Here is a 144,179-nt window from a genome sequence, read left to right on the forward strand (position 1 = left end):
ACCGACCCTTCTTACTGTCTATGTTCAGAACCATACCTATGACACTAGTTACAGATTCCGATGCTTCACTTCAGGTTTACTATATCCCTCTGACCTTCTTATTGACGATGAAACACAGAAAAAGCATCGGAGTTAAATACAAAAGGCACAATGCTGACTTAAGTACAAGAAAGCTGACTCTTCTTACTGTCTATGTTTTGAACCATTCCTGTGACACTAGTTACAGATTCCGATGCTTCACTTCAGGTTTACTGTATCCCTCTGACATTCTTATTACGATGAAACACAGAAATTGCATCGGAATTAAATACAAAAGGCACAATGCCGACTTAAGTACACGAAATCTGACTCTTCTTATTGCCTATGTTTTGAACCATTCCTGTGACAATAAATATAGATTCCGATGCTTCACTTCAGGTTTACTGTATGACTCTGACCGTCTTATTGACGATGAAACACAGATATTGCATCGGAATTATATACAAAAGGCACAATGCCAACTTAAGTACAAGAAAACAGATTCTTCTTACTGTCTATGTTTTGAACCACTCCTGTGACACTAGTTATAGATTCTGATGCTTCACTTCAGGTTTACTGTATCCCTCTGACCTTCGTATTGACGATGAAACACAGAAATTGCATCGGAATTAAATACAAAAGGCACATTGCCGACATAAGTACAAGAAAGCTGACTCTTCTTACTGTCTAAGTTTGAACCATTCATGTTACACTAGTTGTAGATTACGATGCTTCACTTCAGGTTTACTGTATCCCTCTGACCTTCTTATTGACGATAAAACACAGAAATTGCTTCGGAGTTAAATGCAAAAGGCACAATGCCGACTTAAGTACAAGAAAACTAACTCTTCTTACAGTCAATGCTTTGAACCATTCCTGTGACACCTGTTATAGATTCCCATGTTACACTTCATGTTTACTGTATCCCTCTGATCTTCTTATTGTCGATGAAAGACAGAAATTGCATCGGAATAAAATACAAAAGGCACATTGCTGACTCAAGTACAGGAAAACTGACTCTTCTTAATGTCTATGTTCTGAACCATTCCTGTGACACTAGTTATAGATTCCGATGCTTCACTTCAGGTTTACAGTATCCCTCCGACCTCCTTATTGACGATGAAACTCAGAAATTGCATCGGAATTAAATACAAAAGACACAATGCCGACTTAAGTACAAGAAAACCGACCCTTCTTACTGTCTATGTTCTGAACCATACCTATGACACTAGTTACAGATTCCGATGCTTCACTTCAGGTTTACTGTATCACTCTGACCTTCTTCTTAACGATGAAACACAGAAATTACATCGGAATTATATACAAAAGGCACAATGCCGACTTAAGTACAAGAAAACCGACCCTTCTTACTGTCTATGTTCTGAACCATACCTATGACACTAGTTACAGATTCCGATGCTTCACTTCAGGTTTACTGTATCCCTCTGACCTTCTTATTGACGATGAAACACAGAAAAAGCATCGGAGTTAAATACAAAAGGCACAATGCTGACTTAAGTACAAGAAAGCTGACTCTTCTTACTGTCTATGTTTTGAACCATTCCTGTAACACTAGTTATAGATTCCGATGCTTCACTTCAGGTTTACTGTATCCCTCTGACATTCTTATTACGATGAAACACAGAAATTGCATCGGAATTAAATACAAAAGGCACAATGCCGACTTAAGTACACGAAATCTGACTCTTCTTATTGCCTATGTTTTGAACCATTCCTGTGACACTAAATATAGATTCCGATGCTTCACTTCAGGTTTACTGTATGACTCTGACCGTCTTATTGACGATGAAACACAGATATTGCATCGGAATTATATACAAAAGGCACAATGCCAACTTAAGTACAAGAAAACAGATTCTTCTTACTGTCTATGTTTTGAACCACTCCTGTGACACTAGTTATAGATTCCGATGCTTCACTTCAGGTTTACTGTATCCCTCTGACCTTCTTATTGACGATGAAACACAGAAATTGCATCGGAATTAAATACAAAAGGCACATTGCCGACATAAGTACAAGAAAGCTGACTCTTCTTACTGTCTAAGTTTGAACCATTCATGTTACACTAGTTGTAGATTACGATGCTTCACTTCAGGTTTACTGTATCCCTCTGACCTTCTTATTGACGATCAAACATAGAAATTACATCGGAATTAAATACAAAAGGCACAATGCCGACTTAAGTACGATAAAACTGACTCTTCCTAATGTCTATGTTTTGATCCATTCCTGTGACACTAGTTATAGATTCCGATGCTTCACTTCAGGTTCACTGTATCCTTCTGACCTTCTTATTGACGATGAAACACAGAAATTGCATCGGAATTAAATAGAAAGGGCACAATGCCGACTTAAGTACAAGAAAACTGACTCTTCTTGCTGTGTATGTTTTGAACCATTCCTGTGACACTAGTTAAAGATTCCGATGCTTCACTTCAGGTTTACTGTATCCCTCTGACCTTCTTATTGATGATCGAACACAGAAATTGCATCGAAATGAAATACAAAAGGCACAATGTCGACTTAAGTACAAGGAAATTGACTCTTCTTACTGTCTATGTTTTGAACCATTCCTTTGACACTAGTTATAGATTCCGAAGCTTCACTTCAGGTTTACTGTATGACTCTGACCTTCTTATTGACGATGAAACACAGAAATTGCATCGGAATTAAATACAAACAGCACAATTCCGACTTAAGTACAAGAAAACTGACTCTTCTTACTGTCTATGTTTGAACCATTCCTGTGACACTAGTTATAGTTTCCGATGTTTCACTTCAGGTTTACTGTATCCCTCTGACCTTCTTATTGACGATGAAACACAGAAACTGCTTCGGAATTAAATACAAAAGGCACAATGCCGACCTAAGTACAAGAAAAATTACGCATCTTACTGTCTAAGTTTTGAACCATTCCTGTGACACTAGTTATAGATTCCGATGCTTCACTTCAGCTTTACAGTATCCCTCTGACCTTCTTATTGACGATGAAACACAGAAATTGCATCGGAATTAAATACAAAAGGCACAATGCCGACTTAAGTACAAGAAAACTGACTCTTCTTACTGTCTATGCTTTGAACCATTCCTGTGACACTAGTTATAGATTCCGATGCTTCACTTCAGGTTTACTGTATCCCTCTGACCTTCTTATTGACGATGAAACACAGAAATTGCATCGGAATTAAATACAAAAGGCACAATGCCGACTTAAGTACAAGAAAACTAACTCTTCTTACTGTCTATGTTTGAACCGTTCCTGTGACACTAGTTATAGATTCCGATGCTTCACATCAGGTTTACTGTACCCCTCTGACCTTCTTATTGACGATCAAACACAGAAATTGCATCGGAATTAGATACAAAAGGCACAATGCCTACTTAAGTACAAGAAAACTGACTCTTCGTACTGTCTATGTTTTGAACCAATCCTGCGACACTAGTCATAGATTCCGATGCTTCACTTCAAGTTTACTGTATCCCTCTGACCCTCTTATTGACGATGAAACACAGAAATTCCATCGGAATTAAATACAAAAGGCACAATGCCGACTTAAGTACACGAAAACTGACTCTTCTTACTGCCTATGTTTTGAACCATTCCTGTGACACTAGTTATAGATTCCGATGCTTCACTTCAGGTTTACTGTATCCCTCTGACCTTCTTATTGACGATGAAACACAGAAATTGCATCGGAATTAAATACAAAAGGCACAATGCCGACTTAAGTACAAGAAAACTGACTCCCCTTACTGTCTAAGATTTCAACCATTCCTGTGACACTAGTTATAGATTCTGATGCTTCATTTCAGGTTTACTGTACCCTCTGACCTTCTTATTGTTGATGAAATACAGAAATTGCATCGGAATTAAGTACAAAAGGCACAATGCAGACTTAGGTACAAGAAAACTGACTCTTCTTACTGTCTATGTTTTGAACCATTCCTGTGACACTAGTTATAAATTCCGATCCTTCACTTCAGGTTTTCTGTATCCCTCTGACCTTCTTATTGACGATGAAACACAGAAATTGCATCGGAATTAAATACAAAAGGCACAATGCCGACTTAAGTACGAGAAAACTGACTCTTCTTACTTTTTATGTTTTGCATAATACATGTGACACTAGTTATGGATTCCGATGCTTCACTTCAGGTTTACTGTATATCTCTGACCTTCTTATTGACGATGAAGCACAGAAATTGCATCGGAAGTAAATACAAAAGGCACAATGCCGACTTATGTACAAGAAAACTGACTCTTCTTACTGTATATGTTTCGAAGCACTCCTGTGACACTAGTTATAGATTCCGATGCTTCACTTCAGGTTTACTGTATCCCTCTGACCTTCTTATTGACGATGAAACACAGAAATTGCATCGGAATTAAATACAAAAGGCACAATGCCGCTTAAGTACACGACAACTGACTCTTCTTACTGTCTATGCTTTGAACCATTCATGTGACACTAGTTATAGATTCCGATGCTTCACTTCAGGTTTACTGTATCCCTCCGACCTCCTTATTGACGATGAAACTCAGAAATTGCATCGGAATTAAATACAAAAGGCTTAATGACGACTTAAGTACAAGAAAACTGACTCTTCTTACTGTCAATGTTTTGCACCATTCCTGTGACATTAGTTATAGAATCCGATGCTTCACTTCAGGTTTACTGTATCACTCTGACCTTCTTATTGGCGATGAAACACAGAAATTGTATCGGAATTATATACAAAAGGCACAATGCCGACTTAAGTACAAGAAAACCGACCCTTCTCACTGTCTATGTTCTGAACCATACCTATGACACTAGTTACAGATTCCGATGCTTCAATTCAGGTTTACTGTATCCCTCTGACCTTCATATTGACGATGAAACACACAAATTGCATCGGAATTAAATAGAAAAGGCACAATGCCGACTTAAGTACAAGAAAACTAACTCTACTTACTGTCTATGTTTTGAATCATACCTGTGACACTAGTTATAGATTCCGATGCTTCACTTCAGGTTTACTGTATCCCTCTGCCTTTCTTATTGACGATGAAACACTGAAATTGCATCGGAATTAAATACAAAAGCCACAATGCCGACTTAAGTACACGAAAGCTAACTCTTCTTACTGTCTATGTTTTGAACCATTCATGTGACACTAGTTATAGATTCCGATGCTTCACTTCATATTTACTGTATCCCTCTGACCTTCTTATTGACGATGAAACACAGAAATTGCATCGGAATTAAATACAAAAGGCACAATGCCGACTTAAGTGCAGGAAAACTGACCCTTCTTACTGTCTATGTTTTGAACCATTTCTGTGACACTAGTTATAGATTCCGATGCTTCACTTCAGGTTTACTCTATCCCTCTTACCTTCTTATCGACGATGATACACAGAAATTGCATCGGAATTAAATACAAAAGGCACAATGCCGACTTAAGTACAAGAAAACTGACTCTTCTTACTTTATATGTTTTGCATCATACATGTGACACAAGTTATGGATTCCGATGCTTCACTTCAGGTTTACTGTATCCCTCTGACCTTCTTATTGACGATGAAACACAGAAATTGCATCGGAAGTAAATACAAAAGGCACAATGCCGACTTATGTACAAGAAAACTGACTCTTCTTACTGTATATGTATTGAACCACTCCTGTGCCACTAGTTATAGATTCTGATGCTTCACTTCAGGTTTACTGTATCCCTCTGACCTTCTTATTGACGATGAAACACAGAAATTGCATCGGAATTAAATACAAAAGCCACAATGCCGACTTAAGTACAAGAAAACTGACTCTTCTTACTGTCTATGTTTTGATTTATTCATGTGACACTAGTTATAGATTCCGATGCTTCACTTCATGTTTACTGTATCCCTCTGACATTCTTATTGACGATGAAACACAGAAATTGCATCGGAATTAAACACAAAATGCACAATGCCGACTTAAGTACAAGGAAACTGACTCTTCTTACTGTCTATGTTTTTGATTCATTCCTGTGACACTAGTTGTAAATTCCGATGCTTCACTTCAGGTTTACTGTATCCCTCTGACCTTCTTATTGACGATAAAACACAGAAATTACTTCGGAGTTAAATACAAAAGGCACAAAGCCGACTTAAGTACAAGAAAACTGACTCTTCTTACAGTCAATGTTCTGAACCATTCCTGTGACACTAGTTATAGATTCCGATGCTTCACTTCAGGTTTACTGCATCCCTCCAACCTCCTTATTGACGATGAAACTCAGAAATTGCATCGGAATTAAATACAAAAGACACAATGACGACTTAAGTACAAGAAAACTGACTCTTCTTACTGTCATTGTTTTGCACCATTCCTGTGACATTAGTTATAGATTCCGATGCTTCACTTCAGGTTTACTGTATCACTCTGACCTTCTTATTGACGATGAAACACAGAAATTGCATCGCAATTATATACCAAAGGCACAATGCTGACTTAAGTACAAGACAACCGACCCTTCTTACTGTCTATGTTCTGAACCATACCTATGACACTAGTTACAGATTCCGATGCTTCACTTCAGGTTTACTGTATCCCTCTGACATTCTTATTGACGATGAAACACAGAAATTGCATCGGAATTAAATACAAAAGGCACAATGCCGACTTAAGTACACGAAAACTGACTCTTCTTACTGTCTATGTTTTTGAACCATTCCTGTGACACTAGTTATAGATTCCGATGCTTCACTTCAGGTTTACTGTATCCCTCTGACCTTCTTGTTGACGATGAAAGACAGAAATTGCATCGGAATGAAATACAAAAGGCACAATGCCGACTTAACTACAAGAAAACTGACTCTTCTTACTGTCTATGCTTTGAACCATTCCTGTGACACTAGTTACAGATTCCGATGCTTCAGTTCAGGTTTACTGTATCCCTCTGACCTTCTTATTGACGATAAAACACAGAAATTACTTCGGAGTTAAATACAAAAGGCACAATGCCGACTTAAGTACAAGAAAACTGACTCTTCTTACAGTCAATGCTTTGAACCATTCCTGTGACACTAGTTATAGATTCCCATGTTACACTTCATTTTTACTGTATCCCTCTGATCTTCTTATTGTCGATGAAAGACAGAAATTGCATCGGAATAAAATACAAAAGGCACATTGCTGACTCAAGTACAGGAAAACTGACTCTTCTTACTGTCTATGTTCTGAACCATTCCTGTGACACTAGTTATAGATTCCGATGCTTCACGTCAGGTTTACTGCATCCCTCCGACCTCCTTATTGACGATGAAACTCAGAAATTGCATCGGAATTAAATACAAAAGACACAATGACGACTTAAGTACAAGAAAACTGACTCTTCTTACTGTCATTGTTTTGCACCATTCCTGTGACATTAGTTATAGATTCCGATGCTTCACTTCAGGTTTACTGTATCACTCTGACCTTCTTATTGACGATGATACACAGAAATTGCATCGGAATTATATACAAAAGGCACAATGCTGACTTAAGTACAAGACAACCGACCCTTCTTACTGTCTATGTTCTGAACCATACCTATGACACTAGTTACAGATTCCGATGCTTCACTTCAGGTTTACTGTATCCCTTTGACCTTCTTATTGACGATGAAACACAGAAATTGCATCGGAATTAAATACAAAAGGCACAATGCCGACTTAAGTACACGAAAACTGACTCTTCTTACCGTCTATGTTTTGAACCATTCATGTGACACTAGTTATAGATTCCGATGCTTCACCTCACGTTTACTGTATCCCTCTGACCTTCTTATTGACGATGAAACACAGAAATTGCATCGGAATTAAATACAAAAGCCACAATGCCGACTTAAGTACAAGAAAAATGACTCTTCTTACTGTCTATGTTTTGAACCACTCATGTGACACTAGTTATAGGTTCCGATGCTTCACTTCAGGTTTACTGTATCACTCTGACCTTCTTAGTGACGATGAAACACAGAAATTGCATCGGAATTAAATACAAAAGGCACAATGCCGACTTAACTACAAGAAAACTGACTCTTCTTACTGTCTATGTTTTGAACCATTCCTGTGACACTAGTTACAGATTCCGATGCTTCAGTTCAGGTTTACTGTATCCCTCAGACCTTCTTATTGACGATAAAACACAGAAATTACTTCGGAGTTAAATACAAAAGGCACAATGCCGACTTAAGTACAAGAAGACTGACTTTTCTTACAGTCAATGTTTTGAACCATTCCTGTGACACTAGTTATAAATTCCGATGCTTCACTTCAGGTTTACTGTATCCCTCTGACCTTCTTGTTGACGATGAAACACAGAAATTGCATCGGAATTAAATACAAAAGGCATAATGCCGACTTAAGTACAAGAAAACTGACTCTTCTTACTGTCTATGTTTTGAACCATTCCTGTGACACTAGTTACAGATTCCGATGCTTCACTTCAGGTTTACTGTATCCCTCTGACCTTTTTATTGACGATGAAACACAGAAATTGCTTCGGAGTTAAATACAAACGCACAATGCCGACTTCAGTACAAGAAAACTGACTCTTCTCACAGTCAATGTTTTGAACCATTCCTGTGACACTAGTTATAGATTCCGATGTTTCACTTCAGGTTTACTGTATCCCCTGACCTTCTTATTGTCGATGAAACACAGAAATTGCATCGGAATAAAATACAAAAGGCACATTGCTGACACAAGTACAAGAAAACTAACTCTTCTTACTGTCTATGTTCTGAACCATTCCTGTGACACTAGTTACAGATTCCGATGCTTCACTTCAGGTTTACTGTATCCCTCCAACCTCCTTATTGACGATGAAATCCAGAAATTGCATCGGAATTAAATACAAAAGACACAATGACGACTTAAGAACAAGAAAACTGACTCTTCTTACTGTCAATGTTTTGAACCTTTCCTGTGAGACAGGTTTAGATTCCGATGCTTCACTTCAGGTTTACTATATCCCTTGGACCTTCTTATTGACGACGAAACACAGAAGTTGCATCGGAATTAAATACAAAAGGCACAATGCCGAATTAAGTACAAGAAAACTGACTCTTCTTACTGTCTATGTTTTCAACCATTCCTGTGACACGAGTTATAGATTCCGATGCTTCACTTCAGGTTTACTGTATCCCTCTGCCCATCTTATTGACGATGAAACACAGAAATTGCATCGGAATTAAATACAAAAGGCACAATGCCGACTTAAGTACAAGAAAACTGACTCTTCTTACTGTCTATGTTTTGAACCATTCCTGTGACACTAGTTATAGATTCCGATGCTTCACATCAGGTTTACTTTATCCCTCTGACCTTCTTATTGACGATAAAACACAGAAATTGCATCGGAATTGTATACAAAAGGCACAATGCCGACTCAAGTACAAGAAGACTGGCTCTTCTTACTGTCTGTGTTTTGAAACTTTCCTGTGAGCCCGGTTTTAGATTCCGATGCTTCACTTCAGGTTTACTGTATCCCTTGGTCATTCTTATTGACTACGAAACACAGATATTGCATCGGAATTAAATACAAAAGGCACAATTCCGACTTAACTACAAGAAAACAGACTCTTCTTACTGTCTATGTTTGAACCATTCCTGTGACACTAGTTACAGATTCCGATGCTCCATTTCAGGTTTACTGTATCCCTCTGACCTCCTTATTGACGATGAAACACAGAGATTGCATCGGAATTAAATACTAAAGGCACAATGCCGAATTAAGTACAAGAAAACTGACTCTTCTTACTGTCTATGTTTTGAACCATTCCTGTGACACTAGTTATAGATTCCGATGCTTCACTTCAGGTTTACTGTATCCCTCTGACCTTCTTATTGACGATCAAATACAGAAAGTGCATCGGAATGAAATACAAAAGGCACAATGTCGACTTAAGTACAAGAAAATTGACTCTTCTTACTGTCTATGTTTTGAACCATTCCTTTGACACTAGTTATAGATTCCGAAGCTTCACTTCAGGTTTACTGTATGACTCTGACCTTCTTATTGACGATGAAGCACAGAAATTGCATCGGAATTAAATACAAACAGCACAATTCCGACTTAAGTACTAGAAAACTGACTCTTCTTACTGTCTATGTTTGAACCATTCCTGTGACACTAGTTATAGTTTCCGATGTTTCACTTCAGGTTTACTGTATCCCTCTGACGTTCTTATTGACGATGAAACACAGAAACTGCTTCGGAATTAAATACAAAAGGCACAATGCCGACCTAAGTACAAGAAAAATTACGCTTCTTACTGTCTAAGATTTGAACCATTCCTGTGACACTAGTTATAGATTCCGATGCTTCACTTCAGCTTTACAGTATCCCTCTGACCTTCTTATTGACGATGAAACACAGAAATTGCATCGGAATTAAATACAAAACCCACAATGCCGACTTAAGTACAAGAAAACTGACTCTTCTTACTGTCTATGTTTTGAACCATTCCTGTGACACTAGTTATAGATTCGGATGCTTCACTTCAGGTTTACTGTATCCCTCTGACCTTCTTATTGACGATGAAACACAGAAATTGCATCGGAGTTAAATACAAAAGGCACAATGCCGACTTAAGTACAAGAAAACTGACTCTTCTTACTGTCTATGTTTGAACCGTTCCTGTGACACTAGTTATAGATTCCGATGCTTCACATCAGGTTTATTGTACCCCTCTGACCTTCTTATTGACGATCAAACACAGAAATTGCATCGGAATTAGATACAAAAGGCACAATGCCTACTTAAGTACAAGAAAACTGACTCTTCGTACTGTCTATTTTTTGAACCAATCCTGCGACACTAGTTATAGATTCCGATGCTTCACTTCAAGTTTACTGTATCCCTCTGACCCTCTTATTGACGATGAAACACAGAAATTCCATCGGAATTAAATACAAAAGGCACAACGCCGACTTAAGTACAAGAAAACAGACTCTTCTTACTGTCTATGATTTGAACCAATCCTGTGACACTAGTTATAGATTCCGATGCTTCACTTCAGGTTTACTGTATCCCTCTGACCTTCTTATTGACGATGAAACACAGAAATTGCATCGGAAGTAAATACAAAAGGCACAATGCCGACTTATGTACAAGAAAACTGACTCCCCTTACTGTCTAAGATTTCAACTATTCCTGTGACACTAGTTATAGATTCCGATGCTTCATTTCAAGTTTACTGTATCCCTTTGACCTTCTCATTGTTGATGAAATACAGAAATCGCATCGGAATTAAATACAAAAGGCACAATGCCGACTTAGGTACAAGAAAACTGACTCTTCTTACTGTCCATGTTTTGAACCATTCCTGTGACACTAGTTATAGATTCCGATTCTTCACTTCAGGTTTACTGTATCCCTCTGACCTTCTCATTGACGATGAAACACAGAAATTGCATCGGAATTAAATACAAAAGGCACAATGCCGACTTAAGTACAAGAAAACTGACTCTTCTTACTTTATATGTTTTGCATCATACATGTGACACTAGTTATGGATTACGATGCTTCACTTCAGGTTTACTGTATCCCTCTGACCTTCTTATTGACGATGAATCACAGAAATTGCTTCGGAGTTAAATACAAAGGCACAATGCCGACTTAAGTACAAGAAAACTGACTCTTCTTACTGTCTATGATTTGATCCATTCCTGTGACACTAGTTATAGATTCCGATGCTTTACTTCAGGTTTACTGTATGCCTCTGACCTTCTTATTGACGATGAAACACAGACATTGCATCGGAATTAAATACAATAGGCACAATGCCGACTTAAGTACAAGAAAACTGACTCCCCTTACTGTCTAAGATTTCAACCATTCCTGTGACACTAGTTATAGATTCTGATGCTTCATTTCAGGTTTACTGTACCCTCTGACCTTCTTACTGTTGATGAAATACAGAAATTGCATCGGAATTAAGTACAAAAGGCACAATGCAGACTTAGGTACAAGAAAACTGACTCTTCTTACTGTCTATGTTTTGAACCATTCATGTGTCACTAGTTATAGATTCCGATGCTTCACTTCAGGTTTACTGTATCCCTCCGACCTCCTTATTGACGATGAAACTCAGAAATTGCATCGGAATTAAATACAAAAGGCTTAATGACGACTTAAGTACAAGAAAACTGACTCTTCTTACTGTCAATGTTTTGCACCATTCCTGTGACATTAGTTATAGATTCCGATGCTTCACTTCAGGTTTACTGTATCACTCTGACCTTCTTATTGGCGATGAAACGCAGAAATTGCATCGAAATTATATACAAAAGGCACAATGCCGACTTAAGTACAAGAAAACCGACCCTTCTCACTGTCTATGTTCTGAACCATACCTATGACACTAGTTACGAGATTCTGATGCTTCACTTCAGGTTTACTGTATCCCTCTGACCTTCATATTGACGATGAAACACAGAAATTGCATCGGAATTAAATAGAAAAGGCACAATGCCGACTTAAGTACAAGAAAACTAACTCTTCTTACTGTCTATGTTTTGAACCACACCTGTGACACTAGTTATAGATTCCGATGCTTCACTTCATGTTTACTGTATCCCTCTGCCCTTCTTATTGACGATGAAACACTGAAATTGCATCGGAATTAAATACAAAAGCCACAATGCCGACTTAAGTACACGAAAGCTGACTCTTCTTACTGTCTATGTTTTGAACCATTCATGTGACACTAGTTATAGATTCCGATGCTTCACTTCATATTTACTGTATCCTTCTGACCTTCTTATTGACGATGAAACACAGAAATTGCATCGGAATTAAATACAAAAGGCACAATGCCGACTTAAGTACCAGAAAACTGACCCTTCTTACTGTCTATGTTTTGAACCATTTCTGTGACAGTAGTTATAGATTCCGATGCTTCACTTCAGGTTTACTCTATCCCCCTTACCTTCTTATCGACGATGATACACAGAAATTGCATCGGAATTAAATACAAAAGGCACAATGCCGACTTAAGTACAAGAAAACTGACTCTTCTTACTTTATATGCTTAGCATCATACATGTGACACAAGTTATGGATTCCGATGCTTCACTTCAGGTTTACTGTATCCCTCTGACCTTCTTATTGACGATGAAACACAGAAATTCCATCGGAAGTAAATACAAAAGGCACAATGCCGACTTAAGTACAAGAAAACTGACTCTTCTTACTGTCTATGTTTGAACCGTTCCTGTGACACTAGTTATAGATTCCGATGCTTCACATCAGGTTTATTGTACCCCTCTGACCTTCTTATTGACGATCAAACACAGAAATTGCATCGGAATTAGATACAAAAGGCACAATGCCTACTTAAGTACAAGAAAACTGACTCTTCGTACTGTCTATTTTTTGAACCAATCCTGCGACACTAGTTATAGATTCCGATGCTTCACTTCAAGTTTACTGTATCCCTCTGACCCTCTTATTGACGATGAAACACAGAAATTCCATCGGAATTAAATACAAAAGGCACAACGCCGACTTAAGTACAAGAAAACAGACTCTTCTTACTGTCTATGATTTGAACCAATCCTGTGACACTAGTTATAGATTCCGATGCTTCACTTCAGGTTTACTGTATCCCTCTGACCTTCTTATTGACGATGAAACACAGAAATTGCATCGGAAGTAAATACAAAAGGCACAATGCCGACTTATGTACAAGAAAACTGACTCCCCTTACTGTCTAAGATTTCAACTATTCCTGTGACACTAGTTATAGATTCCGATGCTTCATTTCAAGTTTACTGTATCCCTTTGACCTTCTCATTGTTGATGAAATACAGAAATCGCATCGGAATTAAAAAGAAAAGGCACAATGCCGACTTAGGTACAAGAAAACTGACTCTTCTTACTGTCTATGTTTTGAACCATTCCTGTGACACTAGTTATAGATTCCGATTCTTCACTTCAGGTTTACTGTATCCCTCTGACCTTCTCATTGACGATGAAACACAGAAATTGCATCGGAATTAAATACAAAAGGCACAATGCCGACTTAAGTACAAGAAAACTGACTCTTCTTACTTTATATGTTTTGCATCATACATGTGACACTAGTTATGGATTACGATGCTTCACTTCAGGTTTACTGTATCCCTCTGACCTTCTTATTGACGATGAATCACAGAAATTGCTTCGGAGTTAAATACAAAAGCACAATGCCGACTTAAGTACAAGAAAACTGACTCTTCTTACTGTCTATGATTTGATCCATTCCTGTGACTCTAGTTATAGATTCCGATGCTTTACTTCAGGTTTACTGTATCCCTCTGACCTTCTTATTGACGATGAAACACAGAAATTGCATCGGAATTAAATACAATAGGCACAATGCCGACTTAAGTACAAGAAAACTGACTCCCCTTACTGTCTAAGATTTCAACCATTCCTGTGACACTAGTTATAGATTCTGATGCTTCATTTCAGGTTTACTGTACCCTCTGACCTTCTTACTGTTGATGAAATACAGAAATTGCATCGGAATTAAGTACAAAAGGCACAATGCAGACTTAGGTACAAGAAAACTGACTCTTCTTACTGTCTATGTTTTGAACCATTCATGTGACACTAGTTATAGATTCCGATGCTTCACTTCAGGTTTACTGTATCCCTCCGACCTCCTTATTGACGATGAAACTCAGAAATTGCATCGGAATTAAATACAAAAGGCTTAATGCCGACTTAAGTACCAGAAAACTGACCCTTCTTCCTGTCTATGTTTTGAACCATTTCTGTGACAGTAGTTATAGATTCCGATGCTTCACTTCAGGTTTACTCTATCCCCCTTACCTTCTTATCGACGATGATACACAGAAATTGCATCGGAATTAAATACAAAAGGCACAATGCCGACTTAAGTACAAGAAAACTGACTCTTCTTACTGTATATGTATTGAACCACTCCTGTGCCACTAGTTATAGATTCCGATGCTTCACTTCAGGTTTACTGTATCCCTCTGACCTTCTTATTGACGATGAAACACAGAAATTGCATCGGAATTAAATACAAAAGCCACAATGCCGACTTAAGTACAAGAAAACTGACTCTTGTTACTGTCTATGTTTTGATTCATTCATGTGACACTAGTTATAGATTCCGATGCTTCACTTCATGTTTACTGTATCCCTCTGACCTTCTTATTGACGATGAAACACAGAAATTGCATCGGAATTAAATACAAAAGGCACAATGCCGACTTAAGTACAAGAAAACTGACTCTTCTTACTGTCTATGTTTGAACCATTTCTGTGACTCTAGTTATAGATTCCGATGCTTCACATTAGGTTTACTGTATCCCTCTGACCTTCTTGTTGACGATGAAACACTGAAATTGCATCGGAATTAAATACAAAAGGCACAATGCCGACTTAAGTACAAGAAAACTGACTCTTCTTACTCTCTATGTTTTGAACCATTCCTGTGACACTAGTTACAGATTCCGATGCTTCAGTTCAGGTTTACTGTATCATTCCGACCTTCTTATTGACGATAAAACACAGAAATTGCTTCGGAGTTAAATGCAAAAGGCACAATGCCGATTTAAGTACAAGAAAACTGACTCTTCTTACAGTCAATGCTTTGAACCATTCCTGTGACACTAGTTATAGATTCCCATGTTACACTTCATGTTTACTGTATCCCTCTGATCTTCTTATTGTCGATGAAAGACAGAAATTGCATCGGAATATAATACGAAAGGCACATTGCTGACTCATGTACAGGGAAACTGACTCTTCTTAATGTCTATGTTCTGAACCATTCCTATGACACTAGTTATAGATTCCGATGCTTCACTTCAGGTTTACTGTATCCCTCCGACCTCCTTATTGACGATGAAACTCAGAAATTGCTTCGGAATTAAATACAAAAGACACAATGACGACTTAAGTACTAGAAAACTGACTCTTCTTACTGTCAATGCTTTGCACCATTCCTGTGACATTAGTTATAGATTCCGATGCTTTACTTCAGGTTAACTGTATCACTCTGACCTTCTTATTGACGATGAAACACAGAAATTGCATCTGAATTATATACAAAAGGCACAATGCCGACTTAAGTACAAGAAAACCGACGCTTCTTACTGTCTATGTTTTGAACCATTCCTGTGACACTAGTTATAGATTCCGATGCCTCACTTCAGGTTTACTGTATCCCTCTGACATTCTTATTGACGATGAAACACAGAAATTGCATCGGAATTAAATACAAAAGGCACAATGCCGACTTAAGTACAAGGAAACTGACTCTTCTTACTGTCTATGTTTTTGAACCATTCCTGTGACACTAGTTATAGATTCCGATGCTTCACTTCAGGTTTACTGTATCCCTCTGACCTTCTTATTGATGATCGAACACAGAAATTGCATCGAAATGAAATACAAAAGGCACATTGCCGACATAAGTACAAGAAAGCTGACTCTTCTTACTGTCTAAGTTTGAACCATTCATGTTACACTAGTTGTAGATTACGATGCTTCACTTCAGGTTTACTGTATCCCTCTGACCTTCTTATTGACGATCAAACATAGAAATTACATCGGAATTAAATACAAAAGGCACAATGCCGACTTAAGTACTATAAAACTGACTCTTCCTAATGTCTATGTTTTGATCCATTCCTTTGACACTAGTTATAGATTCCGATGCTTCACTTCAGGTTCACTGTATCCTTCTGACCTTCTTATTGACGATGAAACACAGAAATTGCATCGGAATTAAATAGAAAGGGCACAATGCCGACTTAAGTACAAGAAAACTGACTCTTCTTGCTGTGTATGTTTTGAACCATTCCTGTGACACTAGTTAAAGATTCCGATGCTTCACTTCAGGTTTACTGTATCCCTCTGACCTTCTTATTGATGATCGAACACAGAAATTGCATCGAAATGAAATACAAAAGGCACAATGTCGACTTAAGTACAAGGAAATTGACTCTTCTTACTGTCTATGTTTTGAACCATTCCTTTGACACTAGTTATAGATTCCGAAGCTTCACTTCAGGTTTACTGTATGACTCTGACCTTCTTATTGACGATGAAACACAGAAATTGCATCGGAATTAAATACAAACAGCACAATTCCGACTTAAGTACAAGAAAACTGACTCTTCTTACTGTCTATGTTTGAACCATTCCTGTGACACTAGTTATAGTTTCCGATGTTTCACTTCAGGTTTACTGTATCCCTCTGACCTTCTTATTGACGATGAAACACAGAAACTGCTTCGGAATTAAATACAAAAGGCACAATGCCGACCTAAGTACAAGAAAAATTACGCATCTTACTGTCTAAGTTTTGAACCATTCCTGTGACACTAGTTATAGATTCCGATGCTTCACTTCAGCTTTACAGTATCCCTCTGACCTTCTTATTGACGATGAAACACAGAAATTGCATCGGAATTAAATACAAAAGGCACAATGCCGATTTAAGTACAAGAAAACTGACTCTTCTTACTGTCTATGCTTTGAACCATTCCTGTGACACTAGTTATAGATTCCGATGCTTCACTTCAGGTTTACTGTATCCCTCTGACCTTCTTATTGACGATGAAACACAGAAATTGCATCGGAATTAAATACAAAAGGCACAATGCCGACTTAAGTACAAGAAAACTAACTCTTCTTACTGTCTATGTTTGAACCGTTCCTGTGACACTAGTTATAGATTCCGATGCTTCACATCAGTTTTACTGTACCCCTCTGACCTTCTTATTGACGATCAAACACAGAAATTGCATCGGAATTAGATACAAAAGGCACAATGCCTACTTAAGTACAAGAAAACTGACTCTTCGTACTGTCTATGTTTTGAACCAATCCTGCGACACTAGTCATAGATTCCGATGCTTCACTTCATTTTACTGTATCCCTCTGACCCTCTTATTGACGATGAAACACAGAAATTCCATCGGAATTAAATACAAAAGGCACAATGCCGACTTAAGTACACGAAAACTGACTCTTCTTACTGCCTATGTTTTAAACCATTCCTGTGACACTAGTTATAGATTCCGATGCTTCACTTCAGGTTTACTGTATCCCTCTGACCTTCTTATTGACGATGAAACACAGAAATTGCATCGGAATTAAATACAAAAGGCACAATGCCGACTTAAGTACAAGAAAACTGACTCCCCTTACTGTCTAAGATTTCAACCATTCCTGTGACACTAGTTATAGATTCTGATGCTTCATTTCAGGTTTACTGTACCCTCTGACCTTCTTATTGTTGATGAAATACAGAAATTGCATCGGAATTAAGTACAAAAGGCACAATGCAGACTTAGGTACAAGAAAACTGACTCTTCTTACTGTCTATGTTTTGAACCATTCCTGTGACACTAGTTATAAATTCCGATTCTTCACTTCAGGTTTACTGTATCCCTCTGACCTTCTTATTGACGATGAAACACAGAAATTGCATCGGAATTAAATACAAAAGGCACAATGCCGACTTAAGTACGAGAAAACTGACTCTTCTTACTTTTTATGTTTTGCATCATACATGTGACACTAGTTATGGATTCCGATGCTTCACTTCAGGTTTACTGTATATCTCTGACCTTCTTATTGACGATGAAGCACAGAAATTGCATCGGAAGTAAATACAAAAGGCACAATGCCGACTTATGTACAAGAAAACTGACTCTTCTTACTGTATATGTTTTGAAGCACTCCTGTGACACTAGTTATAGATTCCGATGCTTCACTTCAGGTTTACTGTATCCCTCTGACCTTCTTATTGACGATGAAACACAGAAATTGCATCGGAATTAAATACAAAAGGCACAATGCCGCTTAAGTACACGACAACTGACTCTTCTTACTGTCTATGCTTTGAACCATTCATGTGACACTAGTTATAGATTCCGATTCTTCACTTCAGGTTTACTGTATCCCTCCGACCTCCTTATTGACGATGAAACTCTGAAATTGCATCGGAATTAAATACAAAAGGCTTAATGACGACTTAAGTACAAGAAAACTGACTCTTCTTACTGTCAATGTTTTGCACCATTCCTGTGACATTAGTTATAGAATCCGATGCTTCACTTCAGGTTTACTGTATCACTCTGACCTTCTTATTGGCGATGAAACACAGAAATTGTATCGGAATTATATACAAAAGGCACAATGCCGACTTAAGTACAAGAAAACCGACCCTTCTCACTGTCTATGTTCTGAACCATACCTATGACACTAGTTACAGATTCCGATGCTTCAATTCAGGTTTACTGTATCCCTCTGACCTTCATATTGACGATGAAACACACAAATTGCATCGGAATTAAATAGAAAAGGCACAATGCCGACTTAAGTACAAGAAAACTAACTCTACTTACTGTCTATGTTTTGAATCATACCTGTGACACTAGTTATAGATTCCGATGCTTCACTTCAGGTTTACTGTATCCCTCTGCCTTTCTTATTGACGATGAAACACAGAAATTGCATCGGAAGTAAATACAAAACGCACAATGCCGACTTATGTACAAGAAAACTGACTCTTCTTACTGTATATGTATTGAACCACTCCTGTGCCACTAGTTATAGATTCTGATGCTTCACTTCAGGTTTACTGTATCCCTCTGACCTTCTTATTGACGATGAAACACAGAAATTGCATCGGAATTAAATACAAAAGCCACAATGCCGACTTAAGTACAAGAAAACTGACTCTTCTTACTGTCTATGTTTTGATTTATTCATGTGACACTAGTTATAGATTCCGATGCTTCACTTCATGTTTACTGTATCCCTCTGACATTCTTATTGACGATGAAACACAGAAATTGCATCTGAATTATATACAAAAGGCACAATGCCGACTTAAGTACAAGAAAACCGACGCTTCTTACTGTCTATGTTCTGAACCATACCTATGACACTAGTTACAGATTCCGATGCTTCACTTCAGGTTTACTGTATCCCTCTGACCTTCTTATTGACGATGAAACACAGAAATTGCATCGGAATTAAACACAAAATGCACAATGCCGACTTAAGTACAAGGAAACTGACTCTTCTTACTGTCTATGTTTTTGAACCATTCCTGTGACACTAGTTGTAAATTCCGATGCTTCACTTCAGGTTTACTGTATCCCTCTGACCTTCTTATTGACGATAAAACACAGAAATTACTTCGGAGTTAAATACAAAAGGCACAAAGCCGACTTAAGTACAAGAAAACTGACTCTTCTTAGAGTCAATGTTCTGAACCATTCCTGTGACACTAGTTATAGATTCCGATGCTTCACTTCAGGTTTACTGCATCCCTCCAACCTCCTTATTGACGATGAAACTCAGAAATTGCATCGGAATTAAATACAAAAGACACAATGACGACTTAAGTACAAGAAAACTGACTCTTCTTACTGTCATTGTTTTGCACCATTCCTGTGACATTAGTTATAGATTCCGATGCTTCACTTCAGGTTTACTGTATCACTCTGACCTTCTTATTGACGATGAAACACAGAAATTGCATCGCAATTATATACCAAAGGCACAATGCTGACTTAAGTACAAGCCAACCGACCCTTCTTACTGTCTATGTTCTGAACCATACCTATGACACTAGTTACAGATTCCGATGCTTCACTTCAGGTTTACTGTATCCCTCTGACCTTCTTATTGACGATGAAACACAGAAATTGCATCGGAATTAAATACAAAAGGCACAATGCCGACTTAAGTACACGAAAACTGACTCTTCTTACTGTCTATGTTATGAACCATTCATGTGACACTAGTTATAGATTCCGATGCTTCACCTCAGGTTTACTGTATCCCTCTGACCTTCTTATTGACGATGAAACACAGAAATTGCATCGGAATTAAATACAAAAGCCACAATGCCGACTTAAGTAGAAGAAAACTGACTCTTCTTACTGTCTATGTTTTGAACCATTCATGTGACACTAGTTATAGGTTCCGATGCCTCACTTCAGGTTTACTGTATCCCTCTGACCTTCTTAGTGACGATGAAACACAGAAATTGCATCGGAATTATATACAAAAGGCACAATGCCGACTTAAGTACAAGGAAACTGACTCTTCTTACTGTCTATGTTTTTGAACCATTCCTGTGACACTAGTTATAGATTCCGATGCTTCACTTCAGGTTTACTGTATCCCTCTGACCTTCTTGTTGACGATGAAAGACAGAAATTGCATCGGAATGAAATACAAAAGGCACAATGCCGACTTAACTACAAGAAAACTGACTCTTCTTACTGTCTATGCTTTGAACCATTCCTGTGACACTAGTTACAGATTCCGATGCTTCAGTTCAGGTTTACTGTATCCCTTCGACCTTCTTATTGACGATAAAACACAGAAATTACTTCGGAGTTAAATACAAAAGGCACAATGCCGACTTAAGTACAAGAAAACTGACTCTTCTTACAGTCAATGCTTTGAACCATTCCTGTGACACTAGTTATAGATTCCCATGTTACACTTCATTTTTACTGTATCCCTCTGATCTTCTTATTGTCGATGAAAGACAGAAATTGCATCGGAATAAAATACAAAAGGCACATTGCTGACTCAAGTACAGGAAAACTGACTCTTCTTACTGTCTATGTTCTGAACCACTCCTGTGACACTAGTTATAGATTCCGATGCTTCACGTCAGGTTTACTGCATTCCTCCGACCTCCTTATTGACGATGAAACTCAGAAATTGCATCGGAATTAAATACAAAAGACACAATGACGACTTAAGTACAAGAAAACTGACTCTTCTTACTGTCATTGTTTTGCACCATTCCTGTGACATTAGTTATAGATTCCGATGCTTCACTTCAGGTTTACTGTATCACTCTGACCTTCTTATTGACGATGATACACAGAAATTGCATCGGAATTATATACAAAAGGCACAATGCTGACTTAAGTACAAGACAACCGACCCTTCTTACTGTCTATGTTCTGAACCATACCTATGACACTAGTTACAGATTCCGATGCTTCACTTCAGGTTTACTGTATCCCTTTGACCTTCTTATTGACGATGAAACACAGAAATTGCATCGGAAGTAAATACAAAAGGCACAATGCCGACTTAAGTACACGAAAACTGACTCTTCTTACCGTCTATGTTTTGAACCATTCATGTGACACTAGTTATAGATTCCGATGCTTCACCTCACGTTTACTGTATCCCTCTGACCTTCTTATTGACGATGAAACACAAAAATTGCATCGGAATTAAATACAAAAGCCACAATGCCGACTTAAGTACAAGAAAACTGACTCTTCTTACTGTCTATGTTTTGAACCACTCATGTGACACTAGTTATAGGTTCCGATGCTTCACTTCAGGTTTACTGTATCACTCTGACCTTCTTAGTGACGATGAAACACAGAAATTGCATCGGAATTAAATACAAAAGGCACAATGACGACTTAAGTACAAGGAAACTGACTCTTCTTACTGTCTATGTTTTTGAACCATTCCTATGACACTAGTTATAGATTCCGATGCTTCACTTCAGGTTTACTGTATCTCTCTGACCTTCTTGTTGACGATGAAACACAGAAATTGCATCGGAATTAAATACAAAAGGCACAATGCCGACTTAACTACAAGAAAACTGACTCTTCTTACTGTCTATGTTTTGAACCATTCCTGTGACACTAGTTACAGATTCCGATGCTTCAGTTCAGGTTTACTGTATCCCTCAGACCTTCTTATTGACGATAAAACACAGAAATTACTTCGGAGTTAAATACAAAAGGCACAATGCCGACTTAAGTACAAGAAAACTGACTTTTCTTACAGTCAATGTTTTGAACCATTCCTGTGACACTAGTTATAAATTCCGATGCTTCACTTCAGGTTTACTGTATCCCTCTGACCTTCTTGTTGACGATGAAACACAGAAATTGCATCGGAATTAAATACAAAAGGCATAATGCCGATTTAAGTACAAGAAAACTGACTCTTCTTACTGTCTATGTTTTGAACCATTCCTGTGACACTAGTTACAGATTCCGATGCTTCACTTCAGGTTTACTGTATCCCTCTGACCTTTTTATTGACGATGAAACACAGAAATTGCTTCGGAGTTAAATACAAACGCACAATGCCGACTTCAGTACAAGAAAACTGACTCTTCTCACAGTCAATGTTTTGAACCATTCCTGTGACACTAGTTATAGATTCCGATGTTTCACTTCAGGTTTACTGTATCCCCTGACCTTCTTATTGTCGATGAAACACAGAAATTGCATCGGAATAAAATACAAAAGGCACATTGCTGACACAAGTACAAGAAAACTAACTCTTCTTACTGTCTATGTTCTGAACCATTCCTGTGACACTAGTTACAGATTCCGATGCTTCACTTCAGGTTTACTGTATCCCTCCAACCTCCTTATTGACGATGAAATCCAGAAATTGCATCGGAATTAAATACAAAAGACACAATGACGACTTAAGAACAAGAAAACTGACTCTTCTTACTGTCAATGTTTTGAACCTTTCCTGTGAGACAGGTTTAGATTCCGATGCTTCACTTCAGGTTTACTATATCCCTTGGACCTTCTTATTGACGACGAAACACAGAAGTTGCATCGGAATTAAATACAAAAGGCACAATGCCGAATTAAGTACAAGAAAACTGACTCTTCTTACTGTCTATGTTTTCAACCATTCCTGTGACACGAGTTATAGATTCCGATGCTTCACTTCAGGTTTACTGTATCCCTCTGCCCATCTTATTGACGATGAAACACAGAAATTGCATCGGAATTAAATACAAAAGGCACAATGCCGACTTAAGTACAAGAAAACTGACTCTTCTTACTGTCTATGTTTTGAACCATTCCTGTGACACTAGTTATAGATTCCGATGCTTCACATCAGGTTTACTTTATCCCTCTGACCTTCTTATTGACGATAAAACACAGAAATTGCATCGGAATTGTATACAAAAGGCACAATGCCGACTTAAGTACAAGAAGACTGGCTCTTCTTACTGTCTGTGTTTTGAAACTTTCCTGTGAGCCCGGTTTTAGATTCCGATGCTTCACTTCAGGTTTACTGTATCCCTTGGTCATTCTTATTGACGACGAAACACAGATATTGCATCGGAATTAAATACAAAAGGCACAATTCCGACTTAACTACAAGAAAACAGACTCTTCTTACTGTCTATGTTTGAACCATTCCTGTGACACTAGTTACAGATTCCGATGCTCCATTTCAGGTTTACTGTATCCCTCTGACCTCCTTATTGACAATGAAACACAGAGATTGCATCGGAATTAAATACTAAAGGCACAATGCCGAATTAAGTACAAGAAAACTGACTCTTCTTACTGTCTATGTTTTGAACCATTCCTGTGACACTAGTTATAGATTCCGATGCTTCACTTCAGGTTTACTGTATCCCTCTGACCTTCTTATTGACGATCAAACACAGAAAGTGCATCGGAATGAAATACAAAAGGCACAATGTCGACTTAAGTACAAGAAAATTGACTCTTCTTACTGTCTATGTTTTGAACCATTCCTTTGACACTAGTTATAGATTCCGAAGCTTCACTTCAGGTTTACTGTATGACTCTGACCTTCTTATTGACGATGAAGCACAGAAATTGCATCGGAATTAAATACAAACAGCACAATTCCGACTTAAGTACTAGAAAACTGACTCTTCTTACTGTCTATGTTTGAACCATTCCTGTGACACTAGTTATAGTTTCCGATGTTTCACTTCAGGTTTACTGTATCCCTCTGACGTTCTTATTGACGATGAAACACAGAAACTGCTTCGGAATTAAATACAAAAGGCACAATGCCGACCTAAGTACAAGAAAAATTACGCTTCTTACTGTCTAAGATTTGAACCATTCCTGTGACACTAGTTATAGATTCCGATGCTTCACTTCAGCTTTACAGTATCCCTCTGACCTTCTTATTGACGATGAAACACAGAAATTGCATCGGAATTAAATACAAAACCCACAATGCCGACTTAAGTACAAGAAAACTGACTCTTCTTACTGTCTATGTTTTGAACCATTCCTGTGACACTAGTTATAGATTCGGATGCTTCACTTCAGGTTTACTGTATCCCTCTGACCTTCTTATTGACGATGAAACACAGAAATTGCATCGGAGTTAAATACAAAAGGCACAATGCCGACTTAAGTACAAGAAAACTGACTCTTCTTACTGTCTATGTTTGAACCGTTCCTGTGACACTAGTTATAGATTCCGATGCTTCACATCAGGTTTATTGTACCCCTCTGACCTTCTTATTGACGATCAAACACAGAAATTGCATCGGAATTAGATACAAAAGGCACAATGCCTACTTAAGTACAAGAAAACTGACTCTTCGTACTGTCTATTTTTTGAACCAATCCTGCGACACTAGTTATAGATTCCGATGCTTCACTTCAAGTTTACTGTATCCCTCTGACCCTCTTATTGACGATGAAACACAGAAATTCCATCGGAATTAAATACAAAAGGCACAACGCCGACTTAAGTACAAGAAAACAGACTCTTCTTACTGTCTATGATTTGAACCAATCCTGTGACACTAGTTATAGATTCCGATGCTTCACTTCAGGTTTACTGTATCCCTCTGACCTTCTTATTGACGATGAAACACAGAAATTGCATCGGAAGTAAATACAAAAGGCACAATGCCGACTTATGTACAAGAAAACTGACTCCCCTTACTGTCTAAGATTTCAACTATTCCTGTGACACTAGTTATAGATTCCGATGCTTCATTTCAAGTTTACTGTATCCCTTTGACCTTCTCATTGTTGATGAAATACAGAAATCGCATCGGAATTAAATACAAAAGGCACAATGCCGACTTAGGTACAAGAAAACTGACTCTTCTTACTGTCCATGTTTTGAACCATTCCTGTGACACTAGTTATAGATTCCGATTCTTCACTTCAGGTTTACTGTATCCCTCTGACCTTCTCATTGACGATGAAACACAGAAATTGCATCGGAATTAAATACAAAAGGCACAATGCCGACTTAAGTACAAGAAAACTGACTCTTCTTACTTTATATGTTTTGCATCATACATGTGACACTAGTTATGGATTACGATGCTTCACTTCAGGTTTACTGTATCCCTCTGACCTTCTTATTGACGATGAATCACAGAAATTGCTTCGGAGTTAAATACAAAGGCACAATGCCGACTTAAGTACAAGAAAACTGACTCTTCTTACTGTCTATGATTTGATCCATTCCTGTGACACTAGTTACAGATTCCGATGCTTTACTTCAGGTTTGCTGTATGCCTCTGACCTTCTTATTGACGATGAAACACAGACATTGCATCGGAATTAAATACAATAGGCACAATGCCGACTTAAGTACAAGAAAACTGACTCCCCTTACTGTCTAAGATTTCAACCATTCCTGTGACACTAGTTATAGATTCTGATGCTTCATTTCAGGTTTACTGTACCCTCTGACCTTCTTACTGTTGATGAAATACAGAAATTGCATCGGAATTAAGTACAAAAGGCACAATGCAGACTTAGGTACAAGAAAACTGACTCTTCTTACTGTCTATGTTTTGAACCATTCATGTGTCACTAGTTATAGATTCCGATGCTTCACTTCAGGTTTACTGTATCCCTCCGACCTCCTTATTGACGATGAAACTCAGAAATTGCATCGGAATTAAATACAAAAGGCTTAATGACGACTTAAGTACAAGAAAACTGACTCTTCTTACTGTCAATGTTTTGCACCATTCCTGTGACATTAGTTATAGATTCCGATGCTTCACTTCAGGTTTACTGTATCACTCTGACCTTCTTATTGGCGATGAAACGCAGAAATTGCATCGAAATTATATACAAAAGGCACAATGCAGACTTAAGTACAAGAAAACCGACCCTTCTCACTGTCTATGTTCTGAACCATACCTATGACACTAGTTACGAGATTCTGATGCTTCACTTCAGGTTTACTGTATCCCTCTGACCTTCATATTGACGATGAAACACAGAAATTGCATCGGAATTAAATAGAAAAGGCACAATGCCGACTTAAGTACAAGAAAACTAACTCTTCTTACTGTCTATGTTTTGAACCATACCTGTGACACTAGTTATAGATTCCGATGCTTCACTTCAGGTTTACTGTATCCCTCTGCCCTTCTTATTGACGATGAAACACTGAAATTGCATCGGAATTAAATACAAAAGCCACAATGCCGACTTAAGTACACGAAAGCTGACTCTTCTTACTGTCTATGTTTTGAACCATTCATGTGACACTAGTTATAGATTCCGATGCTTCACTTCATATTTACTGTATCCTTCTGACCTTCTTATTGACGATGAAACACAGAAATTGCATCGGAATTAAATACAAAAGGCACAATGCCGACTTAAGTACCAGAAAACTGACCCTTCTTACTGTCTATGTTTTGAACCATTTCTGTGACAGTAGTTATAGATTCCGATGCTTCACTTCAGGTTTACTCTATCCCCCTTACCTTCTTATCGACGATGATACACAGAAATTGCATCGGAATTAAATACAAAAGGCACAATGCCGACTTAAGTACAAGAAAACTGACTCTTCTTACTTTATATGCTTAGCATCATACATGTGACACAAGTTATGGATTCCGATGCTTCACTTCAGGTTTACTGTATCCCTCTGACCTTCTTATTGACGATGAAACACAGAAATTCCATCGGAAGTAAATACAAAAGGCACAATGCCGACTTAAGTACAAGAAAACTGACTCTTCTTACTGTCTATGTTTGAACCGTTCCTGTGACACTAGTTATAGATTCCGATGCTTCACTTCAGGTTTATTGTACCCCTCTGACCTTCTTATTGACGATCAAACACAGAAATTGCATCGGAATTAGATACAAAAGGCACAATGCCTACTTAAGTACAAGAAAACTGACTCTTCGTACTGTCTATTTTTTGAACCAATCCTGCGACACTAGTTATAGATTCCGATGCTTCACTTCAAGTTTACTGTATCCCTCTGACCCTCTTATTGACGATGAAACACAGAAATTCCATCGGAATTATATACAAAAGGCACAACGCCGACTTAAGTACAAGAAAACAGACTCTTCTTACTGTCTATGATTTGAACCAATCCTGTGACACTAGTTATAGATTCCGATGCTTCACTTCAGGTTTACTGTATCCCTCTGACCTTCTTATTGACGATGAAACACAGAAATTGCATCGGAAGTAAATACAAAAGGCACAATGCCGACTTATGTACAAGAAAACTGACTCCCCTTACTGTCTAAGATTTCAACTATTCCTGTGACACTAGTTATAGATTCCGATGCTTCATTTCAAGTTTACTGTATCCCTTTGACCTTCTCATTGTTGATGAAATACAGAAATCGCATCGGAATTAAAAAGAAAAGGCACAATGCCGACTTAGGTACAAGAAAACTGACTCTTCTTACTGTCTATGTTTTGAACCATTCCTGTGACACTAGTTATAGATTCCGATTCTTCACTTCAGGTTTACTGTATCCCTCTGACCTTCTCATTGACGATGAAACACACTAATTGCATCGGAATTAAATACAAAAGGCACAATGCCGACTTAAGTACAAGAAAACTGACTCTTCTTACTTTATATGTTTTGCATCATACATGTGACACTAGTTATGGATTACGATGCTTCACTTCAGGTTTACTGTATCCCTCTGACCTTCTTATTGACGATGAATCACAGAAATTGCTTCGGAGTTAAATACAAAAGCACAACGCCGACTTAAGTACAAGAAAACTGACTCTTCTTACTGTCTATGATTTGATCCATTCCTGTGACTCTAGTTATAGATTCCGATGCTTTACTTCAGGTTTACTGTATCCCTCTGACCTTCTTATTGACGATGAAACACAGAAATTGCATCGGAATTAAATACAATAGGCACAATGCCGACTTAAGTACAAGAAAACTGACTCCCCTTACTGTCTAAGATTTCAACCATTCCTGTGACACTAGTTATAGATTCTGATGCTTCATTTCAGGTTTACTGTACCCTCTGACCTTCTTACTGTTGATGAAATACAGAAATTGCATCGGAATTAAGTACAAAAGGCACAATGCAGACTTAGGTACAAGAAAACTGACTCTTCTTACTGTCTATGTTTTGAACCATTCATGTGACACTAGTTATAGATTCCGATGCTTCACTTCAGGTTTACTGTATCCCTCCGACCTCCTTATTGACGATGAAACTCAGAAATTGCATCGGAATTAAATACAAAAGGCTTAATGCCGACTTAAGTACCAGAAAACTGACCCTTCTTCCTGTCTATGTTTTGAACCATTTCTGTGACAGTAGTTATAGATTCCGATGCTTCACTTCAGGTTTACTCTATCCCCCTTACCTTCTTATCGACGATGATACACAGAAATTGCATCGGAATTAAATACAAAAGGCACAATGCCGACTTAAGTACAAGAAAACTGACTCTTCTTACTGTATATGTATTGAACCACTCCTGTGCCACTAGTTATAGATTCCGATGCTTCACTTCAGGTTTACTGTATCCCTCTGACCTTCTTATTGACGATGAAACACAGAAATTGCATCGGAATTAAATACAATAGCCACAATGCCGACTTAAGTACAAGAAAACTGACTCTTGTTACTGTCTATGTTTTGATTCATTCATGTGACACTAGTTATAGATTCCGATGCTTCACTTCATGTTTACTGTATCCCTCTGACCTTCTTATTGACGATGAAACACAGAAATTGCATCGGAATTAAATACAAAAGGCACAATGCCGACTTAAGTACAAGAAAACTGACTCTTCTTACTGTCTATGTTTTGAACCATTTCTGTGACTCTAGTTATAGATTCCGATGCTTCACTTTAGGTTTACTGTATCCCTCTGACCTTCTTGTTGACGATGAAACACTGAAATTGCATCGGAATTAAATACAAAAGGCACAATGCCGACTTAAGTACAAGAAAACTGACTCTTCTTACTCTCTATGTTTTGAACCATTCCTGTGACACTAGTTACAGATTCCGATGCTTCAGTTCAGGTTTACTGTATCCCTCCGACCTTCTTATTGACGATAAAACACAGAAATTGCTTCGGAGTTAAATGCAAAAGGCACAATGCCGACTTAAGTACAAGAAAACTGACTCTTCTTACAGTCAATGCTTTGAACCATTCCTGTGACACTAGTTATAGATTCCCATGTTACACTTCATGTTTACTGTATCCCTCTGATCTTCTTATTGTCGATGAAAGACAGAAATTGCATCGGAATATAATACGAAAGGCACATTGCTGACTCATGTACAGGAAAACTGACTCTTCTTAATGTCTATGTTCTGAACCATTCCTATGACACTAGTTATAGATTCCGATGCTTCACTTCAGGTTTACTGTATCCCTCCGACCTCCTTATTGACGATGAAACTCAGAAATTGCTTCGGAATTAAATACAAAAGACACAATGACGACTTAAGTACTAGAAAACTGACTCTTCTTACTGTCAATGCTTTGCACCATTCCTGTGACATTAGTTATAGATTCCGATGCTTTACTTCAGGTTAACTGTATCACTCTGACCTTCTTATTGACGATGAAACACAGAAATTGCATCTGAATTATATACAAAAGGCACAATGCCGACTTAAGTACAAGAAAACCGACGCTTCTTACTGTCTATGTTTTGAACCATTCCTGTGACACTAGTTATAGATTCCGATGCCTCACTTCAGGTTTACTGTATCCCTCTGACATTCTTATTGACGATGAAACACAGAAATTGCATCGGAATTAAATACAAAAGGCACAATGCCGACTTAAGTACAAGGAAACTGACTCTTCTTACTGTCTATGTTTTTGAACCATTCCTGTGACACTAGTTATAGATTCCGATGCTTCACTTCAGGTTTACTGTATCCCTTTGACCTTCTTATTGACGATGAAACACAGAAATTGCATCGGATTTAAATACAAAAGGCACAATGCCGACTTAAGTACAAGAAAACTGACTCCCCTTACTGTCTAAGATTTCAACCATTCCTGTGACACTAGTTATAGATTCTGATGCTTCATTTCAGGTTTACTGTACCCTCTGACCTTCTTATTGTTGATGAAATACAGAAATTGCATCGGAATTAAGTACAAAAGGCACAATGCAGACTTAGGTACAAGAAAACTGACTCTTCTTACTGTCTATGTTTTGAACCATTCCTGTGACACTAGTTATAAATTCCGATTCTTCACTTCAGGTTTACTGTATCCCTCTGACCTTCTTATTGACGATGAAACACAGAAATTGCATCGGAATTAAATACAAAAGGCACAATGCCGACTTAAGTACGAGAAAAATGACTCTTCTTGCTTTATATGTTTTGCATCATACATGTGACACTAGTTATGGATTCCGATGCTTCACTTCAGGTTTACTGTATCCCTCTGACCTTCTTATTGACGATGAAGCACAGAAATTGCATCGGAAGTAAATACAAAAGGCACAATGCCGACTTATGTTCAAGAAAACTGACTCTTCTTACTGTATATGTTTTGAAGCACTCCTGTGACACTAGTTATAGATTCCGATGCTTCACTTCAGGTTTACTGTATCCCTCTGACCTTCTTATTGACGATGAAACACAGAAATTGCATCGGAATTAAATACAAAAGGCACAATGCCGCTTAAGTACACGAAAACTGACTCTTCTTACTGTCTATGTTTTGAACCATTCATGTGACACTAGTTATAGATTCCGATGCTTCACTTCAGGTTTACTGTATCCCTCCGACCTCCTTATTGACGATGAAACTCAGAAATTGCATCGGAATTAAAAACAAAAGGCTTAATGACGACTTAAGTACAAGAAAACTGACTCTTCTTACTGTCAATGTTTTGCACCATTCCTGTGACATTAGTTATAGATTCCGATGCTTCACTTCAGGTTTACTGTATCACTCTGACCTTCTTATTGGCGATGAAACACAGAAATTGCATCGGAATTATATACAAAAGGCACAATGCCGACTTAAGTACAAGAAAACCGACCCTTCTCACTGTCTATGTTCTGAACCATACCTATGACACTAGTTACAGATTCCGATGCTTCACTTCAGGTTTACTGTATCCCTCTGACCTTCATATTGACGATGCAACACAGAAATTGCATCGGAATTAAATAGAAAAGGCACAATGCCGACTTAAGTACAAGAAAACTAACTCTTCTTACTGTCTATGTTTTGAACCATACCTGTGACACTAGTTATAGATTCCGATGCTTCACTTCAGGTTTACTGTATCCCTCTGCCCTTCTTATTGACGATGAAACACTGAAATTGCATCGGAATTAAATACAAAAGCCACAATGCCGACTTAAGTACACGAAAGCTGACTCTTCTTACTGTCTATGTTTTGAACCATTCATGTGACACTAGTTATAGATTCCGGTGCTTCACTTCATATTTACTGTATCCCTCTGACCTTCTTATTGACGATGAAACACAGAAATTGCATCGGAATTAAATACAAAAGGCACAATGCCGACTTAAGTACAAGAAAACTGACCCTTCTTACTGTCTATGTTTTGAACCATTTCTGTGACACTAGTTATAGATTCCGATGCTTCACTTCAGGTTTACTCTATCCCTCTTATAGTCTGTCTGTAAACTGAAGAGCGAGCAAGCGAGTCCCCACTCTGCCTACCCTGCTACGTCACAGGGCGCTTCTACAGGCTGTTTCACAACGTAGTACCGGCCCTGCGGCGGTGCGCGCTTCATATCTGTGGCGACGCCGCGTACAGATACGTCCCGGCTGTGTTTATTTTTAGACAAATGCATTAAGAGTATAAGGAAAACAAAAGACGATAGCTTCTTCGAAACAAAACATTATAGAGTAAATAATATTAACATAAGAACGGAAGTCAGTATTCTACTACAAACATAGAACCGAATGCCTCTTCATGTGAATGTATGTTCCTCTATTCGTAAGACGAACCAGATATAGTGCAATCAACCTGTAGAATTTAAGGCTTGTTCTTACTAAAATGTAGAAGTTTTCTTTAAAGGGTCTGCATTGGAACTTAACAATTCTTGCAACACGAAGAGTGTTTAAAAAGTAAGCAGAAATTTATAATTCCGTGTTTTGTATTAGTTCGGTTTGCACTGCTTTTTTTGCCACTCTCTTCGTAAACATGTCTGAAAAGTATCTGTGCAATGTTTTGCATATTGGGTATTTACCCAGTTCTCAGCTGTCAAATGGTTCAAATGGCTCTGAGCACTATGGGACTCAACATCTTAGGTCATAAGTCCCCTAGAACTTAGAACCACTTAAACCTAACTAACCTAAGGACGTCACACACACCCATGCCCGAGGCAGGATTCGAACCTGCGACCGTAGCAGTCCCGCGGTTCCGAACTGCAGCGCCAGAACCGCTAGACCACCGCGGCCGGCTCTCAGTTGTCAAAAAAGTTATATGTGTTTTGGTAGCATCAACTATTATTTGTTTTGTATAAAAATAGATTAGAGAATCTGTACTAAATTTTGTTATAAGAATGGAATAAAGTGTATCAAATTTTTAGGAATGTTAAATATTGCTTTTGGTGAGTCTCTTATGAGTAAACCCAGAACACACAAGTGGTATAAACATTTCAAAGCAGGCCTTAAAGGACAGCAGTTTTACAAGAATGGGTGAGATTAAAAATGCAGTCAAAAGGCCTATGAACTATCCCGAGGAAATAATTCCTAAAGTGTTTTGGGAATTGGAAAAAGCACTGGCATAAGTGTATAGCATGTACTGGGGAATATTTTGAATAGGATAACATTGTTGTAGATTAACAAGTAAAGTTCTTACCAAAAAATAAAAATTAATATGTGAACGCACCTTGTATGTCAAGCTTTTTACATAGAAGTCCAGAATCGGTATACGTGTCTCGAAAGAAATTTCAGTAGTGTTTAGATTAGCTATTGCACACATGTTTTAAGCAATATTCCTTAGAATCATGTGAATAGTAACCGAGATAGAGTTTTAGTGACAGAGTATATTCAAATGCTGCTGTTCTCTAGGCATTAAATGTATTACGTGATTGAATCACGTTCTGCTAGCGAAACGTTAATTGATTTTACCATGAAGCTCTCAAGTTATTCCTGGTTTTGTACAACAAGTGATAATGGTATTTATTGCTTTGGACAACATTTGACTGTATTTATCTTGGAAAATCTTTTACTACCATGTACTACATTTCTACCAAAAGAAATTTCATAGTGTATGAGCAGAGTCAGGCTTGAAAGAACACACAACATATTTTTCAAAAAAATATTCATTGCCTGTTTACATACATCGTATTTTAGAGGTCATCATCAACATTGTCACTATCATTACTGTCGTCGTCGTCGTCGTCCTCGTCGTCATCACTTTCTAAATTAATAACTATAGCGTCTATTATGTCTTCCATAACCTCATCCTTAACCCAATATTCTCTTTCAAGTTTCTCCACATGGAGGCAGTATGCACTCCAGTCATCTTGACTTATCGTTTCAAAACCTGTAACAATTGGGACAAGTTTTTGTATACGCTCTCTTTCGGTTACGGCAAAATTTAGTTCGGAATAAAACATGGAAGCTCAGAAAATGTCTACATACCTTCTTTCACCAACTGCAGCAACTTCGTCATGCAAATATCTCCAAGAATATTTCTTCCTCTGACGAAATTCTTGAGCTTTGCCCACGCCATTTCAATTGGATTTAAGTCACAGTTGTATGGTGGAAGTCGCAGCACAGTGTGTCCATGGGCTTCAAGTATTTTATTAATTTCAAATACTTTGTCTTCCGGCTTATGTTGTTTAATTAAATCAAATAATTTTGTTTTTCTCATTGTCAACTCAGCTTCCACCTTATTTTTTAATAACCATTCAATCATTTCGCTTTTATTCGAGGACCTAGTTGGAGCTTTGTTGTGTTCCTTGTTGTGATATGAAGCGTTGTCCATAACAATAACACAGTTCGGTGGCAGATTCGGAATCACTTTATTCGATATCCAATTAGAAAAATTTTCGTAGTTCATTCGCCCATGGTAGTCTCCTGTTGCACAACCCGCTTTATAAACCAACTGTGCGTTGGGTAAGAACCCATCTTTTGATCCAATATTCACCACTATAATCCTATTGCTTCCGCTAACATTGTCCATAATGCCCTCAACGCCAGGGCCCTGCCAACATTTTCTGTAAGTAATGTTATTGTCCACCCAAGTTTCATCAATATAAAAGAATTTTCTGCCTAGCTCCCTTAATTTCCTCACTTGGATCAGATACTTACATCGCCAGTCAATTATATCCGTTCTTTCTACGAGAATCTTTCGTTTACTTACAGATCTTTTCCAGGTAAATCCCATTTCACGCAATGTCTTGTGTAAAACATCTTTCTGCCAAGGAAAATGTATTTTTTGTTTCACGGCATTAAGCAATTTCCGTAATGTCGGCACTATTTTTTGATTTATGTAAAAGTCCTCCATCGTTTGTCGAATGACTGATTTTGTGAAACTGTCTATGACGATGGGTTTCCTCCCAAAATTATCAGTTTTCCTTCGCGGCGATTCCAGTAAACCATGCGGCTTGTTTTCACGTTCCTTCCTTATGCGTCCTATAGTGGCGAGGCTGACGTTTGCATAAACTGCAGCCCTTTGATTTGGGCTGTTAATGTTAACCAACAGTTCTTTTTGTGTTGCCTCCTTAACACACGCTGTAATAACGTTAGAGACGATCGAACGCTCGTTACTCCGCAAATACCTCCTCTTCTTCGTATTCCGCACATTTTCTTGCAATGCAGGGCGATTATCCATCACTTCGGGATACTGAAGTATATCAGTGAGTACACAAAGTCAACTGACTGACGCTGGCAACAAAGATTCCACAAACAGAAACGACGTATATCAGTATATCACTGCACGCTGAACTACACCGCTAGACGGGTAACAGGGCAACTGATTTTGGGTGGCCCTGTAGGCCAGTGGCAGCGTTCTTCCGGGAAAGGCCACTTCCCCCACCAAAGGCGCTGCTCGCTCTTCAGTTTACAGACAGACTATACCTTCTTATCGACGATGATACACAGAAATTGCATCGGAATTAAATACAAAAGGCACAATGCCGACTTAAGTACAAGAAAACTGACTCTTCTTACTTTACATGTTTTGCATCATACATGTGACACAAGTTATGGATTCCGATGCTTCACTTCAGGTTTACTGTATCCCTCTGACCTTCTTATTGACGATGAAACACAGAAATTGCATCGGAACTAAATACAAAAGGCACAATGCCGACTTATGTACAAGAAAACTGACTCTTCTTACTGTATATGTATTGAACCACTCCTGTGCCACTAGTTATAGATTCCGATGCTTCACTTCAGGTTTACTGTATCCCGCTGACCTTCTTATTGACGATGAAACACAGAAATTGCTTCGGAGTTAAATACAAACGCACAATGCCGACTTCAGTACAAGAAAACTGACTCTTCTCACAGTCAATGTTTTGAACCATTCCTGTGACACTAGTTATAGATTCCGATGTTTCACTTCAGGTTTACTGTATCCCCTGACCTTCTTATTGTCGATGAAACACAGAAATTGCATCGGAATTAAATACAAAAGCCACAATGCCGACTTACGTACAAGAAAACTGACTCTTCTTACTGTCTATGTTTTGAACCATTCATCTGACGCTAGTTATAGTTTCCGATGCTTCACTTCAGGTTTACTGTATCCCTCTGACCTTCTTAGTGACTATGAAACACAGAAATTGCATCGGAATTAAATACAAAAGGCACAATGCCGACTTAAGTACAAGGAAACTGACTCTTCTTACTGTCTATGTCTTTGAACCATTCCTGTGACACTAGTTATAGATTCTGACGCTTCACTTCAGGTTTACTGTATCCCTCTGACCTTCTTATTGACGATAAAACACAGAAATTGCTTCGGAGTTAAATGCAAAAGGCACAATGCCGACTTAAGTACAAGAAAACTGACTCTTCTTACAGTCAATGCTTTGAACCATTCCTGTGACACTAGTTATAGATTCCCATGTTACACTTCATGTTTACTGTATCCCTCTGATCTTCTTATTGTCGATGAAAGACAGAAATTGCATCGGAATATAATACGAAAGGCACATTGCTGACTCATGTACAGGAAAACTGACTCTTCTTAATGTCTATGTTCTGAACCATTCCTGTGACACTAGTTATAGATTCCGATGCTTCACTTCAGGTTTACTGTATCCCTCCGACCTCCTTATTGACGATGAAACTCAGAAATTGCATCGGAATTAAATACTAAAGACACAATGACGACTTAAGTACTAGAAAACTGACTCTTCTTACTGTCAATGCTTTGCACCATTCCTGTGACATTAGTTATAGATTCCGATGCTTTACTTCAGGTTAACTGTATCACTCTGACCTTCTTATTGACGATGAAACACAGAAATTGCATCTGAATTATATACAAAAGGCACAATGCCGACTTAAGTACAAGAAAACCGACGCTTCTTACTGTCTATGTTCTGAACCATACCTATGACACTAGTTACAGATTCCGATGCTTCACTTCAGGTTTACTGTATCCCTCTGACCTTCTTATTGACGATGAAACACAGAAATTGCATCGGAATTAAATACAAAAGGCACAATGCCGACTTAACTACAAGAAAACTGACTCTTCTTACTGTCTATGTTTTGAACCATTCCTGTGACACTAGTTACAGATTCCGATGCTTCAGTTCAGGTTTACTGTATCCCTCTGACCTTCTTATTGACGATAAAACACAGAAATTACTTCGGATTTAAATACAAAAGACACAATGCCGACTTAAGTACAAGAAAACTGACTCTTCTTACAGTCAATGTTTTGAACCATTCCTGTGACACTAGTTATAGATTCCCATGTTACACTTCATGTTTACTGTATCCCTCTGATCTTCTTATTGTCGATGAAAGACAGAAATTGCATCGGAATAAAATACAAAAGGCACATTGCTGACTCAAGTACAGAAAAACTGACTCTTCTTACTGTCTATGTTCTGAACCATACCTATGACACTAGTTACAGATTCCGATGCTTCACTTCAGGTTTACTGTATCCCTCTGACCTTCTTATTGACGATGAAACACAGAAATTGCATCGGAATTAAATACAAAAGGCACAATGCCGACTTAACTACAAGAAAACTGACTCTTCTTACTGTCTATGTTCTGAACCATACCTATGACACTAGTTACAGATTCCGATGCTTCACTTCAGGTTTACTGTATCCCTCTGACCTTCTTATTGACGATGAAACACAGAATATGCATCGGAATTAAATACAAAAGGCACAATGCCGACTTAAGTACACGAAAACTGACTCTTCTTACTGTCGATGTTTTGAACCATTCATGTGACACCAGTTATAGATTCCGATGCTTCACCTCAGGTTTACTGTATCCCTCTGACGTTCTTATTGACGATGAAACACAGAAATTGCATCGGAATTAAATACAAAAGCCACAATGCCGACTTAAGTACAAGAAGACTGACTCTTCATACTGTCTATGTTTTGAACCATTCATGTGACACTAGTTATAGGTTCCGATGCCTCACTTCAGGTTTACTGTATCCCTCTGACCTTCTTAGTGACGATGAAACACAGAAATTGCATCGGAATTAAATACAAAAGGCACAATGCCGACTTAAGTACAAGGAAACTGACTCTTCTTACTGTCTATGTTTTTGAACCATTCCTGTGACACTAGTTATAGATTCCGATGCTTCACTTCAGGTTTACTGTATCCCTCTGACCTTCTTGTTGACGATGAAAGACAGAAATTGCATCGGAATTAAATACAAAAGGCACAATGCCGACTTAACTACAAGAAAACTGACTCTTCTTACTGTCTATGTTTTGAACCATTCCTGTGACACTAGTTACAGATTCCGATGCTTCAGTTCAGGTTTACTGTATCCCTCTGACCTTCTTATTGACGATAAAACACAGAAATTACTTCGGAGTTAAATACAAAAGGCACAATGCCGACTTAAGTACAAGAAAACTGACTCTTCTTACAGTCAATGTTTTGAACCATTCCTGTGACACTAGTTATAGATTCCCATGTTACACTTCATGTTTACTGTATCCCTCTGATCTTCTTATTGTCGATGAAAGACAGAAATTGCATCGGAATAAAATACAAAAGGCACATTGCTGACTCAAGTACAGGAAAACTGACTCTTCTTGCTGTCTATGTTCTGAACCATTCCTGTGACACTAGTTATAGATTCCGATGCTCCACGTCAGGTTTACTGCTTCCCTCCGACCTCCTTATTGACGATGAAACTCAGAAATTGCATCGGAATTAAATACAAAAGACACAATGACGACTTAAGTACAAGAAAACTGACTCTTCTTAATGTCATTGTTTTGGTCCATTCCTGTAACATTAGTTATAGATTCCGATGCTTCACTTCAGGTTTACTGTATCACTCTGACCTTCTTATTGACGATGAAACACAGAAATTGCATCGGAATTATATACAAAAGGCACAATGCTGACTTAAGTACAAGACAACCGACCCTTCTTACTGTCTATGTTCTGAACCATACCTATGACACTAGTTACAGATTCCGATACTTCACTTCAGGTTTACTGTATCCCTCTGACCTTCTTATTGACGATGAAACACAGAAATTGCATCGGAATTAAATAAAAAAAGGCACAATGCCGACTTAAGTACACGAAAACTGACTCTTCTTCCTGTCTATGTTTTGAACCATTCATGTGACACTAGTTATAGATTCCGATGCTTCACCTCACGTTTACTGTATCGCTCTGACCTTCTTATTGATGATGAAACACAGAAATTGCATCGGAATTAAATACAAAAGCCACAATGCCGACTTAAGTACAAGAAAACTGACTCTTCTTACTGTCTATGTTTTCGAACCATTCCTGTGACACTAGTTATAGATTCCGATGCTTCACTTCAGGTTTACTGTATCTCTCTGACCTTCTTGTTGACGATGAAACACAGAAATTGCATCGGAATTAAATACAAAAGGCACAATGCCGACTTAACTACAAGAAAACTGACTCTTCTTACTGTCTATGTTTTGAACCATTCCTGTGACACTAGTTACAGATTCCGATGCTTCAGTTCAGGTTTACTGTATCCCTCTGACCTTTTTATTGACGATAAAACACAGAAATTACTTCGGAGTTAAATACAAAAGGCACAATGCCGGCTTAAGTACAAGAAAACTGACTTTTCTTACAGTCAATGTTTTGAACCATTCCTGTGACACTAGTTATAAATTCCGATGCTTCCCTTCAGGTTTACTGTATCCCTCTGACCTTCTTGTTGACGATGAAACACAGAAATTGCATCGGAATTAAATACAAAAGGCATAATGCCGACTTAAGTACAAGAAAACTGACTCTTCTTACTGTCTATGTTTTGAACCATTCCTGTGACACTAGTTACAGATTCCGATGCTTCACTTCAGGTTTACTGTATCCCTCTGACCTTCTTATTGACGATGAAACACAGAAATTGCTTCGGAGTTAAATACAAACGCACAATGCCGACTTCAGTACAAGAAAACTGACTCTTCTCACAGTCAATGTTTTGAACCATTCCTGTGACACTAGTTATAGATTCCGATGTTTCACTTCAGGTTTACTGTATCCCCTGACCTTCTTATTGTCGATGAAACACAGAAATTGCATCGGAATAAAATACAAAAGGCACATTGCTGACTCAAGTACAAGAAAACTAACTCTTCTTACTGTCTATGTTCTGAACCATTCCTGTGACACTAGTTACAGATTCCGATGCTTCACTTCAGGTTTACTGTATCCCTCCAACCTCCTTATTGACGATGAAATCCAGAAATTGCATCGGAATTAAATACAAAAGTCACAATGACGACTTAAGCACAAGAAAAACTGACTCTTCTTACTGTCAATGTTTTGCACCATTCCTGTGACACTAGTTATAGATTACGATGCTTCACTTCAGGTATACTGTATCACTCAGACCTTCTTATTGACGATGAAGCACAGAAAATGCATCGGAATTATATACAAAAGGCACAATGCCGACATAAGAACAAGAAAACTGACCCTTCTTACTGTCTATGATTTGAACCATACCTGTGACACTAGTTACAGATTCCGATGCTTCACTTCAGGTTTACTGTATCCCTCTGACCTTCTTATTGACGATGAAACACAGAAATTGCATCGGAATTAAATACAAATGGCACAATGCCGACTTAAGTACAAGATAACTGACTCTTCTTACTGTCTATGGTCTGAACTATTCCTGTGCCACTAGTAATAGATTCCGATGCTTCACTTCAGGTTTACTGTATCCCTCTGACCTTCTTATTGACGATGAAACACAGATATTGCATCGGAATTAAATACAAGAGGCACAATGCCCACTTAAGTACAAGAAAACTGACTCTTCTTACTGTCTGTGTTTTGAACCATTCCTGTGACACTAGTTATTGATTCCGATGCTTCACTTCAAGTTTACTGTATGCCTCTGACCTTCTTATTGACGATGAAACACAGTAATTGCATCGGAATTAAATACAACAGGAACAATGGCGAATTAAGTACAAGAAAACTGACTCTTCTTACTGTCTATGTTTTCAACCATTCCTGTGACACGAGTTATAGATTCCGATGCTTCACTTCAGGTTTACTGTATCCCTCTGCCCATCTTATTGACGATGAAACACAGAAATTGCATCGGAATTGTATACAAAAGGCACAATGCCGACTCAAGTACAAGAAGACTGGCTCTTCTTACTGTCTGTGTTTTGAAATTTTCCTGTGAGCCCGGTTTTAGATTCCGATGCTTCACTTCAGGTTTACTGTATCCCTTGGTCATTCTTATTGACGACGAAACACAGATATTGCATCGGAATTAAATACAAAAGGCACAATTCAGACTTAACTACAAGAAAACAGACTCTTCTTACTGTCTATGTTTGAACCATTCCTGTGACACTAGTTACAGATTCCGATGCTCCATTTCAGGTTTACTGTATCCCTCTGACCGCCTTATTGACGATGAAACACAGAGATTGCATCGGAATTAAATACAAAAGGCACAATGCCGAATTAAGTACAAGAAAACTGACTCTTCTTACTGTCTATGTTTTGAACCATTCCTGTGATACTAGTTATAGATTCCGACGCTGCACATCAGGTTTACTTTATCCCTCTGACCTTCTTATTGACGATAAAACACAGAAATTGCATCGGAATTAAATACAAAAGGCACAATGCCGACTCAAGTACAAGAAGACTGGCTTTTCTTACTGTCTATGATTTGAACCTTTCCTGTGAGACCGGTTTTAGATTCCGATGCTTCACTTCAGGTTTACTGTATCCCTCGGACCTTCTTAATGACGATGAAACATTGAAATTGCATCGGGATTAGATACAAAAAGCACAATGCCGACTTAAGTACAGGAATACGGACTCTTCTTACTGTCTGTGTTTTGAACCATTCCTGTGACACTAGTTATAGATTCCGATGCTTCACTTCAGGTTTACTGTATCCCTCTGACCTTCTTATTGACGATGTAACACAGAAAGTGCATCGGAATTAAACTCAAAAGGCACAATGCCGGCTTAAGTACAAGAAAACAGACTCTTCTTACTGTCTTTGATTTGAACCATTCGTGTGACACTAGTTATAGATTCTGATGCTTCACTTCACGTTTACTGTATCCCTCTGACCTTCTTATTGACGATGAAACACAGAAATTGCAACGCAATTAAATACAAAAGGCACAATGACGACTCAAGTACAAGAAGACTGGCTCCTCTTACTGTCTATGTTTTGAACCTTTCCTGTGAGCCCGTTTTTAGATTCCGATGCTTCACTTCAGCTCTAATGTATCCCTTGGACATTCCTATTGACGACGAAACACAGAAATTGCATCGGAATTCAATACAAAAGGCGCAATGCCGACTTAAGTACAAGAAAACCGACTCTTCTAACTGTCTATGTTTGAACCATTCCTGTGGCACTAGTTATAGGTTCCGATGCTTCACTTCAGGTTTACTGTATCCCTCTGGCCTCCTTATTGACGATGAAACACAGAAATTGCATCGGAACTAAATACAAGAGTCACAATGCCGACTTGAGTACAAGAAAACTGACTCTTCTTACTGTCTATGTTTTGAACCATTCCTGTGACACTAGTTATAGATTCCGATGCTTCACTTCAGGTTTACTGTATCCCTCAGACCTTCTTATTGACGATGAAACACAGAAACTGCATCGGAATTAAATACAAAAGGCACAATGCCGACTTAAGTACAAGAAAACTGACTCTTCTTACTGTCTATGTTTTGAACCATTCATGTGACACTAGTTATAGATTCCGATGCTTCACTTCAGGTTTACTGTATATCTCTGACCTTCTTATTGACGATGAAACACAGAAATTGAATCGGAATTAAATACAAAAGGCACAATGCCGACTTAAGTACAAGAAAACTGACTCTTCTTACTGTCTATGTTTTGAACCATTTCTGTGACACTAGTTATACATTCCGATGCTTCACTTCAGGTTTACTGTATCCCTCTGACCTTCTTATCGACGATGAAACACAGAAATTGCATCGGAATTAAATACAAAAGGCACAATGCCGACTTAAGTACAAGAAAACTGACTCTTCTTACTGTCTATGCTTTGAACCATTCCTGTGACACTAGTTACAGATTCCGATGCTTCAGTTCGGGTTTACTGTATCCCTCTGACCTTCTTATTGACGATAAAACACAGAAAATGCTTCGTAGTTAAATATAAAAGGCACAATGCCGACTTAAGTACAAGAAAACTGACTCTTCTTACAGTCAATGCATTGAACCATTCCTGTGACACTAGTTATAGATTCCCATGTTACACTTCATGTTTACTGTATTCCTCTGATCTTCTTATTGTCGATGAAAGGTAGAAATTGCATCGGAATAAAATACAAAATGCACATTGCTGACTCAAGTACAGGAAAACTGACTCTTCTTAATGTCTATGTTCTGAACCATTCCTGTGACACTAGTTATAGATTCCGATGCTTCCCTTCAGGTTTACTGTATCCCTCCGACCTCCTTATTGACGATGAAACTCAGAAATTGCATCGGAATTAAATACAAAAGGCACAATGACGACTTAAGTACAAGAAAACTGACTCTTCTTACTGTCTATGTTTTGAACCATTCATGTGACAATAGTTATAGATTCCGATGCTTCACTTCAGGTTTACTGTATCCCTCTGACCTTCTTATTGACGATGAAACACAGAAATTGCATCGGAATTAAATTCAAAAGGCACAATGCCGACTTAAGTACAAGAAAACTGACTCTTCTTACTGTCTATGTTTTGAACCATTCCTGTGACACTAGTTATAGATTCCGATGCTTCACTTCAGGTTTACTGTATCCCTCTGACATTCTTATTGACGATGAAACACAGAAATTGCATCGGAATTAAATACAAAAGGCACAATGCCGACTTAAGTACATGAAAACTGACTCTTCTTACTGTCTACGTTTTGAACCACTCATGTGACACTACTTATGGATTCCGATGCTTCACCTCAGGTTAACTGTATCCCTCTGACCTTCTTATTGACGATGAAACACAGAAATTGCATCGGAATTAAATACAAAAGCCACAATGCCGACTTAAGTACAAGAAAACTGACTCTTCTTACTGTCTATGTTTTGAACCATTCATCTGACGCTAGTTATAGATTCCGATGCTTCACTTCAGGTTTACTGTATCCCTCTGACCTTCTTAGTGACTATGAAACACAGAAATTGCATCGGAATTAAATACAAAAGGCACAATGCCGACTTAAGTACAAGGAAACTGACTCTTCTTACTGTCTATGTTTTTGAACCATTCCTGTGACACTAGTTATAGATTCTGATGCTTCACTTCAGGTTTACTGTATCCCTCTGACCTTCTTATTGACGATGAAACACAGAAATTGCATCGGAAATTAATACAAAAGCCACAATGCCGACTTAAGTACAACAAAACTCACTCTTCTTACTGTCTATGTTTTGAACCATTCATGTGACACTAGTTATAGATTCCGATGCTTCACTTCAGGTTTACTGTATCCCTCTGACCTTCTTATTGACGATGAAACACAGATATTGCATCGGAATTAAATACAAAAGGCACAATGCCGACTTAAGTACAAGAAAACTGACTCTTCTTACTGTCTATGATTTGAACCATTCCTGTGACACTAGTTATAGATTCCGAATCTTCACTTCAGGTTTACTGTATCCCTCTGACATTCTTATTGACAATGAAACACAGAAATTGCATCGGAATTAAATAGAAAGGGCACAATGCCGACATAAGTACAAGAAAACTAACTCTTCTTACTGTTAATGTTTTGAACCATTCCTGTGACACTAGTTATAGATTCCGATGCTTCACCTCAGGTTTACTGTATCCTTCTGACCTTCTTATTGACGATGAAACACAGAAATTGCATCGGAATTAAATACAAAAGCCACAATGCCGACTTAAGTACAAGAAAACTGACTCTTCTTACTGTCTATGTTTTGAACCATTCATCTGACACTAGTTATAGATTCCGATGCTTCACATCAGGTTTACTGTATCACTCTGACCTTCTTATTGACGATGAAACACAGAAATTGCATCGGAATTATATACCAAAGGCACAATGCCGACTTAAGTACAAGAAAACCGACCCTTCTTACTGTCTATGTTCTGAACCATATCTATGACACTAGTTACAGATTCCGATGCTTCACTTCAGGTTTACTGTATCCCTCTGACCTTCTTATTGACGATGAAACACAGAAATTGCATCGGAATTAAATAGAAAAGGCACAATGTCGACTTAAGTACAAGAAAACTAACTCTTCTTACTGTCTATGTTTTGAACCATTCCTGTGACACTAGTTATAGATTCCGATGCTTCACCTCAGGTTTAGTGTATCCCTCTGACTTTCTTATTGCCGATGAAACACATTAATTGCAACGGAATTAAATACAAAAGGCACAATGCCAACTTAAGTAAAGAAAACTGACTCTTCTTACTTTATATGTTTTGAATCATTCATGTGGCACTAGTTATGGATTCCGATGCTTCACTTCAGGTTTACTGTATCCCTCTGACCTTCTTATTGACGATGAAACACAGAAATTGCATCGGAAGTAAATACCAAAGGCACAATGCCGACTTATATACAAGAAATCTGACTCTTCTTACTGTATATGTTTTGAACCATTCCTGTGACACTAGTTATAGATTCCGATGCATCACTTCAGGTTTACTGTATCCCTCTGAACTTCTTATTGACGATGAAACACAGAAATTGCATCGGAAGTAAATACAAAAGGCACAATGCCGACTTATGTACAAGAAAACTGACTCTTCTTACTGTCTATGTTTAAACCATTCATGTGACACTAGTTATAGATTCCGAAGCTTCACTTCAGGTTTACTGTATCTCTCTGACCTTCTTTTTGACGATGAATCACAGGAATTGCATCGGAATTAAATACAAAAGGCACAATGCCGACTTAAGTAAAGAAAACTGACGCTTCTTACTGTCTATGTTTGAACCATTCCTGTGACACTAGTTATTAATTCCGATGCTTCACTTCAGGTTTACTGTATCCCTCCGACCTTCTTGTTGACGATGAAACACAGAAATTGCATCGGAATTAAATACAAAAGGCACAATGCCGACTTAAGTACAAGAAAACTGACTCTTCTTACTGTCTATGTTTTGAACCATTCCTGTGACACTAGTTATAGATTCCGATGCTTCACTTCAGGTTTACTGTATCCCTCTGACATTCTTATTGACGATGAAACACAGAAATTGCATCGGAATTAAATACAAAAGGCACAATGCCGACTTAAGTACACGAAAACTGACTCTTCTTACTGTCTACGTTTTGAACCGTTCATGTGCCACTAGTTATAGATTCCGATGCTTCACCTCAGGTTTACTGTATCCCTCTGACCTTCTTATTGACGATGAAACACAGAAATTGCATCGGAATTAAATACAAAAGCCACAATGCCGACTTAACTACAAGAAAACTGACTCTTCTTACTGTCTATGTTTTGAACCATTCATCTGACGCTAGTTATAGATTCCGATGCTTCACTTCAGGTTTACTGTATCCCTCTGACCTTCTTAGTGACTATGAAACACAGAAATTGCATCGGAAATAAATACAAAAGGCACAATGCCGACTTAAGTACAAGGAAACTGACTCTTCTTACTGTCTATGTTTTTGAACCATTCCTGTGACACTAGTTATAGATTCCGATGCTTCACTTCAGGTTTACTGTATCCCTCTGACCTTCTTGTTGACGATGAAACACAGAAATTACATCGGAATTAAATACAAAAGGCACAATGCCGACGTAAGTACAAGAAAACTGACTCTTCTTACTGTCTATGTTTTGAACCATTCCTGTGACACTAGTTACAGATTCCGATACTTCAGTTCAGGTTTACTGTATCCCTCTGACCTTCTTATTGACGATAAAACACAGAAATTGCTTCGGAGTTAAATACAAGACACAATGCTGACTTAAGTACAAGAAAACTGACTCTTCTTACAGTCAATGTTTTGAACCATTCCTGTGTCACAAGTTATAGATTCCCATGTTACACTTCATGTTGACTGTATCCCTCTGATCTTCTTATTGTCGATGAAACACAGAAATTGCATCGGAATAAAATACAAAAGGCACATTGTTGACTCAAGTACAGGAAAACTGACTCTTCTTGCTGTCTATGTTCTGAACCATTCCTGTGACACTAGTTATAGATTCCGATGCTTCACTTCAGGTTTACTGCATCCCTCCGACCTCCTTATTGACGATGAAACTCAGAAATTGCATCGGAATTAAATACAAAAGACACAATGACGACTTAAGTACAAGAAAACTGACTCTTCTTACTGTCATTGTTTTGCACCATTCCTGTGACATTAGTTATAGACTCCGATGCTTCACTTCAGGTTTACTGTATCACTCTGACCTTCTTATTGACGATGAAACACAGAAATTGCAGCGGAAGTAAATACCAAAGGCACAATGCCGACTTATGTACAAGAAATCTGACTCATCTTACTGTATATGTTTTGAACCATTCCTGTGACACTAGTTATAGATTCCGATGCATCACTTCAGGTTTACTGTATCCCTCTGAATTTCTTATTGACGATGAAACACAGAAATTGCATCGGAAGTAAATACAAAAGGCACAATGCCGACTTATGTACAAGAAAACTGACTCTTCTTACTGTCTATGTTTAAACCATTCATGTGACACTAGTTATAGACTCCGAAGCTTCACTTCAGGTTTACTGTATCTCTCTGACCTTCTTTTTGACGATGAATCACAGGAATTGCATCGGAATTAAATACAAAAGGCACAATGCCGACTTAAGTAAAGAAAACTGACACTTCTTACTGTCTAAGTTTGAACCATTCCTGTGACACTAGTTATTAATTCCGATGCCTCACTTCAGGTTTACTGTATCCCTCCGACCTTCTTGTTGATGATGAAACACAGAAATTGCATCGGAATTAAATACAAAAGGCACAATGCCGACTTAAGTACAAGAAAACTGACTCTTCTTACTGTCTATGTTTTGAACCATTCCTGTGACACTAGTTACAGATTCCGATGCTTCACTTCAGGTTTACTGTATCCCTCTGACCTTCTTATTGACGATGAAACACAGAAATTGCTTCGGAGTTAAATACAAACGCACAATGCCGACTTCAGTACAAGAAAACTGACTCTTCTCACAGTCAATGTTTTGAACCATTCCTGTGACACTAGTTATAGATTCCGATGTTTCACTTCAGGTTTACTGTATCCCCTGACCTTCTTATTGTCGATGAAAGACAGAAATTGCATCGGAATAAAATACAAAAGGCACATTGCTGACTCAAGTACAAGAAAACTGACTCTACTTACTGTCTATGTTCTGAAATATTCCTGTGACACTAGTTACAGATTCCGTTGCTTCACTTCAGGTTTACTGTATCCCTCTGGCCTCCTTATTGACGATGAAACACAGAAATTGCATCGGAACTAAATACAAGAGTCACAATGCCGACTTAAGTAAAGAAAACTGACACTTCTTACTGTCTAAGTTTGAACCATTCCTGTGACACTAGTTATTAATTCCGATGCTTCACTTCAGGTTTACTGTATCACTCCGACCTTCTTGTTGATGATGAAACACAGAAATTGCATCGGAATTAAATACAAAAGGCACAATGCCGACTTAAGTACAAGAAAACTGACTCTTCTTACTGTCTATGTTTTGAACCATTCCTGTGACACTAGTTACAGATTCCGATGCTTCACTTCAGGTTTACTGTATCCCTCTGACCTTCTTATTGACGATGAAACACAGAAATTGCTTCGGAGTTAAATACAAAGGCACAATGCCGACTTCAGTACAAGAAAACTGACTCTTCTCACAGTCAATGTTTTGAACCATTCCTGTGACACTAGTTATAGATTCCGATGCATCACTTCAGGTTTACTGTATCCCTCTGAATTTCTTATTGACGATGAAATCCAGAAATTGCATTGGAATTAAATACAAAAGGCACAATGACGACTTAAGTACAAGAAAACTGACTCTTCTTACTGTCTATGTTTTGAACCATTCCTGTGTCACTTGTTATTGATTACGATGCTTCACTTCAGCTTTACTGTATCCCTCTGCCCTTCTTATTGACGATGAAACACAGAAATTGCATCGGAATTGTATACAAAAGGCACAATGCCGACTCAAGTACAAGAAGACTGGCTCTTCTTACTGTCTGTGTTTTGAAACTTTCCTGTGAGCCCGGTTTTAGATTCCGATGCTTCACTTCAGGTTTACTGTATCCCTTGGACATTCTTATTGCCGACGAAACACAGTCATTGCATCGGAATTAAATACAAAAAGCACAATGCCGACTTAACTACAAGAAAACTGACTCTTCTTACTGTCTATGTTTTGAACCATTCCTGTGCCACTAGTAATAGATTCCGATGCTTCACTTCAGGTTTACTGTATCCCGCTGCCCTTCTTATTGACGATGAAACACAGAAATTGCATCGGAATTAAATACAAAAGGCACAATGCCGACTTAAGTAAAGAAAACTGACACTTCTTACTGTCTATGTTTGAACCATTCCTGTGACACTAGTTATAAATTCCGATGCTTCACTTCAGATACACTGTATCACTCTGACCTTCTTATTGACGATGAAACACAGAAAATGCATCGGAATTATATACAAAAGGCACAATGCCGACTTAAGTACAAGAAAACTGACCCTTCTTACTGTCTATGTTTTGAACCATTCCTGTGACACTAGTTACAGATTCCGATGCTTCACTTCAGGTTTACTGTATCCCTCTGACCTTCTTATTGACGATGAAACACAGAAATTGCATCGGAATTAAATACAAATGGCACAATGCCGACTTAAGTACAAGAAAACTGACTCTTCTTACTGTCTATGGTTTGAACCATTCCTGTGCCACTAGTAATAGATTCCGACGCTTCACTTCAGGTTTACTGTATCCCGCTGACCTTCTTATTGACGATAAAACACAGAAATTGCATCGGAATTAAATACAAAAGGCACAATTTGGACTCAAGTACAAGAAGACTGGCTTTTCTTACTGTCTATGATTTGGACCTTCCCTGTGAGACCGGTTTTAGGTTCCAATGCTTCACTTCAGGTTTACTGTATCCCTCGGACCTTCTTAATGACGATGAAAGATTGAAATTGCATCGGGATTAGATACAAATAGCACAATGCCGACTTAAGTACAGGAAAACGAACTCTTCTTGCTGTCTATGTTTTGAACCATTCCTGTGACACAAGTTATAGATTCCGATGCTTCACTTCAGGTTTACTGTATCCCTCTGACCTTCTTATTGACGATGAAACACAGAAAGTGCATCGGAATTAAACTCAAAAGGCACAATGCCGACTTAAGTACAAGAAAACGGACTCTTCTTACTGTCTATGATTTGAACCATTCGTGTGACACTAGTTATAGAATCAGATGCTTCACTTCACGTTTGCTGTATCCCTCTGACCTTCTTATTGACGATGAAACACAGAAATTGCATCGGAATTAAATACAAAAGGCACAATGCCGACTCAAGTACAAGAAGACTGACCCTTCTTACTGTCTATGTTTTGAACCATTCCTGTGACACTAGTTACAGATTCCGATGCTTCACTTCAGGTTTACTGTATCCCTCTGACCTTCTTATTGACGATGAAACACAGAAATTGCATCGGAATTAAATACAAAAGGCACAATGCCGAATTAAGTACAAGAAAACTGACTCTTCTTACAGACTACGTTTCGAACCGTTCCTGTGACACTAGTCATAGATTCGGATGCTTCACTTCAGGTTTACTGTATCCCTCAGTCCTTCTGATTGACGATGAAACATAGAAATTGCATGGGGATTAAATACAAAGGGCACAATGCCGACTTAAGTACAAGAAAACGGACACTTCTTACTGTCTACGTTTGAACCATTTATGTGACACTAGTTTTAGATTCCGATGCTTCACTTCAGGTTTACTGTATCACTCTGACCTGCTTATTGACGAAGAAACACAGAAAACGCATCGGAATTGTATACAAAAGGCACAATGCCGACATCAGTACAAGAAAACTGACCCTTCTTACTGTCTATGTTTTGAACCATACCTGTGACACTAGTTACAGATTCCGATGCTTCACTTCAGGTTTACTGTATACCTCTGACCTTCTTATTGACGATGAAACCCAGAAATTGCATCGGAATTAAATACAAATGGCACAATGCCGACTTAAGTACAAGATAACTGACTCTTCTTACTGTCTATGTTTTGACCTTTCCTGTAGCCCGGTTTTGGATTCCGATGCTTCACTTCAGGTTTACTAAATCCCTTGGACATTCTTATTGACGACGAAACACAGAAATTGCATCGGAATTAAATACTAAAGGCACAATGCCGACTTAACTACAAGAAAACAGACTCTTCTTACTGTCTATGTTTGAACCATTCCTGTGACACTAGTTATAGATTCCAATGCTTCACTTCAGGTTTACTGTATCCCTCTGACCTCCTTATTGACGATGAAACACAGAGATTGCATCGGAATTCAATACAAAAGGCTTAATGCCGAATAAAGTACAAGAAAACTGACTCTTCTTACTGTCTACGATTTGAACCATTCCTGTGACACTAGTTATAGATTCCGATGCTCCACTTCAGGTTTACTGTATCCCTCTGACCTCCTTATTGACGATGAAACACAGAGATTGCATCGGAATTCAATACAAAAGGCACGATGCCGAATTAAGTACAAGAAAACTCACTCTTCTTACTGTCTATGTTTTGAACCTTTCCTGTGACCCCGGTTTTGGATTCCGATGCTTCACTTCAGGTTTACTGTATCCCTTGGACATTCTTATTGACGACGAAACACAGAAATTGCATCGGAATTAAATACAAAAGGCACAATGCCGACTTAACTACAAGAAAACTGACTCTTCTTACTGTCAATGTTTTGCACCATTCCTGTGACACTAGTTATAGATTCCGATGCTTCACTTCAGGTTTACTGTATCACTCTGACCTTCTTATTGACGATGAAACACAGAAAATGCATCGGAATTATATACAAAAGGCACAATGCCGACTCAAGTACAAGAAGACTGGCTCTTCTTACTGTCTATGCTTTGAACCTTTCCTGTGAGACCGGTATTAGATTCCGATGCTTCACTTCAGGTTTACTGTATCCCTCTGACCTTCTTATTGACGATGAAGCATAGAAATTGCATCGGGATTAAATGCAAAAGGCACAATGCCGACTTAAATACAAGAAAACGGACTCTTCTTACTGTTTATGTTTTGAACCATTCCTGTGACACTAGTTGTAGATTCCGATGCTTCACTTCAGTTTTACTGTATCCCTCTGACCTTCTTATTGACGATGAAATACAGAACTTACATCGTAATTAAATACAAAAGGCACATTGCCAACACAAGTACACGAACACTGGCTCTACTTACTGTCTATGTTTTGAACCGTTCCTGTGACACAAGCTATGGATTCCGATGCTTCACTTCAGGTTTACTGTATCCCTCTGACTTTCTTATAGACGATGAAACACAGAAATTGCATCGGAATTATATACAAAAGGCACAATGGCGACTTAAGTACAAGAAAACTGACTCTTCCTACTGTCTATGTTTTGAACCATTCCTGTGACACTAATTATAGATTCCGATGCTTCTCTTCAGGTTTACTGTATCCCTCTGACCGTCTTATTGACGATGAAACACAGAAATTGCTTCGGAATTAAATACAAAAGGCACAATGCCGACTCAAGTACAAGAAGACGGGCTCTTCTTACTGACTATGTTTTGAACCTTTCCTGTGAGCCCGGTTTTAGATTCCGATGCTTCACTTCAGGTTTACTGTATTCCTTGGCCATTCCAATTGACGACGAAACAAAGAAATTGCATCGGAATTAAATACAAAAGGCACAATGCCGACTTAAGTACAAGAAAACTGACTCTTCTTACTGTCTATGTTTGAACCATTCCTGTGACACTAGTTACAGATTCCGATGCTTCACTTCAGGTTTACTGTATCCCTCTGACCTCCTCATTGACGATGAAACACATAAATTGCAAAGGAATTAAATACAAAATGCACAATGCCGAATTAAGTCCAAGAAAACTGACACTTCTTACTGTCTATGTTTGAACCATTCATGTGACACTAGTTATAGATTCCGAAGCTTCACTTCAGGTTTACTGAATCCCCCCGACCTTCTTATTGACGATAAAACACAGAAATTGCATCGGAATTATATACAAAAGGCACAATGGCGACTCAAGTACAAGAACACTGGCTCCTCTTACTGTCTATGATTTGAACCTTTCCTGTGAGACCGGTATTAGATTCCGATTCTTCACTTCAGGTTTACCGTATCCCTCCGACCTTCTTATTGACGATAAAGCATAGAAATTCCATCGGGATTAAATACAAAAGGCACAATGCCGACTTAATTACAAGAAAACGGACTCTTCTTACTGTCTATGTTTTGAACCATTCCTGTGACACTAGTTATAGATTCCGATGCTTCACTTCAGTTTTACTGTATCCCTCTGACCTTCTTATTGACGATGAAACACAGAAAGTGCATCGGAATTAAACTAAAAAGGCACAATTCCGACTTAAGCACAAGAAAACGGACTCTTCTTACTGTCTATGCTTTCAACCATTCCTGTGACTCTAGTTACACATTCCGATGCTTCACTTCAGGTTTACTGTATCCCTCTGACCTTCTTATTGACGATGGAATACAGAACTTACATCGGAATTAAATACAAAAGGCACAATGCCGACTTAAGTACACGAAAACGGACTCTTCTTACTGTTTATGTTTTGAACCATTCCTGTGACACTAGTTATATATTCCGATGCTTCACTTCAGGTTTACTGTATCCCTCTGACCTTCTTATTGACGATGGAATACAGAACTTACATCGGAATTAAATACTAAAGGCACAATGCCGACTTAAGTACAAGAAAACGGACTCTTCTTACTGTTTATGTTTTAAACCATTCCTGTGACACTAGCTATGGATTCCGATGCTTCACTTCAGGTTTACTGTATCCCTCTGACTTTCTTATAGGGGATGAAACACAGAAATTGCATCGGAATTATATACAAAACGCACAATGCTGACTTAAGTACAAGAAGACTGTCTCTTCTTACTGTCTATGTTTTGAACCATTCCTGTGTGACACTAGTTATAGATTCCGATGCTTCACTTCAGTTTAACTGTATCCCTATGATCCTCTTATTGACGATGAAACGCAGAAATTGCATCGGAATGAAGTACAAATGGCACAATGCCAACTCAAGTACAAGAGGACTGGCTCTTCTTACTGTCTATGTTTTGAACAATTCCTGCGACACTAGTTATAGATTCCGATGCTTCACTTCAGGTTTACTGTATCCCTCTGACCTTCTTATAGACGATGAAACACAGAAATTGCATCGGAATTATATACAAAAGGCACATTGCCGACATAAGTACAAGAAAACTGACTATTCTTACTGTCTATGTTTTGAACCATTCCTGTGACACAAGTTACAGATTATGATGCTTCACTTCAGGTTTACTGTATCCCTCTGACCTTATTGACGATGAAATACAGAAATTGCATCGGAATTAAATACAAAAGACACAACGCCCACTTAAGTACAAGAAAAAAGACTCTTCTTACTGTCTGTGTTTTGAACCATTCCTGTGACACTAGTTATATATTCCGATGCTTCACTTCAAGCTTACTGTATCCCTCTGACCTTCTTATTGACGATGAAACACAGAAATTGCATCGGAATTAAATACAAAAAGCACAATGCCGTCTTAAGTACGGTAAAACTGACCCTTCTTACTGTCTATGTTTTGATTCATTCTTGTGACACTAGTTATAGATTCCGATGCTTCACTTCATGTTTACTGTATCCCTTTGACTTTCTTATAGACGATGAAACACAGAAATTGCATCGGAATTAACTGGAAAAGCACAATGCAGTCTTAAGTACAAGAAAACTTACTATTCTTACTGTCTTTGTTTTGAACCATTCGTGTGACACTAGTTATAGATTCCGATACTTCCCTTCAGGCTTACTGTATCCCTCTGACCCTTTTATTGACGATGAGACACAGAAATTGCATCGGAATTAAATACAAAAGGCACAATGCCGACTTAAGTACAGGAGGACTGACTCCTCTTACTGTCTATGTTTTGAACCATTCCTGTGACACTAGATATAGATTCCGACTCTTCACTTCAAGTTTACTGAAGCCCGTCGACATTCTTATTGACGATGAAACACAGAAATTGCATCGGAATTAAATACAAAAGGCACAATGCCGACTCAAGTACATGAAGACTGGCTCTTCTTACTGTCTATGTTTAGAACCTTTCCTGTGAGCCCGGTTTTAGATTCTGATGCTTCACTTCAGGTTTACTGTATCCGTTGGACCCTCTTATTGACGACGAAACGTTGAAATTGCTTCGGAATTAAATACAAAAGGCACAAGAAAACTGACTCTTCTTACTGTCTATGTTTGAACCATTCCTGTGACACTAGTTATAGATTCCGATGCTTCACTTCACGTTTACTGTATCCCTCTGACCTCCTTATTGACGATAAAACACAGAATTTGCATCGGAATTAAATACAAAAGGCACAATGCCGACTCAAGTACAAGAAGACTGGCTCTTCTTACTGTCTATGTTTTGAACCTTTACTGTGAGACCGGCATTAGATTCCGATGCTTCACTTCAGGTTTACTGTATCCCTCTGACCCTCTTATTGACTATGAAACATAGAAATTGCATCGGGATTAAATACAAAAGGCACAATGCCGACTTAAGTACAAGAAAACGGACTCTTCTTACTGTCTATGTTATGAATCATTCCTGTGACACTTGTTATAGATTCCGGTGCTTCACGTCAGGTTTACTGTATCCCTCTGACCTTCTTATTGACGATGAATCACAGAAAGTGCAACGGAATTAAACTAAGATGGCACAATGCCGACTTAAGTACAAGAAAACGGACTCTTCTTCCTGTCTATGTTTTGAACCATTCCTGTGACACTAGTTATAGATTCCGATGCTTACTTCAGGTTTACTGTATCCCTCTGACCTTGTTATTGACGATGAAACACAGAAATTGCATCGGAATTAAATACAAAAGGCATAATACCGACTCAAGTACAAGAAGACTGGCTCTTCTTGCTGTCTATGATTTGAACCATTCCTGTGAGACAGGTTTTACATTCCGTTGCTTCACTTCAGGTTTACTGCATCCCATGGACTTTCTTATTGACGACGAAACACAGGAATTGCATCGGAATTAAATATAAAAGGAACAATAGCGACTTAGGTACAAGAAAATTGACTCTTCCTACTGTCTATGTTTTGAACCATTCCTGTGACACTAGTTATAGATTCCGATGCTTCACTTCAGTTTTACTGTATCCCTCTGACCTTCTTGTTGACGATGTAACACAGAAATTGCATCGCAATTAAATACAAAAGGCACAATGCCGACTCAAGTACAAGAAGACTGGCTCTTCTTACTGTCTATGTTTAGAACCTTTCCTGTGAGCCCGGTTTTAGATTCCGATGCTTCACTTCAGGTTATCTGTATCCCTCTGACCTTCTTATTCACGATGAAACACTGAAATTGCATCGGAATTAAATACAAGAAGCACAATGCCGACTCAAGTACAAGAAGGCTGGCTCTTCTTACTGTCTATGTTTCGAACCATTCCCGTGAGACAGGTTTTAGATTCCGTTGCTTCAATTCAGGTTTACTGCATCCCGCGGACCTTCTTATTGACGACGAAACACAGAAATTGCATCGGAATTAAATACAAAATGCACAATAGCGACTCAAGTACAAGAAAACTGGCTCTTCTTACTGGCTATGTTTTAAACCATTCCTGTGACACTAGTTATAAATTACGATGCTTCATTTCAGGTTTACTGTATCCCCCTGACCTTCTTATTGACGATGAAACATAGAAATTGCATCGGAATCAAATGCAAACGGCACAATGCCGTCTTAAGTACAGGAAAGCTGACTCTTCTAACTGTCTATGTTTTGAACCATTCTTGTGACACTAGTTATAGGATCCGATGCTTCACTTCATGTTTACTGTATCCCTCTGACTTTCTTATGGACGATGAAACACAGAAATTGCATCGGAATTAACTAAAAAAGCACAATGCAGACTTAAGTACAAGAAAACTTACTATTCTTACTGTCTATGTTTGAACCATTCCTGTGACACTAGATACAGATTCCGATGCTGCACTTCAGGATTACTGTATCCCTCTGACCTCCTTATTGACGATGAAACACAGAGATTGCATCGGAATTAGATACAAAAGGCACAATGCCGAATTATGTGCAAGAAAACTGACTCTTCTTACTGTCTATGTTTTGAACCATTCCTGTGACACTAGTTATAGATTCCGATGCTTCACATCAGGTTTACTGTATCCCTCTGACCTTCTTATTGACGATAAAACACAGAAATTGCATCGGAATTAAATACAAAAGGCACAATGCCGACTCAAGTACAAGAAGACTGGCTTTTCTTACTGTCTATGATTTGAACCTTTCCTGTGAGACCGGTTTTAGATTCCGATGCTTCACTTCAGGTTTACTGTATCCCTCTGACCTTCTGATTGACGATGAAACATAGAAATTGCATGGGGATTAAATACAAAAGGCACAATAACGACTTAAGTACAAGAAATCGGACTCTTCTTACTGTCTATGTTTGAACAATTTATGTGACACTAGTTATAGATTCCGATGCTTCACTTCAGGTTTACTGTATCCTTCTGACCTTCTTATTGACGATGAAACACAGAGAGTGCATCGGAATTAAACTAAAAAGGCACAATGCCGAATTAAATGCAAGAATACTGACTCTTCTTACTGTCTATGTTTTGAACCAGTCCTGTGACACTAGTTATAGATTCCGATGCTTCACATCAGGTTTACTGTATCCCTCTGACCTTCTTATTGACGATAAATCACAGAAATTGCATCGGAATTAAATACAAAAGGCACAATGCTGAATTAAGTACAAGAAAACTGACTCTTCTTACAGACTATGTTTTGAACCGTTCCTGTGGCACTAGTCTTCGATTCCGATGCTTCACTTCAGGTTTACTGTATTCGTCTGACCTTGTTATTGACGATGAAACACAGAAATTGCATCGGAACTAAATACAAAAGGCACAATGCCGACTCAAGTACAAGAAGACTAGCTCTTCTTACTGTCTATGTTTTGAACCTTTCCTGTGAGACCGGTTTTAGATTCCGATGTTTCACTTCAGGTTTACTGTATCTGGTGGACCTTCGTATTGACGATGAAACGCAGAAATTGCATCGGAATTAAATACAAAAGGCACAATGCCGAGTTAAGTACAAGAAAACTGACTCTTCTTAATGTCTATGTTTGAACCATTCCTGTGACACTAGATACAGATTCCGATGCTCCACTTCAGGTTTACTGTATCCCTCTGACCTCCTTATTGTCCATGAAACACAGAGATTGCATCGGAATTAAATACAAAAGGCACAATGCCGAATTAAGTGCAAGAAAACTGACTCTTCTTACTGTCTATGTTTTGAACCATTCCTGTGGCACTAGTTATAGATTCCGATGCTTCACAACAGGTTTACTGTATCCCTCTGACCTTCTTATTGACGATAAAACACAGAAATTGCATCGGAATTAAATTCAAAAGGCACAATGCCGACTCAAGTACAAGAAGACTGGCTTTTCTTACTGTCCATGATTTGAACCTTTGCTGTGTGCCCGTTTTTAGATTCCGATGCTTCACTTCAGCTTTACTGTATCCCTTGGACATTCCTATTGACGACGAAACACAGAAATTGCATCAGAATTAAATACAAAAGGCACAATGCCGACTTAAGTACAAGAAAACCGACTCTTCTTACTGTCTATGTTTGAACCATTCCTGTGACACTAGTTATGATTCCGATGCTTCACTTCAGGTTTACTGTATCCCTCTGGCCTCCTTATTGACGATGAAACACAGACATTGCATCGGAACTAAATACAAGAGTCACAATGCCGACTTGAGTACAAGAAAACTGACTCTTCTTACTGTCTATGTTTTGAACCATTCCTCTGACACTAGTTATAGATTCCGATGCTTCACTTCAGGTTTACTGTATCCCTCAGACCTTCTTATTGACGATGAAACACAGAAACTGCATCGGAATTAAATACAAAGGGCACAATGCCGACTCAAGTACAGGATGGCTGGCTCTTCTTACTGTCTATGTTTTGAACCTTTCCTGTGAGACCGATTTTAGATTCCGATGCTTCACTTCAGGTTTATTGTATCCGGTGGACCTTCTTATTGACGACGAAACGCAGAAAATGCATCGGAATTAAATACAAAAGGCACAGTGCCGAGTTAAGTACAAGAAAACTGACTCTTCTTACTGTCTGTGTTTGAACCACTCCTGTGACACTAGTTATGGATTCCAATGCATCACTTCAGGTTTACTGTATCCCTCTGACCTCCTTATTGACGATGAAACACAGAAATTGCATCGGAATTAAATACAAAAGGCACAATGCCGAATTAAGTACAAGAAAACTGACTCTTCTTACAGACTATGTTTTGAACCGTTCCTGTGGCACTATTCATAGATTCCGATGCTTCACTTCAGGTTTACTGTATCCGTCTGACCTTGTTATAGACGATGAGACACAGAAATTGCATCGGAATTAAATACAAAAGGCACAATGCCGACTCAAGTACAAGAAGACTGGCTCTTCTTACTGTCTATGCTTTGAACCTTTCCTGTGAGACCGGTATTAGATTCCGATGCTTCACTTCAGGTTTACTGTATCCCTCTGACATTCTGATTGACGATGAAACATAGAAATTGCATGGGGATTAAATACAAAACGCACAATGCCGACTTAAGTACAAGAAAACGGTCTCTTCTTACTGTCTATGTTTGAACCATTTATGTGACACTAGATATAGATTCCGATGCTTCACTTCAGATTTACTGTATCCCTCTGACCTTCTTATTGACGATGAAACACAGAGAGTGCATCGGAATGAAACTAAAAAGGCACAATGCCGACTTAAGTACAAGAAAAAGGACTCTTCTTACTGTCTATGTTTTGAACTATTCCTGTGACACTAGTTATAGATTCCGATGCTTCACTTCAGGTTTACTGTATCCCTCTGCCCTTCTTATTGATGATGAAACACAGAAATTGCATCGGAATTAAATACAAAATTGACAATGCCGCCTCAAGTACAAGTAGACTGGCTCTTCTCACTGTCTATGTTTTGAACCTTTCCTGTGAGCCCGGTTTTGGATTCCGATTCTTCACTTCAGGTTTACTGTATCCCTTGGACATTCTTGTTGACGACGAAAAAAAGAAATTGCATCGGGATAAAATACAAAAGGCACAATGCCGACTTAACTACAAGAAAACAGACACTTCTTACTGTCAATGTGTGAACCATTCCTGTGACGCTAGTTATAGATTCCGATGCTTCACTTCAGGTTTACTGTATCCCTCTGACGTCCTTATTGACGATGAAACACAGAGATTGCATCGGAATTAAATACAAGATGCACAATGCCGAATAAAGTACAAGAATAGTGACTCTTCTTACTGTCTACGATTTGAACCATTCCTGTGACACTAATTATAGATTCCTATTCTTCACTTCATGTTTACTGTATCCCTCTGACCTTCGTATTGACGATAAAACACAGAAATTGCATCGGAATTAAATACATAAGGCTCAATGCCGACTCAAGTACAAGAAGACTGGCTCCTCTTACTGTCAATGCTTTGAACCTTTCCTGTGAGACTGGTATTAGATTCCGATGCTTCACTTCAGGTGTACTGTATCCCTCTGACCTTCTTATTGACGATGAAGCATAGAAATTGCATCGGGATTAAATACAAAAGGCACAATGCCGACTTAAGTACAAGAAAACGGACTCTTCTTTTTGTTTATGTTTTGAACCATTCCTGTGACACTAGTTATAGATTCCGATGCTTCACTTTAGTTTTACTGTATCCCTCTGACCCTCTTATTGACGATGAAACACAGACAGTGCATCGGAATTAAACTAAAAAGGCACAATGCCGACTTAAGTACAAGAAAACGGACTCTTCTTACTGTCTATGCTTTGAACCATTCCTGCGACTCTAGTTATAGATTCCGATGCTTCACTTCAGGTTTACTGTATCCCTCTGACCTCCTTATTGACGATGAAACACAGAAATTGCAATGGAATTAAATACAAAAGGCACAATGCCGAATAAAGTACAGGAAAACTGACTCTTCTTACTGTCTATGTTTTGGACCATTCATGTGACACTAGTTATAGATTCCGAAGCTTCATTTCAGGTTTACTGTATCCCTCTGACCTTCTTATTGATGATGATGAAGCATAGAAATTGCATCGGGATTAAATACAAAAGGCACAATGCCGACATAAGTACAAGAAAACTGACTCTTCCTACTGTCAATGATTTGAACCATTCCTGTGACACTAATTATAGATTCCGATGCTTCTCTTCAGGTTTACTGTATCCCTCTGACCTTCTTATTGACGATGAAACACAGAAATTGCATCGGAATTAAATACAAAAGGCACAATGACGACTCAAGTACAAGAAGACTGGCTCTTCTTATTGACTATGTTTTGCACCTTTCCTGTGAGCCCAGTTTTAGATTCTGATGCTTCGCTTCAGGTTTACTGTATTCCTTGGCCATTCCAATTGACGGCGAAACAAAGAAATTGCATCGGAATTAAATCAAATGCACAATGCCGACTTAAGTACAAGAAAACTGACTCTTCTTACTTTCTATGGTTTGAACCATTCCTGTGACACTAGTTATAGATTCCGATGCTTCACTTCAGGTTTAATGTATCCCTCTGACCTCCTTATTGACGAGGAAACACATAAATTGCAAAGGAATTAAATACAAAAGGCACGATGCCGAATTAAGTCCAAGAAAACTGACACTTCTTACTGTCTATGTTTTGAACCATTCAAGTGACACTTGTTGTTGATTCCGAAGCTTCAGTTCAGGTTTATTGTATCCCCCCGACCTTCTTATTGACGATAAAACACAGAAATTGCATCGGAATTAAATACAAAAGGCACAATGGCGACTCAAGTACAAGAACACTGGCTCTACTTACTGTCTATGATTTGAACCTTTCCTGTGAGACCGGTATTAGATTCCGATGCTTCACTTCAGGTTTACCGTATCACTCTGACCATCTTATTGACGATAAAGCATAGGAATTGCATCGGGATTAAATACAAAAGGCACAATGCCGACTTAATTACAAGAAAACGGACTCTTCTTACTGTCTATGTTTGAACCATTCCTGTGACACTAGTTATAGATTCCGATGCTTCACTTCAGTTTTACTGTATCCCTCTGACCTTCTTATTGACGATGAAACACATAAAGTGCGTCGGAATTAAACTAAAAAGGCACAATTCCGACTTAAGTACAAGAAACCGGACTCTTCTCACTGTCTATGCTTTCAACCATTCCTGTGACTCTAGTTATAGAGTCCGATGCTTCACTTCAGGTTTACTGTATCACTTGGACCTTCTTATTGACGCCGAAACACAGAAGTTGCAACGGAATTAAATAGAATAGGCACAATGCCTACATAAGTACAAGAAAACTGACTCTTCCTACTGTCTATGCTTTGAACTATTCCTGTGACACTAGTTATAGATTACGATGCTTCACTTCAGTTTTACTGTATCCCTATGACCCTCTTATTGACAATGAAACGCAGAAATTCCATCGGAATTAAGTACAAATGGCACAATGCCAACTCAAGTACAAGAGGACTGGCTCTTCTTACTGTCTATGTTTTGAACCATTCCTGTGACACTAATTATAGATTCCGATGCTTCTCTTCAGGTTTACTGTATCCCTCTGACCTTCTTATTGACGATGAAGCACAGAAATTGCATCGGAATTAAATACAAAAGGCACAATGCCGACTCAAGTACAAGAAGACTGGCTCTTCTTACTGACTATGTTTTGAACCTTTCCTGTGAGCCCAGTTTTAGATTCCGATGCTTCACTTCAGGTTTACTGTATTTCTTGCCCATTCCAATTGACGACGAAACTAAGAAATTGCATCGGAATTAAATACAAAAGGCACAATGCCGACTTAAGTACAAGAAAACTGACTCTTCTTACTGTCTACGTTTGAACCAATCCTGTGACACTAGTTATAGATTCCGATGCTTCACTTCAGGTTTTCTGTATCCCTCTGACCTACTTATTGACGATGAAACACATAAATTGCAAAGGAATTAAATACAAAAGGCACAATGCCGAATTAAGTCCAAGAAAACTGACACTTCTTACTGTCTATGTTTTGAACCATTCATGTGACACTAGTTATAGATTCCGAAGCTTCAGTTCAGGTTTACTGTATCCCCCCGACCTTCTTATTGACGATAAAACACAGAAATTGCATCGGAATTAAATACAAAAGGCACAATGGCGACTCAAGTACAAGAACACTGGCTCTTCTTACTGTCTATGATTTGAACCTTTCCTGTGAGACCGGTATTAGATTCCGATGCTTCACTTCAGGTTTACCGTATCCCTCTGACCTTCTTTTTGACGATAAAGCATAGAAATTCCATCGGGATTAAATACAAAAGGCACAATGCCGACTAAATTACAAGAAAACGGACTCTTCTTACTGTCTATGTTTTGAACCATTCCTGTGACACTAGTTATAGATTCCGATGCTTCACTTCAGTTTTACTGTATTCCTCTGACCTTCATATTGACGATGAAACACTGAAATTGCATCGGAATTAAATACAAGAGGCACAATGCCGACTCAAGTACAGAAGACTGGCTCTTCTTACTGTCTATGTTTTGAACCATTCCCGTGACACAGGTTTTAGATTCTGTTGCTTCACTTCAGGTTTACTGCATCCCGCGGACCTTCTTATTGACGACGAAACACAGATATTGCATCGGAATTAAATACAAAAGGCACAATAGCGACTCAAGTACAAGAAAACTGGCTGATCTTACTGTCTATGTTTTAAACCATTCCTGTGACACTAGTTATAAATTACGATGCTTCATTTCAGGTTTACTGTATCCCCCGGACCTTCTTATTGACGATGAAACATAGAAATTGCATCGGAATTAAATAGAAAAAAATCACAATGCCGTCTTAAGTACAGGAAAGCTGACTCTTCTTATTGTCTATGTTTTGAACAATTCTTGTGACACTAGTTATAGATTCCGATGCTTCACTTCATGTTTACTGTATCCCTCTGACTTTCTTATAGACGATGAAACACAGAAATTGCATCGGAATTAACTAAAAAAGCACAATGCAGACTTAAGTGCAAGAAACCTTGCTATTCTTACTGTCTTTGTTTTGAACCATTCCTGTGACACTAGTTATAGATTCCGATGCTTCCCTTCAAGCTTACTGTATACCTCTGACCTTTTTATTGACGATGAAACAAAGAAATTGCATCGGAATTAAATACAAAAGGCACAAGGCCGAATTAAGTAAAAGAAGGCTGGCTCTTCTTACTGTCTATAGTTGAACCTTTCCTGTGAGACCGGTTTTAGATTCCGATGCTTCACTTCAGGTTTACTGTATCTGGTGGACCTTCTTATTGACGACGAAACGCAGAAATTGTATCGGAATTAAATACAAAAGGCACAATGCCGAGTCAAGTACAAGAAAACTGACTCTTCTTACTGTCTATGTTTGAACCATTTCTGTGACACTAGTTATAGATTCCGATGCTTCACTTCAGGTTTACTGTATCCCTCTGACCTCCTTATTGACGATGAAACACAGAAATTGCATCGGAATTGAATACAAAAGGCACAATGCCGACTCAAGTAAAAGAAGGCTGGCTCTTCTTACTGTCTATGTTTTGAACCTTTTCTGTGAGACCGGTTTTAGATTCCGATGCTTCACTTCAGGTTTACCGTATCTGATGGACCTTCTTATTGACGACGAAACGCAGAAATTGTATCGGAATTAAATACAAAAGGCACAATGCCGAGTTAAGTACAAGAAAACTGACTCTTCTTACTGTCTAGATTCCGATGCTTCACTTCAGGTTTACTGTATCCCTCTGACCTCCTTATTGACGATAAAACACAGATATTGCATCGGAATTAAATACAAAAGGCACAAGGCCGAATTAAGAACAAGAAGACTGACTCCTCTTACTGTCTATGTTTTGAACCATTCCTGTGACACTAGTTATAGATTCCGATTCTTCACTTCAAGTTTACTGAAGCCCGCTGACATTCTTATTGACGATGAATCACAGAAATTGCATCGGAATTAAATACAAAAGGCACAATGCCGACTCAAGTAAAAGAAGGCTGGCTCTTCTTACTGTCTATGTTTTGAACCATTCCTGTGACACTAGTTATAGATTCCGATGCTACACTTCAGGTTTACTGTATCCCTCTGACCTTGTTATTGACGATGAAACACAGAAATTGCATCGGAATTAAATACAAATGTCATAATGCCGCTCAAGTACAAGAAGACTGGCTCTTCTTACTGTCTATGATTTGAACCATTCCTGTGAGACAGGTTTTACATTCCGTTGCTTCACTTTAGGTTTACTGCATCCCATGGACCTTCTTATTGACGACGAAACACAGAAATTGCATCGGAATTAAATATAAAAGGCACAATAGCGACTTAAGTACAAGAAAACTGACTCTTCCCACTGTCTATGTTTTGAACCATTCCTGTGACACTAGTTATAGATACCGATGCTTCACTTCAGGTTTACTGTATCCCTCTGACCTTATTGACGATGAAACACAGAAATTGCATCGCAATTAAATACAAAAGGCACAATGCCGACTCACGTACAAGAAGACTGGCTCTTCTTACTGTCTATGTTTAGAACCTTTCCTGTGAGCCCGGTTTTAGATTCCGATGCTTCAATTCAGGTTTACTGTATCCCTCTGACCTTCTTATTGACGATGAAACACTGAAATTGCATCGGAATTAAATACAAGAGGCACAATGCCGACTCAAGTACAAGAAGACTGGCTCTTCTTACTGTCTATGTTTTGAACCATTCCCGTGAGACAGGTTTTAGATTCCGTTGCTTCACTTCAAGCTTACTGTATCCCTCTGACCTTTTTATTGACGATGAAACACAGAAATTGCATCGCAATTAAATACAAAAGGCACAATGCCGACTTAAGTACAAGAAGACTGACTCTTCTTACTGTCTATGTTTGAACCATTCCTGTGACACTAGTTATAAATTACGATGCTTCATTTCAGGTTTACTGTATCCCCCTGACCTTCTTATTGACGATGAAACATAGAAATTGCATCGGAAATTAATACAAAAGGCACAATGCCGTCTTAAGTACAGGAAAGCTGTCTCTTCTTACTGTCTATGTTTTGAACCATTCTTGTGACACTAGTTATAGATTCCGATGCTTCACTTCATGTTTACTGTATCCCTCTGACTTTCTTATAGACGATGAAACACAGAAATTACATTGGAATTAACTAAAAAAGCACAATGCAGACTTAAGTACAAGAAAACTTACTATTCTTACTGTCTTTGTTTTGAACCATTCCTGTGACACTAGTTATAGATTCCGATGCTTCCCTTCAAGCTTACTGTATCCCTCTGACCTTTTTATTGACGATGAAACACAGAAATTGCATCGCAATTAAATACAAAAGGCACAATGCCGACTTAAGTACAAGAAGACTGACTCTTCTTACTGTCTATGTTTGAACCATTCCTGTGACACTAGTTATAGATTCCGATGCTTCACTTCAGGTTTACTGTATCCCTCTGACCTTGTTATTGACGATGAAACACAGAAATTGCATCGGAATTAAATACAAATGTCATAATGCCGCTCAAGTACAAGAAGACTGGCTCTTCTTACTGTCTATGATTTGAACCATTCCTGTGAGACAGGTTTTACATTCCGTTGCTTCACTTTAGGTTTACTGCATCCCATGGACCTTCTTATTGACGACGAAACACAGAAATTGCATCGGAATTAAATATAAAAGGCACAATAGCGACTTAAGTACAAGAAAACTGACTCTTCCCACTGTCTATGTTTTGAACCATTCCTGTGACACTAGTTATAGATACCGATGCTTCACTTCAGGTTTACTGTATCCCTCTGACCTTATTGACGATGAAACACAGAAATTGCATCGCAATTAAATACAAAAGGCACAATGCCGACTCACGTACAAGAAGACTGGCTCTTCTTACTGTCTATGTTTAGAACCTTTCCTGTGAGCCCGGTTTTAGATTCCGATGCTTCAATTCAGGTTTACTGTATCCCTCTGACCTTCTTATTGACGATGAAACACTGAAATTGCATCGGAATTAAATACAAGAGGCACAATGCCGACTCAAGTACAAGAAGACTGGCTCTTCTTACTGTCTATGTTTTGAACCATTCCCGTGAGACAGGTTTTAGATTCCGTTGCTTCACTTCAAGCTTACTGTATCCCTCTGACCTTTTTATTGACGATGAAACACAGAAATTGCATCGCAATTAAATACAAAAGGCACAATGCCGACTTAAGTACAAGAAGACTGACTCTTCTTACTGTCTATGTTTGAACCATTCCTGTGACACTAGTTATAAATTACGATGCTTCATTTCAGGTTTACTGTATCCCCCTGACCTTCTTATTGACGATGAAACATAGAAATTGCATCGGAATTAAATACAAAAGGCACAATGCCGTCTTAAGTACAGGAAAGCTGTCTCTTCTTACTGTCTATGTTTTGAACCATTCTTGTGACACTAGTTATAGATTCCGATGCTTCACTTCATGTTTACTGTATCCCTCTGACTTTCTTATAGACGATGAAACACAGAAATTACATCGGAATTAACTAAAAAAGCACAATGCAGACTTAAGTACAAGAAAACTTACTATTCTTACTGTCTTTGTTTTGAACCATTCCTGTGACACTAGTTATAGATTCCGATGCTTCCCTTCAAGCTTACTGTATCCCTCTGACCTTTTTATTGACGATGAAACACAGAAATTGCATCGCAATTAAATACAAAAGGCACAATGCCGACTTAAGTACAAGAAGACTGACTCTTCTTACTGTCTATGGTTGAACCATTCCTGTGACACTAGTTATAGATTCCGATGCTTCACTTCAGGTTTACTGTATCAATCTGACCTCCTTATTGACGATAAAACACAGAAATTGCATCGGAATTACATACAAAAGGCACAATGCCAATTCAAGTACAAGACGATTGGCTCTTCTTACTGTCTATGTTTTGAACCCTTCCTGTGAGGCCGGTATTATATTCCGACGTTTCACTTCAGGTTTACTGTATCCCTCTGACCTTCTTATTGACGATGAAACAAAGAAATTGCATCGGGATTAAATACAAAAGGCACAATGCCGACTTAAGTACAAGAAAACGGACTCTTCTTACTGTCTATGTTATTAACCATTCCTGTGACACTTGTTATAGATTCCGGTGCTTCACTTCAGGTTTACTGTATCCCTTTGACCTTCTTATTGACGATGAAACACAGAAAGTGCATCGGAATTAAACTAAAAAGGCACAATGCCGACTTATGTACAAGAAAACGGACTCTACTTACTGTCTATGTTTTGAACCATTCCTGTGGCACTAGTTATACACTCCGATGCTTCACTTCAGGTTTACTGTATCCCTCTGACCTAGTTATTAACGATGAAACACAGAAATTGCATCGGAATTAAATACAAAAGGCGCAATGCCGACTCAAGTACAAGAAGACTGGCTCTTCTTCCTGTCTATGTTTAGAACCTTTCCTGTGAGCCCGATTTTAGATTCCGATACTTCACTTCAGGTTTACTGTATCCCTTGGACATTCCTATTGACGACGAAACACAGAGATTGCTTCGGAATTAAATACAAAAGGCACAATGCCCACTTAAGTACAAGAAAACTGACTCTTCTTACTGTCTATGTTTGAACCTTTCCAGTGCCACTAGTTATAGATTCCGATGCTTCCCTTCAAGCTTACTGTATCCCTCTGACCTTTTTATTGACGATGAAACACAGAAATTGCATCGGAATTAAATACAAAAGGCACAAGCCCGAATTAAGTAAAAGAAGGCTGGCTCTTCTTACTGTCTATGTTTTGAACCTTTCCTGTGAGACCGGTTTTAGATTCCGATGCTTCACTTCAGGTTTACTGTATCTGGTGGACCTTCTTATTGACGACGAAACGCAGAAATTGTATCGGAATTAAATACAAAAGGCACAATGCCGAGTTAAGTACAAGAAAACTGACTCTTCTTACTGTCTATGTTTGAACCATTCCTGTGACACTAGTTATAGATTCCGATGCTTCACTTCAGGTTTACTGTATCCCTCTGACCTCCTTATTGACGATAAAACACAGATATTGCATCGGAATTAAATTCAAAAGGCACAAGGCCGAACTAAGAACAAGAAGACTGACTCCTCTTACTGTCTATGTTTTGAACCATTCCTGTGACACTAGTTATAGATTCCGATTCTTCACTTCAAGTTTACTGAAGCCCGCTGACATTCTTATTGACGATGAATCACAGAAATTGCATCGGAATTAAATACAAAAGGCACAATGCCGACTCAAGTAAAAGAAGGCTGGCTCTTCTTACTGTCTATGTTTTGAACCATTCCTGTGACACTAGTTATAGATTCCGATGCTTCACTTCAGGTTTACTGTATCCCTCTGACCTAGTTATTGACGATGAAACACAGAAATTGCATCGGAATTAAATACAAAAGTCATAATGCCGCTCAAGTACAAGAAGAATGGCTCTTCTTACTGTCTATGATTTGAACCACTCCTGTGAGACAGGTTTTACATTCCGTTGCTTCACTTTAGGTTTACTGCATCCCATGGACCTTCTTATTGACGACGAAACACAGAAATTGCATCGGAATTAAATATAAAAGGCACAATAGCGACTTAAGTACAAGAAAACTGACTCTTCCCACTGTCTATGTTTTGAACCATTCCTGTGACACTAGTTATAGATTCTGATGCTTCACTTCAGGTTTACTGTATCCCTCTGACCTTATTGACGATGAAACACAGAAATTGCATCGCAATTAAATACAAAAGGCACAATGCCGACTCACGTACAAGAAGACTGGCTCTTCTTACTGTCTATGTTTAGAACCTTTCCTGTGAGCCCGAATTTAGATTCCGATACTTCACTTCAGGTTTACTGTATCCCTTGGACATTCCTATTGACGACGAAACACAGAGATTGCTTCGGAATTAAATACAAATGGCACAATGCCGACTTAAGTACAAGAAGACTGACTCCTCTTACTGTCTATGTTTTGAACCATTCCTGTGACACTAGTTATAGATTCCGATTCTTCACTTCAAGTTTACTGAAGCCCGCTGACATTCTTATTGACGATGAAACACAGAAATTGCATCGGAATTAAATACAAAAGGCACAATGCCGACTCAAGTAAAAGAAGGCTCGCTCTTCTTACTGTCTATGTTTTGAACCCTTCCTGTGAGACCGGTTTTAGATTCCGATGCTTCACTTCAGGTTTACTGTATCTCGTGGACCTTCTTATTGACGACGAAACGCAGAAATTGCATCGGAATTAAACACAAAAGGCACAATGCCGAGTTAAGTACAAGAAAACAGACTCTTCTTACTGTCTATGTTTGAACCATTCCTGTGACACTAGTTATAGATTCCGATGCTTCACTTCAGGTTTACTGTATCAATCTGACCTCCTTATTGACGATAAAACACAGAAATTGCATCGGAATTACATACAAAAGGCACAGTGCCAACTCAAGTACAAGACGATTGGCTCTTCTTACTGTCTATGTTTTGAACCCTTCCTGTGAGGCCGGTATTATATTCCGACGCTTCACTTCAGGTTTACTGTATCCCTCTGACCTTCTTATTGACGATGAAACACAGAAAGTGCATCGGAATTAAACTAAAAAGGCACAATGCCGACTTAAGTACAAGAAAACGGACTCTTCTTACTGTCTATGTTATGAACCATTCCTGTGGCACTAGTTATACACTCCGATGCTTCACTTCAGGTTTACTGTATCCCTCTGACCTAGTTATTAACGATGAAACACAGAAAATGCATCGGAATTAAATACAAAAGGCACAATGCCGACTCAAGTACAAGAAGACTGGCTCTTCTTACTGTCTATGTTCAGAACCTTTCCTGTGAGCCCGATTTTAGATTCCGATACTTCACTTCAGGTTTACTGTATCCCTTGGACATTCCTATTGACGACGAAACACAGAGATTGCTTCGGAATTAAATACAAAAGGCACAATGCCCACTTAAGTACAAGAAAACTGACTCTTCTTACTGTCTATGTTTGAACCTTTCCAGTGCCACTAGTTATAGATTCCGATGCTTCACTTCAGATTTACTGTATCTCTCTGGCCTCCTTATTGACGATGAAACACAGAAATTGCATCGGAATTAAATACAAATGGCACAATGCCGACTTACGTACAAGAAAACTGACTCTTCTTGCTGTCTATGTTTTGAACCCTACCTGTGACACTAGTTATAGATTCCGATGCTTCACTTCTGGTTTACTGTACCCCTCTGACCTTCTTATTGACGATGAAACATAGAAATTACATCGGAATTAAATACAAAAGGCACAATGCCGTCTTAAGTACAGGAAAACTGAATCTTCTTACTGTCTATGTTTTGAACCATTCTTGTGACACTAGTTATAGATTCCGATGCTTCACTTGAGGTTTACTGTATCCCTCTGACTTTCTTATTGACGACGAAACACAGAAATTGCATCGGAATTAAATACAAAAGGCACAATGCCGACTTAAGTACAAGAAAACTTACTTTTCTTACTGTCTATGTTTTGAACCATTCCTGTGACACTAGTTATAGATTACGATGCTTCCCTTCAAGCGTACTGTATCCCTCTGACCTTGTTATTGACGACGAAACACAGAAATTGCATCGGAATTAAATACAAAAAGCACAATGCCGACTTAAGTACAAGAAAACTTACTTTTCTTACTGTCTATGTTTTGAACCATTCCTGTGACACTAGTTATAGATTCCGATTCTTCCCTTCAAGCTTACTGTACCCTTCTGACCTTGTTATTGACAATGAAACACAGAAATTGCATCGGAATTAAATACAAAAGGCACAACGCCGACTCTAATACAAGAAGACTGGCTCTTCTTACTGTCTATGATATGAACCTTTCCTGTGAGACCGGTTTTAGATTCCAATGCCTCACTTCAGGTTTAATGTATCCGGTAGACCTTCTTATTGACGACGAAACGCAGAAATTGTATCGGAATTGAATACAAAAGGCACAATGCCGACTTAAGTACAAGAAATATGACACTTCTTACTGTCTACGTTTTGAACCATTCCTGTGACCCTAGTTATACATTCCGATGCTTCACTTCAGGTTTACTGTATCCCTCTCACCTTTTTATTGACGATGAAACACAGAAAGTGCATCGGAATTAAACTAAAAAGGCACAACGCCGACTTCAGTACAAGAAAACGGACTCTTTTTACTGTCTTTGTTTTGAACCATTCCTGTGACACTAGTTATAGATTCCGATGCTTCACTTCAGGTTTACTGTATCCCTCTGACCTTGTTAATGACGATGAAACACAGAAATTGCATCGGAATTAAATACAAAAGGCACAATGTCGACTCAAGTACAAGAAGACTGGCTCTTCTTACTGTCTATGTTTTGAACCTTTCCTGTGAGCCCGGTTTTAGATTCCGTTGCTTCACTTCTGGTTTACTGTATCCCTTGGACATTTGTATTGACGACGAAACACAGAAATTGCATCGGAATTAAATAAAAAACCCACAATGCCGACTTAAGTACGAGAAAACTGACTCTTCTTACTCTCTATGTTTAAACCATTCCTGTGACACTAATTCTTGATACCGATGCTTCACTTCAGGTTTACTGTATCCCTCTCACCTTTTTATTGACGATGAAACACAGAAAGTGCATCGGAATTAAACTAAAAAGGCACAATGCCGACTTCAGTACAAGAAAACGGACTCTTCTTACTGTCTTTGTTTTGAACCATTCCTGTGACACTAGTTATAGATTCCGATGCTTTACTTCAGGTTTACTGTATCCCTTGGACCTTCTTATTGACGCCGAAACACAGAAATTGCATCGGAATTAAATATAATAGGCACAATGCCGACTTAAGTACAAGAAAACTGACTCTTCTTACTGTCTATGTTTTGAACCATTCCTGTGACAGTAGTTATAGTTTCCGATGCTTCACTTCAGGTTTACTGTATCCCTCTGACCTTCTTATTGACGATGAAACACAGAAATTGCATCTTAAGTACATACAAAAGGCACATTGCCGACTTAAGTACAAGACAACTGACTCTTCTTACTTTCTATGTTTTGAACCATTTCTGTGACACTAGTTATAGATTCCGATGCTTCACTTCAGGTTTACTGTATCCCTCTGACTTCCTTATTGACGATGAAACACAGAAATTGAATCGGAATTAAATACAAAAGGCACAATGCCGTCTTAAGTACAGGAAAACTGACTCTTCTTACTGTCTATGTTTTGAACCATTCTTGTGACACTAGTTATAGATTCCGATGCTTCACTTCAGGTTTACTGTATCCCTCTGACTTTCTTATTGACGATGAAACACAGTAATTGCATCGGAATTAAATACAAAAGGCACAATGTCGACTCAAGTACAAGAAGACTGGCTCTTTTTACTGTCTATGTGTTGAAAAAATTCCTGTGAGACAGGTTTTTGAATCCGTTGCCTCACTTCAGGTTTACTGCATCCCATGGACCTCTTATTGACGATGAAACGCAGAAATTGCATCGGAATTAGATAAAATAGGCACAATGCCGAGTTAGTTACAAGAGGAATGTCTCTTCTTACTGTCTATGCTTTGAACCTTTCCTGTGAGACCAGTTTTCGATTCCGATGCATCACTTCAGGTTTACTGTATCCCTTGGACCTTCTTATGGACGATGAAACACAGAAATTGCAACGGAATTAAATACAAAAGGCACAATGCCAACTGAAGTACAAGAAGACTGACTCTTCTTACTGTCTATGTTTTGAACCTTTCCTGTGAGACCAGTTTTAGATTCCGATGCTTCACTTCAAGTTTACTGTATCCCTAGGACCTTCTTATTGACGATGAAACACAGAAATTGCACCGGAATTAAATACAAATGGCACAATGCCGAATTAAGTACAAAAAGACTGACTCTTCTTACTGTCTATGCTTTGAACCTTTCCTGTCAGACCAGTTTTAAATTCCAATGCTTCACTTCAGGATTACTGTATCCCTTGGATCTTCTTATTGACGAAGAAGCGCAGAATTTGCATCCGAATTAAATCCAAAAGGCACAATGCCGATGTAAGTACAAGAAGACTGACTCTACTTACTGTCTATGCCTCTGACCTTTCCTGTAAGAAAAGTTTTAGATTCCGATGCTTCACTTCAGGATTAGTGTATCCCTTGGACCTTCTTATTGACGATGAAACACAGATATTATTTCGGAATTCAATACAAATGGCACAATGCCGACTTAAGTACAAGAAGACTGACTCTTCTTACTGTCTATGTTTGAACCTTTCCTGTGATAACAGTTTTAGATTCCGATGCTTCATTTCAGGTTTACTGTATCCCTCTCACCTTTTTATTGGCGATGAAACACAGAAAGTGCATCGGAATTAAACTAAAAAGGCACAATGCCGACTTCAGTACAAGAAAACGGACTCTTCTTACTGTCTTTGTTTTGAACCATTCCTGTGACACTAGTTATAGATTCCGATGCTTTACTTCAGGTTTACTGTATCCCTCGGACCTTCTTATTGACGCCGAAACACAGAAATTGCATCGGAATTAAATAGAATTGGCACAATGCCGACTTAAGTACAAAAAAACTGACTCTTCTTACTGTCTATGTTTTGAACCATTCCTGTGACACTAGTTATAGATTCCGATGCTTCACTTCAGGTTTACTGTATCCCTCTGACCTTCTTATTGACGTTGAAACACAGAAATTACATCGGAATTAAGTGCAAAATGCACAATGTCAACTCAAGTACAGGAAGACTAGCTCTTCTCACTGTCTATGATTTGAACCTTTCCTGTGACACTAGCTATAGATTCCGATGCTTCACTTCAGGTTTACTGTATCCCTCTGACTTTCTTATAGGCGATGAAACACAGAAATTGCAGCGGAATTATATACAAAAGGCACAATGCCGACTTAAGTACAAGAACACTGACTCTTCTTACTGTCTATGTTTTGAGGCATTCCTGTGACACTAGTTTTAGATTCCAATGCTTCACATCAGGTTTACTGTATCCCTCTGACCTTCTTATTGACGATGAAACACAGAAATTGCATCTTAAGTATATACAAAAGTCACAATGCCGACTTAAGTACAAGAAGACTGACTCTTCTTACTGTCTATGGTTTGAACCATTCCTGTGACACTAGTTGTAGATTCAGATGCTGCACTTCAGGTATACTGTATCCAGCTGACCTTCTTATTGATGATGAAGCACAGAAATTGAATCGGAGTTAAATACAAAAGGTACAATGCCGACACTAGTACAAGAAGACTGACTCTTCTTACTGTCTACGTTTTGAACCATTCCTGTGACACTAGTTATAGATTCCAATTCTTCACTTCAGGTTTACTGAATCCCGCTGACATTCTTATTGACGATGAAACACAGAAATGGCATCGGAATTAAATGCAAAAGGCACTACGCCGACTCAAGTACAAGAATACTGGCTCTCCTTACTGTCTATGTTTTGACCATTCCTGTGACACTAGTTATAGATTCCGATGCTTCACTTCAAGCTTACTGTATCCCTCTGACCTTCTTATTGACGATGAAACGCAGAACTTTCATCGGAATTAAATGCAAAAGGCACATTGCCGACTTAAGTACAAAACAACTGACTCTTCTTACTTTCTATGTTTTGAACCATTTCTGTGACACTAGTTATAGATTCCGAAGCTTCACTTCAGGTTTACTGTATCCCTCTGACCTCCTTATTGACGATGAAGCACAGAAATTGAATCGAAATTAAATACAAAAGGCACAATGCCATCTTAAGTACAGGAAAACTGACTCTTCATACTGTCTATGTTTTGAACCATTCTTGTGACACTAGTTATAGATTCCGATGCTTCCCTTCAAGCTTACTGTATCCCTCTGACCTTGTTATTGACGATGAAACACAGAAATTGCATCGGAATTAAATACAAAAGGCACAATGCCGACTTAAGTACAAGAAGACTGACTCTTCTTACTGTCTATGTTTTGAACCATTCCTGTGACACTAGTTATAGATTCCCATTCTTCACCTCAGGTTTACAGAATCCAGCTGACATTCTTATTGACGATGAAACACAGAAATTGCATCGGATTTAAATGCAAAAGGCACAACGCCGATTCAAATACAGAAAGACTGGCTCTTCTTACTGTCTATGTTTTGAACCATTCCTGTGACACATAAATACAAGAGGACTGACTCTTCCTACGTTCTATGATTTGAACCTCTCCTGTGAGACCAGTTTTTGAAATCGATGCTTCACTTCAAGTTTACTGTATCCCTTGGATCTTCTTATTGACGATGAAACACAGAAATTGCATCGGAATTAGATAAAATATGCACAATGCCAACTTATGTACAAGAGGAATGTCTCTTCTTACTGTCTATGGTTTGAACCTTTCCTGTGAGACCAGTTTTCGATTCCGATGCTTCAATTCAGGTTTTCTGTATCCCATGGACCTTCTTATTGACGATGAAACTCAGAAATTGCACAAGACTTGAATACAAAAGGAACAATGCGAACTCAACTACAGGAGGACTGACTGTTCTTACATTCTATGTTTTGAGCATTTCCTGTGAGACTAGTTTTAGATATCGATTCTTCACTTAAGGTTTATTGTATCCCTTGGACCTTCTTATTGACGATGAAACACAGAAATTGCATCGGAATTAGATGAAATAGGCACAATGCCGAGTTAGTTACAAGAGGACTGTCTCTTCTTACTGTCTATGCTTTGAACCTTTCCTGTGAGACCAGTTTTCGATTCCGATGCATCACTTCAGGTTTACTGTATCCCTTGGACCTTCATATTGACGAAGAAACACAGAAATTGCATCGGAATTAAATACAAAAGGCACAATTCCGATATAAGTACAAGAAGACTGACTCTTCTTACTGTCTATGCCTCTGACCTTTCCTGTGAGAAAAGTTTTAGATTCCGATGCTTCACTTCAGGTTTAGTGTATCCCTTGGGCCTTCTTATTGACGATGAAACACAGAAATTGCTTTGGAATTCAATACAAAAGGCACAATGCCGACTTAAGTACAAGAAGACTGACTCTTCTTACTGTCTATGTTTGAACCTTTCCTGTGACAACAGTTTTAGATTCCGATGCTTCACTTCAGGTTTACTGTATATCTTGGACCTTCTTATTGACGATGAAACAGAGAAATTGCATCCGAATTAAATACAAAAGGCACAATGCCGACTTAAGTACAAGAAGACTGACTCTTCTTAATGTCTATGTTTTGAACCTTTCCAGTGATTCCGATGCTTCACTTCAGCTTTACTGTATCCCTTGGACCTACTTATTGACGATGAAACACAGAAATTGCTTCGGAATTAAATACAAAAAGAACAATGAAGACTAAAGTACAAGAGGAATGACAGTTCTTACATTGTATGATTTGAGCATTTCCTGTGAGACCAGTTTTAGATATCGATGCTTAACTTCAGGTTTACCTTATCCCTTGGACCTTTTTATTGACGATGAAACACAGAAATTGCATCGGAATTAAATACAAAAGGCACAATGGCGACTGAAGTACAAGGAGACTGACTCTTCTTACTGTCTATGTTTTGAACGTTTCATGTGAGACCAGTTTTAGATTCCGATGCTTCACTTCAGGTTTACTGTATCCCTTGGACCTTCTTATTGCCGATGAAACACAGAAATTGCATCGGAATTAAATATAAAAGGCACAATGCTGACTTAAGTACAAGAAGACAGACTCTTCTTCCTGTTTATCATTAGAGCCTTCCCTGTGAGACCAGATTTAGATTCCGATGCTTCACTTCTGGTTTACAGTATCCGTTGGACCTTCTTATTTACGATGAAACACAGCAATTGCATCGGAATTAAATACAAAAAGCACAATACCGCATTAGGTACAAGAGGAATGTTTTTTTTTACTGTCTATGATTTGAACAGTTCCTTTGAGACCAGTTTTAGATTCCGATGCTTCACTTCAGGTTTACTGTATCCCTTGGACCTTCTTATTGACGATGAAACACAGAAATTGCACCGGAATTAAATACAAAAGGCACAATGCCGAATTAAGTACAAGAAGACTGACTCTTCTTACTGTCTATGCTTTGAACCTTTCCTGTCAGACCAGTTTTAAATTCCGATGCTTCACTTCAGGTTTACTGTATCCCTTGGATCTTCTTATTGACGAAGAAACACAGAATTTGCGTCCGAATTAAATCCAAAAGGCACAATGCCGATGTAAGTACAAGGAGACTGACTCTACTTACAGTCTATGTTTTGAACCTTTCCTGTGAGACCAGTTTTGGAATCCGATGCTTCACTTCAGGTTCACTGTATCCCTTGGACCTTCATATTGACGATGAATTACAGAAATTGCAGAGGAATTAAATACAAAAGGCGCAATTCCGACATAAGTACAAGAAGACTGACTCTTCTTACTGTCTATGCCTCTGACCTTTCCTGTGAGAAAAGTTTTAGATTCCAATGCTTCACTTCAGGTTTAGTGTATCCCTTGGGCCTTCTTATTGACGATGAAACACAGAAATTGCTTCGGAATTCAATACAAAAGGCACAATGCCGACTTAAGTACAAGAAGACTGACTCTTCTTACTGTCTATGTTTGAACCTTTCCTGTGACAACAGTTTTAGATTCCGATGCTTCACTTCAGGTTTACTGTATATCTTGGACCTTCTTATTGACGATGAAACAGAGAAATTGCATCGGAATTAAATACAAAAGGCACAATGCCGACTTAAGTACAAGAAGACTGACTCTTCTTAATGTCTATGTTTTGAACCTTTCCAGTGATTCCGATGCTTCACTTCAGCTTTACTGTATCCCTTGGACCTACTTATTGACGATGAAACACAGAAATTGCTTCGGAATTAAATACAAAAAGAACAATGAAGACTAAAGTACAAGAGGAACGACAGTTCTTACATTGTATGATTTGAGCATTTCCTGTGAGACCAGTTTTAGATATCGATGCTTAACTTCAGGTTTACTGTATCCCTTGGGCCTTTTTATTGACGATGAAACACAGAAATTGCAGCGGAATTAAATACAAAAGGCACAATGGCGACTGAAGTACAAGGAGACTGCCTCTTCTTACTGTCTATGTTTTGAACGTTTCATGTGAGACCAGTTTTAGATTCCGATGCTTCACTTCAGGTTTACTGTATCCCTTGGACCTTCTTATTGCCGATGAAACACAGAAATTGCATCGGAATTAAATATAAAAGGCACAATGCTGACTTAAGTACAAGAAGACGGACTCTTCTTCCTGTTTATCATTAGAGCCTTTCCTGTGAGACCAGTTTTAGATTCCGATGCTTCACTTCTGATTTACAGTATCCGTTGGACCTTCTTATTGACGATGAAACACAGCAATTGCATCGGAATTAAATACAAAAAGCACAATACCGCATTAGGTACAAGAGGAATGTTTTTTTTTACTGTCTATGATTTGAACAGTTCCTTTGAGAGCAGTTTTAGATTCCGATGCTTCACTTCAGGTTTACTGTATCCCTTGGACCTTCTTATGGACGATGAAACACAGAAATTGCGTCGGAATTAAATAAAATAGGCACAACGCCGACTTAAGTACAAGAGGAATGTCTCTTCTTACTGTCTATCTCTTGAACCCTACCTGTGAGACCAGTTTTAGATTCTGATGCTTCACTTCAAATTTACTGTATCCCTTGGACCTTCTTATTGACGATGAAACACAAAAATTGCATCGGGATTAAACACTAAAGGCACAATGCCGACTTAAGTACAAGAAGACTGACTCTTCTTACTGTCTATGTTTTGAACCTTTTCTGTGAGACCAGTTTTAGATTCCGCTGCTTCACTTCAGGTTTACTGTATCCCTTGGTCCTTCTTATTGACGATGAAACACTGAAATTGCTTCGGAATTAAATAGAAAATGCACAATGCCGACTTAAGTACAAGAAGACTGACTCTTCTTACTGTCTATGCTTTGAAGCTTTCCTGTGAGACCAGTTTTAGATTCCGATGCATCACTTCAGGTTTACTGTATCCCTTGCACCTTCTTATGGACGATGACAAACATAAATTGCGTCGGAACTAAATATAATAGGCACAACGCCGACTTAAGTACAAGAGGAATGTCTCTTCTTACTGTCTATCTCTTGAACCCTACCTGTGAGACCAGTTTTAGATTCTGATGCTTCACTCCAGGTTTACTGTATCCCTTGGACCTTCTTATCGACGATGAAACACAGAAATTGCATCGGAATTAAATACAAAAGGCACAATGACCACTTAAGTACAAGAAGGTTGACTCTTCTTACTGTCTACGTTTTGAACCTTTCCTGTGAGACCAGTTTTAGATTCCGATGTTTCACTTCAGGTTTACTGTATCCCTTGGACCTTCTTATTGACGATGAAACACAGATAATGCATCGGAATTAAATACAAATGGCACAATGCCGAGTTAAGTACAAGAGGACTGACTGTTCTTACATTCTATGAATTGAGTCTTTCCTGTGAGACCAGGTTTAGCTATCCATGCTTCACTTCAGGTTTAGTGTATCCCTTGGATCTTCTTATTGTCAATGAAACATAAAAATTGCATCGGAATTAAATACAAAAGGCACAATGCCGACTTAAGTACAACAGGGACTGACTGTTCTAACTTTCTATGATTTGAGCCTTTCCTGGGAGACCAGTTTTAGATATCGATGCTTCACTTCAGGTTTACTGTATCCCTTGGACTTTCATATTGACGTTGAAACACTGAAATAGCATTGGAATTAAATATAAAAGCACAATGCCGACCTAAGTACAAGAAGACTGTCTCTTCATACTGTCTATGTTTGAACCTTTCCTTTCAGACTAGTTTTAGATATCGATGCTTCACTTTAGGTTTACTGTATCCCTCTGACCTTCTTATTGACGATGAAGCCCAGTAATTGCATCGGAATTAAATACAAAAGGCACAATGCCGACTTAAGTACAAGAGGAATGCCGCTTCTTACTGTCTATGATTTGAACCTTTCCTGTGAGAGCAGTTTTAGATTCCGACGCTTCACTTCAGGTTTTCTGTATCCCTTGGACCTTCATATTGACTGTGAAACACAGAGATTGCATCGCAATTAAATACAAAAGGCACAATGCCGGCTCAAGTACAAGAAGACTGACTCTTCATACTGTCTATGTTTGAACCTTTCCTGTGAGACCTGTTTTAGATTCCCATGCTTCACTCCTGGTTTACTGTATCCCTGGGACCTTCTTATTGACGATGAAACCCAGAAATTGCATCGGAATTAAATAGAAAAGTCCCAATGCCGAGTTAAGTACAAGAAGACTGACTCTTCTTACTGTCTATGTGTTGAACATTTCCTGTGAGAGCAGTTTTAGATTCCGATGCCTCACTTCAGGTTTACTGTATTCCTTGGACCTTCGTATTGACGATGAAACACAGAAATTACATCGGAATTAAATACAAAAGGCGAAACGCCGACTTAACAACAAGAAGACTGACTCTTCTTACAGTCTATATTTTGAACCTTTCCTATGAGACCAGTTTTAGATTCCGATGCTTCACTTCAGGTTTATTGTATCCCTTGGACCTTCTGATTAACGATGAAACACAGAAATTGCATCGGAATTAAATACAAAAGGCACAATGCCGACTTAAGTACAAGAGGACTAACTGTTCGTACATACTATGATTTGAGCCTTTCCTATGACACCAGGTTAGGTATCGATGCTTCATTTCAGGTTTACTGCATCGCCTGGACCGTCTTATTGACGATGAAACACAGAAATAGCATCGGAATTAAATAGAAAGGCACAATGCCTACTTAAGTACAAGAGGACTGACTGTTCTTACATTCAATGAATTGAGCCTTTCCTGTGAGACCAGTTTTAGATATCGATACTTCACTTCAGGTTTACTGTATCCCTTAGACCTTCTTATTGACGATGAACGATAGAAATTGCATCGGAATTAAATACAAAAATCACAATGCCGACTTAAGTACAAGAAGACTGACTCTTCTTACAGTCCATGTTTTGAACCTTTCCTGTGAGACCAGTTTTAGACTTCGATGCTTCACTTCAGGTACACTGTGTCCCTTGGACATACATATTGACGAGGAAAAACAGAAATTGCATCTGAATTAAATACAAAAAGCACAATGTCGACTTAAGTACAAGAAGACTGACTCTTCTAACTGTCTATGATTTGAGCCTTTCCTGTGAGACCAGTTTTAGATTCTGATGCTTCACTTCAAGTTTACTGTATCCCTTTCACCTTCTTATTGAGATGAATGACAGAAATTGCATCGGAATTAAATACAAAAGGCACAATGCCGACTTAAGTACAAGAAAACTTTCTCTTCTTACTGTCTATGCTTTGAACCTTCCCTGTGAGACCAGTTTTAGATTTCGATGCTTCACTTCGGGTTTACTGTATCCCTTGGACCTCCTTATTGACGATGAAGCACAGAAATTGCATCGGAATTGAATACAAAAGGCACAATGCCGACCTAAATACAAGTAGACTGACTCTTCTTACTGTCTATGTTTGAATCCTTCCTGTGAGACCAGTTTTAGATTGCGATTCTTCACATCAGGTTTACTGTATCCCTTGGACCTTGTTATTGACGATTAAACACAGAAATTTCTTCGGAATTAAATACAAAAGGCACACTGCCGACTTAAGTGCAAGAAGACTGACTCTTCTTACTGTCTATGTTTGAAACATTCCTGTGAGACCAATTTTAGATTCCGATGCTTCACTCCATGTTTACTGTATCCCTTGGACCATCTTATTGACGATGAAACACAGATAATGCACCGGAATTAAATACAAATGGCACAATGCCGACTTAAGTACAAGAAGACTGACTGTTCTTACATTCTATGATTTGAGCCTTTACTGTGAGACCAGGTTTAGCTATCGATGCTTCACTTCAGGTTTAGTGTATCCCTTGGATCCACTAATTGACGATGAAACATAAAAATTGCATCGGAATTAAATACAAAAGGCACAATGCCGACTTAAGTACAACAGGGACTGACTGTTCTAACATTCTATGATTTGAGCCTTTCCTGGGAGACCAGTTTTAGATATCGATGCTTCACTTCAGGTTTACTGTATCCCTTGGACTTTCTTATTGATGATGAAACACAGAAATTGCATCGGAATTAAATATAAAATCACAATGCCAACTTAAGTACAACAAGACTGTCTCTTCTTACTGTCTATGTTTGAACCTTTCCTGTCAGACCAGTTTTAGATATCGATGCTTCACTTCGGGTTTACTGTATCCCTTGGACCTTCTTATTGACGATGAAACACAGAAATTGCATCGGAATTAAATACAAAAGCACAATGCCGACTTAAGTACAAGAGGAATGTCGCTTCTTACTCTCTATGTTTTGAACCTTTCCTGTGAGAGCAGTTTCAGATTCCGACGCTTCACTTCAGGTTTTCTGTATCCCTTGGACATTCATATTGACTGTGAAACACAGAAATTGCATCGCAATTAAATACAAAAGGCACAATGGCGGCTTAAGTACAAGAAGACTGACTCTTCTTAATGTTTATGTTTCGAACCTTTCCTGTAAGGCAAGTTTTAGATTCAGATGCTTCACTTCAGGCTTACTGTATCCCTTGAACCTTCTTATTGGCGATGAAACACAGAAATTGCATGGGAATTAAATACAAAAAGCACAATACCGACTTAAGTACAAGAAGACTGTCTCTTCTTACTGTCTATGTTTGAACCTTTCCTGTGAGACCAGTTTTAGATATCGATGCTTCACTTCAGGTTTACTGTATCCCTTAGACCTTCTTATTGACAATGAACGATAGAAATTGCATCGGAATTAAATACAAAAATCACAATGCCGACTTAAGCACAAGAAGACTGACTCTTCTTACAGTCCATGTTTTGAACCTTTCCTGTGAGACCAGTTTTTGACTTCGATGCTTCACTTCAGGTTTACTGTGTCCCTTGGACATTCATATTGACGATGAAAAACAGAAATTGCACCTGAATTAAATACAAAAGGCACAATGTCGACTTAAGTACAAGAAGACTGACTCTTCTAACTGTCTATGATTTGAGCCTTTCCTGTGAGACCAGTTTTAGATTCTGATGCTTCCCTTCAAGTTTACTGTATCCCTTGGACCTTCTTATTGAGATGAACGACAGAAATTGCATCGGAATTAAATACAAAAGGCACAATGCCGACTTAAGTACAAGAAGACTGACTCTTCATACAGTCTATGTTTTGAACATTTCCTGTGGGACCAGTTTTAGATTCCGATGCTTCACTCCAGGTTTACTGTATCCCTTGGGCCTACTTATTGACGATCAAAGACAGATATTGCATCGGAATTAAATACAAAAGGCCAATGCCTACTTAGGTGCAAGAGGACAGACTGTTCTTACATTCTATGATTTAAGGCTTTCCTGTGAGACCAGGTTCAGATATCGATGCTTCACTTCAGGTTTACTGTATCCCTTGGACCTTCGTATTGACGATGAAACACAGAAACTGCATCGGAATTAAATACAAAGGGCACAAAGCCGACTTAAGTACAAGAAAAGTGACTCTTCTTATTGTCTATGTCTTGAACCTTTCCTGTGAGACCAGTTTCAGATTCCGATGCTTCACTTCAAGTTTACTGTATCTCTTGGACCTTCTTATTGACGACGAAACACAAATATCGCATCGGAATTCAATACAAAAGGCACAATGCTGACTTAAGTACAAGAAGAGTGACTCTTCTTACTGTCTATGTTTTGAACCTTTCCTGTGAGACCAGTTTTAGATTCCTATTCCTCACTTCAGGTTTAGTGTATCCCTTGGACCTTCTTAATGACGATGAAACACAGAAATTGCATCGGAATTAAATAGAAAAGGCACAATCCCGAATTAAGTACAGGAGGACTGACTGTTCTTACACTCAATGAAATAAGCCTTTCCTGTGAGACCAGTTTTAGATATCAATGCTTCACTTCAGGTTTACTGTATCCCTTGGACCTTCTTATTGACGATGAAACACTGAAATTGCATGGGAACTAAATACAAAAGGCACAATGCCGACTTAAGTACAAGAAGTCTGGCTCTTCTTACTGTCTACGCTTTGAACCTTTCCTGTGAGAGCAGTTTTAGATTCCGATGCTTCACTTCAGGTTTACAGTATCCCTTGGACCTTCTTATTGACGATGAAAAACAGAAATTGCATCGGAATGAAATACAAAAATCAAAATGCCGACTTAAGTACAAGAAGACTGACTCTTCTAACTGTCTGTGATTTGAGCCTTTCCTGTGAGACCAGTTTTAGATTCTGATGCTTCACTTCAGGTTTACTGTATCCCTTGGTCCTTCTTATTGGGATGAGCGACAGAAATCGCATCGGAATTAAATACAAATGGCACAATGCCGACTTAAGTACAAGAAAACTGACTCTTCTTACTGTCTATGTTTGAATGCTTCCTGTGAGACCAGTTTTAGATTACGATGCATCACTTCAGGTTTACTGTATCCCTTGGACCTTGTTATTGACGATGCAACTCAGAAATTGCTTCGGAATTAAATACAAAAGGCACAATGCCGACTTAAGTACAAGAAGACTGACTCTTCTTACTGTCTATGTTTTGAACCTTTCCTGTGAGACCAGTTTTAGTTTCCGATGCTTCACTCTATGATTACTGTATCCCTTGGACCTTCTTATTCACGATGAAATACAGATAATGCATCGGAAGTAAATACAAATGTCTCAATGCCGACTTAAGTACACGAAGACAGACTGTTCTTACATTCTATGATTTGAGCCTTTCCTGGGAGACCAGTTTTAGATATCGATGCTTCACTTCAGGTTTACTGTATCCCTTGGACTTTCTTATTGACGATGAAACACAGAAATTGCATCGGAATTAAATATAAAAACACAATGCCGACTTGAGTACAAGAAGACTGTCTCTTCTTACTGTCTTGTTTGAATCTTTCCTGTCAGACGAGTTTTAGATATCGATGCTTCACGTCAGGTTTACTGTATCCCTTGGACCTGCTTATTGACGATGAAACACAGAAATTGCATCGGAATTAAATACAAAAGGCACAATGCCGACTTACGTACAAGAGGAATGTCGCTTCTTACTGTCTATGCTTTTAAACCTTTCCTGTGAGAGAAGTTTTAGATTCCGACGCTTAACTTTAGGTTTTCTGTATCCCTTGGACATTCATATTGACTGTGGAACACAGAAATTGCATCGCAATTAAATACAAAAGGCACAATGCCGGCTTAAGTACAAGAAGACTGACTCTTCTTAATGTTTATGTTTCGAACCTTTCCTTTGAGACCAGTTTTAGATTGCGATGTTTCACTTTAGGTTTACTGTATCTCTTGGACCTCCTTATTGACGATGAACCATAGAAATTTCATCGATATTAAATACAAAAGGCACAATGCCGACTTAAGTACACGAAGACCGACTCTTCTTACTATCTATGTTTGAACCACTCCTGTGAGTCCAGTTTTAGATTCCGATGCTTCACTCCTGGTTTACTGTAACCCTTTCAACTACTTATTGACGATGAAACACAGAAATTGCATGGGAATTAAATTCAAAAGGCACAATGCCGACTTATGTAAAAGAAGACTGACTCTTCTTACCGTCCATGTTTGAACTTTTCCTGTCAGAACAGTTTTAGATTCCGATGCTTTACTTCAGGTTTACTGTATCCCTGGGACCTTCTTATAGACGATGAAACACAGAAATTGCATCGGAATTAAAAAGAAAAGGCCCAATGCCGAGTTAAGTACAAGAAGACTGACTCTTCTTACTGTCTATGTTTTGAACCTTTCCTGTGAGAGCAGTTTTAGATTCCGATGCTTCACTTCAGGTTTACTGTATCCCTTGGGCCTACTTATTGACGATGGAACACAGATATTGCATCGGAATTAAATACAAAGGGCCAATGCCTACTTAGGTGCAAGAGGACTGACTGTTCTTACATTCTATGATTTGAGGCTTTCCTGTGAGACAAGGTTCAGATATCGATGCTTCACTTCAGGTTTACTGTATCCCTTGGGCCTTCTTATTGACGATGAAACACAGAAACTGCATCGGAATTAAATACAAAAGGCACAATGCCGACTTAAGTACAAGAAGAGTGACTCTTCTTATTGTCTATGCTTTGAACCTTTCCTGTGAGACCAATTTTAGATTCTGATGCTTCACTTCAGGTTTACTGTATCTCTTGGACCCTCTTCTTGACGATTAAACACAGAAATTGCATCGGAATTCAATACAAAAGGCACAATGCTGAAATAAGTACAAGAAGAGTGACTCTTCTTACTTTCTATGTTTTGAACCTTTCCTGTGAGACCAGTTTTAGATTCCGATCCTTCACTTCGGGTTTACTGTATCCCTTGGTCCTTCTTATAGCCGATGAAACACAGAAATTGCATCGGAATTAAATACAAAAGGCACAATGCCGACTTTTGTACAAGAGGACTGACTGATCGTACAGTCTATGATTTGAGCCTTTCCTGTGGCACCAGTTTTAGACATCGTTGCTTCATTTCAGGTTTACTGTATCCCTTGGACCTTCTTATTGACGATGAAACACAGAAATTGCATCGGAATTAGATACAAAAGGCACAATAGCGACTTAAGTACAAGAAGACTGACTCTTCTTACTTTCTATGTTTCGAACCTTTCCTGTGAGACCAGTTTGAGATTGCGACGCTTCATGTTAGGTTTACTGTATCCCTTGGACCTTCTTATTGACGATGAAACACAGAAATTCCATCGGAATTACATACAAAAGGCACAATGCCGACTTAAGTACAAGAAGACTGACTCTTCTTACTGTCTATGTTTAGAACCTTTCCTGTGAGAGCTGTTTTAGATTCCTATGCTTCACTTCAGGTTTACTGTATCCCTTGGACCTTCTTAATGACGATGAAACACAGAAATTGCATCGGAATTAAATAGAAATGGCACAATGCCGACTTAAATAAAGGAGTACTGACTGTTCTTACATTCAATGAATTGAGCCTTTCCTGTGAGACCAGTTTTAGATATCGATGCTTCACTTCAGGTTTACTGTATCCCTTGGACCTTCTTATTGACGATGAAACACAGAAATTGCATCGGAATTAAATATAAAAGCACAATGCCGACTTAAGTACAAGAAGACTGTCTATTCTTACTGTCTATGTTTGAACCTTTCCCGTCAGACCAGTTTTAGATATCGATGCTTCACGTCAGGTTTACTGTATCCCTTGCACCTTCTTATTGACGATGAGACACCGAAATTATATCGGAATTACATACAAAAGGCACAATGGCGACTTAAGTACATGAAGACTGACTGCCCTTACATTCTATGATTTGAGCCTGTCCTGTGAGACCAGGTTTAGCTATCGATGCTTCACTTCAGGTTTACTGTATCACTTGGACCATCTTATTGGCAATGAAACACAGATATTGCATCGTAATTACATTCAAAAGGCATAATGCCGACTTAAGTACAAGAAGACTGACTCTTCTTACTGTCTACGTTTTGAACCTTTCCTGTTTGAGCTGTTTTAGCTTCCTATGCTTCACTTCAGGTTTACTGTATCCCTTGGACCTTCTTAATGACGATGAATCACAGAAATTGTATCGGAATTAAATAGAAAAGGCACAATGCCGAGTTAAGTACAGGAGGACTGACTGTTCTTACATTCAATGAATTGAGCCTTTCCAGTGAGACCAGTTTTAGATATCGATGCTTCACTTAAGGTTTACTGTATCCCTTGGTCCTTCTTATTGACGATCAAACACAGAAATTGCATGGGAACTAAATACAAAAGGCACAATGCCGACTTCCGTACAAGAAGACTGGCTCTTCTTACTGTCTACGTTTTGAACCTTTCATGTGAGAGCACTTTTAGATTCCGATGCTTCACTTCAGGTTTACAGTATCCCTTGGACCTTCTTATTGACGATGAAACACAGAAATTGCATCGGAATTAAATACAAAAATCACAATGCCGACTTAAGTACAAGAAGACTGACTCTTCTTACAGTCCATGTTTTGAACCTTTCCTGTGAGACCAGTTTTAGACTCCGGTACTTCACTTCAGGTTTACTGTGTCCCTTGGACATTCATATTGACGATGAAAAACAAAAATTGCATCTGAATTAAATACAAAAATCACAATGTCGACTTAAGTACAAGAAGACTGACTCTTCTAACTGTCTGTGATTTGAGCCTTTCCTGTGTGACCAGTTTTAGATTCTGATGCTTCACTTCAGGTTTTGCTGTATCCCTTGGACCTTCTTATTGAGATGAGCGACAGAAATTGCATCGGAATTGAATACAAAAGGCACAATCCCGACCTAAATACAAGAAGACTTACTCTTCTTACTGTCTATGTTTGAATCCTTCCTGTGAGACCAGTTTTAGATTCCGATGCTTCACTTCAGGTTTACTGTATCCCTTGGACCTTGTTATTGACGACGAAACACAGAAATTGCTTCGGAATTAAATACAAAAGGCACAATGCCGACTTAAGTACAAGAAGACTGACTCTTCTTACTGTCTATGTTTTGAACCTTTCCTGTGAGGCCAGTTTTAGATTCCGATACTTCACTCCATGTTTACTGTATCCCTTGGACCTTCTTATTCACGATGAAACGCAGATAATGCATCGGAATTAAATACAAAAGGCGCAACGCCGACTTAAGTACAAGAAGACTGACTGTTCGTACATTCTATGATTTGAGCCTTTGCTGTGAAACCAGATTTAGATATCGATGCTTCATTTCAGGTTTAATCTATCCCCTGCTCCTTCTTACTGACGGTGAAACACAGAAATTGCATCGGACATAAATACAAAGGCACAATGCCTACTTAAGTACAAGAGGACTGACTGTTCTTACATTCAATGAATTGAGCCCTTCCTGTGAGACCAATTTTAGATATCGATGCTTCACTTCAGGTTAACTGCATCCCTTGGACCTTCTTATTGACGATGAAACACAGAAATTGCATGAGAATTAAATACAAAAGGCACAATGCTGACTTAAGTACAAGAAAACTGACTCTTCTTACTGTCTATGTTTTCTACCTTTCCTGTGGGACCAGTTTTAGATATCGATGCTTCACTTCAGGTTTACTGTATCCATTGGACCTTCGTATTGACGATGAAACACGGATATTGCATCGTAATTAAATACGAAACGCATAATGCCGACTTAAGTACAAGAAGACTGACTCTTCTTACTGTCTATGTTTTGAACCTTTACTATAAGACCAGTTTTAGATTCAGATGCTTCACTTCAGGTTTACTGTATCCCTTGGACCTTCTTATTGACGATGAAACACAGAAATTGCATGGGAATTAAATACAAAAGGCACAATACCGACTTAAGTACAAGAGGAATGTCGCGTCTTACTGTCTAAGTTTAAACCTTTTCTGTGAGAGCAGTTATAGATTCCGATGCTTCACTTCAGGTTTTCTGTATCCCTTGGACCTTCATATTGACAATGAAACACAGAAATTGCATCGCAATTAAATACAAAAAGTGCGAAACCGACTTAAGTTCAAGAAGACGGACTCTTCTTACTTTCTATGTTTCGAACCTTACCTGTAAGACCAGTTTTAGATTCCGATACTTCCCTTCCTGTTTACTGTATCCCTTGGACCTTGTTATTGACGATGAAACACAGAAATTTCATCGGAATTAAATACAAAGGCACAATGCCGACTTAAGTACAAAAGGACTGACTGTTCTTACATTCAATGAATTGAGCCTTTCCTGTGGGACCAATTTTAGATATCGATGCTGCACTTCAGGTTTACTGTATCCCTTGGACCTTCTTATTGACGATGAAACACAGAAATTGCATGGGAATTAAATACAAAAGGCGCAATGCTGACTTAAGTACTAGAAGACTGACTCTTCTTACTGTCTATGTTTTCAACCGTTCCTGTGGGACCAGTTTTAGATATCGATGCTTCACTTCAGTTTTACAGTATCCATTGGACCTTCTTATGGACGATGAAACACAGATATTGCATCGTAATTAAATACAAAAGGAATAATGCCAACTTAAGTACAAGAAGACTGACTATTCTTACAATCTATGTTTTGAACCTTTCCTGTGGGACCAGTTTTAGATTCCGTTGCTTCACTTCAGGTTTACTGTACCCCTTGGGCCTACTTATTGACGATGAATCACAGATATTGCATCGGAATTAAATACAAAAGGCCAATGCCTACTTAGGTGCAAGAGGACTGACTGTTCATACATTCTATGATTTGAGGCTTTCCTGTGAGACCAGGTTCAGATGTCGATGCTTCACTTCAGGTTTACTGTATCCCTTGGACCTTCTTATTGACGATGAATCACAGAAATTGCATCGGAATTAAATACAAAAGGCACAATGCCGACTTAAGTACAAGAAGAGTGACTCTTCTTATTGTCTATGTTTTGAACCTTTCCTGTGAGACCAGTTTTAGATTCCGATGCTTCACTTCAGGTTTACTGTATCTCTTGGACCTTCTTCTTGACGATGAAACGCAGAAATTGCATCGGAATTCAATACAAAAGGTACAATGCTGACATAAGTACAAGAAGAGCGACTCTTCTTACTGTCTATTTTTTGAACCTTTCCTGTGAGACCAGTTTTAGATTCCGATCCTTCACTTCAGGTTACTGTATCACTTGACTTTCTTATTGACGATGAAACACAGAAATTGCATCGGAATTAAATATAAAAGCACAATGCCGACTTAAGTACAAGAAGACTGTCTATTCTTACTGTCTATGTTTGAACCTTTCCCGTCAGACCAGTTTTAGATATCGATGCTTCACGTCAGGTTTACTGTATCCCTTGCACCTTCTTATTGACGATGAGACACCGAAATTATATCGGAATTACATACAAAAGGCACAATGGCGACTTAAGTACATGAAGACTGACTGCCCTTACATTCTATGATTTGAGCCTGTCCTGTGAGACCAGGTTTAGCTATCGATGCTTCACTTCAGGTTTAGTGTATCCCTTGGACCTTCTTATTGACGATGAAACACAAAGATTGCATCGGAATTAAATACAAAAGGCACAATGCCGACTTACGTACAAGAGGAATGTCGCTTCTTACTGTCTAAGTTTTGAACCTTTCCTGTGAGAGCAGTATTAGATTCCGACGCTTCACTTCAGGTTTTCTGTATCTCTTGGACATTCATATTGACTGTGAAACACTGAAATTGCATCGCAATGAAATACAAAAGGCACAATGCCGGCTTAAGTACAAGAAGATTGACTCTTCTTAATGTTTATGTTTCGAACCTTTCCTGTGAGACCAGTTTTAGATTGCGATGTTTCACTTTAGGTTTACTGTATCTCTTGGACCTTCTTATTGACGATGAACCACAGACATTTCATCGATATTAAATACAAAAGGCACAATGCCGACTTAAGTACACGAAGATCGACTCTTCTTACTATCTATGTTTGAACCATTCCTCTGAGTCCAGTTTTAAATTCCGATGCTTCACTACTGGTTTACTGTATCCCTTGCAACATCTTATTGTCGATGAAACACAGAAATTACATCGGAATTTAATACAAAAGGCGCAACGCCGACTTAAGTACAAGAAGACTGACTGTTCGTACATTCTAAGATTTGAGCCTTTGCTGTGAGACCAGTTTTAGATATCGATGCTTCATTTCAGGTTTACTGTATCCCCTGGTCCTTCTTATTGACAGTGAAACACAGAAATTGCATCGGACATAAATACAAGTGCACAATGCCTACTTAAGTACAAGAGGACTGACTGTTCTTACATTCAATGAATTGAGCATTTCCTGTGAGACCAGTTTTAGATATCGATGCTTCAGTTCAGGTTAACTGTATCCCTTGGACCTTCGTATTGACGATGAAATACAGAAATTGCATGGGAATGAAATACAAAAGGCACAATGCTGACTTAAGTACAAGAAAACTGACTCTTCTTACTGTCTATGTTTTCTACCTTTCCTGTGGGACCAGTTTTAGATATCGATGTTTCACTTCAGGTTTACTGTATCCATTGGACCTTCGTATTGACGATGAAACACAGATATTGCATCGTAATTAAATACGAAACGCATAACGCCGACTTAAGTACAAGAAGACTGACTCTTCTTACTGTCTATGTTTTGATCTTTACTGTAAGACCAGTTTTAGATTCAGATGCTTCACTTCATGTTCACTGTATCCCTTGGACCTTCTTATTGACGATGAAACACAGAAATTGCATGGGAATTAAATACAAAGGGCACAATACCGACTTAAGTACTAGAGCAATGTCCCGTCTTACTGTCTCAGTTTAAACCTTTTCTGTGAGAGCAGTTATAGATTCCGATGCCTCACCTCAGGTTTCCTGTATCCCTTGGACATTCATATTGACAATGAAACGCAGAAATTGCATCGCAATTAGATACAAAAGGCGCGATGCCGACTTCAGTTCAAGAAGACTGACTCTTCTTACTTTCCATGTTTCGAACCTTACCTGTGAGACCAGTTTTAGATTGCGATGCTTCACTTTAGGTTAAATGAACCCCTTGGACCTTCTTATTGACGATGAAACACAGAAATTCCATCGGATTACATACATAAGGCACAATGGAGACTTAAGTACGAGAAGACTGTCTCTTCTTACTGACTATGCTTTGAACCTTTCCTGTGAGACCAGTTTTAGATTCCGATGCTTCACTTCAGGTTTACTGTATCCCTTGGACCTTCTTATTGACGATGAAACACAGAAATTGCATGGGAATTAAATACAAAAGGCACAATGCTGACTTAAGTACTAGAAGACTGACTCTCCTTACTGTCTATGTTTTCAACCGTTCCTGTGGGACCAGTTTTAGTTATCGATGCTTCACTTCAGGTTTAATGTATCCCTTGTACCTTCTTATTGACGATGAAACACAGAAATTGCATGGGAATTAAATACAAATGGCAAAATGCCGACTTAAGTACAAGAAGACTGACTCTTCTTACTGTCTAGGTTTTCAGCCTTTCCTGAGACATCAGTTTTAGATTCCGATACTTCACTTCAGGTTTACTGTATCCCTTGGAACTTCTTATTGACGATGAAACACATAAATTGCATCGCAATTAAATACAAAAGGCACAATGCCGACTTAAGTACAAGAGGACTGACTGTTCTTACATTCAATTATTTGAGGTTTTCCTGTAGGACCAGTTTTAGATATCGATGCATCACTTCAGGTTTACTGTATCCCTTGGACCTTTTTATTGACGATGAAACACAGAAATTGCATCGGAATTAAATACAAAAGGCACAATGCCGACTTAAGTACAAGAAGACTGACTCTTCTTACTGTCTATGTTTTGAACCTTTCCTGTGAGAGCAGTTTTAGATTCCCATGCTTCACTTCAGGTAAACTGTATCCTTTGGACCTTTTTATTGACGATGAAACACAGAAATTGCATCGGAATTAAATACAAAAAGCACAATGCCGACTTAAGTACAAGAACAGTGACTCTTCATACTGTCTATGTTTTGAACCTTTCGTGTGAGACCAGTTTTAGATTCCGATGCTTCACTTCAGGTTTACTGTATCCCTTGCACCTTCTTATTGACGATGAAACACAGAAATTGCATCGGATTTAAATACAAAAGGCACAAAGCCGACTGAAGTACAAGAAGAGTGACTCTTCTTACTGTCTAGGTTTTGAACCTTTCCTATGAGATCAGTTTTAGATTCCGACACTTCACTTCAGGTTTACTGCATCCCTTGGACCTTCTTATTGGCGATGAAACACAGAAATTGCATCGGAATTAAATACATAGGCACAATGCCGACTTAAATACAAGAAGAGTGACTCTTCTTACTGACTATGTTTTGAACCTTTCGTGTGAGAGCAGTTTTAGATTCCGATGCTTCACTTCAGATTTACTGTATCCCTTGGACCTTCTTATTGACGATGAAACACAGAAATTGAATCGGAATTTAATAGAAAAGGCACGATGCCGACTTAAGTACAAGAAGAATGAGTCTTCTTAATGTCTATGTTTTGAACCTTTCCTGTGAGAGCAGTTTTAGATTCCTATGCTTCACTTCAGGTTTATTGTATCGGTTGGACCTTCTTAATGACGATGAAACTCAGAAATTGCATCGGAATTAAATAGAAAAGGCACAATGCCGACTTAAGTACAAGAGGACTGACTGTTCTTACATTCAATGAATAGAGCCTTTCCTGTGAGACCAGTTTTAGATATCGATGCTTCACTTCAGGTTTACTGTACCAATTGGACCTTCTCATTGACGATGAAACACAGAAATTGCATGGCAACTAAATACAAAAGGCACAATGCCGACTTAAGTACAAGAAGACTGACTCTTCCTACTGTCTATGTTTTGCACCTTTACTGTGAGACCAGTATTAGATTCCGACACTTCACTTCAGGTTTACTGTATCCCTTGGACCTTCTTATTGACGATAAAACACAGAAATTGCATCGGAATTAAATAGAAGAGGTACAATGCCGTCTTCAGTACAAGAAGACAGACTCTTCTTACAGTCTATGCTTTGAACCTTTCCTGTGGGACTAGTTTTAGATTCCAATGCTTCACTCCAGGTTTACTGTATCCCTTGGACCGTCCTATTGACGATGAAACACAGATATTGCATCGGAATTAAATACAAAAGGCACATTGCCGACTTAAGTACAATAAGACTGACTCTTCTTACTGTCTATGTTTTGAACCTTTCCTGCGAGAGCAGTTTTAGATTTCCGTGCTTCACTTCAGGTTTACTGTATCCCTTGGACCTTTCTATTGACGATGAAACACAGAAATTGCATCGGAATTAACTACAAAAGGCACAATGCCGACATAAGTACAAGTAGACTGACTCTTCTTACTGTCTATGTTTTGAACCTTTCCTGTGAGAGCAGTTTTAGATTCCCATGCTTCACTTCAGGTTTACTGTATCCCTTGGACCTTCTTATTGACAATGAAACACAGAAATTGCTTCGGAATTAAATACAAATGGCACAATGCCGACTTAAGTACAAGAAGACTGACTCTTCTTACTGTCTATGTTTTGAACCTTTCCTGTGAGAGCAGTTTTAGATTCCCATGCTTCACTTCAGGTAAACTGTATCCTTTGGACCTTTTTATTGACGATGAAACACAGAAATTGCATCGGAATTAAATACAAAAAGCACAATGCCGACTTAAGTACAAGAACAGTGACTCTTCATACTGTCTATGTTTTGAACCTTTCGTGTGAGACCAGTTTTAGATTCCGATGCTTCACTTCAGGTTTACTGTATCCCTTGCACCTTCTTATTGACGATGAAACACAGAAATTGCATCGGATTTAAATACAAAAGGCACAAAGCCGACTGAAGTACAAGAAGAGTGACTCTTCTTACTGTCTAGGTTTTGAACCTTTCCTATGAGATCAGTTTTAGATTCCGACACTTCACTTCAGGTTTACTGCATCCCTTGGACCTTCTTATTGGCGATGAAACACAGAAATTGCATCGGAATTAAATACATAGGCACAATGCCGACTTAAATACAAGAAGAGTGACTCTTCTTACTGACTATGTTTTGAACCTTTCGTGTGAGAGCAGTTTTAGATTCCGATGCTTCACTTCAGATTTACTGTATCCCTTGGACCTTCTTATTGACGATGAAACACAGAAATTGAATCGGAATTTAATAGAAAAGGCACGATGCCGACTTAAGTACAAGAAGAATGAGTCTTCTTAATGTCTATGTTTTGAACCTTTCCTGTGAGAGCAGTTTTAGATTCCTATGCTTCACTTCAGGTTTATTGTATCGGTTGGACCTTCTTAATGACGATGAAACTCAGAAATTGCATCGGAATTAAATAGAAAAGGCACAATGCCGACTTAAGTACAAGAGGACTGACTGTTCTTACATTCTATGAATAGAGCCTTTCCTGTGAGACCAGTTTTAGATATCGATGCTTCACTTCAGGTTTACTGTACCAATTGGACCTTCTCATTGACGATGAAACACAGAAATTGCATGGCAACTAAATACAAAAGGCACAATGCCGACTTAAGTACAAGAAGACTGACTCTTCCTACTGTCTATGTTTTGCACCTTTACTGTGAGACCAGTATTAGATTCCGACACTTCACTTCAGGTTTACTGTATCCCTTGGACCTTCTTATTGACGATAAAACACAGAAATTGCATCGGAATTAAATAGAAGAGGTACAATGCCGTCTTCAGTACAAGAAGACAGACTCTTCTTACAGTCTATGCTTTGAACCTTTCCTGTGGGACTAGTTTTAGATTCCAATGCTTCACTCCAGGTTTACTGTATCCCTTGGACCGTCCTATTGACGATGAAACACAGATATTGCATCGGAATTAAATACAAAAGGCACATTGCCGACTTAAGTACAATAAGACTGACTCTTCTTACTGTCTATGTTTTGAACCTTTCCTGCGAGAGCAGTTTTAGATTTCCGTGCTTCACTTCAGGTTTACTGTATCCCTTGGACCTTTCTATTGACGATGAAACACAGAAATTGCATCGGAATTAAATACAAAAGGCACAATGCCGACATAAGTACAAGTAGACTGACTCTTCTTACTGTCTATGTTTTGAACCTTTCCTGTGAGAGCAGTTTTAGATTCCGATGCTTCACATCAGGTTTACTGTATCCCTTGCACCCTCTTATTGACGATGAAACACAGAAATTGAATCGCAATGAAATACAAAAGGCACATTGCCGACTTAAGTACAAGCAGACTGACTCTTCTCACTGTCTATGCTTCGAACCTTTCCTGTGAGACCAGTTTTAGATTCTGATGCTTAACTTCAGGTTTACTGTATCCCTTGGACCTTCTTAATGACGATAAAACACAGAAATTGCATCGGAATTAAATACAAAAAGCACAATGCCGACTTAAATACAAGAAGAGTGACTCTTCTTACAGTCTATGTTTTGAACCTTTCGTGTGAGACCAGATTTAGATTCCGATGCTTCACTTCAGGTTTACTGTATCCCTTGGACCTTCTTATTGACGATGAAACACAGAAATTGCATGGCAACTAAATACAAAAGGCACAATGCCGACTTTAGTACAATAAGACTGACTCTACTTACTGTCTATGTTTTGAACCTTTCCGGTGAGAGCAGTTTTAGATTCCCGTGCTTCACTTCAGGTTTACTGTATCCCTTGGCCCTTTTATTGACGATGAAACACAGAAATTGCATCGGAATTAAATACAAAAAGCACAATGCCGACTTAAGTACAAGAAGACTGACTCTTCTTACTGTCTATGTTTTGAACCTTACCTGTGAGAGCAGTTTTAGATTCCCATGCTTCACTTCAGGTTTACTGTATCCCTTGGACCTTCTTATTGACGATGAAACACAGAAATTGCATCGGAATTAAATACAAATGGCAAAATGCCGACTTAAGTACAAGAAGACTGACTCTTCTTACTGTCTAGGTTTTCAACCTTTCCTGAGAGATCAGTTTTAGATTCCGATACTTCACTTCAGGTTTACTGTATCCCTTGGACCTTCTTATTGACGATGAAACACAGAAATTGCGTCGGAATTAAATACAAAAGGCACAATGCCGACTTAAATACAAGAAGAGTGACTCTTCTTACTGACTATGTTTTGAACCTTTCGTGAGAGAGCAGTTGTAGATTCCGATGCTTCACTTCAGATTTACTGTATCCCTTGGACCTTCTTATTGACGATGAAACACAGAAATTCCATCGGAATTTAATAGAAAAGGCACGATGCCGACTTAAGTACAAGAAGAATGAGTCTTCTTAATGTCTATGTTTTGAACTTTTCCTGTGAGAGCAGTTTTTAGATTCCTATGCTTCACTTCAGGTTTATTGTATCGGTTGGACCTTCTTAATGACGATGAAACTCAGAAATTGCATCGGAATTAAATAGAAAAGGCACAATGCCGACTTAAGTACAAGAGGACTGACTGTTCTTACATTCAATGAATTGAGCCTTTCCTGTGAGACCAGTTTTAGATATCGATGCTTCACTTCAGGTTTACTGTATCAATTGGACCTTCTTATTGACGATGAAACACAGAAATTGCATGGCAACTAAATACAAAAGGCACAATGCCGACTTAAGTACAAGAAGACTGACTCTTCTTACTGTCTATGTTTTGAACGTTTCCTGTGAGACCAGTTTTAGATTCCCGTGCTTCACTTCAGGTTTACTGTATCCCTTGGACCGTTTTATTGACGATGAAACACAGAAATTGCATCGGAATTAAATACAAAAGGCACAATGCCGACTTGAGTACAAGAAGACTGACTCTTCTTACTGTCTATGCTTTAACCCTTTCCTGTGAGAGCAGTTTTAGATTCCCATGCTTCACTTCAGGTTTACTGTATCCTTTGGACCCTCTTATTGACGATGAAACACAGAAATTGCATCGGAATTAAATACAAAAAGCACAATGCCGACTTAAGTACAAGAACAGTGACTCTTCATACTGTCTATGTTTTGAACCTTTCGTGTGAGACCAGTTTTAGATTCCGATGCTTCACTTCAAGTTTACTGTATCCCTTGGACCTTCTTATTGACGATGAAACACAGAAATTGCATCGGAAATAAATACAAAAGGCACAATGCCGACTTAAGTACAAGAGGACTGACTGTTCTTACATTCTATTATTTGAGAATTTCCTGTGAGACCAGTTTTAGATTCCGATGCTTCACTTCAGGTTTACTGTATCCCTTGCACCCTCTTATTGACGATGAAACACAGAAATTGCATCGCAATGAAATACAAAAGGCACATTGCCGACTTAAGTACAAGCAGACTGACTCTTCTCACTGTCTATGCTTCGAACCTTTCCTGTGAGACCAGTTTTAGATTCTGATGCTTCACTTCAGGTTTACTGTATCCCTTGGACCTTCTTAATGACGATAAAACACAGAAATTGCATCGGAATTAAATACAAAAAGCACAATGCCGACTTAAATACAAGAAGAGTGACTCTCCTTACAGTCTATGTTTTGAACCTTTCGTGTGAGACCAGATTTAGATTCCGATGCTTCACTTCAGATTTACTGTATCCCTTGGACCTTCCTATTGACGATAAAACACAGAAATTGCATCGGAATTTAATAGAAAAGGCACGATGCCGACTTAAGTACAAGAAGACTGACTCTTCTTACGGTCTATGTTTTGAACCTTTCCTGTGAGAGCAGTTTTAGATTCCTATTCTTCACTTCAGGTTTACTTTATCTGTAGGACCTTCTTAATGACGATGAAACACAGAAATTGCATCGGAATTAAATAGAAAAGGCACAATGCCGACTTAAGTACAAGAGGACTGACTGTTCTCACATTCAATGAATTGAGCCTTTCCTGTGAGACCAGTTTTAGATATCGATGCTTCACTTCAGGTTTACTGTATCCCTTGGACCTTCTTATTGACGATGAAACACAGAAATTGCATGGCAACTAAATACAAAAGGCACAATGCCGACTTAAGTACAAGAAGACTGACTCTTCTTACAGTCAGTGGTTTGAACCTTTACTGTGGGACTAGTTTTAGATTCCAATGCTTCACTCCAGGTTTACTGTATCCCTTGGACCGTCTTATTGACGATGAAACACAGATATTGCATCGGAATTAAATACAAAAGGCACAGTGCCGACTTTAGTACAATAAGACTGACTCTACTTACTGTCTATGTTTTGAACCTTTCCGGTGAGAGCAGTTTTAGATTCCCGTGCTTCACTTCAGGTTTACTGTATCCCTTGGCCCTTTTTATTGACGATGAAACACAGAAATTGCATCGGAATTAAATACAAAAAGCACAATGCCGACTTAAGTACAAGAAGACTGACTCTTCTTACTGTCTATGTTTTGAACCTTACCTGTGAGAGCAGTTTTAGATTCCCTTGCTTCACTTCAGGTTTACTGTATCCCTTGGACCTTCTTATTGACGATGAAACACAGAAATTGCATCGGAATTAAATACAAATGGCAAAATGCCGACTTAAGTACAAGAAGACTGACTCTTCTTACTGTCTAGGTTTTCAACCTTTCCTGAGAGATCAGTTTTAGATTCCGATACTTCACTTCAGGTTTACTGTATCCCTTGGACCTTCTTATTGACGATGAAACACAGAAATTGCATCGGAATTAAATACAAATGGCAAAATGCCGACTTAAGAACAAGAAGACTGACTCTTCTTACTGTCTATGCTTTGAACCTTTCCTGTGAGAGCAGTTTTAGATTCCCGTGCTTCACTTCAGGTTTACTGTATCCTTTGGACCTTCTTATTGACGATGAAACACAGAAATTGCATCGGAATTAAATACAAAAAGCACAATGCCGACTTAAGTACAAGAACAGTGACTCTTCATACTGTCTATGTTTTGAACCTTTTGTGTGAGACCAGTTTTAGATTCCGATGCTTCACTTCAGGTTTACTGTATATCTTGGACCTTCTTATTGACGATGAAACACAGAAATTGCATCGGAATTAAATACAAAAGGCACAATGCCGACTTAAGTACAAGAAGACTGACTCTTCTTACTGTCTAGGTTTTGAACCTTTCCTAAGAGATCAGTTTTAGATTCCGACACTTCACTTCAGGTTTACAGTATCCCTTGGACCTTCTTATTGACGATGAAACACAGTAATTTCATCGGAAATAAATACAAAAGGCACAATGCCGACTTAAGTACAAGAGGACTGACTGTTCTTACATTCTATTATTTGAGAATTTCCTGTGAGACCAGTTTTAGATTCCGATGCTTCACTTCAGGTTTACTGTATCCCTTGGACCTTCTTATTGACGATGAAACACAGAAATTGCATCGCAATGAAATACAAAAGGCACATTGCCGACTTAAGTACAAGCAGACTAACTCTTCTCACTGTCTATGTTTCGAACCTTTCCTGTGAGACCTGTTTTAGATTCTGATGCTTTACTTCAGGTTTACTGTATCCCTTGGACCTTCTTAATGACGATAAAACACAGAAATTGCATCGGAAGTAAATACAAAAAGCACAATGCCGACTTAAATACAAGAAGAGTGACTCTTCTTACTGTCTATGTTTTGAACCTTTCCTGTGAGAGCAGTTTTAGATTCCCATGCTTCACTTCAGGTTTACTGTATCCTTTGGACCTTCTTATTGACGATGAAACACAGAAATTGCATCGGAATTAAATACAAAAAGCACAATGCCGACTTAAGTACAAGAACAGTGACTCTTCATACTGTCTATGTTTTGAACCTTTCGTGTGAGACCAGTTTTAGATTCCGATGCTTCACTTCAGGTTTACTGTATCCCTTGGACCTTCTTATTGACGATGAAACACAGAAATTGCATCGGAAATAAATACAAAAGGCACAATGCCGACTTAAGTACAAGAGGACTGACTGTTCTTACATTCTATTATTTGAGAATTTCCTGTGAGACCAGTTTTAGATTCCGATGCTTCACTTCAGGTTTACTGTATCCCTTGCACCCTCTTATTGACGATGAAACACAGAAATTGCATCGCAATGAAATACAAAAGGCACATTGCCGACTTAAGTACAAGCAGACTGACTCTTCTCACTGTCTATGCTTCGAACCTTTCCTGTGAGACCAGTTTTAGATTCTGATGCTTCACTTCAGGTTTACTGTATCCCTTGGACCTTCTTAATGACGATAAAACACAGAAATTGCATTGGAATTAAATACAAAAAGCACAATGCCGACTTAAATTCAAGAAGAGTGACTCTTCTTACAGTCTATGTTTTGAACCTTTCGTGTGAGACCAGATTTAGATTCCGATGCTTCACTTCAGGTTTACTGTATCCCTTGGACCTTCCTATTGACGATAAAACAAAGAAATTGCATCGGAATTTAATAGAAAAGGCACGATGCCGACTTAAGTACAAGAAGACTGACTCTTCTTACGGTCTATGTTTTGAACCTTTCCTGTGAGAGCAGTTTTAGATTCCTATTCTTCACTTCAGGTTTACTTTATCTGTTGGACCTTCTTAATGACGATGAAACACAGAAATTGCATCGGAATTAAATAGAAAAGGCACAATGCCGACTTAAGTACAAGAGGACTGACTGTTCTCACATTCAATGAATTGAGCCTTTCCTGTGAGACCAGTTTTAGATATCGATGCTTCACTTCAGGTTTACTGTATCCCTTGGAGCTTCTTATTGACGATGAAACACAGAAATTGCATGGCAACTAAATACAAAAGGCACAATGCCGACTTAAGTACAAGAAGACTGAATCTTCTTACAGTCTGTGGTTTGAACCTTTACTGTGGGACTAGTTTTAGATTCCAATGCTTCACTCCAGGTTTACTGTATCCCTTGGACCTTTTTATTGACGATGAAACACAGAAATTGCATCGGAATTAAATACAAAAAGCACAATGCCGACTTAAGTACAAGAAGACTTACTCTTCTTACTGTCTATGTTTTGAACCTTACCTGTGAGAGCAGTTTTAGATTCCCATGCTTCACTTCAGGTTTACTGTATCCCTTGGACCTTCTTTTTGACGATGAAACACAGAAATTGCATCGGAATTAAATACAAATGGCAAAATGCCGACTTAAGTACAAGAAGACTGACTCTTCTTACTGTCTAGGTTTTCAACCTTTCCTGAGAGATCAGTTTTAGATTCCGATACTTCACTTCAGGTTTACTGTATCCCTTGGACCTCCTTATTGACGATGAAACACAGAAATTGCATCGGAATTAAATACAAAAGGCACAATGCCGACTTAAGTACAAGAGGACTGCCTGTTCTTACATTCTATTATTTGAGCCTTTCCTGTGAGACCAGTTTTAGATATCGATGCATCACTTCAGGTTTACTGTATCCCTTGGACCTTTTTATTGACGATGAAACACAGAAATTGCATCGGAATTAAATACAAAAGGCACAATGCCGACTTAAGTACAAGAAGACTGACTCTTCTTACTGTCTATGTTTTGAACCTTTCCTGTGAGAGCAGTTTTAGATTCCCGTGCTTCACTTCAGGTTTACTGTATCCCTTGGACCTTTTATTGACGATGAAACACAGACATTGCATCGGAATTAAATACAAAAGGCACAATGCCCACTTAAGTACAAGAAGACTGACTCTTCTTACTGTCTATGTTTTGAACCTCTCCTGTGAGAGCAGTTTTAGATTCCCATGCTTCACTTCAGGTTTACTGTATCCTTTGGACCTTCTTATTGACGATGAAACACAGAAATTGCATCGGAATTAAATACAAAAAGCACAATGCCGACTTAAGTACAAGAACAGTGACTCTTCATACTGTCTATGTTTTGAACCTTTCGTGTGAGACCAGTTTTAGATTCCGATGCTTCACTTCAGGTTTACTGTATCCCTTGCACCTTCTTATTGACGATGAAACACAGAAATTGCATCGGAATTAAATACAAAAGGCACAATGCCGACTTAAGTACAAGAAGACTCACTCTTCTTACTGTCTAGGTTTTGAACCTTTCCTAAGAGATCAGTTTTAGATTCCGACACTTCACTTAAGGTTTACTGTATCCCTTGGACCTTATTATTGACGATGAAACACAGAAATTGCATCGGAAATAAATACAAAAGGCACAATGCCGACTTAAGTACAAGAGGACTGACTGTTCTTACATTCTATTATTTGAGAATTTCCTGTGTGACCAGTTTTAGATTCCGATGCTTCGCTTCAGGTTTACTGTATCCCTTGGCCCTTCTTATTGACGATGAAACACAGAAATTGCATCGCAATGAAATACAAAAGGCACATTGCCGACTTACGTACAAGCAGACTGACTCTTCTCACTGTCTATGTTTCGAACCTTTCCTGTGAGACCAGTTTTAGATTCTGATGCTTCACTTCAGGTTTACTGTATCCCTTGGACCTTCTTAATGACGATAAAACACAGAAATTGCATCGGAATTAAATACAAAAAGCACAATGCCGACTTAAATACAAGAAGACTGACTCTTCTTACTGTCTATGTTTTGAACCTTTCGTGTGAGACCAGATTTAGATTCCGATGCTTCACTTCGGGTTTACTGTATCCCTTGGACCTTCTTATTGACGATAAAACACAGAAATTGCTTCGGAATTTAATAGAAAAGGCACAATGCCGACTTAAGTACAAGAAGACTGACTCTTCTTACGGTCTATGTTTTGAACCTTTCCTGTGAGAGCAGTTTTCGATTCCTATTCTTCACTTCAGGTTTACTTTATCCGTTTTACCTTCTTAATGACGATGAAACACAGAAATTGCATCGGAATTAAATAGAAAAGGCACAATGCCGACTTAAGTACAAGAGGACTGACTGTTCTTACATTCAATGAATTGAGCCTTTCCTGTGAGACCAGTTTTAGATATCGATGCTTCACTTCAGGTTTACTGTATCCCTTGGACCTTCTTATTGACGATGAAACACAGAAATTGCATGGCAACTAAATACAAAAGCACATTGCCGACTTAAGTACAAGAAGACTGACTCTTCTTACAGTTTGTGGTTTGAACCTTTACTGTGGGACTAGTTTTAGATTCCAATGCTTCACTCCAGGTTTACTGTATCCCTTGGACCGTCTTATTGACGATGAAACACAGATATTGCATCGGAATTAAATACAAAAGGCACAGTGCCGACTTTAGTACAATAAGACTGACTCTACTTACTGTCTATGTTTTGAACCTTTCCGGTGAGAGCAGTTTTAGATTCCCGTGCTTCACTTCAGGTTTACTGTATCCCTTGGCCCTTTTTATTGACGATGAAACACAGAAATTGCATCGGAATTAAATACAAAAAGCACAATGCCGACTTAAGTACAAGAAGACTGACTCTTCTTACTGTCTATGTTTTGAACCTTACCTGTGAGAGCAGTTTTAGATTCCCTTGCTTCACTTCAGGTTTACTGTATCCCTTGGACCTTCTTATTGACGATGAAACACAGAAATTGCATCGGAATTAAATACAAATGGCAAAATGCCGACTTAAGTACAAGAAGACTGACTCTTCTTACTGTCTAGGTTTTCAACCTTTCCTGAGAGATCAGTTTTAGATTCCGATACTTCACTTCAGGTTTACTGTATCCCTTGGACCTTCTTATTGACGATGAAACACAGAAATTGCATCGGAATTAAATACAAATGGCAAAATGCCGACTTAAGAACAAGAAGACTGACTCTTCTTACTGTCTATGTTTTGAACCTTTCCTGTGAGAGCAGTTTTAGATTCCCATGCTTCACTTCAGGTTTACTGTATCCTTTGGACCTTCTTATTGACGATGAAACACAGAAATTGCATCGGAATTAAATACAAAAAGCACAATGCCGACTTAAGTACAAGAACAGTGACTCTTCATACTGTCTATGTTTTGAACCTTTTGTGTGAGACCAGTTTTAGATTCCGATGCTTCACTTCAGGTTTACTGTATATCTTGGACCTTCTTATTGACGATGAAACACAGAAATTGCATCGGAATTAAATACAAAAGGCACAATGCCGACTTAAGTACAAGAAGACTGACTCTTCTTACTGTCTAGGTTTTGAACCTTTCCTAAGAGATCAGTTTTAGATTCCGACACTTCACTTCAGGTTTACAGTATCCCTTGGACCTTCTTATTGACGATGAAACACAGTAATTTCATCGGAAATAAATACAAAAGGCACAATGCCGACTTAAGTACAAGAGGACTGACTGTTCTTACATTCTATTATTTGAGAATTTCCTGTGAGACCAGTTTTAGATTCCGATGCTTCACTTCAGGTTTACTGTATCCCTTGGACCTTCTTATTGACGATGAAACACAGAAATTGCATCGCAATGAAATATAAAAGGCACATTGCCGACTTAAGTACAAGCAGACTAACTCTTCTCACTGTCTATGTTTCGAACCTTTCCTGTGAGACCTGTTTTAGATTCTGATGCTTTACTTCAGGTTTACTGTATCCCTTGGACCTTCTTAATGACGATAAAACACAGAAATTGCATCGGAAGTAAATACAAAAAGCACAATGCCGACTTAAATACAAGAAGAGTGACTCTTCTTACTGTCTATGTTTTGAACCTTTCCTGTGAGAGCAGTTTTAGATTCCCATGCTTCACTTCAGGTTTACTGTATCCTTTGGACCTTCTTATTGACGATGAAACACAGAAATTGCATCGGAATTAAATACAAAAAGCACAATGCCGACTTAAGTACAAGAACAGTGACTCTTCATACTGTCTATGTTTTGAACCTTTCGTGTGAGACCAGTTTTAGATTCCGATGCTTCACTTCAGGTTTACTGTATCCCTTGGACCTTCTTATTGACGATGAAACACAGAAATTGCATCGGAAATAAATACAAAAGGCACAATGCCGACTTAAGTACAAGAGGACTGACTGTTCTTACATTCTATTATTTGAGAATTTCCTGTGAGACCAGTTTTAGATTCCGATGCTTCACTTCAGGTTTACTGTATCCCTTGCACCCTCTTATTGACGATGAAACACAGAAATTGCATCGCAATGAAATACAAAAGGCACATTGCCGACTTAAGTACAAGCAGACTGACTCTTCTCACTGTCTATGCTTCGAACCTTTCCTGTGAGACCAGTTTTAGATTCTGATGCTTCACTTCAGGTTTACTGTATCCCTTGGACCTTCTTAATGACGATAAAACACAGAAATTGCATTGGAATTAAATACAAAAAGCACAATGCCGACTTAAATTCAAGAAGAGTGACTCTTCTTACAGTCTATGTTTTGAACCTTTCGTGTGAGACCAGATTTAGATTCCGATGCTTCACTTCAGGTTTACTGTATCCCTTGGACCTTCCTATTGACGATAAAACACAGAAATTGCATCGGAATTTAATAGAAAAGGCACGATGCCGACTTAAGTACAAGAAGACTGACTCTTCTTACGGTCTATGTTTTGAACCTTTCCTGTGAGAGCAGTTTTAGATTCCTATTCTTCACTTCAGGTTTACTTTATCTGTTGGACCTTCTTAATGACGATGAAACACAGAAATTGCATCGGAATTAAATAGAAAAGGCACAATGCCGACTTAAGTACAAGAGGACTGACTGTTCTCACATTCAATGAATTGAGCCTTTCCTGTGAGACCAGTTTTAGATATCGATGCTTCACTTCAGGTTTACTGTATCCCTTGGACCTTCTTATTGACGATGAAACACAGAAATTGCATGGCAACTAAATACAAAAGGCACAATGCCGACTTAAGTACAAGAAGACTGAATCTTCTTACAGTCTGTGGTTTGAACCTTTACTGTGGGACTAGCTTTAGATTCCAATGCTTCACTCCAGGTTTACTGTATCCCTTGGACCTTTTTATTGACGATGAAACACAGAAATTGCATCGGAATTAAATACAAAAAGCACAATGCCGACTTAAGTACAAGAAGACTGACTCTTCTTACTGTCTATGTTTTGAACCTTACCTGTGAGAGCAGTTTTAGATTCCCATGCTTCACTTCAGGTTATTTGTATCCCTTGGACCTTCTTTTTGACGATGAAACACAGAAATTGCATCGGAATTAAATACAAATGGCAAAATGCCGACTTAAGTACAAGAAGACTGACTCTTCTTACTGTCTAGGTTTTCAACCTTTCCTGAGAGATCAGTTTTAGATTCCGATACTTCACTTCAGGTTTACTGTATCCCTTGGACCCCCTTATTGACGATGAAACACAGAAATTGCATCGGAATTAAATACAAAAGGCACAATGCCGACTTAAGTACAAGAGGACTGCCTGTTCTTACATTCTATTATTTGAGCCTTTCCTGTGAGACCAGTTTTAGATATCGATGCATCACTTCAGGTTTACTGTATCCCTTGGACCTTTTTATTGACGATGAAACACAGAAATTGCATCGGAATTAAATACAAAAGGCACAATGCCGACTTAAGTACAAGAAGACTGACTCTTCTTACTGTCTATGTTTTGAACCTTTCCTGTGAGAGCAGTTTTAGATTCCCGTGCTTCACTTCAGGTTTACTGTATCCCTTGGACCTTTTATTGACGATGAAACACAGACATTGCATCGGAATTAAATACAAAAGGCACAATGCCCACTTAAGTACAAGAAGACTGACTCTTCTTACTGTCTATGTTTTGAACCTCTCCTGTGAGAGCAGTTTTAGATTCCCATGCTTCACTTCAGGTTTACTGTATCCTTTGGACCTTCTTATTGACGATGAAACACAGAAATTGCATCGGAATTAAATACAAAAAGCACAATGCCGACTTAAGTACAAGAACAGTGACTCTTCATACTGTCTATGTTTTGAACCTTTCGTGTGAGACCAGTTTTAGATTCCGATGCTTCACTTCAGGTTTACTGTATCCCTTGCACCTTCTTATTGACGATGAAACACAGAAATTGCATCGGAATTAAATACAAAAGGCACAATGCCGACTTAAGTACAAGAAGACTCACTCTTCTTACTGTCTAGGTTTTGAACCTTTCCTAAGAGATCAGTTTTAGATTCCGACACTTCACTTAAGGTTTACTGTATCCCTTGGACCTTATTATTGACGATGAAACACAGAAATTGCATCGGAAATAAATACAAAAAGCACAATGCCGACTTAAGTACAAGAGGACTGACTGTTCTTACATTCTATTATTTGAGAATTTCCTGTGTGACCAGTTTTAGATTCCGATGCTTCGCTTCAGGTTTACTGTATCCCTTGGCCCTTCTTATTGACGATGAAACACAGAAATTGCATCGCAATGAAATACAAAAGGCACATTGCCGACTTAAGTACAAGCAGACTGACTCTTCTCACTGTCTATGTTTCGAACCTTTCCTGTGAGACCAGTTTTAGATTCTGATGCTTCACTTCAGGTTTACTGTATCCCTTGGACCTTCTTAATGACGATAAAACACAGAAATTGCATCGGAATTAAATACAAAAAGCACAATGCCGACTTAAATACAAGAAGACTGACTCTTCTTACTGTCTATGTTTTGAACCTTTCGTGTGAGACCAGATTTAGATTCCGATGCTTCACTTCGGGTTTACTGTATCCCTTGGACCTTCTTATTGACGATAAAACACAGAAATTGCTTCGGAATTTAATAGAAAAGGCACAATGCCGACTTAAGTACAAGAAGACTGACTCTTCTTACGGTCTATGTTTTGAACCTTTCCTGTGAGAGCAGTTTTCGATTCCTATTCTTCACTTCAGGTTTACTTTATCCGTTTTACCTTCTTAATGACGATGAAACACAGAAATTGCATCGGAATTAAACAGAAAAGGCACAATGCCGACTTAAGTACAAGAGGACTGACTGTTCTTACATTCAATGAATTGAGCCTTTCCTGTGAGACCAGTTTTAGATATCGATGCTTCACTTCAGGTTTACTGTATCCCTTGGACCTTCTTATTGACGATGAAACACAGAAATTGCATGGCAACTAAATACAAAAGCACAATGCCGACTTAAGTACAAGAAGACTGACTCTTCTTACAGTTTGTGGTTTGAACCTTTACTGTGGGACTAGCTTTAGATTCCAATGCTTCACTCCAGGTTTACTGTATCCCTTGGACCGTCTTATTGACGATGAAACACAGATATTGCATCGGAATTAAATACAAAATTCACAATGCCGACTTTAGTACAATAAGACTGACTCTTCTTACTGTCTATGTTTTGGACCTTTCCTGTGAGAGCAGTTTTAGATTCTCGTGCTTCACTTCAGGTTTACTGTATCCCTTGGCCCTTTTTATTGACGATGAAACACAGAAATTGCATCGGAATTAAATTCAAAAAGCACAATGCCGACTTATGTACAAGAAGACTGACTCTTCTTACTGTCTATGTTTTGAACCTTACCTGTCAGAGCAGTTTTAGATTCCCATGCTTCACTTCAGGTTTACTGTATCCCTTGGACCTTCTTATTGACGATGAAACACAGAAATTGCATCGGAATTAAATACAAAAGGCAAAATGCCGACATAAGTACAAGAAGACTGACTCTTCTTACTGTCTATGCTTCAACCCTTTCCTGTGAGAGCAGTTTTAGATTCCCATGCTTCACTTCAGGTTTACTGTATCCTTTGGACCTTCTTATTGACGATGAAACACAGAAATTGCATCGGAATTAAATACAAAAAGCACAATGCCGACTTAAGTACAAGAACAGTGACTCTTCATACTGTCTATGTTTTGAACCTTTCGTGTGAGACCAGTTTTAGATTCCGATGCTTCACTTCAGGTTTACTGTATCCCTTGCACCCTCTTATTGACGATGAGACACAGAAATTGCGTCGGAATTAAAGACAAAAGGCACAATGCCGACTTAAGTACAAGAGGACTGACTGTTCTTACATTCTATTATTTGAGAATTTCCTGTGAGACCAGTTTTAGATTCCGATGCTTCACTTCAGGTTTACTGTATCCCTTGCACCTTCTTATTGACGATGAAACACAGAAATTGCATCGGAAATAAATACAAAAGGCACAATGCCGACTTAAGTACAAGAGGACTGACTGTTCTTACATTCTATTATTTGAGAATTTCCTGTGAGACCAGTTTTAGATTCCGATGCTTCTCTTCAGGTTTACTGTATCCCTTGCACCTTCTTATTGACGATGAAACACAGAAATTGCATCGCAATGAAATACAAAAGGCATATTGCCGACTTAAGTACAAGCAGACTGACTCTTCTCACTGTCTATGTTTCGAACCTTTCCTGTGAGACCTGTTTTAGATTCTGATGCTTCACTTCAGGTTTACTGTATCCCTTGGACCTTCTTAATGACGATAAAACACAGAAATTGCATCGGAAGTAAATACAAAAAGCACAATGCCGACTTAAATACAAGAAGAGTAACTCTTCTTACTGTCTATGTTTTGAACCTTTCGTGTGAGACCAGATTTAGATTCCGATGCTTCACTTCAGGTTTACTGTATCCCTTGGACCTTCTTATTGACGATAAAACACAGAAATTGCATCGGAATTTAATAGAAAAGGCACGATGCCGACTTAAGTACAAGAAGACTGACTCTTCTTACGGTCTATGTTTTGAACCTTTCCTGTGAGAGCAGTTTTAGATTCCTATGCTTCACTTCAGGTTTACTGTATCCGTTGGACCTTCTTAATGACGATGAAACACAGAAATTGCATCGGAATTAAATAGAGAAGGCACAATGCCGACTTAAGTACAAGAGGACTGACTGTTCTTACATTCAATGAATTGAGCCTTTCCTGTGAGACCAGTTTTAGATATCGATGCTTCACTTCAGGTTTACTGTATCCCTTGGACCTTCTTATTGACGATGAAACACAGAAATTCCATGGCAACTAAATACAAAAGGCACAATGCCGACTTAAGTACAAGAAGACTGACTCTTCTTACAGTCTGTGGTTTGAACCTTTACTGTGGGACTAGTTATAGTTTCCAATGCTTCACTCCAGGTTTACTGTATCCCTTGGACCTTTTTATTGACGATGAAACACAGAAATTGCATCGGAATTAAATACAAAAAGCACAATGCCGACTTAAGTACAAGAAGACTCACTCTTCTTACTGTCTATGTTTTGAACCTTACCTGTGAGAGCAGTTTTAGATTCCCATGCTTCACTTCAGGTTTACTGTATCCCTTGGACCTTCTTATTGACGATGAAACACAGAAATTGCATCGGAATTAAATACAAATGGCAAAATGCCGACTTAAGTACAAGAAGACTGACTCTTCTTACTGTCTAGGTTTTCAACCTTTCCTGAGAGATCAGTTTTAGATTCCGATACTTCACTTCAGGTTTACTGCATCCGTTGGACCTCCTTATTGACGATGAAACACAGAAATTGCATCGGAATTAACTACAAAAGGCACAATGCCGACATAAGTACAAGTAGACTGACTCTTCTTACTGTCTATGTTTTGAACCTTTCCTGTGAGAGCAGTTTTAGATTCCCATGCTTCACTTCAGGTTTACTGTATCCCTTGGACCTTCTTATTGACAATGAAACACAGAAATTGCTTCCGAATTAAATACAAATGGCAAAATGCCGTCTTAAGTTCAAAAAGACTGACTCTTCTTCCTGTCTAGGTTTTGAACCTTTCCTGAGAGATCAGTTTTAGATTCCGATACTTCACTTCAGGTTTACTGTATCCCTTGGACCTTCTTATTGACGATCAAACACAGAAATTGCATCGGAATTAAATACAAATGGCAAAATCCCGACTTAAGAACAAGAAGACTGACTCTTCTTACTGTCTAGGTTTTGAACCTCTCCTGAGAGATCGATTTTAGATTCCGATACTTCACTTCAGGTTTACTGTATTCCTTGGACCTTCTTATTGACGATGAAACACAGAAATTGCATCGGAATCAAATACAAAAGGCACAATGCCGACTTAAGTCAAAGAGGACTGACTGTTCTTACATTCTATTATTTGAGCCTTTCCTGTGAGACCAGTTTTAGATATCGATGCACCACTTCAGGTTTACTGTATCCCTTGGACCTTTTTATTGACGATGAAACACAGAAATTGCATCGGAATTAAATACAAAAGGCACAATGCTGACTTAAGTACAAGAAGACTGACTCTTCTTACTGTCTATGTTTTGAACGTTTCCTGTGAGACCAGTTTTAGATTCCCGTGCTTCACTTCAGGTTTTTGTGTATCCCTTGGACCGTTTTATTGACGATGAAACACAGAAATTGCATCGGAATTAAATACAAAAGGCACAATGCCGACTTGAGTACAAGAAGACTGACTCTTCTTACTGTCTATGCTTTAACCCTTTCCTGTGAGAGCAGTTTTAGATTCCCATTCTTCACTTCAGGTTTACTGTATCCTTTGGACCTTCTTATTGACGATGAAACACAGAAATTGCATCGGAATTAAATACAAAAAGCACAATGCCGACTTAAGTACAAGAACAGTGACTCTTCATACTGTCTATGTTTTGAACCTTTCGTGTGAGACCAGTTTTAGATTCCGATGCTTCACTTCAGGTTTACTGTATCCCTTGGACCTTCTTATTGACGATGAAACACAGAAATTGCATCGGAAATAAATACAAAAGGCACAATGCCGACTTAAGTACAAGAGGACTGACTGTTCTTACATTCTATTATTTGAGAATTTCCTGTGAGACCAGTTTTAGATTCCGATGCTTCACTTCAGGTTTACTGTATCCCTTGCACCCTCTTATTGACGATGAAACACAGAAATTGCATCGCAATGAAATACAAAAGGCACATTGCCGACTTAAGTACAAGCAGACTGACTCTTCTCACTGTCTATGTTTCGAACCTTTCCTGTGAGACCAGTTTTAGATTCTGATGCTTCACTTCAGGTTTACTGTATCCCTTGGACCTTCTTAATGACGATAAAACACAGAAATTGCATCGGAATTAAATACAAAAAGCACAATGCCGACTTAAATACAAGAAGAGTGACTCTTCTTACAGTCTATGTTTTGAACCTTTCGTGTGAGACCAGATTTAGATTCCGATGCTTCACTTCAGGTTTACTGTATCCCTTGGACCTTCTTATTGACGATAAAACACAGAAATTGCATCGGAATTTAATAGAAAAGGCACGATGCCGACTTAAGTACAAGAAGACTGACTCTTCTTACGGTCTATGTTTTGAACCTTTCCTGTGAGAGCAGTTTTAGATTCCTATTCTTCACTTCAGGTTTACTTTATCCGTTGGACCTTCTTAATGACGATGAAACACAGAAATTGCATCGGAATTAAATAGAAAAGGCACAATGCCGACTTAAGTACAAGAGGACTGACTGTTCTCACATTCAATGAATTGAGCCTTTCCTGTGAGACCAGTTTTAGATATCAATGCTTCACTTCAGGTTTACTGTATCCCTTGGACCTTCTTATTGACGATGAAACACAGAAATTGCATGGCAACTAAATACAAAAGGCACAATGCCGACTTAAGTACAAGAAGACTGACTCTTCTTACAGTCTGTGGTTTGAACCTTTACTGTGGGACTAGTTTTAGTTTGCAATGCTTCACTCCAGGTTTACTGTATCCCTTGGACCGTCTTATTGACGATGAAACACAGATATTGCATCGGAATTAAATACAAAAGGCACAGTGCCGACTTTAGTACAATAAGACTGACTCTACTTACTGTCTATGTTTTGAACCTTTCCGGTGAGAACAGTTTTAGATTCCCGTGCTTCACTTCAGGTTTACTGTATCCCTTGGCCCTTTTTATTGACGATGAAACACAGAAATTGCATCGGAATTAAATACAAAAAGCACAATGCCGACTTAAGTACAAGAAGACTGACTCTTCTTACTGTCTATGTTTGAACCTTACCTGTGAGAGCAGTTTTAGATTCCCATGCTTCACTTCAGGTTTACTGTATCCCTTGGACCTTCTTATTGACGATGAAACACAGAAATTGCATCGGAATTAAATACAAATGGCAAAATGCCGACTTAAGTACAAGAAGACTGACTGTTCTTACTGTCTAGGTTTTCAACCTTTCCTGAGAGATCACTTTTAGATTCCGATACTTCACTTCAGGGTTACTGTATCCCTTGGACCTTCTTATTGACGATGAAACACAGAAATTGCATCGGAATTAAATACAAATGGCAAAGTGCCGACTTAAGAACAAGAAGACTGACTCTTCTTACTGTCTATGTTTTGAACCTTTCCTGTGAGAGCAGTTCTAGATTCCCGTGCTTCACTTCAGGTTTACTGTATCCCTTGGACCGTTTTATTGACGATGAAACACAGAAATTGCATCGGAATTAAATACAAAAGGCACAATGCCGACTTAAGTACAAGAAGACTGGCTCTTCTTACTGTCTATGCTTCAACCCTTTCCTGTGAGAGCAGTTTTAGATTCCCATGCTTCACTTCAGGTTTACTGTATCCTTTGGACCTTCTTATTGACGATGAAACACAGAAATTGCATCGGAATTAAATACAAAAAGCACAATGCCGACTTAAGTACAAGAACAGTGACTCTTCATACTGTCTATGTTTTGAACCTTTCGTGTGAGACCAGTTTTAGATTCCGATGCTTCACTTCAGGTTTACTGTATCCCTTGCACCTTCTTATTGACGATGAAACACAGAAATTGCATCGGAATTAAATACAAAAGGCACAATGCCGACTTAAGTACAAGAAGACTGACTCTTCTTACTGTCTAGGTTTTGAACCTTTCCTAAGAGATCAGTTTTAGATTCCGACACTTCACTTCAGGTTTACAGTATCCCTTGGACCTTCTTATTGACGATGAAACACAGTAATTTCATCGGAAATAAATACAAAAGGCACAATGCCGACTTAAGTACAAGAGGACTGACTGTTCTTACATTCTATTATTTGAGAATTTCCTGTGAGACCAGTTTTAGATTCCGATGCTTCACTTCAGGTTTACTGTATCCCTTGCACCTTCTTATTGACGATGAAACACAGAAATTGCATCGCAATGAAATACAAAAGGCACATTGCCGACTTAAGTACAAGCAGACTGACTCTTCTCACTGTCTATGTTTCGAACCTTTCCTGTGAGACCTGTTTTAGATTCTGATGCTTCACTTCAGGTTTACTGTATCCCTTGGACCTTCTTAATGACGATAAAACACAGAAATTGCATCGGAAGTAAATACAAAAAGCACAATGCCGACTTAAATACAAGAAGACTGACTCTTCTTACTGTCTATGTTTTGAACCTTTCGTGTGAGACCAGATATAGATTCCGATGCTTCACTTCAGGTTTACTGTATCCCTTGGACCTTCTTATTGACGATAAAACACAGAAATTGCATCGGAATTTAATAGAAAAGGCACGATGCCGACTTAAGTACAAGAAGACTGACTCTTCTTACGGTCTATGTTTTGAACCTTTCCTGTGAGAGCAGTTTTAGATTCCTATGCTTCACTTCAGGTTTACTGTATCCGTTGGACCTTCTTAATGACGATGAAACACAGAAATTGCATCGGAATTAAATAGAGAAGGCACAATGCCGACTTAAGTACAAGAGGACTGACTGTTCTTACATTCAATGAATTGAGCCTTTCCTGTGAGACCAGTTTTAGATATCGATGCTTCACTTCAGGTTTACTGTATCACTTGGACCTTCTTATTGACGATGAAACACAGAAATTGCATGGCAACTAAATACAAAAGGCACAATGCCGACTTAAGTACAAGAAGACTGACTCCTCTTACAGTCTGTGGTTTGAACCTTTACTGTGGGACTAGTTTTAGATTCCAATGCTTCACTCCAGGTTTACTGTATCCCTTGGACCTTTTTATTGACGATGAAACACAGAAATTGCATCGGAATTAAATACAAAAAGCACAATGCCGACTTAAGTACAAGAAGACTGACTCTTCTTACTGTCTATGTTTTGAACCTTACCTGTGAGAGCAGTTTTAGATTCCGATGCTTCACTTCAGGTTTACCGTATCCCTTGGACCTTCTTATTGACGATGAAACACAGAAATTGCATCGGAATTAAATACAAAAGGCACAATGCCGACTTGAGTACAAGAAGACTGACTCTTCTTACTGTCTATGCTTTAACCCTTTCCTGTGAGAGCAGTTTTAGATTCCCATGCTTCACTTCAGGTTTACTGTATCCTTTGGACCTTCTTATTGACGATGAAACACAGAAATTGCATCGGAATTAAATACAAAAAGCACAATGCCGACTTAAGTACAAGAACAGTGACTCTTCATACTGTCTATGTTTTGAACCTTTCGTGTGAGTCCAGTTTTAGATTCCGATGCTTCACTTCAGGTTTACTGTATCCCTTGGACCTTTTTATTGACGATGAAACACAGAAATTGCATCGGAATTAAATACAAAAGGCACAATGCCGACTTAAGTACAAGAAGACTGACTCTTCTTACTGTCTATGTTTTGAACCTTTCCTGTGAGAGCAGTTTTAGATTCCCGTGCTTCACTTCAGGTTTACTGTATCCCTTGGGCCTTTTATTGACGATGAAACACAGACATTGCATCGGAATTAAATACAAAAGGCACAATGCCCACTTAAGTACAAGAAGACTGACTCTTCTTACTGTCTATGTTTTGAACCTCTCCTGTGAGAGCAGTTTTAGATTCCCATGCTTCACTTCAGGTTTACTGTATCCTTTGGACCTTCTTATTGACGATGAAACACAGAAATTGCATCGGAATTAAATACAAAAAGTACAATGCCGACTTAAGTACAAGAACAGTGACTCTTCATACTGTCTATGTTTTGAACCTTTAGTGTGAGACCAGTTTTAGATTCCGATGCTTCACTTCAGGTTTACTGTATCCCTTGCACCTTCTTATTGACGATGAAACACAGAAATTGCATCGGAATTAAATACAAAAGGCACAATGCCGACTTAAGTACAAGAAGACTCACTCTTCTTACTGTCTAGGTTTTGAACCTTTCCTAAGAGATCAGTTTTAGATTCCGACACTTCACTTAAGGTTTACTGTATCCCTTGGACCTTATTATTGACGATGAAACACAGAAATCGCATCGGAAATAAATACAAAAGGCACAATGCCGACTTAAGTACAAGAGGACTGACTGTTCTTACATTCTATTATTTGAGAATTTCCTGTGAGACCAGTTTTAGATTCCGATGCTTCACTTCAGGTTTACTGTATCCCTTGGCCCTTCTTATTGACGATGAAACACAGAAATTGCATCGCAATGAAATACAAAAGGCACATTGCCGACTTAAGTACAAGCAGACTGACTCTTCTCACTGTCTATGTTTCGAACCTTTCCTGTGAGACCAGTTTTAGATTCTGATGCTTCACTTCAGGTTTACTGTATCCCTTGGACCTTCTTAATGACGATAAAACACAGAAATTGCATCGGAATTAAATACAAAAAGCACAATGCCGACTTAAATACAAGAAGACTGACTCTTCTTACTGTCTATGTTTTGAACCATTCGTGTGAGACCAGATTTAGATTCCGATGCTTCACTTCAGGTTTACTGTGTCCCTTCGACCTTCTTATTGACGATGAAACACAGAAATTGCTTCGGAATTTAATAGAAAAGGCACGATGCCGACTTACGTACAAGAAGACTGACTCTTCTTACGGTCTATGTTTTGAACCTTTCCTGTGAGAGCAGTTTTCGATTCCTATTCTTCACTTCAGGTTTACTTTATCCGTTTTACCTTCTTAATGACGATGAAACACAGAAATTGCATCGGAATTAAATAGAAAAGGCACAATGCCGACTTAGGTACAAGAGGACTGACTGTTCTTACGTTCAATGAATTGAGCCTTTCCTGTGAGACCAGTTTTAGATATCGATGCTTCACTTCAGGTTTACTGTACCCCTTGGACCTTCTTATTGACGATGAAACACAGAAATTGCATGGCAACTAAATACAAAAGGCACAATGCCGACTTAAGTACAAGAAGACTGACTCTTCTTACAGTCTGTGGTTTGAACCTTTACTGTTGGACTAGCTTTAGATTCCAATGCTTCACTCCAGGTTTACTGTATCCCTTGGACCGTCTTATTGACGATGAAACACAGATATTGCATCGGAATTAAATACAAAAGGCACAATGCCGACTTTAGTACAATAAGACTGACTCTTCTTACTGTCTATGTTTTGGACCTTTCCTGTGAGAGCAGTTTTAGATTCCCGTGCTTCACTTCAGGTTTACTGTATCCCTTGGCCCTTTTTATTGACGATGAAACACAGAAATTGCATCGGAATTAAATACAAATGGCAAAATGCCGACTTAAGTACAAGAAGACTGACTCTTCTTACTGTCTATGTTTTGAACCTCTCCTGTGAGAGCAGTTTTAGATTCCCATACTTCACTTCAGGTTTACTGTATCCTTTGGACCTTCTTATTGACGATGAAACACAGAAATTGCATCGGAATTAAATACAAAAAGCACAATGCCGACTTAAGTACAAGAACAGTGACTCTTCATACTGTCTATGATTTGAACCTTTCGTGTGAGACCAGTTTTAGATTCCGATGCTTCACTTCAGGTTTACTGTATCCCTTGCACCTTCTTATTGACGATGAAACACAGAAATTGCATCGAAATTAAATACAAAAGGCACAATGCCGACTTAAGTACAAGAAGACTGACTTTTCTTACTGTCTAGGTTTTGAACCTTTCCTAAGAGATCAGTTTTAGATTCCGACACTTCACTTCAGGTTTACTGTATCCCTTGGACCTTCTTATTGAGGATGAAACACAGAAATTTCATCGGAAATATATACAAAAGGCACAATGCCGACTTAAGTACAAGAGGACTGACTGTACTTACATTCTATTATTTGAGAATTTCCTGTGAGACCAGTTTTAGATTCCGATGCTTCACTTCAGGTTTACTGTATCCCTTGCACCTTCTTATTGACGATGAAACACAGAAATTGCATCGCAATGAAATACAAAAGGCACATTGCCGACTTAAGTACAAGCAGACTGACTCTTCTCACTGTCTATGTTTCGAACCTTTCCTGTGAGACCTGTTTTAGATTCTGATGCTTCACTTCAGGTTTACTGTATCCCTTGGACCTTCTTAATGACGATAACACACAGATATTGCATCGGAAATAAATACAAAAAGCACAATGCCGACTTAAATACAAGAAGAGTGACTCTTCTTACTGTCTATGTTTTGAACCTTTCGTGTGAGACCAGATTTAGATTCCGATGCTTCACTTCAGGTTTACTGTATCCCATGGACCTTCTTATTGACGATAAAACACAGAAATTGCATCGGAATTTAATACAAAAGGCACGATGCCGACTTAAGTACAAGAAGACTGACTCCTCTTACGGTCTATGTTTTGAACCTTTCCTGTGAGAGCAGTTTTAGATTCCTATGCTTCACTTCAGGTTTACTGTATCCGTTGGACCTTCTTAATGACGATGAAACACAGAAATTGCATCGGAATTAAATAGAAAAGGCACAATGCCGACCTAAGTAAAAGAGGACTGACTGTTCTTACATTCAATGAATTGAGCCTTTCCTGTGAGACCAGTTTTAGATATCGATCCTTCACTTCAGGTTTACTGTATCCCTTGGACCTTCTTATTGACGATGAAACACAGAAATTGCATGGCAACTAAATACAAAAGGCACAATGCCGACTTAAGTACAAGAAGACTGACTCTTCTTACAGTCTGTGGTTTGAACCTTTACTGTGGGACTAGTTTTAGATTCCAATGCTTCACTCCAGGTTTACTGTATCCCTTGGACCGTCTTATTGACGATGAAACACAGATATTGCATCGGAATTAAATACAAAAGGCACAATGCCGACTTTAGTACAATAAGACTGACTCTTCTTACTGTCTATGTTTTGGACCTTTCCTGTGAGAGCAGTTTTAGATTCCCGTGCTTCACTTCAGGTTTACTGTATCCCTTGGCCCTTTTTATTGACGATGAAACACAGAAACTGCATCGGAATTAAATTCAAAAAGCACAATGCCGACTTATGTACAAGAAGACTGACTCTTCTTACTGTCTATGTTTTGAACCTTACCTTTGAGAGCAGTTTTAGATTCCCATGCTTCACTTCAGGTTTACTATATCCCTTGGACCTTCTTATTGACGATGAAACACAGAAATTGCATCGGAATTAAATACAAAAGGCAAAATGCCGACATAAGTACAAGAAGACTGACTCTTCTTACTGTCTATGCTTCAACCCTTTCCTGTGAGAGCAGTTTTAGATTCCCATGCTTCACTTCAGGTTTACTGTATCCTTTGAACCTTCTTATTGACGTTGAAACACAGAAATTGCATCGGAATTAAATACAAAAAGCACAATGCCGACTTAAGTACAAGAACAGTGACTCTTCATACTGTCTATGTTTTGAACCTTTCGTGTGAGACCAGTTTTAGATTCCGATGCTTCACTTCAGGTTTACTGTATCCCTTGCACCCTCTTATTGACGATGAAACACAGAAATTGCATCGGAATTAAAGACAAAAGGCACAATGCCGACTTAAGTACAAGAAGACTGACTCTTCTTACTGTGTAGGATTTGAACCTTTCCTAAGAGATCAGTTTTAGATTCCGACACTTCACTTCAGGTTTACAGTATCCCTTGGACCTTCTTATTGACGATGAAACACAGAAATTGCATCGGAAATAAATACAAAAGGCACAATGCCGACTTAAGTACAAGAGGACTGACTGTTCTTACATTCTATTATTTGAGAATTTCCTGTGAGACCAGTTTTAGATTCCGATGCTTCACTTCAGGTTTACTGTATCCCTTGCACCTTCTTATTGACGATGAAACACAGAAATTGCATCGCAATGTAATACAAATGGCATATTGCCAACTTAAGTACAAGCAGACTGACTCTTCTCACTGTCTATGTTTCGAACCTTTCCTGTGAGACCTGTTTTAGATTCTGATGCTTCACTTCAGGTTTACTGTATCCCTTGGACCTTCTTAATGACGATAAAACACAGAAATTGCATCGGAAGTAAATACAAAAAGCACAATGCCGACTTAGATACAAGAAGAGTGACTCTTCTTACTGTCTATGTTTTGAACCTTTCGTGTGAGACCAGATTTAGATTCCGATGCTTCACTTCAGGTTTACTGTATCCGTTGGACCTTCTTATTGACGATAAAACACAGAAATTGCATCGGAATTTAATAGAAAAGGCACGATGCCGACTTAAGTACAAGAAGACTGACTCTTCTTACGGTCTATGTTTTGAACCTTTCCTGTGAGAGCAGTTTTAGATTCCTATGCATCACTTCAGGTTTACTGTATCCGTTGGACCTTCTTAATGACGATGAAACACAGAAATTGCATCGGAATTAAATAGAGAAGGCACAATGCCGACTTAAGTACAAGAGGACTGACTGTTCTTACATTCAATGAATTGAGCCTTTCCTGTGAGACCAGTTTTAGCTATCGATGCTTCACTTCAGGTTTACTGTATCCCTTGGACCTTCTTATTGACGATGAAACACAGAAATTCCATGGCAACTAAATACAAAAGGCACAATGCCGACTTAAGTACAAGAAGACTGACTCTTCTTACAGTCTGTGGTTTGAACCTTTACTATGGGACTAGTTTTAGATTCCAATGCTTCACTCCAGGTTTACTGTATCCCTTGGACCTTTTTATTGACGATGAAACACAGAAATTGCATCGGAATTAAATACAAAAAGCACAATGCCGACTTAAGTACAAGAAGACTGACTCTTCTTACTGTCTATGTTTTGAACCTTACCTGTGAGAGCAGTTTTAGATTCCCATGCTTCACTTCAGGTTTACTGTATCCCTTGGACCTTCTTATTGACGATGAAACACAGAAATTGCATCGGAATTAAATACAAATGGCAAAATGACGACTTAAGTACAAGAAGACTGACTCTACTTACTGTCTAGGTTTTCAACCTTTCCTGAGAGATCAGTTTTAGATTCCGATACTTCACTTCAGGTTTACTGTATCCCTTGGACCTCCTTATTGACGATGAAACACAGAAATTGCATCGGAATTAAATACAAAAGGCACAATGCCGACTTAAGTACAAGAGGACTGACTGTTCTTACATTCTATTATTTGAGCCTTTCCTGTGAGACCAGTTTTAGATATCGATGCATCACTTCAGGTTTACTGTATCCCTTGGACCTTTTTATTGACGATGAAACACAGAAATTGCATCGGAATTAAATACAAAAGGCACAATGCCGACTTAAGTACAAGAAGACTGACTCTTCTTACTGTCTATGTTTTGAACCTTTCCTGTGAGAGCAGTTTTAGATTCCCGTGCTTTACTTCAGGTTTACTGTATCCCTTGGACCTTTTATTGACGATGAAACACAGACATTGCATCGGAATTAAATACAAAAGGCACAATGCCGACTTAAGTACAAGAAGACTGACTCTTCTTACTGTCTATGTTTTGAACCTCTCCTGTGTGAGCAGTTTTAGATTCCCATGCTTCACTTCAGGTTTACTGTATCCTTTGGACCTTCTTATTGATGATGAAACACAGAAATTGCATCGGAATTAAATACAAAAAGCACAATGCCGACTTAAGTACAAGAACAGTGACTCTTCATACTGTCTATGTTTTGAACCTTTCGTGTGAGACCAGTTTTAGATTCCGATGCTTCACTTCAGGTTTACTGTATCCCTTGCACATTCTTATTGACGATGAAACACAGAAATTGCATCGGAATTAAATACAAAAGGCACAATGCCGACTTAAGTACAAGAAGACTGACTTTTCTTACTGTCTAGGTTTTGAACCTTTCCTAAGAGATCAGTTTTAGATTCCGACACTTCACTTCAGGTTTACTGTATCCCTTGGACCTTCTTATTGTGGAATAAACACAGAAATTGCATCGGAAATAAATACAAAAGGCACAATGCCGACTTAAGTACAAGAGGACTAACTGTTCTTACATTCTATTATTTGAGAATTTCCTGTGAGACCAGTTTTAGATTCCGATGCTTCACTTCAGGTTTACTGTATCCCTTGCACCTTCTTATTGACGACGAAACACAGAAATTGCATCGCAATGAAATACAAAAGGCACATTGCCGACTTAAGTACAAGCAGACTGACTCTTCTGACTGTCTATGTTTCGAACCTTTCCTGTGAGACCAGTTTTAGATTCTGATGCTTCACTTCAGGTTTACTGTATCCCTTGGACCTTCTTAATGACGATAAAACACAGAAATTGCATCGGAAATAAATACAAAATGCACAATGCCGACTTAAATACAAGAAGAGTGACTCTTCTTACTGTCTATGTTTTGAACCTTTCGTGTGAGACCAGATTTAGATTCCGATGCTTCACTTCAGGTTTACTGTATCCCTTGGACCTTCTTATTGACGATAAAACACAGAAATTGCATCGGAATTTAATACAAACGGCACGATGCCGACTTAAGTACAAGAAGACTGACTCTTCTTACGGTCTATGTTTTGAACCTTTCCTGTGAGAGCAGTTTTAGATTCCTATGCTTCACTTCAGGTTTACTGTATCCGTTGGACCTTCTTAATGACGATGAAACACAGAAATTGCATCGGAATTAAATAGAAAAGGCACAATGCCGACCTAAGTACAAGAGGACTGACTGTTCTTACATTCAATGAATTGAGCCTTTCCTGTGAGACCAGTTTTAGATATCGATCCTTCACTTCAGGTTTACTGTATCCCTTGGACCTTCTTATTGACGATGAAACACAGAAATTGCATGGCAACTAAATACAAAAGGCACAATGCCGACTTAAGAACAAGAAGACTGACTCTTCTTACAGTCTGTGGTTTGAACCTTTACTGTGGGAATAGTTTTAGATTCCAATGCTTCACTCCAGATTTACTGTATCCCTTGGACCGTCTTATTGACGATGAAACACAGATATTGCATCGGAATTAAATACAAAAGGCACAATGCCGACTTTAGTACAATAAGACTGACTCTTCTTACTGTCTATGTTTTGAACCTTTCCTGTGAGAGCAGTTTTAGATTCCCGTGCTTCACTTCAGGTTTACTGTATCCCTTGGACCTTTTTATTGACGATGAAACACAGAAATTGCATCGGAATTTAATACAAAAAGCACAATGCCGACTTAAGTACAAGAAGACTGAATCTTCTTACTGTCTATGTTTTGAACCTTACCTGTGAGAGCAGTTTCAGATTCCCATGCTTCACTTCAGGTTTACTGTATCCCTTGGACCTTCTTATTGACGATGAAACACAGAAATTGCATCGGAATTAAATACAAATGGCAAAATGCCGACTTAAGTACAAGAAGACTGACTCTTCTTACTGTCTAGGTTTTCAACCTTTCCTGAGAGATCAGTTTTAGATTCCGATACTTCACTTCAGGTTTACTGTATCCCTTGCACCTCCTTATTGACGATGAAACACAGAAATTGCATCGGAATTAAATACAAAAGGCACAATGCCGACTTAAGTACAAGAGGACTGACTGTTCTTACATTCTATTATTTGAGCCTTTCCCGTGAGACCAGTTTTAGATATCGATGCATCACTTCAGGTTTACTGTATAACTTGGACCTTTTTATTGACGATGAAACACAGACATTGCATCGGAATTAAATACAAAAGGCACAATGACGACTTAAGTACAAGAGGACTGACTGTTCTTACATTCTATTATTTGAGCCTTTCCTGTGAGCCCAGTTTTAGATTCCGATGCTTCACTTCAGGTTTACTGTATCCCTTGGACCTTCTTATTGACGATAAAACACAGAAATTGCATCGGAATTTAATAGAAAAGGCACGATGCCGACTTAAGTACAAGAAGACTGACTCTTCTTACGGTCTAAGTTTTGAACCTTTCCTGTGAGAGCAGTTTTAGATTCCTATGCTTCACTTCAGGTTTACTGTATCCGTTGGACCTTCTTAATGACGATGAAACACACAAATTGCATCGGAATTAATTAGAGAAGGCACAATGCCGACTTAAGTACAAGAGGACTGACTGTTCTTACATTCAATGAATTGAGCCTTTCCTGTGAGACCAGTTTTAGATATCGATGCTTCACTTCAGGTTTACTGTATCCCTTGCACCTCCTTATTGACGATGAAACACAGAAATTGCATCAGAATTAAATACAAAAAGCACAATGCCGACTTAAGTACAAGAACAGTGACTCTTCATACTGTCTATGTTTTGAACCTTTCGTGTGAGACCAGTTTTAGATTCCGATGCTTCACTTCAGGTTTACTGTATCCCTTGCACCTTCTTATTGACGATGAAACACAGAAATTGCATCGGAATTAAATACAAAAGGCACAATGCCGACTTACGTACAAGAAGACTGACCTCTTCTTACTGTCTAGGTTTTGAACCTTTCCTAAGAGATCAGTTTTAGATTCCGACACTTCACTTCAGGTTTACTGTATCCCTTGGACCTCCTTATTGACGATGAAACACAGAAATTGCATCGGAAATAAATACAAAAGGCACAATGCCGACTTAAGTACAAGAGGACTGGCTGTTCTTACATTCTATTATTTGAGAATTTCCTGTGAGACCAGTTTTAGATTCCGATGCTTCACTTCAGGTTTACTGTATCCCTTGCACCTTCTTATTGACGATGAAACGCAGAAATTGCATCGCAATGAAATACAAAAGGCACATTGCCGACTTAAGTACAAGCAGACTGACTCTTCTCACTGTCTATGTTTCGAACCTTTCCTGTGAGACCAGTTTTAGATTCTGATGCTTCACTTCAGGTTTACTGTATCCCTTGGACCTTCTTAATGACGATAAAACACAGAAATTGCATCGGAATTAAATACAAAAAGCACAATGCCGACTTAAATACAAGAAGACTGACTCTTCTTACTGTCTATGTTTTGAACCTTTCGTGTGAGACCAGATTGAGATTCCGATGCTTCACTTCAGGTTTACTGTATCCCTTGGACCTTCTTATTGACGATGAAACTCAGATATTGCATGGCAACTAAATACAAAAGGCACAATGCCGACTTAAGTACAAGAAGACTGACTCTTCTTACTGTCTATGTTTTGAACCTTTCCTGTGAGAGCAGTTTTAGATTCCCGTGCTTCACTTAAGGTTTACTGTATCCCTTGGACCTTTTATTGACGATGAAACACTGACATTGCATCGGAATTAAATACAAAAGGCACAATGCCGACTTAAGTACAAGAAGACTGACTCTTCTTACTGTCTATGCTTTGAACCTCTCCTGTGAGAGCAGTTTTAGATTCCCATGCTTCACTTCAGGTTTACTGTATCCTTTGGACCTTCTTATTGACGATGAAACACAGATATTGCATGGCAACTAAATACAAAAGGCACAATGCCGACTTAAGTACAAAGAGACTGACTCTTCTTACAGTCTGTGGTTTGAACCTTTCTGTGGGACTAATTTTAGATTCCAATGCTTCACTCCAGATTTACTGTATGCCTTGGACCGTCTTATTGACGATGAAACACAGCTATTGCATCGGAATTAAATACAAAAGGCACAATGCCGACTTTAGTACAATAAGACTGACTCTTCTTACTGTCTATGTTTTGAACCTTTCCTGTGAGTGCAGTTTTAGATTCCCATGCTCACTTCAGGATTACTGTATCCCTTGGACCTTTTTATTGACGATGAAACGCAGAAATTGCATCGGAATTAAATACAAAAAGCACAATGCCGACTTAAGTACAAGAAGACTGACTCTTCTTACAGTCTATGTTTTGAACCTTACCTGTGAGAGCAGTTTTAGATTCCCATGCTTCACTCCAGGTGTACTGTATCCCTTGGACCGACTTATTGACGATGAAACACAGATATTGCATCGGAATTAAATAGAAAAGGCACAAAACAACAAGAAGACTGACTCTTCTTACAGTCTATGGTATGAACCTTTACTGTTTGACTAGTTCTAGATTCCAATGCTTCACTCCAGGTTTACTGTATCCCTTGGACCGTCTTATTGACGATGAAACACAGATATTGCATCGGAATTAAATACAAAAGGTACAATGCCGACTTTAGTACAATAAGACTGACTCTTCTTACTATCTATGTTTTGAACCTTTCCTGTGAGAGCAGTTTTAGATTCCCGTGCTTCGCTTCAGGTTTACTGTATCCCTTGGACCTTTTTATTGACGATGAAACACAGAAATTGCATCGGAATTAAATACAAAAGGCACAATGCCGACTTAAGTACAGGAAGACGGACTCTTCTTACTGTCTATGCTTTGAAACTTTCCTGTGAGAGCAGTTTTAGATTCCCATGCTTCACTTCAGGTTTACTGTATCCCTTGGACCTTCTTGTTGACGATGAAACACATAAATTGCATCGGAATTAAATACAAATGGCAAAATGCCGACTTAAGTACAAGAAGACTGACTGTTCTTACTGTCTAGGTTTTCAACCTTTCCTGAGAGATCAGTTTTAGATTCCGATAATTCACTTCAGGTTTACTGTATCCGTTGGACCTTCTTATTGACGATGAAACACAGAAATTGCATCGTAATTAAATACAAAAGGCACAATGCTGACTTAAGTACAAGAGGACTGACTGTTCTTACATTCTATTATTTGAGCCTTTCCTGTGAGACCAGTTTTAGATATCGATGCATCACTTCAGGTTTACTGTATCCCTTGGACCTTTTTATTGATGATGAAACACAGAAATTGCATCGGAATTAAATACAAATGGCAAAATGCCGACTTCAGTACAAGAAGACTGACTGTTCTTTCTGTCTAGGTTTTCAACCTTTCCTGAGAGATCAGTTTTAGATTCCGATAATTCACTTCAGGTTTACTGTATCCCTTGGACTTTCTTATTGACGATGAAACACAGAAATTGCATCGTAATTAAATACAAAAGGCACAATGCCGACTTAAGTACAAGAGGACTGACTGTTCTTACATTCTATTATTTGAGCCTTTCCTGTGAGACCAGTTTTAGATATCGATGCATCACTTCAGGTTTACTGTATCCCTTGGACCTTTTTATTGACGATGAAACACAGAAATTGCATCGGAATTAAATACAAAAGGCACAATGCCGACTTATGTACAACAAGACTGACTCTTCTTACTGTCTATGATTTGAACCTTTCCTGTGAGAGCAGTTTTAGATTCCCGTGTTTCACTTCAGGTTTACTGTATCCATTGGACTTTTTTATGGACGATGAAACACAGAAATTGCATCGGAATTAAATACAAAAGGCACAATGCCGACTTAAGTACAAGAAGACTGACTCTTCTTACTGTCTATGTTTTGAACCTTTCCTATAAGAGCAGTTTTAGATTCCCATGCTTCACTTCAGGTTTACTGTATCCTTTGGACATTCTTATTGACGATGAAACACAGAAATTGCATCGGAATTAACTACAAAAGGCACAATGCCGACATAAGTACAAGTAGACTGACTCTTCTTACTGTCTATGTTTTGAACCTTTCCTGTGAGAGCAGTTTTAGATTCCCATGCTTCACTTCAGGTTTACTGTATCCCTTGGACCTTCTTATTGACAATGAAACACAGAAATTGCTTCCGAATTAAATACAAATGGCAAAATGCCGTCTTAAGTTCAAAAAGACTGACTCTTCTTCCTGTCTAGGTTTTCAACCTTTCCTGAGAGATCAGTTTTAGATTCCGATACTTCACTTCAGGTTTACTGTATCCCTTGGACCTTCTTATTGACGATGAAACACAGAAATTGCATCGGAATTAAATACAAATGGCAAAATCCCGACTTAAGAACAAGAAGACTGACTCTTCTTACTGTCTAGGTTTTGAACCTCTCCTGAGAGATCGATTTTAGATTCCGATACTTCACTTCAGGTTTACTGTATTCCTTGGACCTTCTTATTGACGATGAAACACAGAAATTGCATCGGAATCAAATACAAAAGGCACAATGCCGACTTAAGTCAAAGAGGACTGACTGTTCTTACATTCTATTATTTGAGCCTTTCCTGTGAGACCAGTTTTAGATATCGATGCACCACTTCAGGTTTACTGTATCCCTCGGACCTTTTTATTGACGATGAAACACAGAAATTGCATCGGAATTAAATACAAAAGGCACAATGCTGACTTAAGTACAAGAAGACTGACTCTTCTTACTGTCTATGTTTTGAACGTTTCCTGTGAGACCAGTTTTAGATTCCCGTGCTTCACTTCAGGTTTACTGTATCCCTTGGACCGTTTTATTGACGATGAAACACAGAAATTGCATCGGAATTAAATACAAAAAGCACAATGCTGACTTAAATTCAAGAAGAGTGACTCTTCTTACAGTCTATGTTTTGAACCTTTCGTGTGAGACCAGATTTAGATTCCGATGCTTCACTTCAGGTTTACTGTATCCGTTGGACCTTCTTATTGACGATAAAACACAGAAATTGCATCGGAATTTAATAGAAAAGGCACGATGCCGACTTAAGTACAAGAAGACTGACTCTTCTTACGGTCTATGTTTTGAACCTTTCCTGTGAGAGCAGTTTTAGATTCCTATGCATCACTTCAGGTTTACTGTATCCGTTGGACCTTCTTAATGACGATGAAACACAGAAATTGCATCGGAATTAAATAGAGAAGGCACAATGCCGACTTAAGTACAAGAGGGCTGACTGTTCTTACATTCAATGAATTGAGCCTTTCCTGTGAGACCAGTTTTAGCTATCGATGCTTCACTTCAGGTTTACTGTATCCCTTGGACCTTCTTATTGACGATGAAACACAGAAATTCCATGGCAACTAAATACAAAAGGCACAATGCCGACTTAAGTACAAGAAGACTGACTCTTCTTACAGTCTGTGGTTTGAACCTTTACTATGGGACTAGTTTTAGATTCCAATGCTTCACTCCAGGTTTACTGTATCCCTTGGACCTTTTTATTGACGATGAAACACAGAAATTGCATCGGAATTAAATACAAAAAGCACAATGCCGACTTAAGTACAAGAAGACTGACTCTTCTTACTGTCTATGTTTTGAACCTTACCTGTGAGAGCAGTTTTAGATTCCCATGCTTCACTTCAAGTTTACTGTATCCCTTGGACCTTCTTATTGACGATGAAACACAGAAATTGCATCGGAATTAAATACAAATGGCAAAATGACGACTTAAGTACAAGAAGACTGACTCTACTTACTGTCTAGGTTTTTCAACCTTTCCTGAGAGATCAGTTTTAGATTCCGATACTTCACTTCAGGTTTACTGTATCCCTTGGACCTCCTTATTGACGATGAAACACAGAAATTGCATCGGAATTAAATACAAAAGGCACAATGCCGACTTAAGTACAAGAGGACTGACTGTTCTTACATTCTATTATTTGAGCCTTTCCTGTGAGACCAGTTTTAGATATCGATGCATCACTTCAGGTTTACTGTATCCCTTGGACCTTTTTATTGACGATGAAACACAGAAATTGCATCGGAATTAAATACAAAAGGCACAATGCCGACTTAAGTACAAGAAGACTGACTCTTCTTACTGTCTATGTTTTGAACCTTTCCTGTGAGAGCAGTTTTAGATTCCCGTGCTTTACTTCAGGTTTACTGTATCCCTTGGACCTTTTATTGACGATGAAACACAGACATTGCATCGGAATTAAATACAAAAGGCACAATGCCGACTTAAGTACAAGAAGACTGACTCTTCTTACTGTCTATGTTTTGAACCTCTCCTGTGTGAGCAGTTTTAGATTCCCATGCTTCACTTCAGGTTTACTGTATCCTTTGGACCTTCTTATTGATGATGAAACACAGAAATTGCATCGGAATTAAATACAAAAAGCACAATGCCGACTTAAGTACAAGAACAGTGACTCCTCATACTGTCTATGTTTTGAACCTTTCGTGTGAGACCAGTTTTAGATTCCGATGCTTCACTTCAGGTTTACTGTATCCCTTGCACATTCTTATTGACGATGAAACACAGAAATTGCATCGGAATTAAATACAAAAGGCACAATGCCGACTTAAGTACAAGAAGACTGACTTTTCTTACTGTCTAGGTTTTGAACCTTTCCTAAGAGATCAGTTTTAGATTCCGACACTTCACTTCAGGTTTACTGTATCCCTTGGACCTTCTTATTGTGGAATAAACACAGAAATTGCATCGGAAATAAATACAAAAGGCACAATGCCGACTTAAGTACAAGAGGACTAACTGTTCTTACATTCTATTATTTGAGAATTTCCTGTGAGACCAGTTTTAGATTCCGATGCTTCACTTCAGGTTTACTGTATCCCTTGCACCTTCTTATTGACGACGAAACACAGAAATTGCATCGCAATGAAATACAAAAGGCACATTGCCGACTTAAGTACAAGCAGACTGACTCTTCTCACTGTCTATGTTTCGAACCTTTCCTGTGAGACCAGTTTTAGATTCTGATGCTTCACTTCAGGTTTACTGTATCCCTTGGACCTTCTTAATGACGATAAAACACAGAAATTGCATCGGAAATAAATACAAAATGCACAATGCCGACTTAAATACAAGAAGAGTGACTCTTCTTACTGTCTATGTTTTGAACCTTTCGTGTGAGACCAGATTTAGATTCCGATGCTTCACTTCAGGTTTACTGTATCCCTTGGACCTCCTTATTGACGATAAAACACAGAAATTGCATCGGAATTTAATACAAAAGGCACGATGCCGACTTAAGTAATAGAAGACTGACTCTTCTTACGGTCTATGTTTTGAACCTTTCCTGTGAGAGCAGTTTTAGATTCCTATGCTTCACTTCAGGTTTACTGTATCCGTTGGACCTTCTTAATGACGATGAAACACAGAAATTGCATCGGAATTAAATAGAAAAGGCACAATGCCGACCTAAGTACAAGAGGACTGACTGTTCTTACATTCAATGAATTGAGCCTTTCCTGTGAGACCAGTTTTAGATATCGATCCTTCACTTCAGGTTTACTGTATCCCTTGGACCTTCTTATTGACGATGAAACACAGAAATTGCATGGCAACTAAATACAAAAGGCACAATGCCGACTTAAGAACAAGAAGACTGACTCTTCTTACAGTCTGTGGTTTGAACCTTTACTGTGGGAATAGTTTTAGATTCCAATGCTTCACTCCAGATTTACTGTATCCCTTGGACCGTCTTATTGACGATGAAACACAGATATTGCATCGGAATTAAATACAAAAGGCACAATGCCGACTTTAGTACAATAAGACTGACTCTTCTTACTGTCTATGTTTTGAACCTTTCCTGTGAGAGCAGTTTTAGATTCCCGTGCTTCACTTCAGGTTTACTGTATCCCTTGGACCTTTTTATTGACGATGAAACACAGAAATTGCATCGGAATTTAATACAAAAAGCACAATGCCGACTTAAGTACAAGAAGACTGAATCTTCTTACTGTCTATGTTTTGAACCTTACCTGTGAGAGCAGTTTCAGATTCCCATGCTTCACTTCAGGTTTACTGTATCCCTTGGACCTTCTTATTGACGATGAAACACAGAAATTGCATCGGAATTAAATACAAATGGCAAAATGCCGACTTAAGTACAAGAAGACTGACTCTTCTTACTGTCTAGGTTTTCAACCTTTCCTGAGAGATCAGTTTTAGATTCCGATACTTCACTTCAGGTTTACTGTATCCCTTGCACCTCCTTATTGACGATGAAACACAGAAATTGCATCGGAATTAAATACAAAAGGCACAATGCCGACTTAAGTACAAGAGGACTGACTGTTCTTACATTCTATTATTTGAGCCTTTCCCGTGAGACCAGTTTTAGATATCGATGCATCACTTCAGGTTTACTGTATAACTTGGACCTTTTTATTGACGATGAAACACAGACATTGCATCGGAATTAAATACAAAAGGCACAATGACGACTTAAGTACAAGAGGACTGACTGTTCTTACATTCTATTATTTGAGCCTTTCCTGTGAGCCCAGTTTTAGATTCCGATGCTTCACTTCAGGTTTACTGTATCCCTTGGACCTTCTTATTGACGATAAAACACAGAAATTGCATCGGAATTTAATAGAAAAGGCACGATGCCGACTTAAGTACAAGAAGACTGACTCTTCTTACGGTCTAAGTTTTGAACCTTTCCTGTGAGAGCAGTTTTAGATTCCTATGCTTCACTTCAGGTTTACTGTATCCGTTGGACCTTCTTAATGACGATGAAACACACAAATTGCATCGGAATTAATTAGAGAAGGCACAATGCCGACTTAAGTACAAGAGGACTGACTGTTCTTACATTCAATGAATTGAGCCTTTCCTGTGAGACCAGTTTTAGATATCGATGCTTCACTTCAGGTTTACTGTATCCCTTGCACCTCCTTATTGACGATGAAACACAGAAATTGCATCAGAATTAAATACAAAAAGCACAATGCCGACTTAAGTACAAGAACAGTGACTCTTCATACTGTCTATGTTTTGAACCTTTCGTGTGAGACCAGTTTTAGATTCCGATGCTTCACTTCAGGTTTACTGTATCCCTTGCACCTTCTTATTGACGATGAAACACAGAAATTGCATCGGAATTAAATACAAAAGGCACAATGCCGACTTACGTACAAGAAGACTGACTCTTCTTACTGTCTAGGTTTTGAACCTTTCCTAAGAGATCAGTTTTAGATTCCGACACTTCACTTCAGGTTTACTGTATCCCTTGGACCTCCTTATTGACGATGAAACACAGAAATTGCATCGGAAATAAATACAAAAGGCACAATGCCGACTTAAGTACAAGAGGACTGGCTGTTCTTACATTCTATTATTTGAGAATTTCCTGTGAGACCAGTTTTAGATTCCGATGCTTCACTTCAGGTTTACTGTATCCCTTGCACCTTCTTATTGACGATGAAACGCAGAAATTGCATCGCAATGAAATACAAAAGGCACATTGCCGACTTAAGTACAAGCAGACTGACTCTTCTCACTGTCTATGTTTCGAACCTTTCCTGTGAGACCAGTTTTAGATTCTGATGCTTCACTTCAGGTTTACTGTATCCCTTGGACCTTCTTAATGACGATAAAACACAGAAATTGCATCGGAATTAAATACAAAAAGCACAATGCCGACTTAAATACAAGAAGACTGACTCTTCTTACTGTCTATGTTTTGAACCTTTCGTGTGAGACCAGATTGAGATTCCGATGCTTCACTTCAGGTTTACTGTATCCCTTGGACCTTCTTATTGACGATGAAACTCAGATATTGCATGGCAACTAAATACAAAAGGCACAATGCCGACTTAAGTACAAGAAGACTGACTCTTCTTACTGTCTATGCTTTGAACCTTACCTGTGAGAGCAGTTTTAGATTCCCATGCTTCACTTCAGGTTTACTGTATCCCTTGGACCTTCTTATTGACGATGAAACACAGAAATTGCATCGGAATTAAATACAAATGGCAAAATGCCGACTTAAGTACAAGAAGACTGACTCTTCTTACTGTCTAGGTTTTCAACCTTTCCTGAGAGATCAGTTTTAGATTCCGATACTTCACTTCAGGTTTACTGTATCCCTTGGACCTCCTTATTGACGATGAAACACAGAAATTGCATCGGAATTAAATACAAAAGGCACAATGCCGACTTGAGTACAAGAGGACTGACTGTTCTTACATTCTATTATTTGAGCCTTTCCTGTGAGACCAGTTTTAGATATCGATGCATCACTTCAGGTTTACTGTATCCCTTGGACCTTTTTATTGACGATGAAACACAGGAATTGCATCGGAATTAAATACAAAAGGCACAATGCGGACTTAAGTACAAGAAGACTGACTCTTCTTACTGTCTATGTTTTGAACCTTTCCTGTGAGAGCAGTTTTAGATTCCCGTGCTTCACTTAAGGTTTACTGTATCCCTTGGACCTTTTATTGACGATGAAACACTGACATTGCATCGGAATTAAATACAAAAGGCACAATGCCGACTTAAGTACAAGAAGACTGACTCTTCTTACTGTCTATGCTTTGAACCTCTCCTGTGAGAGCAGTTTTAGATTCCCATGCTTCACTTCTGGTTTACTGTATCCTTTGGACCTTCTTATTGACGATGAAACACAGATATTGCATGGCAACTAAATACAAAAGGCACAATGCCGACTTAAGTACAAAGAGACTGACTCTTCTTACAGTCTGTGGTTTGAACCTTTCTGTGGGACTAATTTTAGATTCCAATGCTTCACTCCAGATTTACTGTATGCCTTGGACCGTCTTATTGACGATGAAACACAGCTATTGCATCGGAATTAAATACAAAAGGCACAATGCCGTCTTTAGTACAATAAGACTGACTCTTCTTACTGTCTATGTTTTGAACCTTTCCTGTGAGTGCAGTTTTAGATTCCCATGCTTCACTTCAGGATTACTGTATCCCTTGGACCTTTTTATTGACGATGAAACGCAGAAATTGCATCGGAATTAAATACAAAAAGCACAATGCCGACTTAAGTACAAGAAGACTGACTCTTCTTACAGTCTATGTTTTGAACCTTACCTGTGAGAGCAGTTTTAGATTCCCATGCTTCACTCCAGGTGTACTGTATCCCTTGGACCGACTTATTGACGATGAAACACAGATATTGCATCGGAATTAAATAGAAAAGGCACAAAACAACAAGAAGACTGACTCTTCTTACAGTCTATGGTATGAACCTTTACTGTTTGACTAGTTCTAGATTCCAATGCTTCACTCCAGGTTTACTGTATCCCTTGGACCGTCTTATTGACGATGAAACACAGATATTGCATCGGAATTAAATACAAAAGGTACAATGCCGACTTTAGTACAATAAGACTGACTCTTCTTACTGTCTATGTTTTGAACCTTTCCTGTGAGAGCAGTTTTAGATTCCCGTGCTTCGCTTCGGGTTTACTGTATCCCTTGGACCTTTTTATTGACGATGAAACACAGAAATTGCATCGGAATTAAATACAAAAGGCACAATGCCGACTTAAGTACAGGAAGACGGACTCTTCTTACTGTCTATGCTTTGAACCTTTCCTGTGAGAGCAGTTTTAGATTCCCATGCTTCACTTCAGGTTTACTGTATCCCTTGGACCTTCTTGTTGACGATGAAACACATAAATTGCATCGGAATTAAATACAAATGGCAAAATGCCGACTTAAGTACAAGAAGACTGACTGTTCTTACTGTCTAGGTTTTCAACCTTTCCTGAGAGATCAGTTTTAGATTCCGATAATTCACTTCAGGTTTACTGTATCCGTTGGACCTTCTTATTGACGATGAAACACAGAAATTGCATCGTAATTAAATACAAAAGGCACAATGCCGACTTAAGTACAAGAGGACTGACTGTTCTTACATTCTATTATTTGAGCCTTTCCTGTGAGACCAGTTTTAGATATCGATGCATCACTTCAGGTTTACTGTATCCCTTGGACCTTTTTATTGATGATGAAACACAGAAATTGCATCGGAATTAAATACAAATGGCAAAATGCCGACTTCAGTACAAGAAGACTGACTGTTCTTTCTGTCTAGGTTTTCAACCTTTCCTGAGAGATCAGTTTTAGATTCCGATAATTCACTTCAGGTTTACTGTATCCCTTGGACTTTCTTATTGACGATGAAACACAGAAATTGCATCGTAATTAAATACAAAAGGCACAATGCCGACTTAAGTACAAGAGGACTGACTGTTGTTACATTCTATTATTTGAGCCTTTCCTGTGAGACCAGTTTTAGATATCGATGCATCACTTCAGGTTTACTGTATCCCTTGGACCTTTTTATTGACGATGAAACACAGAAATTGCATCGGAATTAAATACAAAAGGCACAATGCCGACTTATGTACAACAAGACTGACTCTTCTTACTGTCTATGATTTGAACCTTTCCTGTGAGAGCAGTTTTAGATTCCCGTGTTTCACTTCAGGTTTACTGTATCCATTGGACTTTTTTATGGACGATGAAACACAGAAATTGCATCGGAATTAAATACAAAAGGCACAATGCCGACTTAAGTACAAGAAGACTGACTCTTCTTACTGTCTATGTTTTGAACCTTTCCTATAAGAGCAGTTTTAGATTCCCATGCTTCACTTCAGGTTTACTGTATCCTTTGGACATTCTTATTGACGATGAAGCACAGAAATTGCATCGGAATTAAACACAAAAAGCACAATGCCGACTTAAGTACAAGAACAGTGACTTTTCATACTGCCTATGTTATGAACCTTTCGTAAGAGACCAGTTTTAGATTCCGATGCTTCACTTCAGGTTTACTGTATCACTTGCACCTTCTTATTGACGATGAAACACAGAAATTGCATCGGAATGAAATACAAAGGCACAATGCCGACTTAAGTACAAGAAGACTGACTCTTCTTACTGTCTAGGTTTTGAACCTTTCCTAAGAGATCAGTTTTAGATTCCGACACTTCACTTCAGGTTTACTGTATCCCTTGGACCTTCTTATTGACGATGAAACACAGAAATTGCATCGGAATTAAATACAAAAGGCACAATGCCGACTTAAGTACAAGAGGACTGACTATTCTTACATTCTATTATTTGAGCCTTTCCTGTGAGACCAGTTTTAGATTCCGATGCTTCACTTCAGGTTTACTGTATCCCTTGGACCGTCTTACTGACGATGAGACACAGAAATTGCATCGGAATTAAATACAAAATGCACAATGCCAACTTAAGTACAACAGGAATGTTGCTCCTTACTGTCTATGTTTTGAACCTTTCCTTTGAGAGCAGTTTTAGATTCCGATGCTTCACTTCAGGTTTTCTGTATCCCTTGGACCTTCATATTGACGCTGAAACACAGGAATTGCATCGCAATGAAATACAAAAGGCACATTGCCGACTTAAGTACAAGCAGACTGACTCTTCTCACTGTCTAGGTTTCGAACCTTTCCTGTGCGACCAGTTTTAGATTCTGATGCTTCACTTCAGGTTTACTGTATCCCTTAAACCTTCTTAATGGCGATGAAACACAGAAATTGCATCGGAATTAAATACAAAAAGCACAATGCCGACTTAAATACAAGAGGAGAGACTCTTCTTACTGTCTATGTTTTGAACCTTTCGTGTGAGGCCAGTTTTGGATTCCGATGCTTCACTTCAGGTTTACTGTATCCCTTGAACCTTCTTATTGTCGATGAAACACAGAAATTGCATCGGAATTTAATAGGAAAGGCACGATACCGACTTAAGTGCAAGAAGACTGACTCTTCTTACTGTCTATGTTTTGAACCTTTCCTGTGAGAGCAGTTTTAGATTCCTATGCTTCACTTCAGGTACAAGTACAGTACAAGAAGACTGACTCTTCTTACAGTCTATGTTTTGAACCTATACTGTGGGACTAGTTCTAGATTCCAATGCTTCACTCCAGGTGTACTGTATCCCTTGGACCGACTTATTGACGATGAAACACAGATATTGCATCGGAATTAAATAGAAAAGGCACAATGCCGACTTTAGTACAATAAGGCTTACTCTTCTTACTGTCTATGTTTTGAACCTTTCCTGTGAGAGCAGTTTTAGATTCCCGTGCTTCACTTCAGGTTTACTGTATCCCTTGGACCTTTTTATTGACGATGAAACACAGAAATTGCATCGGAATTAAATATAAAAGGCACAATGCCGACTTAACTACAAGAAGACTGACTCTTCTTACTGTCTATGTTTTGAACCTTTCCTGTGAGAGCAGTTTTAGATTCCCATGCTTCACTTCAGGTTTACTGTATCCCTTGGACCTTCTTATTGACGATGAAACACAGAAATTGCATCGGAATTAAACACAAATAACAAAATGCCGACTTAAGTACAAGAAGACTGACTGTTCTTACATTCTATTATTTGAGCCTTTCCTGTGAGACCAGTTTTAGATATCGATGCATCACTTCAGGTTTACTGTATCCCTTGGACCTTTTTATTGACGATGAAACACAGAAATTGCATCGGAATTAAATACAAAAGGCACAATAAAGACTTAAGTACAACAAGACTGACTCTTCTTACTGTCTATGATTTGAACCTTTCCTGTGAGAGCAGTTTTAGATTCCCGTGTTTCACTTCAGGTTTACTGTATCCCTTGGACCTTTTTATTGACGATGAAACACAGAAATTGCATCGGAATTAAATACAAAAGGCACAATGCCGATACAAGAAGACTGACTCTTCTTACTGTCTATGTTTTGAACCTTTCCTATGAGAGCAGTTTTAGATTCCCATGCTTCACTTCAGGTTTACTGTATCCTTTGGACCTTCTTATTGACGATGAAGCACAGAAATTGCATCGGAATTAAACACAAAAAGCACAATGCCGACTTAAGTACAAGAACAGTGACTTTTCATACTGTCTATGTTTTGAACCTTTCGTGTGAGACCAGTTTTAGATTCCGATGCTTCACTTCAGGTTTACTGTATCCCTTGCACCTTCTTATTGACGATGAAACACAGAAATTGCATCGGAATTAAATACAAAAGGCACAATGCCGACTTAAGTACAAGAAGACTGACTCTTCTTACTGTCTAGGTTTTGAACCTTTCCTAAGAGATCAGTTTTAGATTCCGACACTTCACTTCAGGTTTACTGTATCCCTTGGACCTTTTTATTGACGATGAAACACAGTAATTGCATCGGAATTAAATACAAAAGGCACAATGCCGACTTAAGTACAAGAGGACTGACTGTTCTTACATTCTATTATTTGAGCCTTTCCTGTGAGACCAGTCTTAGATTCCGATGCTTCACTTCAGGTTTACTGTATCCCTTGGACCGTCTTACTGACGATGAGACACAGTAATTGCATCGGAATTAAATACAAAATGCACAATGCCAACTTAAGTACAAGAGGAATGTCGCTCCTTACTGTCTATGTTTTGAACCTTTCCTTTGAGAGCAGTTTTAGATTCCGATGCTTCACTTCAGGTTTTCTGTATCCCTTGGACCTTCATATTGACGCTGAAACACAGAAATTGCATCGCAATGAAATACAAAAGGCACACTGCCGACTTAAGTACAAGCAGACTGACTCTTCTCACTGTCTAGGTTTCGAACCTTTCCTGTGCGCCCAGTTTTAGATTCTGATGCTTCACTTCAGGTTTACTGTATCCCTTGGACCTTCTTATTGACGATGAAACACAGAAATTGCATCGGAATTAAATAGAAAATGCACAATGCCGACTTAAGTACAAGAGGACTGACTGTTCTCACATTCAATGAATTGAGCCTTTCCTGTGAGACCAGTTTTAAATATCGATGCTTCACTTCAGGTTTACTGTATCCCTTGGACCTTCTTATTGACGATGAAACACAGAAATTGCATGGCAACTAAATACAAAAGGCACAATGCCGACTTAAGTACAAGAAGACTGACTCTTCTTACAGTCTATGTTTTGAACCTTTACTGTGGGACTAGTTCTAGATTCCAATGCTTCACTCCAGGTGTACTGTATCCCTTGGACCGACATATTGACGATGAAACACAGATATTGCATCGGAATTAAATACAAAAGGCACAATGCCGACTTTAGTACAATAAGACTTACTCTTCTTACTGTCTATGCTTTGAAACTTTCCTGTGAGAGCAGTTTTAGATTCCCGTGCTTCACTTCAGGTTTACTGCATCCCTTGGACCTTTTTATTGACGATGAAACACAGAAATTGCATCGGAATTAAATACAAAAGGCACAATGCCGACTGAAGTACAAGAAGACTGACTCTTCTTACTGTCTATGTTTTGAACCTTTCCTGTGAGAGCAGTTTTAGATTCCCATGCTTCACTTCAGGTTTACTGTATCCCTTGGACCGTCTTATTGACGCTGAAACACAGAAATTGCATCGGAATTAAATACAAATGGCAAAATGCCGACTTAAGTACAAGAAGACTGACTGTTCTTACTGTCTAGGTTTTCAACCTTTCCTGAGAGATCAGTTTTAGATTCCGATACTTCACTTCAGGTTTACTGTATCCCTTGGACCTTCTTACTGACGATGAAACACAGAAATTGCATCGTAATTAAATACAAAAAGCACAATGACGACTTCAGTACAAGAGGACTGACTGTTCTTACATTCTATTATTTGAGCCTTTCCTGTGAGACCAGTTTTAGATATCGATGCATCACTTCAGGTTTACTGTATCCCTTGGACCTTTTTATTGACAACGAAACACAGAAATTGCATCGGAATTAAATACAAAAGGCACAATGCCGACTTATGTACAACAAGACTGACTCTTCTTACTGTCTATGATTTGAACCTTTCCTGTGAGAGCAGTTTTAGATTCCCGTGTTTCACTTCAGGTTTACTGTATCCCTTGGACATTTTTATTGACGATGAAACACAGAAATTGCATCGGAATTAAATACAAAAG

The sequence above is a fragment of the Schistocerca americana genome, chromosome 2, assembly GCF_021461395.2.
Source record: "Schistocerca americana isolate TAMUIC-IGC-003095 chromosome 2, iqSchAmer2.1, whole genome shotgun sequence".
Taxonomy (NCBI): domain Eukaryota; kingdom Metazoa; phylum Arthropoda; class Insecta; order Orthoptera; family Acrididae; genus Schistocerca; species Schistocerca americana.